We start from the raw sequence: 135,784 nt of genomic DNA, 5'->3' as shown, positions 1-135,784 counted from the left end.
AAAAAACCCAGAAATGGTTAAAGTATATGTTCCTTTTAAAGTTATATTATATTCTGACTGCCAAAATTTTATCTAGAATTTTTGCATATCTGTTAATTCATGAGATTACCGTTATCAACTTCTTTTTTGATGTTATTCTTGTTAGATGTGATGATCAAAAATCTGTTTCATCAAAGGAAATGAAACAATTTACATAAAAGATAAAATTAATAGCAATAATTTTTTTAAACTCCAACCTCACTAGGAAAAAAAGCAATGCTAAATAAAACCACAATGAGACACCAAAATAACAAGTTGACAATTTAAAAATAATCCCAGTTCAGAAAAAAAGGGGGTAATTTTCATGCATTGCTGGTGGGAATGTAAATCAGTACAACCTTAAAATTGCATGTACACACCCCAAATCCAATAAAGTTGTCGGGGGCAGGGTGTGGGGGGAGAAGAGGATGGTAAGATAGAAATGATTTTTAGTTATTTCTTTCTTGTACTTTTGAAATTTTCTATATATACAAATGTATTACTTTAATAATGAAAACGTGCATTTTCAAATTAAAACCACGGTGAGACAGCAGTACACGTCCACTAGAATGGCTAAAATGAAAAAGATTGACAATATCGAATGTTGGTAAGGATAGAGAGTAACTGGGACTCTCATACATGACTAGTAGGTGTATAAACTGGTTCAACCACTTTGGAAAACCATTTGACAACTGTCTACTAAACAGATGCACCAGCAGTTCCATTCCTAGTTATGCACCCAACAGAAATAAGTGTACTTGTCCACCAAAAAAGTACCAGAATGTTCACCACAGCTTTATTTATAATATCCCCAAACTGGAAACAACCTAAATGTCTACCAAAGGAGAACAGATAAATTTGGTATATTCAAACAACAAAATACTATACTGCAAAAAATAAAAAAATAAATAATTACTGATATGTACAATATGGTTGAATCTCATAGACATGATGAGACATGTTGAGACAAAGAAGTCAGACACAGAGAGTACGTATTGATGATTCTGCTCATATGAAGTCCAAGAACAGGCAAAAATACTCATTGGTGACAGGAATAGTGGCTATCGCTGGGGAGCAGGTGAGCATTGATTGGGAGGGGGCCCAAGGGGGCTTTCTGGGTGATGGAAATGGAAATGTTCTGTTGTGGTCTGCACAGAGGCTCCTTGGGTGTTCGCATATGTGTGATTCCATCAAGCTTGTGATGTATGCACTTTATGTAAGTTACACCTCGATAAAAAGAAAAGTAAAAACCGTGCACGATCTTTAGCCTACTTTAATTCTACCTCTAGGAAATCACTCTAAAGAAATAATCTGGGATCCTAGCACAAAGATTTCTGTACGGAGATGTTCAATACAATAATATATCAGAACCTTTAGAGAAAACCTTACTGTCCAAACCTAGGGGATTGATTACAGATAATTATGGTATCAATACACATCCATGTGATGTAATCTTCTGTAGCCATCAGATTTTAAGATGTTTGAGAATTCTTATGGCCTTAAAAATGTTCATATTCACAATATAAACTAATATTTAACTAATAAATAATATGTTAGGAAGATGCAAAAGTTTGCACAAGTGTGAGACCAACTATGTAGAAAACAAAAGTGAATAAGCAAAGGAAAAAACAGGAAAAGCAGACAAAATATTGCATTGTTATTGGCCCTAGAAATACAGAGTATGTGTGCAAACGTTTCTCACTAGTGTTCTCTTTTTCTAGAGTTAGAATTGAGACCTGGGGGGAGCTGACCTCAGCACTCCCAGAAACCTCAGGTCTCCTTTGTGACTTGTTCCTCGGCTTCAAGCAAACAGATTATGCTGTGAAAATCATTGGGAGGTTTGATAGAAGCTGCTCTACTGCAGTAGGTTGGCTAAGACTACAACTCCTCTGTAGGAGTTGGAGTCCCTAAGTTCTACCTAAAACTTTAAGAAGATGCTAAAATTATTGCTTGTGTAGGGGAGAAAAAACTTTTCCTCCACCCTCTTAAGTTTTATGATGGGGGCCTGCAAATTAAACTGACGAAAGATGGATTAGAAAAGACGAAGTTTATTCACAAATGCAGGCAGGAGCTCACAAAGAAAGTAACTTGGCTCGGTAAATAAAGATAGGAGTTTATATACCTAACCTAAGAGGGGAGAGGAAGTGGGGAGAAAAGTTTCTATGGGAAGAACAAAAGGGTTTCTTTAGGAAAGACAAATGGGCTTTTATGGGAGATAAGATTGTTTGTGATAATGTTTGTTTATGTAAGTGAAGTGGGTTTTCTTCAAGGCCATGAAACTGCCTGGAGAGGGGATATATGGTAGTTTCAATCCCAGAAGTTTCTGCTTTAGTCAGATAAGGGAGGGTTCAGACAAAGCCTCTTTCTGCATCTGTTGATTCTCAAATGTCTTCAGCTCAAAATCATTTTTATGCCACTGTGGTATAATTTGGATCCCTTTACTTGCATAGAAATAATTTAGATAATAATTAAATAAAAACGTACAAAATAATTGCATAGAAATAATAATAATAATTTGAGATACAATCCACCTTTCCCCCATTTTTCTTATTAAACCTTTTCTCATTTACTCTTCCAAGTGTTCTGCCTTCACTGCCTCAGCAAAAGGGTGGCACTACTTGAACACAAGAAAAAGAAAGTATTTTCCTGGCTTTTAAACTTCCAAAGTTTAGGTAGGCCCTGCGGGGAACGAGAAGGATGGTGGTTAAATGGGATGGAGCTGGACTCTTCATTCCTGAGACAGGAAAAGACAGAGGGGAGAAATGGAGGGGGTGAGTGTGTGCTGAATGCACTGCCCGCTTCCCCCCAACCCGAGGCTAAACCATGAGGTTGAGGGACAGAATCAGAAATCCCAGATAAGCTGGGGTGCTTGGGGTGGACCCCAAGGTGGAGGAAGACCCCAGAGCAGAAATGGTGGGGTGGGGTGCCCAGCTTTGGGGGACACAGGAGCAGTGGACTGGATTCCCGGACCCCAGAGGACACGGAGTTTCCATCAAGAAACAGAAGCTCCAAAGAGGTCTCTGGGATGTGCTTTGAAAAGGGGATGAAAATGTGATTCTCTGGGTGATAGAATTTCAGGTGATTTCTATTTTCTTATTTATAATTGTGTTTGTTTTCTAAACCTGCTACCATGAGCAAGCTTTAGAAGAGAAAATCAAGTTTTAAAAACTCCAGTCAACAAACATCAATTGAGCAAATATTCTTTGCCAGGTCATGTGCTTAAATCCTGGACTATAAAGCTAAGCAACACATGCCCTATTCTCAAGCTGATTACAATCTAGTGGGAGCAAGAGACATAAAAACAAGCAGCTGAATTCTGAGAATAAGCGATAAACACACAGTCTTAAGCTGAAGCCCAATGGAGGCCCATTACAGCTAAAGATTTGCTCCTTTGGACCCACATAATATTTTCCATATTTGTCTCGACTGTTTTCCTGATAAAAATGGCAGGTGTTTTCTACTCTTTTAAAAAATAAATTTAATAATTGGATACATTATTCAAATATACCTATATACAAATTACCACCACCAGGGAATTCCCTGGCAGTCCAGTGGTTAGGACTCTGCACTTTCACTGCCAAGGGCCCGGGTTCAATCCCTGGTTGGGGAACTAAGATCCCAAAAGCTGTGAGGCTCGGGCAAAAAAAAAAAGACAAGAAAAAAACAAATTAACACCACTATATGACCACCATGAGACACCTTGATATGTTGGCCCATTTGCTGATGCACAAAAGCCAAATCCAGGCTAATAAGGCAGTTTTGGGGTATCAGTGTATAAATTATAAATAATCTCTATAAAAGATATACATTAAAAAGTCAAGGATGACTTATAACTAGGACTGAACCTGAATCTGTCATGCTGCCACCCGCTGTGCCACCCAATATGGCTTATGGGAGATTTTCTATGATCAGCTGATCGAGAATGAAAAGCATCTTTTGGTCTAGAATCTATGTGATGGCTAATTTTATGGCCATGGAACCCAGCTATTTGGTCAAACATTATTCTAGATGTCACTGCGAAGGTGTTTTTAAGATGAAATTAACATTTAAATCGGCGCACTTTGGGTAAAGCAGATTGCTCTCTATAATGTGGGTGGGCTCATCCAATCAGCTCAAGGCCTGAATAGAAAGGCTGATCTCTCCAAGCAAGAAGGAATTCTGCCAGCATCTGCTTTGCCCTGAGTCTCCAGCCTGCGGTCCTACCCTGCAGACTTTGGACTAACCAAGCCTCTGCAATCACATGAGCCAATTCCTTAAAATAAGCCTTTCTCTCTCAATCTCACTACACACACACACACACACCCTGTCTTTTTTCTCTGGAGAACTCTAATAAATATTCATGTCCCATATTTACCCTCACCAAAGCCCCCCCAGTGCAAAAGATGCCTTAAAGATGCCTTAATATCATGCTGCCCACAGACATTCAATTCGTGGTCGTGGTCGTTCTTCCTCAGTCAACCGAAAAGGCAGGGGTGATGAATGATTATCAACATCTGCAGCACCACTTCCTGCTCTGCTGCGGCACAACTACAACCACCAGTGCTGAAGCCAAACCATGTGGTTCAAAATCCTGGCTTTAGAGCCCAGAACCAGCCCTAAATCATCTCAGCACAGATACAGTGAGACGTTTTGTTCACCAGCCCTTGACAGTTAGATATGACTGTTACATTAGAATTTTAAAAGAAAAATCCATGTATATGCTAAAAAATAATTTTCAAACAGTAAGAAGTGGTACCAAGATCCAGTGAGAGCTGCTCAGAAGACAAGGGAGGCCCGGGCCAATTCCTTTTTTTTTTTTTTTTTCTTGAAGCTCCTGATATAGCAAAAAAAGAAATGCCAAAAAGGATTATAAAAATTGTGGTATATTTCAAACATTTACATTTTATTATTTTTATTTATTTATTTGGCTGTGCCGGGTCTTAATTGCAGGATCTTTTAGTTGCAGCATGTGGGATCTAGTTCCCTGACCAGGGATCAAACCTGGGCCCCCTGCATTGGGAGCGTGGAATCTTAACCGCTGGACCACCAGGGAAGTCCCCAAACACTTATATTTTAAATGTAACGTTTTCTTTGTATCAAAATAAAAAGAACCATACACATTAAGATGCTACTAGTGAGATCATTTGAAGATTTATAGAGAACAGGAATTATAGAGCATTACAGGTGCTTTTCAACTGTCTTAATCTTTCTTCATTCCAAAGCCTACCCTCTCTTACTTGAATGGCAAAAGGTCCCCAGCCCCAGCCACTGGTGTATTTCCTATCATCCCACAGGGGCAACTTTCCACCAAGCTGGCATACTTTTTTCCTTCCTGTTTTCTCTTGTCAGCAACTTAATAAAATTTGACATGTGGGACTTCCCTGGTGGCGCAGTGGTTAAGGATCCACAACTTAGCCACAACTACTGAAGCCCCCACGCCTAGATCCCGTGCTCTGCAACAAGAGAAGCCAGGGCAATGAGAAGCCCTCGCACCGCAACGAAGAGCCCCTGCTCGACACAACTAGAGAAAGTCCGCACACAGCAACGAAGACCCAACACAGCCAAAAATAAATAAATTGATTAATTAAGAAAAAAACAAGAAACAGACCTCCACGAGTATGAACAATAATTAAAAAATAAATTAAAAAATTTGACATGTGCTCAACATAAATTTGTAAGGCGTTTTGTTTTTGTTAGTGGGTCTTTCTAGTCCTTTTTCTATACATTTTATAAATATGGATGCACACACATAGTTTTACATATATGGTTATATATACATACACAGTTTATTTTTCTATTATAAATGCAATAACATCATGTATTTTCTTCCTTACTATGAAATATTTGATATACAAGAAAAATATATGTACTACGTGTGTATGAATTATAATGCATAATAACACCTTTGTTTGGAAAAAAAATGGAATATCACTTACACCCTGAAGCCCCTGTGTGTCCTCTCTGTGACATAACCTTCTCCCCAACCCCAGGGGTTACCACTATCCTGAATCTGGTGTACAATGTTCTTTGATTTTTTTTTTTTTAGCCTTACCTTATGATGTAAGTTGTTTTTTTTTTTTTTTTTCTGCGGTACGCGGGCTTCTCACTGTTGTGGCCTCTCCCGTTGTGGAGCACAGGCTCCCGACACGCAGGCTCCTCGGCCATGGCTCACGGGCCCAGCCGCTCTGCAGCATGTGGGATCTTCCCGGACCGGGGCACGAACCCGTGTCCCCTGCATCAGCAGGTGAACTCTCAACCATTGCGCCACCAGGGAAGCCCGTAAGTATTCTTAAATAGCGTAAGGTTTATTTTTGCCTCTGTTAGTTTTTCCTTTATAGAAGTTTTGACTATGTTTTGTTAGATTTCTCGCTAAGTATATGATGCTTGTAGCGGAATCTGATTTAATCAGCGGCATGCTGATTAAAATGGCATTTTAAAAAGTTGTTGTTTAAAAAAAAATTTCAAACTTTACAGAAAAGTTGCAAGTACATACAAATAACTTTCTTTCCCCCAAATCATGTGACAGCAAGTTGCCAACAGGAAGCCTCATCACCTCCAAATGCTCTGGAGTCTTGTTTCGTGCACACAAGGAGATTCTCCTACATAACCACAAGTCAAATATCAAAATCAGGAAGCTAACGTTGATCCGTCACTGCCACCTAATCTTCAGATTTTTTTTCAAGTTTCACCAATTGTCATAAAGAAGTTCTCGATGATGAAATGGTCTAGTTCAGAATCACATGCAGCGTTTGGCTTTCACGTCTGTGGCAGCTGCTTTGGTCCGGAATGTTTCCTCTGTCTTTTCTTAATTTTCATGACCTTGATGATTTTGAAAATTACAGGTCGATGATTTTTGAAGGGTATCCCTCGGTTTGGGTTTGTCTGACATTTCTTTGTGGTTAAATTCAGGCTGTGATCTTCAGCGGGAATCTCACAAATACTCTATTCTCCTGGCATCCTCTCAGGCTGCACAAGATTTAGATTTGACCCATTACTGGTGATGTTCATTTTAATCACTTGATGAAGGTGGTTCAGCCAGAGTTCTCCACTGTAAATTTACCCTTTTCCCCATTGTAATTATTAAGTATTTTGAGGATGTACTTTGAAACTGTGTAAATATCCTGTACCTCATCAAACTTAATTTATTAGTTTACTTATATCTGTGTGGACCCATGATTTCTTATTTTATTCAATGGATTATAATCCTTTACTACCATTATTTATCGATGCTCAAACTCTAGAGCCAGGTGAGACCCTCAAGCCAGCTTCTGTGTTCTGTTGCCATGTCCCCATAATTCTTAGGGCACAGCCTTACTTTTTCTCACAAGATTTTCCAGGCTTACCTTGCACTTTCCCTGATCAAGACCTGGAATCAGCCATTTCTCCAAGGAGCCCTGGTTCCTTTTTAGTAGAAAATGGTATTTAGAAGGCAAGAGCTGGGTGCCAGGTGTGGTCGTGGTTAATGAGGTTATTTTGGGTTGAACTGTGCCGCCCCCCCCCCACCCCGCTAAAAGATACGTTAAAGTCCTAACCCCTGGTTACCTCTGAATGTCACCTTATTTGGAAATAGAGTCTTTGCAGATGTAATCAAGTCAAAATGAATCATGCTGGATTAAGGTATGGTAAATCCAACGATTGGCACCCTTATAAGGAGGCTATGTGAAGACACAGGGGGACATTCACGCAAAGAGAATACCATGTGATGACGGAAGCAGAGACTGAAGCGATGCCTCTACAGCCAAGGAATGTCAAGAATCGCTGCCGACCACAGGTGGAATCTAGGAAGAGGCAAAGAAGGATCCACCCTAGAGCTTTCGTCCGGGAGCACGGCTCTGCTGATTAGCCTCCAGAATGTGAGAGAATAAATTTCTGTCATTTTAAGCCACCCAGCTTGTGGTAATTTGTTAGATCAGTTCTAGGAATCTAATGTATGGGTGTTTGGGGGGATTATGTGAATGTACATACATACACCAATTTACCAATGTATGTATTTCTCTATCTGTCTCTATATATTGAAGGCTATAAATCTGCGCTGATGCATTCAATTCTAATCCTGCACCACAGAATTTATTCTAGTTTTCTCCCTTTCCATGTTTGCAAATCCTTTCTCCAACAGTAAGAAGCCTGGCTCCCTTTATGCGTGATACATTTATGTATTTGATCAATCCCCTATGTGTAACAATTTCCCGCCACAACCCCCTCACACAGATGCTCTGACACCTGCCAAATGGACTCGCTCCTCACCTCCATCGGGAGCCCGGCCTCTCCCTGTGAGGGCCCCCTCCTTACCCTGCTAGGGCTCCAACACCCCACTCTGGACTGGATTGCCCTGTGCTTGTTTTCAAACTTTACATAAATAGTATGCTGTGTATTTTCTTTGGCAATCTGCTTTTCCCACTCAACCTTACATTTGTAAAATTCATCCATAGTTTAGTTCACCCATTTGTGCTGCCGTGTGGCATTTCATTATAGGAATCTTCCACTGTTGATGGACAATTGTTTTGCAGATTTGTTTCAAAGGCTGCATCTTTTAAGCTTAATATTCATGTTTCTTTTCAAGTTCCATGACATAAAATCTCTTTTGGATTTTAGTTGGACATGCTTTAAATCTATAGTTCAATTTGGAGAGAAAGCGCATCTATATGATAGTGAATCTTCTCATCCATGAATATGGACTACCCCTCCATTTATGCATCTCTTCATTAATGTCTTTAAATCAAATTTTATAACTTTCTGGATTTGTTCTTAGGTAACTTATGGTTTTTAAATTACTTTTTTTGGTTGTTGCTGATATATTAAAATGTAACTGATTTTTGTATATTGCTAAATTCATTACTTCTGTTTTAATAGTGTTCGGGTTCTTTTTATTTATCTATGAAGACAACTGTATAATCTATGAATATTAGTACTATCTTTTCCAATTCTTATGTTATACTGCACAAGCTAGAATCTCACTACAATATTAATAGAGGCAGGAACAGAAAGAACATCCTTGTCTTTTTCCCGACTTCAATGATTCCAACATTCCCCATTAACAATGCTGTTTGTTGTGAGTTTTGGGTAGATATCCTTTACCAGGTTAAAGAAGTTTCCTGCTATCATAGTTTGCTAGGTTTTTGAATGTGTTTGTTTTTATAATCCTAAATGGTTGCTGAGTTTTATCAAATGCTTTTTCTGCAACTGACATGATTGTATGGATTTTCCCTTTAACCTGTTAGTGCTGTTAACGTGGTAAATAATTACATCTACAGACTTTCTATTGTTAAGCTACCCTCATATTCCTAGTATAAACCTGATTTACACACCCACACCCCCCCCCACACACCACACTGTTGGATCCAGTTCTACAAATACACTTGGACTGAAAAGCAATTTAAGTGCCCCACTTAAACTCTGTGTTCCTGCCTTCAGTTTCAGATTGATTATTCCTTTCTTCCTTGCCAGTTCATCAATGCATTTAAGATTTTTAAAAAATATATTTTATCCCCACACACATTCAGTCAATTAATCTTTGACAAAGGAGGCAATGGAGAAAAAACAGTCTTTTCAGCCAGTGGTGTTGGGAAAGTTGGACAGCTGCATGTAAATCAATGAAGTTAGAACACACCTTCACACCATATACAGAATAAACTCAAAATGGCTTAAAGATGTAAATATAAGACATGACACCATAAAACTCTTAGAACATAGGCAAAACATTCTCTGACATAAATTGTACCAATGTTTTCTTAGGTCAGTCTCTCAAGGCAATAGAAATAAAAACAAAAATAAACAAATGGGACCTAATCAAACTTACAAATTTTGCAGAGCAAAGGAGATCAGAAACAAAACCAAAAGACAACTTATGGACGGGGAGAAAATATTTGCAAATAATGTGACTGACAAGGGCTTAATTTCCAAAATATACCAACAGCTCATACAACTCAATAACAACAACAACAAAAAAAAACCCAATTGAAAAATGGGCAGAAGACCTGAATAGACATTTCTTTAGAAAGACATACAAATGGCCAACAGGCACATGAAAAGATGCGTAACATCGCTAATTATTACAATGAGGTACCACCTCACACCGGTCAGAATGGTCATGATTAAAAAGTCTACAAATAACAAATGCTGGAGAGGGTGTGGAGAAATGGGAACCCTGTACACTGCTGGTGAGAATGTAAATTGGTGCAGCCACTGTGGAAAATAGTATGGAGGTTCCTCAAAAAACTAAAAATAGTGTTCCCATATGATCCAGCAATCCCACTCCTGGGTATATATCCAGACAAAACTATAATTCAAAAATATCACGCACCCCTATGTGCACAGCAGCACTATTCACAACAGTCAAGACATGGAAACAAGCTAAATGTCCATCGACAGATGAATAAAGAAGATGTGGTACACATATACTGTGGAATACTACTCAGCCATAAAAAAGAATGAAATAACGCAGTATTCAGTATAACGCAGTTGCAGCAACATGGATGGACCTTGAGATTATCATATTAAGTGAAGTCAGAAAGAGAAAGACAAATACCATGTGATATCACTTATATGTGGAATCTAAAATATGACACAAATGAACTTATCTACAAAACAGGTTCACACAGAGAACAGACTTGTGACAGCCAAGGCAGGTGGTGGGGAAGGGATGGATTGGGAGTTTGGGATTAGCAGATGCAAACTATTACATATAGAATGGATAAACAACAAGGTCCTACTGCATAGCACAGGGAACTATATTCAGTATCTTGTGATAAACCCTAATGGAAAAGAATATGAAAAAGAATGTATATATAACTGAATCATTTTGTTCTACAGCAAAAATTAACACAACATTGTAAATCAACTATACTTCAATAAAATAAATTTAAATATATATATATATATAGATCCGGTAGTCTCACTTCTGGGTATATACCCAAAGGAAATGAAAATAGGTTATTGATGAGATACATGCACTCCCATGTTTACTCCAGCACTATCCACAATAGCCAAGATATGTGAACAACCTAAGTGCCCACCAACAGATGAATGAGAAAAGATGTGGGGTGTGTACACACACACACACACACACACACACACACACACACACACACACAATGGAATTCAGCCATGAGAAGAAAGGAAATTCTGCCATTTGCAACAACCTGGATGGACGTTGAGGAAATGCTAAGTGAGATAAGTCAGACAAAGACAAATACTGTATGGTATTGGAAATTGGAAAAGCAGAGTAAAATGGTGGTTACCAAGGGGGCCAGGGGTGGAGGAATGGGAGAGATGTTAAGATAAAACTTGCAACTAGTAGATAAATAAGTCTTGGAGACTAATACACAATACAGTGATTATATACAACAAAACTGTATTATAAACATTAAACTTGCTAAAAGGTTAGAGCTTAATTGATCCCAACACTACAAGTTATAATTATGTGACCCCATAGAGGGTCACACTATAATGGCAATCATACATGTATCAAACCAACATGTTGTACACCTTAAACTTACACGATCTTGTATGCCAAATATATCCCTATTAAAAAACATTTTTTAATCTAGTATTTTTTTTTAGGTATTTTAGCAGCAAGGTCAGTCAGTTATCTAGATGTACCTTACCGTTAGAAATACAAGGTCAATTTCCCTTACTTTCCAGCAAACCCAGAAATGCGTTAAAAAGTGTTTGTCATAAAGGGATCTAGTTGTATTTTAGAAGGAGAGCCCTTTGAATCATCTAGTCGACCACACTTTTGGAACCAGAACTTTCTATTACCTATCACTACTTCTCCATTACTATATTTTCTCCTTCTAGATATTTGGTATCCTGGATCTAGTATTTGCTTTTTAAACCTTTTGTCTCATAACTTAAAATTTTTTCTCTTTTTTGTAAGCTTGGAGATTTCCTTGTTTTTCTTCTAATTAATATAAATGATTCCCAGTAGATTCTCTTCTGCTTATTTGTGGGTTTTTTTTTCTTAACCCAAATCTCTTGTTCTCTGACTTTTTTTCCATAGTATATTTTTTTTCTCAAAAAGAATAATGGTTAGAATTTAAGTTCTCTCCTTTTTCCTTCATTCATTCTGTTTTGTAGGGGCTATTTAGACCAGTTGTGCAGCTTGGACTACTTTACATATGTCCAGTGTGGTTTTTTTCATTATCTGCACAGTCAATACTGATGACCCTGGGTTGTCCCAGCAATTACTTTTCAGTTTCTCTAAATGAGGTCCCACTCTCTGTAGAGCAGACTGCAAGTTGTCCACCAAAATCCATTCTCTCCTTCTTTCTTAGTCCTTACACAGCAACGGAGTAATCTGTGTATACATGGCAGCCAGCCAGGCTACCTTTCCAAGTCTTTCTCGCAGTCAGATGTGGCCATGTGACCAAGGTCTTACCAACGATATATGAGCAAAATTGACGTGTGGCATTTCCAAGCATGGGTCTTAAGACATTGCACTTGGCTCTTTCCCCTTCTTGCCAGCTGAGAGTCCCACATGGCAATGATCTTGCTTCAACTGCACACATAACGACAGTGATCTAGGGACAGCAGAGCAGGATGGAAGGCACCTGAGATGGCTCTGGACCACCAGCAGGGAAGTAAATCTTGTACAGAAGCCACTGGGTTGTCTGTTATGGCAGCTTAGCCTTCACCCTCCCATATTCCACCACTAGAACCACCCGCAGCCCTACCCGCAGCAGCTGCAGGAGTTCTCAGGAGACGAGATTCCACAGCACACCCTGTCTGCACCAAGTGAGGCCGGGGCTTAAAGGCTGTACCCACCTTCTCTGCATGTGGGCTTTTATGGAGCTTCCCAAATCTTTCATTTTTGTTTCTTCCCCTCTCAGAACATTCCCAAGATGATTATGGAGGAAGAAAGTGGGGGCTGCTTGACTGGGTTTTCTCCTGTTCCCCAGACTCCTTGCTGCTTTTCAGTGAAGAAATAGACTTTTAATGTGGGTACCTTTTTTAAAAAATCAAAGTTGTCTTACTGCAACTAGCTCACAAAATAGTTAAGTCAGCAACTGTGCCCTTTTCTGATTTTGTTCTGGGGAGCTGGGAAATATTCTCCACACCGTCCTTCACGTCAAGAAAAACGTAGGGGCATGTTGACTGAGGGTGGCAGGTTGGAATCCGAAAGATAATGAGGTAAGACTGGGCGTTCATTTTACCAGTTTTTAAAAATTGTATGAAACCGTTTCCTCCCAAAGACGGTAGTATGCCATCAATCACAGAGTTTGGTCAAATAATTCTAGGCACTTGAGACGAAAAATAGAAAAGCAAACGTTTCCATAGGTGGGTAAAGAGACTGGCCTTGAAAAGTCCCCTGAGCTGGTGCAACTCCTGTTTCTTTGCCAGGAGTCCTGAGCAGGACTGATGACAAGCTGTCCCCAGAGCCAGACAGGAGGGCCTGCACACCTGCTGCTCATGTTTTTTTTTTTATCTTCTCCTACTTTTCCCTCCCCCAGGAGCTAGAAAGTGACTTTTAGGTGGAAGGAAATACAGTGCTCCCTTGATATCTAGGGTAGGAGGTTGGTTCCAGGACCCCTGCAGATATCAACATCCACAGATCCTCGAGTCCTATATAAAAAACAACGAAGTGTTTGCATATAATCTATGCATATCCTTCCGTACGCTTTATTTTTAAAATATTTATTATTTATTTATTTACTCGGCTGTGCTGGGTCTTAGTTGCGGCACACGGGATCTTTGGTCCTTGTTGTGGCAGGCGGGATCTTTAGTTGCGGCTTGCGAACTCTTACTTGCGGCACGTGGGGTCTAGTTCCCCGACCAGGGATCAAACCCGGGCCCCCTGCACTGGAGTGCGGAGTTTTAGCCACTGGACCACCAAGGGAAGTCCCCATCCTCCCGTACACTTTAAATCATCTCTAGATTACTTATAATACCTCATACAATGTAAATACTATGTATCTAGTTATAAAAGCAATGTAAATGCTATGTAAATATTAGTTGCTGGTGTGCAGTAAATTCAAGTTTTGCTTTTTGAAACTGTCTGGAATTTTTTTTTCTCGAATATTTTTGATCCACAGGTGGCTGAGTGCACAGATGCAGAACCCGTGGGTATGGAGGGTTGACTATAAGATCTAAACATTTCTTAATATGAAACACCGTGTGAATCTATATCCTGTCAAGTCTATTCTGGAGCTAACCAAATAATTCAGGGCACATAGAAGGACCCCACCCTCCTCACAGAATCTAGTAAACTGTCCCTTCTAGGACCAGGCCCTAAGAATCACATCTACCATCATCCCCGCCCCGCACCATGCTCCAGAGTGGGAAAGCTGTGTGTGGGTCCCAAGGTACCAACCTTCAGTTTAATCTAAAGTGTACTACGGGTTTTTCTGCATTTGTACTATGAAGTTGGGGTCTTTCACACTATTGTCATTTTCTTCTCTAATATTGTTTCTCTTTGTTCATTTTGGTGAGTGTTAGGATGAAAGTTTTCACAATCATGGCTGTTTTTCCTTGCCAGTACTCTAGTCTTTTATACACGTTTCAAAGCCATAAGAGTGACGATTACAGCCATAACATGTGGCCTGGCTGGAGCAGAATCTGTCCATCAGAAACCTACTAGCACCATCTGAAAGAGTTAAATTATCTGCTCCTAAACACAAAACTGTCTCCCCCAAAATCAAATTTTTACTGAAACTCTCTATACAATAAATTATTCTTTTATTGAAAGTGTTTTTCTGATTAAGTAATATATACTTGTTTTAGAGCAGCTGGAAAATACAGAAATGTACAAAGAAGAAAATAAGAATCACCCATAATTCCACTACCGACCAGAGCTAATCACTCTGTGGGTTTTACTCTTGCAACACCAGGCTTTAGCTCACTAATGCTTCTGAAACCTAGCCACAGACTGTTTTCGTTCAAAGCACTCGTGTCTTTTTCCACAGAATATAAAATAGAAACATATAAAAAACATACTCAAATAGAACAATGAGGTTTCCTCACACAGTGGTTTCCTATAAATCCTCCATTTTCCAAATTCCTATGAGTCAGAGACTCTAATACAGACTACTGAGATTTATTAAAATAATAATAATAAAAATGAGAGACCAAAGAAGAGAAAGGCCAGGGACTTATCTCCAGATCCCCCCTCGACTCCTCACGCTACCAGGGGCAGGGTGCCCACTCTTCTTCCGAGCTGGAGGTCTTTCAGTCTTAGGGGCTGTAGCGAGGCGGCGAGGCAGAGCCTGGGAGGGGATCTGAGAGTTGAGGGAAAAGAGAAAAAAAAGTCAGTGTCGCGTCTTCTCAACCGCCCCCCTGCCACTGAGGAACGGCATCGTGCGTGGGGTGGGCCAGCGTCAGTCAGCAAAGGGGAAGGGCCACGCTACAGAAAACGGGACCCGGGATCGGAGGGGTCGGGCGACAGAGGACAGAGCCAGCTGGCGGGTGTGCAGAGGGCGAGGGATGAGCCAGTGAGAGCCCCCAGCCCCTTGCCCCCGCCCGACCTTCCCTCACCTCTTTCCGGGGCATGTCACCCAAGCGGGAGCCTGTGTTCCTTCTGGGGGCATTATCCCCTCGGCTGTCAGTCCTGCCATACAAATCAAGGGATGATGATGGGCAGCTGTTCCCCCGACTCTCCCCACATGGGGTGGAAGAACTACTCCCCAATTCTGTCTCTTAAGTATAAGAACAAACAAGACAGACCCAGGGATCAAATAGGAGGAAACATTGGTGGAATCAAATACTGAGTTATACTAGATTGTCACAATCCTAGGACTCTCTGAGCTGCAGGGTAAAGAGGAAAAAACTAAGGTAGAAAAACATCTACCTTAGTAGAAGAGATTTTTAGTAGAAGAGATTTTTTTTTTAAGAAGTGAAAAAAAAGTGATTTTTTTTTTAAGAAGTGAAAAAAAACCAAAAAACAGACAAACAGAAAAGTAGAGACAAAAGACAGGTGCGGAGGAGGGAGAGCTGGAGGAGACTCTGATCTCCATCTCACCCTCACTTCTTCCCCAGAAAAGGATGGAAGCTGCTACTCAAAGGACAACGCGCACACTCCACTCTTCCTGCCCACAATCCAGGTTCCATCCACCTAGTCCCTCCACCCTTCCCTCCCAGGCTGGTACCCGCTGTGTTCCAGCCTCTTCAGGTAAAGCAGCAGATCCTCGGCAGGCAGTGCCCCCCAGCCCCGAGCTTGGTACAGTCGTAACAGCTGGGACACCTCCATCAGCTGCCTCGAGGGTGCGAGCCCATCTCCACCTGAGAGACACATCAGTAATGGTTGTCATCCTAGGCCCTCCCCCAACCCTATCCCAACTCTCGGAGTCCAGACAGGCCTTCAGTTCCAGGTACCAGCTCCATGCCCGAGACCTACGCTTTTTATCTGCCGGGAAACCATGACCTGCTTACCTCTCTCTGGGCAGCCATCGCTGGAACCGCCGCTCTGTGAATGGGCTGAGGGAAGCTCATGGACCCGGAAAAGACCGGACGCCATGGCTAAGGGCACTTTAGTTTTATGGACCGGGGGTGGGAGGCGTGGCGCCTGAGGGGCTTCCTCCCAAGATGGGGCAGTCAGAGGACCTAGCAAAGGAAAGAGATTCAAATCAGGAAATGGGGCAAAATCCAAGGAATCCTGCCACCTTAGCCTTCGTGGGGCTTCGTCACTTTTGCCAGCTCCTAAAGGCCCATGCCTGGTAACCGGATCTCCCACCTCTTCCAGGCCTGGCCCCAACCTTCTTCAGGGGTGGTGCTCACCAGACTTAGGGGGCAGCAGGTCGTTGGAGGGGTTCTCGTTGCTCTGGGGCGCTGTCTCCAGCAGCTGTGGGGACAAGACAGTAAGGTTCCCTGAGGACCGCTGAAGAAAGAGACCTCAGTGTCTGAGGGAAGCAGCAACTGGAGAAGTAAGAGCTGGGGCTGGTCACCTAAGTTCCAGAAGGAACTACTGCAACTGGGAGAGGCAGAAGCTGGGACGAAGTCTTAGTCCTAAAAGGCGGATGAAGTCAGCATCCTAGTCTCCCCGAGTAGAAAGAGAAACTGAGGAGGGAGAGGAGAAAACAAGGTGGGACGGGTGGGCCCTCTTACCTGGTGCAAAAAATGCTTGAGGCCCTGCAGCTGGGAAGGGGGCGGCAGCCCTTGCTTCAGGAAGCCATCCCCGTCGGACCCAGGATCTTCCTCAGGGAATGGCCGCTCTGCCCTGTGATCGGGATGGAAGGTCCCAGCTGCAGAGAAGGCCTCAGCTGTAAAGTGAGACAGGGGCGTGTGCTGTAGGGGGGGGACTTCTCCACAAATCAGCTCACCACAGGCCTGGAAGGAAGGGGCCTATTAAATATAACAGGGGCAGCACAACCAGGAGAAGCTGGTCACGGTGGAAAACAGCCTGGAGAGGGAAGAACTGAAGGCAACTGAGAGTCGGCACAGCTGAATTCTAAGACAGAAGTGTAGCCAGAAGGGGAAAGCTACGGTACTCGGCTGCTGAATAAATAAATACCACCGCAGCACAGAATGGTTTACGATCAATAGACATGTTCCGGCTCATTCTTAATTCTGCCTGGGCTGTCACATTTACACCACACAGAGCACCGTCATCCCCACAAGACACAGCTGACTGAACCAGGCGTGGCCACCACTCAAGGTCAGCCGATCCAAGGGATGGTTACCAACTCATCAGATCGCCTCTCTTTAAACTGGACCTAAGAAACAGAGGCACCAATGTCTCTGTAAGGTCGTCTAGAGTCTTTCTGGAGTCAGTGTCGTGGCTGCTCAACTCACGTGCAAACCAAACTTGTGAGAGCAAGAACCTGAGGGAGAGAGAGGGCTGGTCGACCAAGAGGAAGAAGCAGATGCCGGGGGGGCAGAGTCCAGAGCCCACACGGGCCCCAAGAGATGAGGAACAGCTGCCCAGTTCCTGGCAGCACCCTGAACCAACTCCAGTTCTCATTAAGCACAGATACATCACATTTCCATAAGCCTCACTCCCTTTATTTGAACAAACTTGAGTGGATTTCTGCTCCTTGCAATTTATGGTCACTAAGTCATCTGGGAAACGAAATGCTCAAGTCCCAGACAGAAAGGAAGCTAGGTTAAGAGGGAGCCAATCCGTGTGGGTAAGGAGGACGCCAGTGACTTCTGTCCCCAGTCACCTGAGGATGAAGTGAGATCTGGCTTTGGCTCCAGGGGCTGGAAGGAATGCTGGCTCTGGAAAGTGGGGCCCAGCAGGAGGCTAAGATCTGGGGAGGGGCTGCAGAGAACAGGTGGCAGCACCCCAGGCGGCTCTTCCTGTGCTTCCCGGCTCTGCTGCAATACGGGCTTTAGGGCCACGGCCACGGGGGGCACAGTCCAGATGCTCCTCTCCCCCTTCTCCGGTTCCTGTGGCCCAGGGCTGGAGGGGCCGGCAGGAGGAACCTGGGCACAAGAGAGGGTGCGTTTAAAGAGATGAGACATGGCACAGACACTTTTTAATAAGATTACAAATTAGTACAACATCCTTAAAAGGAGGTTGGGGAACATTTATCAAATTACTATCAAATTTTAAAATGCTTATTTTTGAACTTACAATTCCATTTTTAGAAATTTTACAGATATACTTGCACAAAGACATATATTAATGATATTTTTTGCAGCACTGTTTGTAGAAGCAAAATATAGGAAACAACTTTAATGTCCACCAATAAGCACTTGGTTAAGTAAAAAGACACAAAACTGTGTACAGAAGGCTACTGTTTGGGGGCGGCACTCGAGACACCAGTAACAGCCGCTGCTCCTCGGGGGAGGAACCAGGAGACTGAGGTGCAGGGATGGGATGGAGATTACTTTTCACCATATATCTTTTTGAACAGTATGGATTTTTTTTTTTTTTTACCATGTGCATGTCATCATCTATTCCAAAAAAGATTTTAACTAATAATAAACATTTAATAATTAAAAGAAGGAAGTAGGAGATGCCAACATAGGGGTGAACTATGGACCGCCCTTGGGAGGGAGCTAGATTTCCAAAGAAGGGGTCCAAACACAATTCTGCGCAGCATACCGGGGGACTGGGTGGCAGGGCGGCGGTGCTGAGCAGGTGGCTTGCCTCCTCCCAGTGGGCCTGCAGCATGGCCTGCAGCCGCTCCAGCAGCTCCGCCCGCTGCTCCTGCAGCCGCTGTCTCCCACTCTGCAGCTCCCGCGCTCGCGCCTGCTCCCGGGCCAGTCTGAAGGCAAGACGCGAGAGGCCATGTCGGCCCTTTACAAAAGCAGGGACTCGGAGAATAGGAAGAGCCAGAAGGGAATATGGAACACGTGAAATTGTGAAAGGCGCTGGGGCCAGTGTGGGAGAGGCCAGGGCTACAGAGGAAGTGGCGCTTCACCACTCCCTCTGGGACTGCGGCCTAACAGGGAGACCAGGGGCCGGCACCTGAGCTCATAGTCCTGGGCCACCTGCTGCTGCCTCTCCTCCCGTTCTGCCATTTCCACCTTGAACTGAGCCAACTGAGTGGACAATTCCTGCTGGTGCTGTCCATTTAGCTCCTGCAGCTGCTTCCTGGGAGGACACAGGTGAGAAAAGAGGACTGAATCTTGAGACAGAAGAACTAATCAAATAAGAAAAAGCCAGAACGCGTGCACGTGAGAGCCAGCCAGCCCAGCCGTGGCACAGGCGCATTCAGGAAAGAGGACAGCTGGTATCTTAGGATGGGTTCCCCAGAAGCAGGGACTGAGATGAGGATTTATGGGAAAGTGGTTCATTTAAGAAGCATTTCTAGAAAGAAACTGGTAGGGGACTAGGGCTGAGGTGGGGAGGAGGCGCAATCCCCCAGGGCGGCTCTGGAAATGTTGCAGGTCGAAGCTCACCACTGTGCCCACCAGGGGCAAGGGAGCTGGAAACGTACATTCCTGTGGCCATCAGCTATTGGTTAAGTGCTACTTCCTATGGGGAGAAAATGGAAAATCCCCAAGCACGGCTGGCTCTCCCTGTGAACCTGAAGGCAGCTCTCCCACCGAGAGACTGACAGCAGCCAGTGCGTTGGAAGATGGTAAAGGGATCTGAGAGGGTCTGGACCGGGCCCCGACACCACCTGCTGCGGCTGGGGAGAGGCAGCAGCCAGTAAGCTCCACGTACCTGTGATGCTCCCTCAGGGAGGCTGCTTGACGCAGGCTGCTCTCCTGAGCCTGTGCCAGCCTCTCTGTCACCCGCTGCTCCAGCTGCACGGCCAGCTCCGACTCCATCTGGATCCGCTGGCTTTCAAACCGGGCCTGGGAGTAAGGGAAGGCAGGGTCATTGTCAGCTCGGTTCTATCTGGGCTTAGAAGAGGATGGAGGATATAAGGTAGACCAAAAAATCCACGTACCAACGTTACCTCATATGCCTAAGAGATAAAGAAACAAGAATTTTGCCACAAGGAGTGAAAGAGGATTCCTTTCCTTATTAAACCATGAGGTGCGCACACCTTATATGTACACAAAAGTAAAAATGACTTTGGACAATAGAAATATCTTTTTTTTGGACAAAAGAAAAGTTAGGTAGAACAATCAAATGTGTTACACGTGTCTGAGGTAACACATGCAATACTCCTGGTGGACCACCTGAAACCCAGGGAGCATTCAAAAAATGTCCGTGTTCCCTCCTCCTAAAGCAGAATCATTGTCTCTATTTTCTCACCTCATAATCCTTCTTCAACTCACTGAAATCTGACTTCCACTCATAGTCCTTCATGGCAAAGAACTTAATTTCTAAATCCCGCAGTGGTTATTTCTCAGTCTTTATCTTACGTGATCTCACTGCAACACCTGCCGCCTACATCAGTTTTTCCTTCTAAAACCATTTTCCCCTTCACTCCTGTGATACCACCAGCCACGTGATCTCATTCTACCCGACTGCTCTTCAGTCTCAGCTAAAACTGCTCCTCCTCCAACTGCCCATCAAGGCACAATGCTTCCTTGAGTTCTGTCTTCAATTTTCTTTTTGACCACAAGCTACCATTCTGGGTCACTGATGCTTTTACCTGTGTAGAGCAAATGTCTAGCATTTAGGCCATGTTTTTGGCCACCGTTTATACCTTAAAACACTTTCTAAATCTCTCTCTTTATCCTGGACCTTTCTTCTAAGCTTTAAGCCCATATACCAAGAGACCTACTGTATATGCCTCAAATAGAACACATCCAAAATTGAGCTCATTTGTTTTTCTACCCTCAAACCTTTTCCTATTATATTTCTTGCCTTAGTTAATGGCACCACTCTCCACTGAAACACCCAACCTATTTGAAACCTGGAGTTATTCTTGACTCCTCCCACATCTTTGCCCCTCCCACTAGTCATTTCATTCTATTCAATACTAACAGCTCTCTAATTTACCCTTCTGCTCACTACTACGCTAATTCAATATTACTTCAAGTCTAACTGATCTCCCTGCCTCTATTCTACCCTCCACCCTCTCTCATTCCGGCCCTAGTGGATCCTCTACTTTGTGCCTGAGTGAATATTCTAAAGCACAAAGACGCTCAATTTGTTTCCTTGTTTGAAATCCTTTAAATGTCCCTACTGTCTAAGGAATAAAGTTCTGGCTGCTGAAACTGGCTTATAGGGCCCTTTATGATCCCACTCATCTATCTCAGCTCTCCCAAATAGGTTCCAATCATACCAAACTCCTAACAGTTTCCTAAATTCTTTTTTTTAATTTAAAAAACTTGTGGTAAGAAACGCATAATACAAACTTACCTTCTTAACCATTTTTAAGTGTACAGTTAGGAAGTATTAACTATATTCATGTTGTTGTACAGATCTGTAGAAATGTTTCATCTTGTAAAACTGCAACTCTAGGGCTTCCCTGGTGGCGCAGTGGTTAAGAATACGCCTGCCAATGCAGGGGACATGAGTTTGAGCCCTGGTCTGGGAAGATCCCACGTGCCGCGGAGCAACTAAGCCTGCGCACCACAACTACTGAGCCTGCGAGACACAACTACTGAAGCCCACACGCCTAGAGTCCATGCTCCGCAACAAGAGAAGCCACCACAATGAGAAGCCCGTGCACTGCAACAAAGAGTAGGACCCGCTAGAGAAAGCCTGTGTGTAGCAACGAAGACCTAACACAGCCAAAAAATAAACAAATAAATAAAATTTAAAAAAAAAACCAACCTGAAACTCTATACTCACTGAACAACAACTCCCCATTTCTCCCTCCCCAGCCCCTAACATCACCGCTGTTTCTGTTTCCACGATTTTGACTACTCTAGATGCCTTGTTACCTAAATTCTTTTTTTTAGTTTCACGTGTACAACATAGTGATTCAATATTTTTATACCTTATAAAATAATCACTACCCTAAATTTTTTTAATGAAAAAACTTAATATATACTCCATCTGAGCCAGCAATTCCACTTTAAAGAATCTATCCTACAGAAAGGGTGCCAAAGATTTATGTACAATGATGTTGTTCACTGCAGCACTATTTTTTTTTTTTTTTTTTGGCCGCAACGTGTGGCTTGTGGGATCTTAGTTCCCCAACCAGGGATCGAACCCATGCCCCATGCAGTGGAAGCACAGAGTCCTAACCACTGGACCACCAGGGAATTCCCTGCAGCACTATTTTTAATAGTGAAAAAAACTGACGTCAGTGTAAATTTCTCATCAAAAGGAAAATGCTTAAATAAACTATGATTCATCCATTTATAGCAATATTATATAATTCTTAAAAATAACATCTATACATCTTAATTTAATTCTTAAAAATAACATACAATACATCTATATGTATTGACATGGAAAGATGTCTAAGATATATTATGAGGTAAAAACAACAAGTTGCAGCAAATGCATACACATTTTTTTAAAGCACCAGCCTAGAAACCCATATAGAAAGGTTCTAAAAGGACACAAAGTGATGCGGGAAGGGAAGGCAACCGTTTACTTCTGTAATATTTGAACTTGTATTACAGACAACTTTTACATCTTAAAAATATTTTTTAGAGTTCTCTGGGGAGAGATCCATGAGCCATCCTTGAGCCAAGAGATCCTTGAGCCATCCATGTAGAATTGACGACTCCTTTCTCTGTCTTTGATATTTACCTCTGATAAGTTAACTTTGAGAATTTAGACAGAAACTCAGTTTGACTTTAAAACTAGCTGACAAAACAAACAAACAAACATGAAATGAGGAAAAAATAATGAATCTAAAAGATGACAAGAAAGGAGAGGAAAATAAACACTGAATAAGCAGGACAAAATAAGATAAAGTTAAGACATGGATTCAGGTATGAATAAACTAATTAAATTAAATGAATTTAATGCTCCAGCCAAAAGGCAAATATATAAATGTTGAAAGTAAAAAAGTTAAAAAAATATTTCTCAGGGAAACTCTTATTTTTTTTAAAGACCAATATAGATCTATTAATATTAGGCAAGATTAGACTCTAAGGCAAAAAGCCTTGTAAGAGATAGAGTCATCTCATAAGGATAAAACACTCAATTTACCAGGAAAGATATAGCAATTTAAAAAATTATATGTATCTAATCATAACAGAGCCTCAAAATGTATAAAGCAAAAATTGACAGACTACAGGAGAAACACACAAATCCACACTCAGTGAGATTTTTAATAGAAAAAAAAATAAAAAGGGATATAATGACTTAAACAGCATAGTTAACAAACTAGACACATATACAAATAGACATATAAAACTTCACCAAACAACTATAAAATACATGTTTTTAAGCACACATGAAATATTTAGAAAACTTGACCATATATTAAGGGATAAGTCTCAACAATTTTCAAAGAATTTAAATAATAAAAATAGTATATTCTCTCATGATATCCACAAGAAACTCTCCAATGATGGGGGTGGGGACACGAAAAGAGAGGAAGCGGGGTGGGAAGGGGCAGAGAGAGAGAGAGGTGCAGACAGACAACAGACAAATGTAGCAAAATGTCAATTGATGAATCTAAGTGTATTCATTATACTTACTATTCAAGCAACATTTAAGACAGAAATATTTCAACACAAAAAGTTGGGTGGAACATACATAAATAAGTAATTTTTTAAAAGACCATGCTCTCTAATCACAAATATTTAAGCTATAAATCAATAATAAAAAGATAATTAGAAAACCCTATATGTTTGGAAATAACCCAGGAGATCAAAAAGTAATCATATTAATATTATCATATTAATATTAATATAATCATATTAATCAAACAATATTATTCAGGGGACTTCCCTGGTGGCGCAGTGGTTAAGACTCCTCGCTCCCAGTGCAGGGGGCCTGGGGTGGATCCCTGCTCAGGGAACTAGATTCCACATGCATGCCACAACTAAGGAGCCCACCTGCCACAACTAAGACCTGGCACAACCAAATAAATAAATATTTTTTTAAAGGAATATTATTCAGAACCAAACAATAAGGCAACTATCACATGGGACAAGTTGTAGGACGCACTTAAGTTAATACTTATGGAGGAACTTAGAAGAAGCAAGCATTCATCTTAAGATTTTTAAAAGAACAACAGAATAAAATCAAAGAAAATATAAGAAATGAAATAAGGTACAGACATTAATAAAATAGAAAAAAAATCAACAAAGCCGAAAGGTAATTTTCTGAAAATATATTTAATTAAATCATGAGTAAGATGGTTTTAAAAAGAGATGATGACAGAAATGACACAAATGAACAATATCTGGAATGAAAAAGTAGAAAAGATGCCAGGGACATTAAGATAAAATTATGAACAACTGTTAAGTCAATAGATTAGAAAATTTAGACTGAATAGATATATATAGATAAGAGAACACCAAAAATAATTCAAGAAGAAATAGAAAGCCTAAATATTTCTTTCATTTTTTTTAAAGGATTGTTTTTCTTTTTTTTTTTTTTAATGTGGACCATTCTTAAAGTCTTTATTGAATTTGTTACAATGTTGCTTCTGTATTATGTTTTGGGCCATGAGGCATGTGGGATCTTAGTTCCCTGACCAGGGATCGAACCCGCACCCCCTGCATTGGAAGGCGAAGTCTTAACCACTGGACCTCCAGGGAAGTCCCCCTAAATATTTCTAGAAACATTCAAGAAGCAAAATCAAGTCAAATACCAAGTATTCAAGAAATACATATTAAATCCAACCTTACAAACTATTTCAAAGTATAAGAAGAGAGGGAGTAGATCATGTTTCTAGTACTGGCAGATGGTTATTCAGAGTAACTGTTGTGCTGAACAAAAACAAACAAGTTGAATAAGATATTTTTAAAATATATGTATATACATGTATATCTCTTCCTAAAAAGTATCAAAGAGGTAATGAAACAGTATGGAATTACTAGGTCAAAGTAAAGGAAAAATGGGAGCCTAGCCAGGCTAGCAAGCACGGTAGATTAAAAAAAAAAAAAAGAAATCTTAAAAATAAATAAATAAACAAACAAATAAATAAAGAGACATGTACACTTTTTTTGACAGGAGGGAGTCCAGACATTTAAGAAAATCTGTTAGATCACAGGCTAATCACAGAGATAATGGAACAGAAATGTCAATTACCACACACAAGAAATACCATTTGCAAAAACCATTTGGAAAAGTCACTATACAAATAGACGGCTGCAGCTGTCAAAAGAAATCCCTGAGGAGGGAGAAAATATGATTTCCAGAGTTACTGCATTATAATACTCAAAATATACAGTTCTCAACAAAAGATTACAAAACATACCAAAAAAACCCATGAAAATATGACTCATTCAAAGGAAAAAGAGAATATAATAGGAACGCTTCCTGTGGAAGCCCAGACATTGGGATTACTAGTCAAAGACGTAAAATCAACAGTCTTAAATATGCTCAATGAGCTATTTAGACAATAAACTAAAGGAAATCAGAACAAAGTATGAACAAATAGGGGGTGTCAATAAAGAGATTTAAAGAGACTGAAATTATAAACAGGAACCAAACAGAAATTCTGGAGCTGAAAAGTACAACTGATGATATGAAAAATTCACTAGATACCACTATACATCTACTAGAATGGCCAAAATCCAGAACACTGACATGCCAAATGTTGGTGAGGATGTGGAACAACAGAAACGCTCATTCATTGCTGATGGGAATGCAAAATGGTACACTCACTGTGGAAGACACTATAGTGGTTTCTTACAAAACTAAACACGCCCTTACCATATGACCCAGCAACCACACTCCTTGGTATTTACCCAAAGGAGTTCACACAAAAAACCTGCACATGAATGTTTACAGAAGTTTTACTCATAACTGCCAACACTGGGACTTCCCTGGTGGTCCAGTGGCTAAGACTCTGTACTCCCAATGCAGGCGGCCCTGGTTCAATCCCTGCAGGGAAATAGACCCCACATGCTGCAATTCAGAGTTTGCATGCCGCAACTAAAAGATCCCACATGCTGCAACTAAAGATCCCGCAGGTGGCAACGAAGATCCCACGTGCCGCAACTAAAACCTGGCACAGCCAAATAAATAAATAAATAAACGCTTTAAAAAAACCCAACAAAACTGCCAACACTTACAAGCAACAAAGATGTGTAGGTGAAAAGATAAACTGACAATGGAATATTATTTACCACTAAAAAGAAGTGAGCTATCAAACCATGAAAAGACATGGAAAAAAATCATATCACTAAGTGAAAGAAGCCAATCTGAAAAGGCTACATACTATATGATTCCAACTATATTACATTCCAGAAAAGGCAAAAAACTATGGAGAAAGTAAAAGATCAGTGGTTGTCAGGGCTTAAAGGGAGGAAGCGATGAACAGTGAAACTAAGTATGATACTATAAAGGTGGATACATGTCATTATAAATTTGTCCAAACTCATATAATGTACAACAGCAGAGTGAACCTTAATGTAAACTATGGACTCTAGGTGATAATGATGTGTCAACTGTAACAAACGTACTACTCTGGTGGGAGATGTTGCTAATAGGGGAAGCTGTGGGGGGCTGCAGTTAGGAAGTATGTGGGAAATCTCTGTACCTTCCACTCAGTTTTGCTGTGAACCTGAAACTGCTCTAAAAAATAAAATCTATTTTAACTTTTTTTTTTTTTTTTTTAATTTTTATTTATTTATTTATTTTTGGCGGTACGTGGGCCTCTCACTGTTGTGGCCTCTCCCGTTGCGGAGCACAGGCCCCGGACGCACAGGCTCAGCGGCCGTGGCTCACGGGCCCAGCCGCTCCGCGGCATGTGGGATCTTCCCGGACCGGGGCACGAACCTGTGTCCCCTGCATCGGCAGGCGGACTCTCAACCACTGCGCCACCGGGGAAGCCCTTAACTTTTTTAAAAAATTAATTAATTAATTTATTTATGGCTGTGTTGGGTCTTCGTTTCTGTGCGAGGGCTTTCTCTAGTTGTGGCAAGCAGCGGTCACTCTTCATTGCAGCACGTGGGCCTCTCACTATCGCGGCCTCTCTTGTTGTGGAGCACAGGCTCCAGACGCGCAGGCCCAGTAACTGTGGCTCATGGGCCCAGTTGCTCTGCGGCATGTGGGATCTTCCCAGACCAGGGCGCAAACCCGCGTCCCCTGCATCAGCAGGCAGACTCCCAACCACGGCGCCACCAGGGAAGCCCTAAAATCTATTTTAAAAAAATCACTACAGGGGCTCAATGGCAGATGTCAGCAGGCAGAAGAAAGGATCAATGAACTTGAAGATAAGCAACTGAAATTATCCTGTCAGATGAGCAGAAAGAAAAAAAAATGAAGAAAAGTGAATAAAACCTGGGGACCTGTGGGACATCATCAAACATACCAACATATGCATTAGGGAAGTCAAGAGAAGGAGAGAAAAAATATCTGAAGAAATAATGGCCAAAAGCTTCCCAAATTTGATAAAATTCATAAATCTACACATCCCAGACACTCAACAATCTCTAAGCAGGATAAACTCAAAGAGATCCACACTGACACATTATTGTCACACTATCAAAAGCCAAAGAGGGAATCTTGAAAGCAACAAGAGAGAAGCAATTTGTCACTTACCAGGGAGCCTCAATAAGATTAATAGCTGACTTCTCCTAAGAAATCATGGAGGCCAGAAGGTAGTGGAATGACATGTTTTTTGGGGTTTTTTAAATTTATTTATTTTATTTATTTTTGGCTGCGTTGGGTCTTCGTTGCTGCGCACGGGCTTTCTCTAGTTGTGGCGAGTGGGGGTTACTCTTCGTTGCCGTGCAGGGGCTTCTCATTGCGGTGGCTTCTCTTGTTGAGGAGCATGGGCTCTAGACACATGGGCTTCAGTAGTTGGGGCATGTGGGCTCAGTAGTTGTGGCTCACAGGCTCTAGAGCACAGGCTCAGTAGTTGCGACGCGTGGGCTTAGTTGCTCCGCAGCATGTGCGATCTTCCCGAACCAGGGCTCGGACCCGTGTCCTCTGCATTGGCAGGCGGATTCTTAACCACTGTGCCACCAGGGAAGTCCCAACATGTTTTAAAGAAACACGACTGTCAACTAAGAATTCTATATGGGAAGGGCGAGGGGAATGTGAGGAAAATCCTTCAACAATGAAGGAGAAATTAAAACATTCCCTGATGGATAAAAGCTAAGGGTGATCATTACTAGTGGACCTGACCTACAAGAAATTCTAAAGGGAGTCCTTCAGGCCGAAATGAAATGAAATTAGACAGTAACTTGAAGCCATATGAAGAAATAAAGCCATATGAAGCAACTGATAAAGGTTGCTACATAGGCAAATATAAACCTATATTATTGTACTTCTGGTTTGTAACTCCTTTTTTCTAATATGATTTAAAAGGCAAAGGCATAAAACAATAATTACGAATCTGTAACAATAACAATATGAAGGGGGAGGGACAGAGACGCATAGGAACAGAGTATACGCTACTGAAACTAAAGTAGGTATTATCCAAACTAGGTTATTACTACTTTAAGATGTTAATTGTAATCCCAAGGTAACCATTCAGAAAATAACTTTAAAAATATACAGAAAAGGAAAGAGGAAAAGATAACAGTATACTACAAAAATATCAACAAACTATCAAAAAAAAAAAAAGGCAGTAATGGAGGAACTGAAGAACAAAAACATTTAAGACATAAAAAACCAAACAGCTAAATGGCAGAAGTCCTTCCTTATCAATAATTACTTTAAATGTAAACGGATTAAATGTTCCAATTAATAGGCAGGAATTGACATAATGGATTAAAAAAAAAAACACGATGCACCTATACATTGTCCACCAGAGACTCACTTTACAAAGACACAAAAAGGTTGAAAGTAAAAGGATGAAAAAAGATAGTCCATGCAAATAGTAAACAAAAAATGGGGTGGGGGCTATATTAATATCAGACAAAATAGATTTTAAGCAAAAAGGTTATATTAAGAAGATATAGCAGTTATAAATGTATGTGCACCTAATAGAGCCCCAAAATATATGAAGAAAAAAAATGACAGAATTGAAGGGAGAAAACAGACAGTTCTACAACCACAGCTGGAGACTTCAATACCCCACTTTCAATAATCGATGGAACAATAACGAAATGGAGGACATGAACAACACTAAAGCCAGGCGCTACTCTGGGATTTAACAGTCAATAGACAAAAATCATTGCCCTCATGCACCTTACAGAAAATAAACAAGATACACTATGGGGGAGGTGGAGTGGGGAAATGGGTGAAATTGGTGAAGGGGATCGAGAGGTACAAACCTCCACCTATAAAATAAATAAGTCACAGGGATATAATAATGCACAGCATAGGGAATATTCAATGATATTGTAATAACTTTGAATGGTGATAAATGGTAACTAGACTTATGGTAATCACTTTGTAACATATATAAAAATATCAAATCACTGTGTTGTACACCTGAAACGAATATAATATTGTAAGTCAACCATACTTCAATTTAAAAAAATTAAATACTAAGTAAAATAAATAAAAAGGTATACTATGTAGTATAGTAGGAGAAAAATTAAACAGGGAAGGGAAAAGGGATTGTCAGAGGTTGCAGATTTTACTCAGTGTGGTTGGGGAAGAACTCACTAGGTAAGATGACGTCTGAGTAAAGAGTAGTTCTCCTTACTCTGAATTCTTATTTATCATACTCCTTCGAAAATGTGCGTGCTAGACAAACTCCCCATCTATCTGGTGAGCTCCTTGTTGGCCGGGGCTATTGTGTTAGGACTATCCCAGCACAGAGCTTACATAGAAGGACCATTCGATAGGTTTACTGAATGCCCACATAGACACGCACAGCTAGCATCAGTTCAGGGGGTACAGCAGCGTATAAGTCGCTACTGAAGTTTTTACTAACGTCTTCACCCTTGGTCCTCCATGATAAATTAGTTTCCATGTGGTCAGCCCTCCAACTCAATGGGCCAGGTGAAAAGTAAGTGTGTTCTCTCAAACACTGGCCTCACTAACCCAGAAACTGGGTGTCTCCTTAAGTCAACCATTATAATAAGGAAAAAAGTCTCTCAGAAACTCATTAATGTGCCCTTAGCACACATTTTATGGATAAAAACAGAGGCCCATAAAGGTCAAAATTCTAGTTAGAAATGGGAGTGTTTGCCTGACTCCTGACAGTCACTCTGCCTCAGACCTACGTCTTCTCACCAGGAACTCTCCTCAAGAACCTCTGCCTCCTGACCTGCACCAGGCTCATCTCCAGCTGCAAGGCGTCTCTCTCTCTCCGAGCCGTGTCCAGCTCTCCTTCCAACCGCTGCACCTCAGACTGCACCAATGCCAGCTGCTGCTGGGCCTCCCGGGCTGCCTGGGCCTCCCTCTGGGTGTTCCCAAAAGAAAGAGAAATCAAACTTAAGTATGTACCTCATTGCCTGTCTCCCGGTTACCTCTGTTCCCCAATTCATCCTCCCGTACCCTAAAAACCAAGCTTCCTCTCTCCTCATATGTGACCTATTTCCTCATCTCTGTTGAATCTCACTCTTCGACCTTCCATGTATTTGATGCCCCCACCCCTTCCTGCAGGCCCTACACTCTCAATCTTCTCTCCCACATATAGTTCTTCCCTCTCCATCCCAGTCCACTACATCGCGTTTTCTGACATCCGTCTCATTCAATTATTTTGTCCTTCATCTGTTCCCCCATTCCCCAAGTGCCACTTTTACCTTCTCCCTTTCCAACTGAGCCTGGCTCTCCTCCTGCAGTGCCTGGTAGCATTCCTTAAGCTGATGCTCCTTCTGGGCCCAGGTCTGCCGTTCTTCTTCTAGGGCCACCTGAAGTGTCTCCAACTGTTGATGCTCACTGAGTTGCCCAGCCCGAGCCGCATCCCGTTCTTCCTGCAGGGCCCGACACCGCTGCTGTTCCAGCTCCAAGCTCAGGGTCAGAGCTTGCCTTTCCTCTTCCTATAGCCCCAGGAGAAAACCAAGATCCTTAGCATGCCCTCAAGAGACCAGCAATCTGCCCCCTTACCCCCATACAATGGGCCTGCTGAGAATTATATCCGTTAAAATACCATAGTTAACAAGCCCACAAGATTATATGGTAAATAAGAGCTTCTGTTCCAGAGTTGGGTAGATTTGCGTTCAAATCTCAGTTTGAATCCCAGCTCTGCATTTACTTTGTGTTCTGAGGCACACATCCTTATCTGTAAAGTGGGCATATTACAGTCTACCTTGTGAGGATTAAAGTTAAAAGCGTATGTAAAGAATTTAGCACAGTGTCTGGCATGTAGTAAGTACTCAATATACAATAGCTATCACCATCGTCATCAAAAGAAACTCCACAAAGACTAGAAAATCCAGCCTACAATCATGTACTAGCCAACCAGAAGCCACCAGCAGCGCTCTTGGATGTAGCCTGTTAGGAATATAAGTACCAGCATGCATGTAGCAAGCATGTGTCATGCATGCAAGAAATTCTAAACCTGGCTACTAACTCATATGGGTAATCTTATCATTTCAGCAATTAAAAACTTGAGTAAGTCTCATCCCATACCTTTTCTGGTCTGCCATGGACCAGGGTTCTCAAACCTGGCTGAACGAAATCACCTAGGAAATTTCTGAAAATATTTAGGCTCCCCAACCCCCCATATATCAAAACCTCTGGGAAAGGGTCAGAAATCTGTATTTAAAAATAATTATCCAGGGCTTGCCTGGTGGCGCAATGGCTGAGAGTCCGCCTGCCCATGCAGGGAACACGGGTTCGTGCCCCAGTCTGGGAAGATCCCACATGCCGCAGAGCGGCTGGGCCCGTGAGCCATGGCCGCTGAGCCTGCGCGTCCGGAGCCTGTGCTCCGCAACGGGAGAGGCCACCACAGTAAGATGCCCGCGTACCGCAAAAAAAACACAAAAAACAAAAAAACAAAACAAAACAAACAAACAAAATGATCCAAATGATTTTAATGAGGATACAATTTGCTGAGTCTCCAACACTTACTTGGTGGCAGAGCTTACTTTCTGTAGAGTATCTAGCAGAACTAGTGTTTTTGTTTTTTTAAAAAATCTTCTTTTATGTATGTATTTATTTATCTATTTGGCCATGCCAGCGAGGCATGTGGGATCTTAGTTCCCTGAGGAGGGATTGAACCTGTGCCCCCTGCAGTGGAAGCACAGAGTCTCAACCATTAGACCGCCAGGGAAGCCCCCAGAACTTGTGTTTTAAAGAACACACTTTGCCCTGGTGCAACTCAAATTATGAACTCCGACAATCCATCAAAAGCCCATAACCCTCTAGAAGTAATTAACAGCCTCTACTGGAGTTAACCCAGGAAGCATTCTCACCAGTGTCTCTCTTTCCCGTTGCTGCAGTCTGGCACCTTCCTGCTCACGATTCAGGGCCTCCATGGCCTCAGAAAGGCTTTGTTCCAGGCGGGTTACTGTCTTTCAAGGAGAGAGGAACACAGGATGGAGGAACTGAGGGGAATCCCTGTACTTCGAAAATCATTAACAACGTAAACTCTAAAAGCAAGAGTTAACTAAATGACTTGGGGGCCAGAGAGAAGACCACATGGCGTGAGGAAAGCTGAGAAGACATCAACCATGCAAGTCTGACAGCAGAAACACTGAAGGGAGAGGAAGCGAGGAGAACTGTCAGGCCTGCTATGGCAAGATTGAGGTCAATCTGTCAGGAACCCTGACTCCAGGGCTGTTTCTACCCTCTCCCATCCAGCCGTCACTGACCTACGTTCTAAAGCCCCATGACCCAGGTTGCACACCTCCTGCTGCTTGCTTCTAGTGAGTTCAGCTGCCTGGCGCTCCTCCTGGAGTCCCCGAAGCACCTCTGTCCGCTCAGCTTCATGCCGGTTCCAGCCCTCCACCACGCGGGCCAGGGTCTCAGGGAAGTCAGATAGAATTTCAAATAATTTTTTTGCCCTCTTTCTGCCCACAGGAGCAGGGTCAACAGCCACCTTCTCCCAGTGGTCAGTTAACCCACCACTTACCCCAGCTCCTAACATGAACAAAGAAATGTTGGTTGGCCTCCCCCTATTCACTATTCCTTGGTGCCCCCCATGGAGAGACCCACCGCATTCCGCTACCCTGGCACCTTGTCCAGTTGTTCAATCATGATGTCTTTCTTGCGGTCGGCAGTCACGGCCACAGCTAACTGTTGCTGAAGCTCTAGCACGCGGGTCTGCAGGCTCTGAATATGGCGCTCACAATGCTGGGAAGAAGGATGAGGAGTCTGGATGTTGCCATCCTTAGTTTGACCAAAGCTCCAAACTTTCCAGCTCCTCTACAGGGGAAATGGGCTGGAGACAGGGAGCCTGGGTCCCCAAAACAGAACAGGTTTGGGGAAGGAGAATCAGCAATGCTGGAGCCTAAGACCTCCAACACCTTCCTCTACCACCTCAGGAAGCAGGGGCTTAGTTTCCAGCCTCTTCCCTTTTCCAGATCTCCTGGGAAAAATTTCCATGAACCTTTTGGCAGGGGTGCAGCAGCACATGCTGCAAAGAGTGAGAAGTTACTCCTGCCCTAAGAAGCATATTGGACACAACGATTCAACATGGCAAGGATAAAGGGGAAAGCCTTTCATTCATGGCCAGGCAGTTTAAAATGGAGGAAGAGAAGGTTCCAAAAATGACAACACAACCAATAATTCTGACTCTTCCTCTGCCTTGTCCCTCTCTCTGCCCCCTTCAATAGGCTGAGGCTCACAGAAACAAAGCTCATTATATTGCTGGTAGCCTTGCACAAGCCAACAAAGTTTGTTGTTCATTCACCAAACATGCACAGGGTATTTCTATGTGTTCGGTATGTTCTAGGCTTTAGGAAGAAAGTGCTGAACAAGATAAGGCATGACCTGCATGGAGCTTAGGTTTTAGAGGGGGAACACAAACGAGATATATCAGACTTTGATAAACTACATGAAGGAAATAACAGAATGATCTGAGGGAATAATACCTGGAGGTGAGGTGTGCCATTCTAGCTAGGACGGTCAAAGAAGGCCTGCCTTCCAGCAGAGCCATTTGAGCAAAGTCCCAGCCTGCAGGCCCTTAACCTTCAGCCCCTTTTCTAATCTTTGCTGCTGTCAAAAGGAAGCCTTTATATCTCACCTTGCGACGGGTATGTTCTGAATCCAGTGCATCTCTCAGCCCCTGAAAATCCGGGGGATTGAGTGGGGGCCCTGACCGAAGGCTGGTGTAGCGGGGAAACAAGTCCTCCAGGGCTTGGGCTGAGCTAGATGGAGATAAGTCGCGCAGGGGCCGGGTGCTGAGCAAATCAGGTAGAGAATATTAGGGGTGGGAAAGCTTTTGAGATCCACTAGTCCAACTGTGACATTTTACAAATGAGGAAACTGAAACTCAGGGCAGGAGACTTGCCCAAAGTTACAAAGCTAGGTAGATAAGAGATAGAGCCATAGATAGCACGCAGGTTCTGTGATTCACTCTATAGTGCTCCTTCATCTATTCCACACTCCCTGCAGTACAAGTTTCAGCAGAAACAAACTAGCTCTTCTGCAGGAAGAAGGACTAGAAGTTGGGAGAGAGCCAGGTACTAAGCAGCAGATGCCCACGTTCCCAAAGGAGGAAAGGGGATAGAAGAAAGGAGAGAAAGGATGAAAACTGAAAGCTAAGTGACAAGCATCTTAGGTCCTTAAGAGATACAAAAGCAGTAAAGGGAGAACTAAACACTAGAACACTTGGCTTTCCAAGAAAGGAAGTCAGCTAGGAGAACCCCAAGGAAAACTCACTTAAGTAAGGTGGCTGTGCTGTCACTGTCAAAGGAGTCCTCTTCCCGTCTCTCTGAGCCGGCACCTGGAGTAGCGGACTCCTCTGTGGGCAGCCAGAGAGGCCCACAGCCAGGGTCAGGTAAGGACAGGAACAGGGACCACTTGAAGAAGAGGTCCTTCCTTTCTACTTCACCCACTCCTCCTGCCCTCTCCCAAAGAACGGGAACCTTTCCTCCAGAAATCTCTTATCTCCGAGGTCTAGGTCGCCTCCCCCCACACACCCTGCTTCCTTTCTCCACTTTTTCCCACCCCTTAAATCTAGGTTCTCCTTCACAGGGAAGGGGTTTACTCACGATAGGCCGTATCTCGTGAGGTTTGGAGCATGCTCTGGAGTTGACCCCGAACACTTTCCATCTCAAAGATATGCTTGGAACCATCCTAGAAAAAGCAACATGGAAATCAGATGCAATAATCCATGATCTACCTACTGTCAGGGCAGACGGCATCCAGTAGCCCCTAAGGCCCAAGAATTTTTACTCTCACACCTGGGAAAACAAGAAAAATAGGACTGACCTAGTAAGAAACTCAAATGTCTACAGAAGCCAGAGAGGTAATGTAAATGAATTAATTGGGCACCTTAAGACAAGAGTAGTGAGGATTCTTGCCAACTAGAGAGCAAACATCCTGTCTAAAGACTCTGTAGTCCATGGCTATCAGTTTTTCAAACTCTGGGCGGCCTAACCAGTCTGCAGATTGGTTATGATACTTGCTCTATCTGACACTATCTATAACATGTATAATTGATTAAACTGTGTTTTAATGATTTACATGCCAAATTTTGAACCATATGATCAAAATAGTTTTGAGCTGGAAGGATCTCAGCATATTTTCCTTAAGTCCCTAGTTCCCTCTTGGGATGAAGAAACGTTATCCTCACTCCCAGCACCCACATCCCAGTCAAAGCACAGCTACCTATCCCACATGTGTCTCTGAAGGAAAAAAAAAAAAAAAAAAGAGCTAGTAGTTTCACAACTTTCCAAATTATGGTGGCCCAGGCCACTCTCTCCCTCATAAACATTTGTTCCCAGGAACAAGCATGACTGACTGTGTAGTTAAAAGGAATTTGGAATCCAACAATAGGAGTTCAAGTCTCAGTAAAGCTATTTTTTTTTTTTACCACCCCCGATCCCAAGACCCTAGAGGTTTCCAAGACACACCTCCCTCACCTTCTTCTTCAAGTTGTTCTCCAATCCAACCGACAAGCTGTGACTCAGTTCTTGGGCCAAGCCATCTAACACCTCATGAGGAGGTGGGAAGGTGGCGGGCAAAAACAGCTGGGCTCGGGCTGTGCTCTCTGCCTGACGACTGAGGTGCAAAGAAGTATACAGCTGGGAGGTCACCTCAGAGGATGCTTGGTTCAGCCCAGGGGCTTCTGATGAATCACTCAGGAGATCCTTGGCCCGGAGAGGTGAACTGGGGCTGGTAGCTGATGTTGCCATGAGTACAGGGAAGAGACAACTGGAGACAGCAGAGCTGGGAACTCCTGGTTCTGCTTTAGGAGAGCACAGGGGGAAAGTACCCCGAGAAGGAAGATTTGGGAGAAAGGAGGAAGACTCCAAGTGAAGGATTCTTGTTGAATGAGGGCATGGAGCCTTTCTGGTTAGAGGAAAGGTTTCCAACGGTTCCAGAGGCCATGCGAGAGGGCAAAAGGATTTCTTTCCACAGCTCCTGGTAACAGTGGAAAAGGAGGGTGCAGCAAGGAGAGGGTGGGGACAGAAGACCTGCTGCAGTTCCTCTGGAGCACTGAAAGCTGCAGATCAACTTCTGGCACAGGCTATCACTGGTCAACTGAGCTCTTAAGTTTTCACACCCAGAACGTGCAAACTGAAACGGACCCAAATCCAAAAGAGGCCTAATTTCCGTCCAGCTGCCTTATTTGCCCCTCAACTGGCTGTGGTCTCAGAGGGGCAGGAACCTCATGCTCCCCACCTCCCCTCTCCTCCCACTGCACTCGTTCTACCCAGGGTCAACTCTCTAGTATATCCCCTCCGATCCCGCCTGTCAAGAAAGCCATAGCAAGGTCCCTAGAATCCCTCCCTCCCTACTATCCCCAAAGAAACTTGAACACTCAGTCACGCCTTCAGACGTCCCTAAAAAGTACGCCGCGCTCAAGCCTAGCCTGAGATCCCCTACCCCGACCACCCCGTTCCAACTACTCTCCACACCTCCAGTCCTCGGCCACGCAGTCGGCCAAGGTGGGGACAAGGGTCTGCCCCCTCCCCTAAGCCCCAGTTCGGCAACACCAAGACACCCTCCTTCTCGCGCCCTTCCCTACAATCAAAACCGTTGGCAGCCTCCCGCCCACAGTCCGCAGCCCCGCCTCGCTCGCCTCGATGACGTCACCACCCCAGGACACCTTGTTTTCAGCCGCTCTCACAGCTTCTGGAGCCGGAGAGCCTGGACGCGCGTGCGCGTATCCGACGGCCACGGATTGGCTGAGAGAGGTATAGGGGCGGGGTTATTTCTCTGCAGCTAGAGCGTGTAGACCCGGTGGGGCGGGGCTCCGCGGAAACCGGAAGTATCGAGTGACGGGCACTCGGAGAAGTTCCGGTGAGTTCGCGGGAGGGGTCCCCGTCTGGTTGGAGGGATCCCGGGCTAAGAACTGGAGCCTACGGGGTGTGGGCGGTCCCGGAGTGAGGCTCACATTCTCTGCCCTGCAGATGACTGTCCACAACCTGTACCTGTTTGACCGGAATGGAGTGTGTCTGCATTACAGCGAGTGGCACCGCAAGAAGCAAGCGGGGATCCCCAAGGAGGAGGTGACGAGAGGGCCCCGCGCAACCCGGGTGACCTCACATCTCCAAATGCACATTGTCCCAGTCCAGCTTCTTCTCTCCAAACCCTGGCTCCTTCCCACCCCAACCCTGGCTCCTTTAAAAACCGAGAACTAACTCTGCCCCTCTCCCTCCAGGAGTACAAGCTGATGTACGGGATGCTCTTCTCTATCCGCTCGTTTGTCAGCAAGATGTCCCCGCTAGACATGTACGCGTAGTCAGAGGGGTTGTTGAGGGAGGGAGGGAATTTGGGGGCGGGGGAAACTTTCTGGAGTGGAAGGGGCTTTGGCCCCCAGAGAGGGTAAGGAGACAGAGAAGAGAGGCTGAGTCCGGGGCGAGAGTGCAGTAGCTGGCAGGAGCGGCGGTGGGGAAGATCTGAAGGTAGAGAGGTTGGGCAACGGGGCTAAATTGAGGGGTGAAGATGGGAGGTGTCTTTAATCAACCAGGCTCCTACAAACGACATGTTTAGAGAAGAGGGAGTCAATCTAGAGGAGATCAGAAGAATCTCTTTGGGAGAGATTTCGCTTCTATTCCTTAACATCCTCCTCATCTCTGCAGGAAGGACGGCTTCCTGGCCTTCCAAACTAGCCGTTACAAACTCCATTACTACGAGACGCCCACTGGGATCAAGGTTGTCATGAACACTGACTTGGGCGTGGGACCCATCCGAGATGTGTTGCACCACATCTACAGTGCGGTCAGTGCCAGCCCCTCGGACCCTTCCGCCAAAGCTTCAACAGCCATGGCCACTTAGAGCCCCAAGACTCCTTCAGCTTCCCTGCCCTAATCCTACTGTATTGTATCTCTATTGAAGTCAGACTTCTTGGGACCCTTTAGGTCCTTATACACTCCCACCACCAGTTTCTCCCCAAGGAGGGTTTGCCTTCCAGCCCTTGATCGCTGTGCATTCACACACCCTTGAGGTTATAGTAGGTTTGGGGTTGAAAACAAGAAGTGTTCAAAGCCTGGCTCTAACACCCTCCCCCTCCACAGCTGTACGTGGAGCTGGTGGTGAAGAATCCCCTGTGCCCGCTGGGCCAAACTGTGCAAAGTGAGCTCTTCCGCTCCCGACTGGACTCCTACGTCCGCTCTCTGCCCTTCTTCTCCGCCCGGGCTGGCTGAAGGAAGCACTCTACCTCACCCCTCAGAAGAATCCTTGTCTATCTGGGGCCCTTTGTTTCACCTGAGGGCCCCTACTGGCAGCCCCACGGCCCCAGCTCCTCCATCCCCGTCAGGCCCCTTGGCAGCCCTCCCAGGGGAACAGCTTAAAAAGCCCTCCATGGTGCCCTTCCCATGACAGGAAGGAAGCCTACTGGAGTCTCTACACCTCCAAACCAGGCCCTCTCTCCAGTTTTATCCCCTACCTGACGCTGGGAGAGAAGTACAGAATAAACTTTTTATCACCCTCTGCGACCTGAGTGTGTTAGTTTCAGTGGTCGATCGGGGCCTGCCCCTCTCATGAAGGCGTGAACCAGGGTGTTCACATCCCCTGAGCCAGCAAAGAGGCTTTGTCCACGGGTTTCTCAACAGCGGCACTATTGACGTTTGGGGCTGGATAATATCTTGGTGTGTGTGTGGGGGGGGGGGTGCTGTCGTGTACTTTGTTCTGGCCGCCACTCACTAGATGCTGGTAGCACGTCTCCATGTCTTTCTCTTTCTCTCTTTCTCTCACACGCGCGCGCGCGCACCCAGATCGTGACAGTCAACAATGTCTCCAGATCTTGCCAAACGTCCCCTAGGGGAGAAAATAGCTCACTGATTGAAAACCACTGGGTTGGGGGAAGGCCGACTGGCCTCGGGGTGCAGAGAGTAGAACCACCCTCCCGGTTCTGCTCTCCGGTTCCTGTGAGCCCACAGAACACCCAAGCTGCGGAGCTCCGGAAGGTGGGGCTTATGCAGATGAGCGGCAGGTTTTGGCTGGGAGGCGGGCGTCTTTATGCAGATGAGGGGGCGGTGTCTGCATGTTGATAAGCTGGGCCCGCAGCCGACGCGGCTGGGAGTCTATCGGGTCCCGCTGCGGTTCGGGCTGAGGTGGCATCTCTCTTCCGCCCCCCCCGTCCCTAAGTTCCTACCCTCCGAGAATAGCCCTCGACCTTTACCCTCGTCCATTTCCCCCTCTCCTCCCTGCGCCAGTACCCCCGAATCCTAATCGCTCCACTCGTGGCGCCCCCCCGCGTTTCTCCTCTCCGCCGCAAACCCCGCGACCTCCAGCAGCCCGCCCCCGCGAGCCGGATCCTGCCTGGCTGCTCCCGCCGCAACCTCCTCAGCCTTCCCGCTCTTCTAGGGCTCGCGCCACTACACCCCCGGGTGTCTCCCCTCGGGCTTACCGGTTCCCTCCTCCTCCCGCCCCCTCGGAGCCCCCTCCCTCGCCTTGGCCAGCCGGCATGCAGGTGTCTATCGCATGTACCGAGCAGAACCTTCGCAGCCGGAGCAGTGAGGACCGTCTGTGTGGACCCCGGCCGGGCCCCGGGGGCGGTAATGGCGGGCCGGTCGGCGGGGGGCATGGGAATCCTACGGGGGGAGGAGGGTCGGGCCCCAAGGCCCGGGCCGCAGTGGTCCCCCGACCCCCAGCGCCCGCTGGGGTCCTCCGAGAGAGCACCGGCCGAGGCACTGGCATGAAATACAGGTATGGGGGTGGCCGGGCAGCCCGCCACATCTGCTCCCCTTTCCTGACCCCTGAGGCTTCCTGGGATGCTTCCAGAACCCCCTCAAACTTCGCTAAGAAGATCCCGGCTCACTCCATCTCCTCTTCCCATCATTGGCACTCCCTTACTTGGGCCCTCTCTTGCTCTCCGTCCATACCCCCGACTAGTAGAAAATCAAGTTTACCAAGGTTGACCAGGCCTGTCAGACCCAGGGGATACTCCTAAGCTTCCCTCCTTACCCTCAGGAAGGCGAGGGATGCACGGATCTCCAGGCTGCACACCCCCACCCCCACCCCCCGGGATGAAGTGTCCTTGGGTCGTGTCCTGGGAAGATGGGGGAAGGAAACGGCTTCTCACCGTGGCCTGCTCAGTGTGCCTGACCCAGATACTGCCCCCACATGCCCCAAGGTCTCCTGCAACCTTCTTGGTGGGGAGGGAAGTGGGGCCCTTGGAAGGATGGACCACATCTCTCAAGCCCCTGCCGAAGGACAGGGGCCATGTGGGTAAGATGGACGGAAATGTAACCGACTTTATCTCAGAGAACCGCTGGGCTCTCAGGACTACCAGTAGGGGGGAGGGGAGGGGCTCCTGCTTGAGAGTGAGCAGAGGTCACTGATCTGACCTGGCTTTGTCACTTGAGGAATTTGATCCCCTCCATGTGGTGGCCCTGATTGGGAAGCTGAGCGGACGGCCTGGGTGGGGGGTCCTTGGGAGGAGCGTCTCTCTGGTTTGAAGACAGACTTCACAAGCCAACAGGAGCAGAGGGAGTAGAGAGGGGAAGAGGGGGAACTGGTCTTACATCTCATACTCTCCACCCAGGTGTCCTACCTGCTTTTGTTGGAGGCCTCCCTGCCTAGCCTATCCAAGGATCCTTGCCTGCCTGAGTGCCTGAACTTGACTTGGTTTACCCCTTCCACCCCAGCGTCTGCCCTTTAGCACAGCACTCTCTGATGATCTGTTTTCACAAACTCATCACAATTAGCCAGTCGCATTCCTCCCAGCCAACCCCCACCCTCGACTCTACACATCCCAGAGATGACTCAAATAAACACAAGACCCACCAGCAGAAACGCTAAGCAGGCAGCGCATCTTCAATGTGATAGGGGGGAACAGAGGCACTGGACAGTGGCTCCAGAGGAACAGTCATTATTTGTTCACTTATGCTATGGCCATAGCACTGCCCAATTCAGTGGGCTCACTGAGTCTAGCTTCTTTGGACTGAGACACCCTGAGGGCATCTCAGTCTGGAAGGAGAGGAACTGGAGGCTGATAATCTATGTTCCTAATGGAGGCTCTACCCCTTCCTTCTGCCTCTGTGTCCTGCAGGAACCTAGGAAAGTCTGGTCTTCGGGTATCCTGCCTTGGCCTAGGTGAGTTAGAAAGAAGAGGAATTAAGGGAAGGGGCGTTCTTTCATGGCTTGCCCCCACAGGTCTCACCTGCCTGGCTTCTCTCTTGCAGGTACCTGGGTCACATTTGGTTCTCAGATCTCAGATGAGGTATAAGTGATGGGACCTAGAAGCAGGGTGAGGGGGTATGAGAGAACCAAAAAGGGGGGAAATGGACTTGCATAGGGGTTTGGACAACAAGCATGGGGAACGGTGGACCTGAGGTTGGAGGATGGGGAAAGGGGAGTGAATGTGTAAACGAAGGTTGAGGTCTGATGGGCTAGAATGCCGTAAGGAAGGTAACTGAGAGGCTGGTTGCTGGTCTTCAACTTTTTCTCTCACCATCCTAGACAGCAGAGGATGTGCTGACAGTAGCCTATGAGCATGGCGTAAACCTGTTTGACACCACCGAAGTGTATGCAGCGGGAAAGTAAGGACTGGGGTGAAAGACTAAGTTACACTTGGAAGGCTGAGAGAATATCAGGGCTTTTTGGTTTCACCCCTAAAGAACCCTGGGAATTCTGCATCACTAAGTTCCAACCTTTCAGCCAATGGGGCCCCAAAGCATTATGGGAACTGTAGTCCCAACATCTGTCTCTCTCCAGCTTTGAGGGCAATGGGGCATACTGTGCAGTCAAAATGAAATAAAACAAACAACTATTTCCTGGACGTCATTTATGTGCAACTATGTGAGGATGACAAAGATAAATTTCAAACATACTATACCACAGCACACATGGCTTCACGCTGCAAATAGTAAAAACCTAGGATGACTACTCCTGCCTCTTCTTCTGGCAAACTCTTCTGCTTATCTTTAAGACTTGTCCCAGATGTCAACTCTTCCAAGAAGCCTTTGCCCAGCTCCCCAAAGTTGGTCACTATCCCCATCAGCTCCCAAAGCACTTTACACTACCCTCTGACACAGAGTTCATCAATTACTCGTTTACAAGGCCATATTCACTGCTCACCTGGGAGGCTCCTCCCTCCACAGAACTTGTCTTGCTCTTTCCCACGTCACCTAAGTACCTATGCAGAGCCTGTCACAGAGCAGGTATCTGATTGAAGGATGACATCAATATGCCCTCAAAAAGCTCACAGTCTAAGTGGTTAAACAAACAAACCAAAAGACAAGGAGATACGAAAGATTAAATAACAGTAACACTTCAGTAAGAGCCCACCATAACTTAAGACTTGTCACACATTAACTCATGATTAAGTGTCAGAAAATTGTGTAGCCAATAAGAGCTATGGAAGCTGACAAGGACTGACCATAGACTACAGCAATCAGAGAACATTTTCCATAGAATGAGGCAGAATCCAAGCTAAATTTTGGAGGACCAAGCTAAATTTTGGAGGATGGGTGGAACTTTGCAAAGACTAAAAGAAGGGGGAGGGCAATACAAATGGTTGGAACCAGACGAGGCAGTGTCCTCCCTGGCTCCACTATAGTTGGTCCCTCTTCTCTCATCCTATTCTATCCCTTCAGCACCCAGAACAGAGCTTGGTACACAGTGATGCACAGCTGACATTTGTTGAATGAATGAGTGAAAATGATACGACTAGAACCCTAGATTGGGAGCCCCTCTTACTTACTCTAGGATGGGGCTGACAGCCCAATGGCCTCCTCGTTTATGCTCCATTTTACAGGAGAGGAAATTAGTTGAAGGGAAAGGTGGGGAGGAAGGAAAGAAACTGATCCACTTTGGAGGGGTCAGTGCTTCTACACTGTCTTCCTTCCAGGGCTGAAAGAACCCTAGGCAACATCCTCAAGAGCAAAGGTTGGAGGTAAGACATGTTGGGTGGGTGGGGAGGGCCGGGAGGTTGCTGGGGACATGATCATCCAAAAATCCTTTTCTTGCCCGTTCTACCATTTCTCTTTCTTCCAGGAGATCAAGCTATGTCATCACCACCAAGATTTTTGGGGGAGGACAGTAAGTGGCTGCCTCACTATAATTGGGGAGATCTGCAGAGACTGTGTGAAGGTGCATGGGATGGGGGTGGGGACAGCAGTCCCTGCACCTGCTACCCCAGGTCTGCATCCTGCCTGTGAGGACCCCTGAAATACCAGTTCCTCATGATTCCAGGCCAGCCCTGGTCCCTTATCTTTGACACACCTCATCTCTGACTTACCTTTTCCTACAGGGCAGAAACTGAGCGAGGCTTGAGCCGCAAACACATCATTGAGGGTAAGAGTTAGGGGCTGGGAACTGGAGGTGGCTGGGTATGGAAGCCAGAGGAGTTGGGAACATTCTCTGAAGCTCTGAGTCTGAGGCTTTGAATAGGGAAGCCGGGATTTAGGTGGCCATGGCAAAAGGATAAGGTCTAAATTCTTAGGAAACTGAAGCTGAAGAGCTTACCTTCCTCGCCCCATGCTTTTATCCCAGGCTTGCGAGGATCCCTGGAACGCCTCCAGCTGGGATATGTGGACATCATCTTCGCCAATCGCTCAGACCCCAACAGTCCCATGGAGGGTAAAAGCAGCACCCCAACCCTGACAGCCCTTCAAAACTGAGCACTTCTAAAACCCTCAGCAGAAGCCAGCCCCTGCTCAGGAGGCCTCCCAAGCTCCACAGCAGAGGCTCAGACCCCAGGACTTGGACGGGGAGGGAGGTGAAAAGCAGATACCAACCCCTCCGACTCCACAGGGATGAGTGGGGCCTTGGTGGGGCAGGCAGAGGTCTGCACATCTGGAACCCAGGATGCCAGGGGTCTGACAGTGAGGCTCTCCCTCTCCTATGTGCCTAGAGATTGTGCGAGCCATGACCTATGTCATCAACCAGGGCCTGGCCCTATACTGGGGGACATCCCGATGGGGGGCTGCAGAAATCATGGTGAGTGTGCCACCCACCTCGCCGTCCTACAACTTGTTCCCACTTTTCACATGGCCACTCCAAACCCCACTCGACTGGAGGGGGGGGGGAGTGGAAGAAAATGGAAGGAGTGCTCTGACCCCCATCTTTTCCCCACCCCAACTCAGGAGGCCTACTCCATGGCCAGACAGTTCAACCTGATTCCTCCAGTGTGTGAACAAGCTGAGCACCATCTGTTTCAGAGAGAGAAGGTGGAGATGCAGCTGCCAGAGCTCTACCACAAGATTGGTTCGAAGTCCCCTCATCCCTACCTTTCCCTCGGCCTCACCATCACCTAGATCCCTTTCCCACATCCAATCCTCTTCCTCTTAGGTGTTGGCTCAGTCACCTGGTCCCCTCTTGCCTGTGGCCTCATCACTAGCAAGTATGATGGGCGAGTCCCAGATACCTGCAGGGTCAACATCAAGGTGAGATCTGGGGGCTCAGGACGGCAGGAGTGGACTATCTGAGGAGTCGTCTTTTGCTGATTCTCCTTGGCCTCCAGGGCTACCAGTGGCACAAAGACAAAGTGCAGAGTGAGGATGGCAAGAAGCAACAAGCCAAAGTCATGGACCTTCTCCCCATCGCTCACCAGCTGGGCTGCACCGTGGCGCAGCTTGCTATTGGTGAGACACTGCCAGCCCTGGACCCTGCAGAGGCCTTGTCTCCTCCTGAGATGCTACCAAACCGCAGACTGGTTTGTCTCTGGGGAGGACCCTCTTCCTCGGAGACACCTCTGAAGTCTGCGTGCTCACTCTTTCCGACCAGTTCTTTTTTATTTCCTTCTCTGGCCCAGCGTGGTGTCTCCGCAGTGAGGGTGTCAGCTCGGTCTTGCTGGGGGTGTCCAGTGCAGAGCAGCTGATTGAACACCTGGGCGCCCTGCAGGTGAGGGGGGAAGGGTGTGGGGGGGCAGTGGGGGGGGTGTCAGAGCCAGAGCCCATCTCTGTCCCCTGTCCCAGCACTCAAGCAAGGCCTTGCTGTCCAGCCCAGAATGGGCCTGTGAAGTCACCCACTACAATGTCCTCGCTTGGCAAATGAGAGGTCCCAGGGTGAGACGGTGAGGCAGGGGCACAGCTGCGACTCTTTCCCGGCCACCTGGCTTCGCTGTGCGGCTCCCCGGGTTTTCCAACCTCATTCCCTTGTTCAGCAAGCCTGCACCTCTCCACCACCCCATTCAATTGCAGGTGCTGAGTCAGCTGACCCCGCAAACGGTGATGGAGATAGAAGGGCTCCTGGGCCACAAACCTCATCTCAAGAAATAGTCCGTCGGGGGCGCAGGGACCCGCTCCCAGGACCGCTTCCCGCCCCCGCCTCCCTCCCGCTCCGGATCCCTCCCGCTCCGGATCCCTCCACGCAGCGGCCGGAGCCAGGGAGGCCCCGCCCACTAACGAGTTCCGGTCACAGTAGCGAAAGCATGAACAAAGCCATATCCTCCCGCAGTGGGGCTTGAGAGGGAAAGTAGTCCGCCGCCCCCTATTGCGTCCTCCTAGGTCTCCCTGCTAATCCTGGGCATGAGCTACTGGGCTGTCCCCTCTCTGCCACTTGGCCTCGCTCCCTTCTCTCTTCCCCTAATCGCCGAGGCCCAGGGGGAAAAAGGCAGATACAAGACCCATGCAGAGTACCTCAGAAGTGGCCCTTGAAATGTCATCAAGGGGTAACAACCTAATATGAAGGGAGTTTTGATGTCATCTGGGACAAAGGAGATGGGGCTCTTACATTCGTTACAAAGGAAGCCAGGCTGGTCCTGGCAGGAAGTAAATGATAATCTTTGGGAAACTAGGACCCTGCCTCAGCCAGGAGGTGGAGGAGGGCTTAAAACCACAAAAAGTGTTGAGACTTTGTTCTTGTCAGAGAGGGGTAGGGTGGGGAGTGCAGTGACAAAGCACTGATGAGGGAAAATTGACGGCCGATGTATAGCCTGTCCTGGCACAAGTGGCCAGGGAAGCCCTTGGAAAGTACGGTTGGGCCGCACTTTGCAGGAAAAGGTGACAGCCTTTAGGTCAGGGCAGAGAAATGGGGCTGACACAAAAAGGTCTGGGGATAAACTTTTGAGCCTTGAGCAGGACTCCTACCCGGGAGTGGAGGACTGTAGTCTTCCTCCTGGCAATAATCTTAAAGCAATAATGATGGCCCCTCTTGTGTAAGACTTCCCAGGGAACTGTAAATAAAATCTCAGCTTGATCATCACTTACCGCGTCTGAAATTGCTGGGGGCTGAGAGGTTAGGATCTCAGTCTCACGTATCTGGGCCTCTAGCACCCTGCCGTTAGAAAGGTCCAGCACTACCTGTCCACTGCTCCTTTACCTCAGTGACCCAGGCATCATGCTCCTAGTCACTGCTCTCATCAAGGACCCAGGCACCTGATCCTCCAGGCCACAGCTTTCTTCCCTAGAACCCACAGGCCGGGCTTCATAGCTTTGTTGCTCCTCCCTCTGATGCTCACTCTTACCCTTGTTTTGTTTTTTTGTGTTTTTTTTTTTGCGGTACGCGGGCCTCTCACTGTTGTGGCACGAACCTGCATCCCCTGAATCGGCAGGCGGGCTCTCAACCACTGCGCCACCAGGGAAGCCCCCTTGTTTTGTTTTGTAAGTTATATTAGCCATTCGTCTTGTTTCCCTCTTGCCTGATACCCACACATACGCCAATGAACTATCTAGGTGGTTTTCCTGTGGCTGAGGGGGAGGGGCTGTTCTGAGGTTGAGGCTTTGGGATTTGGGGAAGGAGAGGTAAAATGAAAACCGGTCTATGGTTGAAATGATACAGAGACAGGGAAAAGAAATAGTATAAAGAAAAAAAAGAAAACAAGTCAAAGATCAGGTGTGAGAGTGGTGGAAAAGCAGAAGCAAATGGGATTATGTCAGAGCCTTACCCTTATTCTTCCCCAAAGAACTCTGATTTCCCTGGGACACAAAGTGGGTGGAAAGTTATAACCTTTAAAGATCACAAGGCAGGGTAGGATGAGCTCTGCCTCCCTTAAAATATAACCTCACCGGGCTTCCCTGGTGGCGCAGTGGTGGAGAGTCCGCCTGCCGATGCAGGGGATGCAGGTTCATGCCCCGGTCCAGGAAGATCCCACATGCCGTGGACTGGCTAGGCTCGTGAGCCATGGCCGCTGAGCCTGCGTGTCCAGAGCCTGTGCTCTGCAACAGGAGAGGCCACAACAGTGAGAGGCCCGCGTACTGCAAAAAAAAAAAAAAATATATATATATATATATATATATATATATAAAACCTCACCATCTCCCTTCTTCCCATCCTCACCCTTCCTTGATCCCGAAGCTGGGAGAGTAGAATAAAACCAATTTTCAAAAGAGAGAAGTCAGCAGCATGCCATTTACTGGATTAGCAGCCAACCGCATCAACTAATGAATACTTACATCCACTCCTATCATCTCCCACTCATTTTGGAAGACTGTGGAGGAAACAAAGACATAAAAATGTGTGACCATTGTTAGTTATTCTGTAACGAACATACAAGAATTTATAAATTCAAAATAGTACTCTCCTTAAACAGTTACCTTGGAGGGCTGTGCACTTATTTTAATGATGCCTACCCCATGGCTCAAAACATTGAAAAAAGTCCTCTTAGAATTACCTTCAGAGGCAGTTAGAAACCCCTTGTAAGGAATCTTCCTTTATTGTCACACCTCGTTTACGATATATACATATATGTGTATATATATATATATACATATATATAATTTATTATTATTATTATTTTTGGCCGTGCTGCATGGCTTGCAGGATTTTAGTTCCCCCGGCAGGGAAAGAGTCCTAACCACTGGACAGCCAGGGAATTCCCTCGTTTACCATATTTATCACTCACCTCGTTCATTAATTTAACAAGTATTTATCTATTGAGTCCTACTATGGTACAGCACAGGGACACAGTGGTGAACAAAACCAGACTCAGAACAACCATTGTGAAGTTTACAGATGGGAAAGGCAAAGAAGTAACAAGTAACCCCCAAACACACACAAACTTTGGTTGTCCAAAGTCCAGAGGAAAGCACGTGGTGTTACCAGAGTCTACAGTGGGTATTTCACACAGTGAGGCTGCGTGGAGAGCTGAAGGTTGAGTGGGTGTTACTAAGGTGAAAGCAACAGGGTTTAAAAAAAAGAAAAGAAATGGGTGTTGGAAACGTTGGGTGCCAAGAAGTTAAAGTAAACACAACATAGGCTGGGTCACAGGATACTAACAACAGCTAATATATGGTGTGTTTACTGTGTGCCAAGTATCATTCTAAGCACCTTAGAATCAGTATATAAGCTGATTCAATCCTATTATCATCCACACGTTATAGATGAGGAAACCAAGTCCCAGAGAAGTTAAGTAACTTGCTCAAAGTGTCACAACTGGTAAGCGGGCTCTAGAGTCCGTGCTATGAACCTCCACAACAGAATCTGGACCGCAGGTCCAGGAGAGGAGGGTGAGGCTGCGGCTGGGGGATGGGTGTGGCACCGTGAGGGAATGTGGGCTGTGAGTACTGTGTCCTGTTTACCTGTAGCAGAAGTCACACCCCTGAGTCAGAGCTCAGGCTGGGCTGCGTTGCTGGAGCCATCATGGTGTGTGGGTGTCCAGGCCTGGCTACTCAGGAAGGATAGGATTCCCAGCATTCCTAAGGCCACGGTCCTGGAATCTAGGGCCCTCCTTAGGCTGAGATTTCACCTGGGAGTTGAGCAGTTTGAGAATAAAATTTGGGAAGCCACCCTTACAAGAACACAGGGAGGTCGTATATAACAAGGAAAATTGAGGGCAGCATCTGCTCAAACGCCCAGGAGCCCACTGAAGATTGGGCAGAATGGGCGGTGTCACTGGCTTACGAAGTACGTTTGGGTGGGTTGTGAAGGAGTGTGAGAAACCCTGTGCCAGTGGCTGAGGGCCCGGGCCCAGGGAGGGAACTGGGGATTTGCACACAGTAGAATTAAGGAACGCTGGCTCTGCGTGGGGGATAAAGGAAGCCATGGAGGGAGTGTGTGTGTGTGTGTGGGGGGCGTGCCGCGACTTCCCCTCCCCAGCCCTCGCACCGCGTGGCCCGCTCCCCTCGCTTCGCCATGGCTGGCATTCGGGGTCTCCCACCTCCACCGCCCCCACGCGTGCTGCCGCGGGGAGCGGCCTGACCGCCGCTTGACGCCTCAGGAGGGGCGGGGGTCTCACTATTAAAAGGGGCAACAGGCCTCGGCGCGGGCCCCAGAATAGGCCCGCTCCGTTAGCGACGCCCTCGAGTCCGCGGCGGGCACGATGCAGCTCCTGGTGAGGGTGCCGTCTCTTCCGGAGCGGGGCGAGATGGACTGCAACATCTGCTACCGGCCCTTCAACCTCGGGGACCGCGAGCCCCGCCGCCTCCCCGGGACGGCGCGCGCCCGCTGCGGCCACACGCTCTGCACCGCCTGTCAGCGCGAGTTGGCGGCGCGTGGCGACGGCGGCGGGGCGGCCGCGCGCGCAGTGAGTCTGCGCCACGTCGTCATGTGCCCCTTCTGTCGCACGCCCACCCTGCTCCCGCGCGGCAGGATCACTGAAGTCACTGTCAACCCGGACTTGTGGTCACGCTTGGAGGCAACAGAGCGGGCCGCGCACGAATCTAATGGGGCGGGTGGTCCGGTTCGGGAAAGCGGTGATGCGGCCGAGAGGCCGATGACTAGGAAACGGAGAGAAGGGGGCGGGACCTAGGAGCGCGGGATGGCGTGAGCTCCTGCGGCCCTGGGCCCGGGTGCTGGCACCCGCGCGCAGGTGGCGGCGGCCGCTGCCTAGCAACGGTGAGGGGCCGCCCGGGTAGGCAGTGGAGGGAGAGCGCCCCGGAACGCCGGTTCGGCTGCGCCCTTCCGCTGCCACTAATCCTCCTTCTTTCCCCCAGTGCTGTACTGTCCACAGATCAAGGACTCGGCCCACATGACCCGCTGCACGCTGTAACCGCGGAACCCTGAAGCTACGGCAGAAGAAAGGTGGGAGCTGCATTCTCGGGGCGCGCTGTACTACGAGGAACTGGTGCCAAGCCCACCCCCTGTCATGTCCTGGAGTGTCACGGATGAGGGAGGTGAGCCAAGGGCAGAAGGGAACGCCCTGGGAGGTGTTGATGCTGCGCTGGGGAGGCTCCTAGACGAATCGCCCCCATCTACCGACTGTGCCAGCCTTGCATATTCAGGATGGAATGGCCCTGGGAGGATAGAAACAAAGTCTACGTTCCCGTGGGAAGCAGACAATTTCCCTAGCTGTGACTTTGGCTTTTGTCCAGGGCAGCTCTGATGTGTGGGAGCAACAGGTCCCATTTTAGCAATTCTGTGTCAATGATTTGAAAGTTTAAAAAAGATGGAACGGGAGAGAAGAGGCTGATTTCCATGTCATATTAATCTCACTTCTCTAGCACCTAAGAGAACTGAGAAAAATAAACCGTACCCACCCTACTCCCTCCGCTGGTATGCCTACTAGTGTCCCCCTTCCCAGTACTGTGTTCCTAAAATTGTCAAGATGCATCCCCACCTATGAGATTAGGAGCCTCGCTTCATTTCAGAATCTCCCTTCAACCTGTTGGGGCAGGTATGACGACGTCCAGAGGGCATCTATCCGAGTCACCTCACTAGGGCCTGTCAAGGGGAGGAGGGAGAGCCATTTGGCTATGGCAGTGGATTGTAAACTTCTGATATTATTTTTACAGCCACAAGGAAACACTGTCACTACTGAAAAAAGATGCTCATCATACAATTTTAAACTTGTGTCCCATATTTAGACATCACCTATTTCAGGGCAGGGGTTCAATTTAAAAGTCCTGTTCGTATCTTGTGATCGTAGAGTTACAGTCAAGGACCAGCAGCATCGGCATGACTGGAGCTTGTTGGAAGTGCAAAATCTCAGGATTTCACTTCTGACTTACTGAATTAGACTCTGCATTTTAACAAGAATCCCAGGTGATCCATTTAAGTAAAAATTTAAGAAGCACTGGTCCAGGTCCTAGACTATGTTACATTTTCCCCTGAGTTAAAAAGGGGGAACTTATTAAGAATAAACCCCAATTTTTCTAACTATGTTTTTACCTTTTTCCTTTCGTTAAGTCTCAGCTTAAATATTCCCTCTTTGGGGAGGTCTTTCAATCTGGTGTAGCCCCCTCCCTCACCCTCTGTAATACAATGCCTTGTTTTATTTTTTCACTACTTTTATTTTCTGATATGTGTTTTGTTGGTGTCCTGCACTACAGTGTAAGCTCCATGATAGCAGTGACTAACTTGTGACTGTTGTATCTCCAAGGGCAACAGCAGTGTTTTTAACATGTACTCAATAAATGCTTGTTGGAATTACATTTTTTAATATAATAGCCTCAAAAATTGTCTGGTCTCTCAGCCTCTGAGAAGCTCTGGTAGTAAATACATGTCAAGCTGTAGTGTCCAGCGGTTCAAATCTTTGGCAAGCTATGCAGGTCTGACCCCCCACCCCCCAGCTCCTTTAAAATAAAAGTGTGCTTCTGCAACTGGGAACTGAACCTATGAAGCTGTAGTGACCTCTACTGACTCTTGGTAGAACTAAACAAGCTGAAGGTGGAAAGGACGATCAAAAGGATGAATGGAAGGCAGTTCTGAAACTTATCAGGCACCCCTCCCACTAAACTTCTGTCCAGTAATTCCTGCTATCTCTCTGATCTCAACCTGAGGCCTGTGGAGGTGTCCTGCTGTCACCCTCCATCTCCGCTGAGCTCATCACACTGGGGTGAGGGTTGGAAAAAGAGCCTTGGAGTTGTAGCTGATGATCCAACAAATAAAAATGAGAAAAAGGAAAAGTCACAAGATTTAAAAAAAGAGAGAAATGGGTAATAGGAAATGGCAGGAAGCAACACCCTTTCTTTCCTCATCCCTCCCCGAAACCAAAGAACTCCCCCACTCAAAAATAACAGAGCACACAGAAAGGAAAGTATAATTTATATGTACAACCAATAAACCTGATACAGAAGAGGGGACTGGGACAGACCAGGAGTGGGTGTGAAGAGACCGGGAAAGGAGCAGCAAGAAAGTGAAGGGGAGCGAAGAGCAAGTGGGGGGTTCGCCATGCAAACTGCCACTCTCCCCAGCCCCTCCTGGGGAGGAGGATGTGCCCATGTCTCCCCAGCCTGCCCTCCACTATTTTGCTCTGGTCCCAAAGGCAAGGTAGTCCCCTGACTAGGCCCCCTGCCTGACCCACTCAAGTTTAGTTCATATGCAGGTCTTCAGGAGGGAGGGTAGAAGTCCTCCAAGAACCTGAGCCCCAAAACTGGGGGCTCCCCCCACATCTGGCCCATTGTGTTCTCCACCACCCTTTCTAGGTTACCTGGGTCCCTAGGACAGATTGGGGAGCTCCTCTTTGGCTTAAGGGAGTATCACCCAAATATTACTCTCTTTGTAGGGGTGGTCCTTGGTCCCTAGGGAGGGGGGAAGATTCCCAACACAAGATGCCGGTACGCAGGAGGTAACTGAGCCAGTGAACGGCGCCTTTATTCTGAGGCTGAACAGCAATGGACTCCCTCCCTTGTTAACTGCTCCGCCCTCCATTTGGGGGGAGGTAGGGGAAGGAAACATGCAGCCGCCCCTCCTCTTCCCTTCCACCCTCCCAGGGCTCACTGTCACCCCTCTCTAAAGTCACCCTCCTCTCTTGAAAGCTCTTTTCCCCACCAAAGTCCCTAAAGGCCGGGCAAGGCTAACCCCCCACTTCTGCAAGAGATGGAGCTTACGCTGCAGGAATAAGAACTGGGGCGGCTCCACCTCTTTCCCCCCCCCACCACAGCCGCTCACTGGGAAGCTGTGTGTGCTGGGCAGTGGGGGGTACAGGTACTTGGAAGACCCTGCTGACCACCTCCCACCCAGACCTCTTCTCACCAGCACAGTCTTCAAAGCACGGTGGGAAAGGTGCACGGGGTGGAGAAGGACAAAGGGCCCTTCTTGAAGAGAGCTGTAGAGAGGGGCAAAGGGGCTCCTAGCCCAGCGGGGGCCCAAGGGGTGGGGAAGGCGGAGGACTGGCAGCAGGCCCCAGAGCCTGAGCTGGGGGTCGGCCTCGGGGACGGGGCCTGGGTGAAGGGCAGGCCTGGGATCCGGTCAGTCGTCTATACAGATCACCTCCCCGGCTCGGGGCTCCTTCCGATCCAGCCCGTCTGACACCAATGCCCCCACCATTTCCTTCTCCTTCTTCACCAGCACTGGAGGGCCGTTGGTGGCGGCTGTTTGGGAAGGGGGTAAGGAAGGGTCAGTCCCTCCTTCACTTCCCATTGTCAACTGCTTCCTGGCGACAGTACGTTCTTACTTCTAGGTCACCTCATGCCACATCCAATTTTCTAAGGTAGGGATGGGAAAAAATCTCTCTCTCTGAGATTCCCCACGGTACGCATGATGGAACACATGTTCCAACTTTCACCGGAACCCCCTTCCAATTTCATATTCTCTTTCTCTGAAGTAAACACCTGGAGGAGGCTCAGGTAGGTAGTACCAAGCCACAGAACCACTAAAACCCTAGATGAGGTTTTTGACGATGGGAATGGAAGAGAAGCTGAGAAAGGGATGGGAAAAACAAAGTCCAGAACCACTCCATTCCATAAAACACTGGATACTTCCAAGGAAATGAGATGGGCTGGACAGGTAAAAGGGTAGCTGAGCAGGGATGAAGCTTGGAAAAGGAAGAATGCAAGGAGCAGGAGGCAGGAAGTCACCAGCTGACCTGTGATGAAGGACCCTGCAGGCATCTGGCTGTAATTGGCGCCTGCGGCGGCCAGGGCCCCTACGGGTGCGGCGCTGAAGGCCGCCCCGTACCCCGGAGGTGTAGCGTACGGACCCGGGGGGAAGGCCTGGAAGAGAGAGCGAGCCCACATTAGAGGGTCCACAGTCTGAGAGGAAAGAAGCTGTCGGGGAGACATCATGGGCCAACTCCAGAACTACTGAGGGGTATCACACAGGCAGGGAGACTCAAGGCTGATGAGCGTGCTGGAGCAGGTCGTTGTTCCACACTGCACGGGGCTCTGAAGGAGGTGTTCATACGTGTGCAGGAGGAGTACCAACAGGGAAAACTGGAGTCGGGGGAAAGGGTTACCGGTGTGGGGTGAGGCTCCGTGCCCTTGCTGGCCAGCCGGCTGAGGATGCTGCGCTCGGACATCTGAAGGCGGGCTGCGATGGGGGGTATTCGGGACAGCGTGGCTGGCAGGCGGGTCACGTCCGCCTTCATGTCGCTCAGCAACTCCTCCAGCTGGTTCAGAACTGGGGCCCGGGCCACGGAGAAAGAAGGGCAAGAGAAAGACAGGGAAAGGGAGAGATGGAGCCAGGAAAAGAGATGAGGAGTCAGATGGACAGATACAGTCAGAGAAGGAGAGAGAGGAGGACACAGATGTCGAAGAATCAGAGACCAAGGAAATGACAGAAGTAGAAAAAAAGAGCAACTCGGGGACAAAGAAAAAGTGTCAGGTAAAGAGGCAGAGAGACCAGATCACCACAGAGGACAGATGGAGAGAAAGAAGAAAGGAAAAGGGAATATGGAGAAAAGGGAGATAGGGGAGGGAGGACATCGGAAGACATGGGGGCGGGGAGTTGTCAGAACATCCCATACTGAAAGAGTGAGGTTTAGGGGTTGGGGATGATGGGGAGGAAATAGTCAGGAGGCATGGGAGGTGGTAAGTGGTGTCAAAGACGTAAGGAATCAAAGTTTTAATATGTAAGGCGGGGAGGGAGGTTAGAGGGTCAGCATTACAGATTCAAGGAATTAGAACAGGAGTCAAAGGGGCCAGGAATCAGTCACTACATCAGACAGGATTAGATGGTTAGAGGGCTTTAGAACTTAATCTATTATTATCAAGGTAAGAGGGTTTGGGAGGAAGGGTTGAAGGTCAAAGGGAAGTTTCATGGGGTAGGGTCAGAGGGTGGGACGGAGGTGGTTTCTGCTTCATGGGGTGAATGAGACGTGAGGAACGTGGTTTGTGGGACCGGGGGTAAGGACTTTTGTGGACTATACACAGGCCAGGGCCCCAGAGAGTGTGCTATTAGCAATATGGCAGGTGTGTGGGTCAGCGAAGAAGTTCCGCCCTGTGGAGGGGACGTGGCACAGTCTCATGGAGATTGGGGGGTTGGGGGCAAGGTCCCTCCCTTCGGCACTGATGTGAATGCTACTAGGCACGGATGAGGGCTGGCTGCACGAATCCTAGAGGCTAAAAACCAAGGCAGTACCAGGTGGGTCGGGGTGGGGTCAGAGGTCAGAGGGGGTGGTTCAGAGGGTAAAGGGGTCAGAGGGGTGGGAAGATTTTGAGGGGTGCGGGGTGAAGACTTACGCAGCGTTGTGGGCCCTCCCCCGCGCGGGGCCGCCGCGGCCCTTACCCTTGTGCAGCACGGCGTTGGCCGGCTTGTTCCCCGCCAACGACTCCTTGGAGAGGTGCTGGTGGCTCTCGGCCAGGCACTCGGCCTCGGCGAAGCGGGCGTGGAGGGCCATGGCGGGGTGCGCCGGCTCCTGTGATAGGTTCAGGTAGGCCGCCCGCCGCAGCTGCTCCTCAATCACCAGCGCCTGCTCCAGGAGCTAAGGGCGTGGGGAGGGGGTGAGTGCGGGAGCTGCCAGCAGCAAGCACGCAGCTCGGGGCTGGAGACCCACACTGCCCTCACCAGCGGCCCAGACCCCCAGCTCCACACCAATACTGACTGCGGCCCCGCTCCAGACCACAGTGCCAAACACAAGGTGACCCTCTGGTCTTTGCCTCAAGCATCGCCTCAACCCTCAAGGTGTTAACCCTGCCTTCATTCCAACCAGATCTGGTCCCACTTCTCACCCAAGCCCCTCTTCAACACTGTTCCTTTCCTCCCTCATCCTCACCTTGAATCTCCGCGCCAGGAACTTATTTTTCATCTCCAGAAAGTTCCCCTTATTGGCTTCAGTTTTAAATGGCTCGTTGATAATGGCAAACTGAGCATCATTCTGGATGTCCTGCCACCGTGCGTAGCCATGGCTGCCAATAAGGGAAGTGGATCATCAAGGAATTTAACAGGGCTGGGCTGTGAACACGCCTTCCTTTTGGCCTGGTCGCCCCAAAGTGTGGCACTAGGCCCCCTTCCCTAAGTGTAGTTCCCCTCTCTCCAGGTTGAGAGAACATTTTTTTCTTGCGTTTGTAGCCAAGGATACAGGACAATCCCAGCCAGAAGCCAATAGTCATGTCTTCGGTGCCAGATCTCATTGAGTTTCCCCGAGGAAACAGCTGCCCGTTCCTCATTCTGCCACAGCGTGTGGAGCTCTGAAGAGAGGACAGAAGACAGATGAGGCATCAGGAGTTTGTGAAGCCCAGCAGACTGGTACAGAGGAGGGAACTGAACAGTGGGACAGGACTAAGGGCTTTTTAGGAGGAACAGGGCAACGTTAGGTGAGGGGTTAGGAATAAAACTAGTTACAAACAAGGTTCAAGTTGGGATTAAGAGTACAGGTGGGATTAAGGCAGCTTTGGAGTTAGGAGTCCACTTCAGGAGGACCAAGGGCAAGGATCAGAGACAGCATGCACCATTTCATAGACAGTTACTTGGAATTAAAGGCGGAAGGAGGCCTCAGGCCCAAAGAGAAACCCCATGAGGATGAGCTAACCCCAGTGAGGAGCAGAGGGCAGTGAGGACCCCCCCACCTGTGAAGCCACCGTCTGCAATATTGAACATGAACCGCGGCTTCTCTGCCTTCTCCTCACGTCGCCCGTTGGACCGCGGCTCGTCTCGAGGAGGCCCAGGTCGAAGCTCCCGGTCCCCTTTTACATCTTCTGCTACGGCAGACGGGGCAGAGCTCACACCTCAGGAGAGTCTCCTCCCAGGTCCCAAGACTACTCTCTGTAGTGTACTGGCCCCTGGAACAGCTACCCACCCAGGACCCAGGCATTTGGTTCCCAAGACTCCACCTCCCCTCCCCTGATTCCCTCAGGGACCCAGGTGTCCGGTCCTTCCACCCATTACCTCTCTTGCCCAAATCCCCCGTCTCCCCCTCCGGCCTCTCCCTGTGTTCCTGTCCATCCATCGGCTTCTCCTCCCCCCTCTCTCCTGGCGTCGACTCCGTGGCTGTGGGAGGGGGTAGGGGACAGGAAGGAAGGATGTCACCCTCAGCCCCTGATCCCAGGAAGAGGGAACCCCCAAATTCTAAGCCCCCCTTCACCCCTAAGACCATGCACCCACCTGACTTCTCTCTGTCCCCACGGTACCCAGGTTCAGGCTCCATCTCTCCAGGTACCCCTGGCACCTCATCCTCTAGAGGAATCTTCCTTGGCTCCAGCCGCTCCCCAAGTGATGGGGCTGGGCTGGGGGTATCAGCCTAAAAGAGGACAACGGAGTCAGGATGAAGTGGCGGCTCCTAGGCACCTGCCTCCACGACTCTGCCACTCCCTCCCCTCAAAGGAAGCTAGGTAGCCACACACCTCTGTTTCCATCTTCTCCCCAATTTTGCTATTCTTCTCTGGCTTCTCCTCCTGGTTTTCTGCTTCATCCTTCTCCAGAGGTGTCCTTACGCCATCTCCTTTCTCACTGGGAGCTGGAGTAGCTGCGGGGGTAAGGTGGAGTGAGGCAGGCAGAAACTCCCCACCCCAACTCCAGACCCTCGGCGTCTAACGGACACTGGCCCCATCTGTCTCTCCTGCCATCCTGAGCTGATTACCAGGTTTTGAGGTGCAGGGACTGTTTGCAGCAGAAGCCTCAGGAGTGGTGGGAGACGTTTTGGTAGGAGAGGAGGCTCTGGAGGAACGCTTGGAGTCAGCACTGGGGTCGGGCATCAGCTCCGGCATAGACCAGCGCCCATTGATGTGCTCAAACTCCTGAACCTGGAGGGTGCGGGGGAGTCATAGGGACAGAGATCAGCTCCGGCGACCGGACACACAGCAAGCTCCAGCGCTTCTCCCTTTCTCGCACCAGCGTGAGTCCGGAACTCAGGGACGAGAGGCAGAGGAGCACAGGGCCTAGGCGGCCAGCCTCTTTGGCTGAGGGGAAGACGGATACCTTCTTCTTGACGAGAGACATGACTCCAATGCGGGTCAACACTTGCTGGCGACTCAGTCCCTCCCGAGGGACCCCGTCAGCAAAGGTTTCAGAGCCGTCTGCCCCGGGCTCACAGAGATGGCGCATGAACAAAGACACATAGGCCCTAAGGAGCACGGGGGTGGGAGGTGTGTTAGCAGAGCCTTAGCGGGGGCAGGGCAGTAAAGGGGGCACAGGGATTACTGAACCTGAAACTCCCGGGTGCCTCCAGGGGTCCTCCCCTGGGCCTCTCAGTCTCACCATCACCTGTCCTCCAAATCCTAACTCCCCCATCTGCCCCTCCCCTTGCATTTCCACAGTCCCCTTGGTCTTGGTTACTTCATTCCTAGGCCCCATCAGTCAGCTCTTCATCCTTCCCACCAGCCCCCCTGCCAGGTTATCATGGTCAAATAAATGTGAGGCAAGGACAGCCCAGGCGAGGCTCCTGTCTCAACTGCCTCTCCCATTGGGGAGGAAGCCTGGCCTCCCTGCTCTAGGCTCATCTGAGGGGAGGTGGGGCAGGCTGAGCCCACCCCCCAGGAAACTGAGCCAGGAAAGACTGTCTGGCAGGGAGTACGGTGATCAGTTGAGTAAGGTCACATCATATGGTGGCCAAGAGGAAGGCAGTAACACCCAAAGTTTTCACCCTTCCATCCAGCTGAGCCCTGTATCACACCCACTCACTTGAACTCTTTTTCAGTCTTGCCCCTGAGGTCCCGCACCAGCCACTGGGTGGTGAAGGCGTCCTGTGGTGGCATGCCCCAGCGCATCACAGCATTGAGGAAGGCCTTCCGCTGACGGGTGTTGAATCCCAACACCTGATGACGGGGGCAAGGAGGGAGTGGGCAGTGAATGTCCAGGATCTCATTTCTTGGACTGTGCTACCCTCAGTGACTCAGCTTCAATTCCCTAGAGGGGCCTAGGCCAGCTCACCTCAATGTTGCCCCCAACTCGAGCCAGCAGTGGAGGCAGTGGCTTATCCTTTTCGTTCCGGAGCTGCCTCTTGGACTGTCGACGCCCTGGGTGGGGAGATGGTGACCCCGGTTAGTAGAGCTGCCACCTCCTTCCCCGCCCTCACTCTTTCCTAGCCCTCCATTCTCACAAGATACAGAACACAGGAAAGGCCTGTGTCAGCTCTGAGGCGCTTCTAATTTTCTTCCCAGCGCATTCAGAACTACTAACCCAATAGGTCCAAAAGAATCGAGTCACACTAAAAAATCAGTAACACCCATACGATGCAAGCAAGATTACTGGTGGGAACGTAAGAGGATGTTACCTTTCTCCATCTTTCATCTAGGTACCTAAGCCTTCACGGTTATATACTCCCAATTTTAACAGTGGCGAGATTATAGATATTTCTTCCTTTTTGCTTACCTGCAATCTTTACTTTTTCTACAAATGAGCATTTTGTATAAAAATAGTGGGCTTAATAGACAATGGGAAGTGAAATGGGAAGAGGTGCGGTAGAAAAACAAGAAAACAGATGCCACCTTCAGGACGCTCATCAAAGTCTTCATCCTCCTCCTCTGATCCCACTGAGTACTCTGACTGGTTATCTGCGAGGCGAAGGGCTCAGTGGTCAGTGATGGCTCCCTGGATAAGCCCAGGCTGGGGCCCTTCTGTCTGGACGCCTCCCCTCGGAGACTTCTGCACCTTCGCTCTGGCCTCGGCCCTCCTAGGGATGCCGGATGACTGCCTGCCGTCTGACTCAGGACCACACACCATGTCCACTCACCCACCTACCTCCTGACTCCTGCATAACCCACTCTAAACAGGGACCCCTGGGTGTCCATCTGAGCCCTCTGCAACTGCTAGATAGCTGAGACCACCTGCAAATCCACCTGGCCTCCGGGTAGCTCCCAGTGTCCCTTCCTAATCTCTTTCCACTTGGCAGGGAAGGCCCTGACTCCTAAGCGCACTCTCCCCTTCTCGGTCCCTCCGTCAGGGGCGGTCCTCACCTTGGTCCTCCTGAGCAGCATCGTTGTAGTTAACCTGCTTGCGGACCCTCTTGCCTTTGCCGAGGTTGCGGGCCAGGTCTTCCTGCTGCTGCTCGTAGTGGTGTCTCAGCAGCTTCTCCCAGTAGTCGGGATCCACGTTCTCCTCCTGCTTGATGATCTCGCGTTCAATTTCCTCAATCTGAGGGGCAGCAGGACGAACGCTGAAGGCCTCCCCTTCCAATCCTGCCACCATGACAAAATCCCTACTCGCCTGCCTCCACCCAGCCCTAGACCTCGTCACTGTGTGTAAGTCCTCTGTGTGAGTTTTCCTTACCTCTTACCTGCAATATGCTTCTCCTCCTCGTGATTTCCCTTTTTTCCAAACCTCTCCTCTAGTGCCCTCTGTGTCCCTCCCACTCTGACTCAGAAGCTTCCCTCCCGAGTTTATCACCACTTTCTCTGCCTAAGTTTTCTCCAAAGTCCAGTCTCATCCTTTAGACCAAGAAGTCGTTTGAGGTCCACTACCGCTCTCTGATGGGCACTGGGGTAAGAGATCAGACAAAAACCAAGAGCGAAGGGGGATCCTCCAACTTCAAGGTCTGGTCAAGGACGTCGGACACGACCCCTCAGAGGTGGCCCGGGATGCACAGTGTCTGGCCCCAAGCCTCTCACCTTGTCTTCTTCCCTCACCACGTACTGGGCCACCTTGAAGGAGCTGAGATACTCATTCATGTTCTGCACGTCAGTGTCCTCAGTTGCATCCTGGTTCCGGTCCAGGAGCCGAGCGATGGCCTCGTTGTCATAGTGAATCACACTGCTGTCCTCCTCCTTGTTCTCCCCTGGTGGAGTTGGGGAATGAGAGGGGACTCTGAGCTCTAACCAGAACCTCAGGCAGAACTTTAGAGAGATCAGAGGAAAGCCTTCCCCTCTGCTTCCTTTTCACGGGAGCTCTGGAGGAGAAGGCCCTTTCCCTGGACGTCTACACAGAGATGTGCTGTTGTTTTCAACCTTACAGGTAAGGAAAGAAGCCAACCTTCCTCCAAGGATGCAGAGAAGAGATTTTCTTCAGGGGGTTTCAGAAGAGAAGTGCTCATAGACAGCAAAGACCTGCTTACAGGGAGCTGCAGAAAAGGCTCTCACCCTCATTTTCATCCTTAAATAGCTCCTCAGTGCCAAATTTGAGGATGTCATCCAGCTCCTGCTTGGACATGGAGCCCGCCTTGGAGCCCAGCCCAGGCCGCACCACCAGATGCGTCAGCATCATCTTTCTCTTGGCCACCTGTGTGATTCGCTCTTCCACTGATGCGCGAGTCACAAACCGGTAAATCATCACTTTGTTGGCCTGGCCGATCCGATGAGCACGGCTGAAGGCCTGCAGGGGCCGGAAAGCGGGGATGGGCCAGGGGAGTGGCAGGGGAGACACCCCCTACATGCTCTGGAAAAGAGGCTGACAAGGAAGGGTCTTCTACCCACCAAGAGGTTTATTTCTGACCCCAGAACAGACAGACACATCTCCTTGCTCGGAGGGGCTCCAGGAGGCATGCTCTCACCTGGATATCATTATGGGGGTTCCAGTCTGAATCAAAGATGATGACAGTGTCAGCAGTGGCCAGATTGATGCCCAGCCCTCCAGCCCGGGTGGACAGGAGGAAGCAGAATTGTTGGGCCCCAGGAGCTAGGAGGCAAGAATTAGGAAATCAGGCCTTTCTTGTACCCAGAAGGTCTGTCCACCTGCTCCTAGTTGTTCCCTGACTACAAACAACGATGCCCTCAACTCAAAAGCCCAGGTGGCTAATATCCTCCCAGGCCAGCACCCTCCCAGCCCAGGGACCTAGGCACAGGTTTCTCGGGCCTCCCACACCCAGCAGGGACCAAGGCCCCCCTCACCATTGAAGCGATCGATGGCCTCCTGCCTCAGGGCACCAGTGATGCCGCCGTCAATGCGCTCATACTTGTAGCCTTCGTAGTCTAAGAAGTCCTCTAGCAAGTCTAACATTTTGGTCATCTAGAGCAAGAGAAAAGGCAGGAGTCTAGAACGACGAGGCAGTGGGATGCGCCCTGTCTGTTCTGACTACCTCTTTATTCTCTCTCAACCCCAGTCCTTACACTTGTACCCCTGCCCTGTCATATACCCCCCAGAGCTGCTTCCTCCACCCCCAGCTCCTCCTGGGACATTCTTGTCATTCTCTCTCTCTTGATTTAAGACCATTTCTCCTAAGGCAGAGGTTCTCCTCTGACACCCATGACAAAGTTTCAGGGAAATCTATGAATCCCCTGAAAATCTGTACAAAATTGTCTAGTTGTGTGTGCAGTTTTCTGGAGAAGAGACCCACAGCTTTCATCAGATTTCCAAAAGGTCTGTGCTCTCCTCCCTTCCCCAATAAGGTTAAGAAACAGTACCAGTCCCAGAGACGACCTTTAGGAGGCAGATGGCTCACCCTTCCCCTTCGCCCCTTTTGGCGTACAGAAACTGGACTACAACTTCCAACAGCCTTAATTAAGAACAGGGATCAGAGACCAAGATGAACTTAGCTATACCAGAAACCCTTAGGGGTGTAATTGCCTAACCTCGCATCCCGTGGCAACCACAGGAATGAGGTAAGCGATTATCTGATGGTGAGAAAGAGCTACAGGGATGGGTCACCTGCGAGAAGATGAGCACTCTGTGTCCTTGCTCCTTCAGCTTCCGCAGCATCTTCTGCAACAGCATGAGCTTCCCAGATGCCTTAATAAGTGCCCCACCCTCATATGCCCCACTGGGAAGTTTGGGGGACTCCTGAAAAGAAGGCAGGAAGAAAGGAGGAGAGGGTCAGTGAACACGCCCCCGTATTCTGACTATGCCTAGAAAGCTGGAGGCCCAAATCCAGGCTCCACACCTTTACAATTCCTATTCTTCTCAGAAATCTAGTCTCTGGCCTCCCAGCCCAACTCCAGCCCTGTGCTCAACTGCCCACGTTTCCAAAGAGCCAGGCATTTCACAGCCCCCCAGCTCCCGTATCTACCATAGCAGCCACAGGAAAGAGATACGGATGGTTGCAGCACTTCTTAAGATCCATCATGATGTTAAGCAATGACACTTGGTTCCCACCTCCTCGTGAGTTCAAGGCCTCAAAATTTCGGGTCAGGATATACTTGTAGTATTTCCTAAAGCCCAGGGCAGGGGCATAGAAGAGACACAATAAAGGAAGCAATTATGATGTTGCATTTGGTCACCAACTCTTGGAAAGCTGCCACCAAATCCTCAACCCTGGGCCAGGTAACCCGCCTTGCATCTCACTTCTGCATGGGGCTCAGCTCCACGCGGACGATGAGCTCTGTCTTGGCCGGCATATTCTTAAAGACATCAGCCTTGAGCCTCCTCAGCATATGTGGCCCCAGCAAGTCATGAAGTTTCTTAATCTGGTCTTCTTTGGATATGTCGGCAAACTCCTCCAGGAAGCCTTCCAGATTGCTAGTAGCCAGAAGGAGAAAAGGAAATGAACAGGCGTCAGGTTCTTTGCCCCTGACCTCAGGCTCTATTCTTCACTCCAGATGAATCCTCCTCCCACTCATCTTCTCAGTCCCTCCACCTCTCCTCTCTGCAGACCACCCTGCTGAGCCACTTACTTAAACCTCTCTGGGGTGAGGAAGTTCAGCAGATGGAAGAGCTCCTCCAGGTTATTCTGCAGTGGAGTCCCTGTCAGCAGCAACTTATGATCTATCTTGTAGCCATTGAGGACCCTGAAAAACTAGAAAATGGGGCAAGGAAAGGCAGAGGAAAGGGCCCATCAGTGGCCAGTGGCTGGCCCACAGTATCACCTTTCCCTGCCTCTAGCTCCTATTTCCTTCAGGATCAGAGGCCCTCATATCCCTAGTCCTCTCCCTCTTCCAACCTGGACTTCTCCCCAGACTTATTCCCAGGCTTCCTGCCTCCCTGATTGCAGAAAGTCCCTGAAACTTTATTTTTTAGGACTAGGGCAAGTAGGAGTCCACAGCCTCAAGTTTCTGAGGCCTGGGTATCTCACTCACCTTGGACTGGTTGTTCTTGAGCCGATGGGCCTCATCCACCACGAGACAGGCCCAGCGGATGGAGCCAAGAGCTGCCTGATCAATGGTGATCAGCTCATATGATGTCAGGAGAACATGGAACTTCACCTGCGCCTCCCTCTGCCAACACAACCATTGTCCACTTGGCGGCCACCCTACACCCAAGCATCTAGGCCTCCACCCCCATTCTCCACACAGACACCCAGGCCTAACTGAGACTCCCAAAGGGAGCCCGTTGTCCTGTCCTCCAACTTTGACTCCATGCAGGGACTTTTGAATGTGGCCCCAAAACTTCCACCACTCGTCCAGGATGAACAGATCCATGTACACCCCTGGGAGTACCCACTACATCTCCAGGACTGGAGTGCAGAGGCGTGAGGGAAGGTGGAGGAAAGGAGGGAGAAAGCTGAACGGGGAATAAAGGAGCTGAAGTCCTGGTTGGGGCAACGAAACGACAGATCTGAGGACTTTAGAGGACATGAGATAGAGGGGCTTACCTTCATCTTAAAAGCTTTCTTGCCACCTTTGATGGCGTTGTCTTCAAAGGAAAACTCATTCTCACGAATGATGGCTCGGCTGTCCTTGTCACCCGTGTACGTCACCACATAGAACTTGGGTGCCCACATCTGGAACTCCCGCTCCCAGTTAATGATGGTGGAGAGCGGGGCGCTCACCAGGAAGGGACCCTTTGTGTGGCCCTGGGAGTCGAGGGTGGGGGACCATTAGTCTAGGCTCACGGTCATACAACCCAGTCCACTGCCTGCCGCACCCCTCCCTGCCAGTTCTCTGCCCTCACCCTCCACTCCCACCTTCCCCAGTCCAGGCTAGGCCTCAGCACGGCTGTCCCCCTCAGGGCCCGAGAGTCTAGCACCTCCTTATACAGTGAGTAGAGGAAGACGATGGTTTGTATGGTCTTGCCCAGTCCCATCTCATCAGCCAGAATGGTGTCAGTGCCCTGGGCCCACGAGAAGCGTAGCCAGTTCAACCCCTCCAGCTGATACATGTGCAGCGTGCCTCCAGTGGCTGTGATGAACCGTGGCTGAGTCTCGTATTTCACTGTCGGCTGTAGAATCAAGAAGTCAGAAAGCTCAGGGGAGCCATCAGCTGCTCCTCCGGTCTTGGCCTCCTCCTCCCCTCTCCCCGGCACTGATATCAAATGGGATTACAAGTCCCTCTCCTATGGCCTGAGCTTATGAAAGTTTCAGTCTGCAGTGCCTCCCCCTCATTCCTTAAAACAATACCCAGAAGCACTGTGGGGAAGGAAACTGGTAGAAGAGCCCTGTGTGCTGCTGTCTCTAGCAGCTCTCACTCCTGTGCCAAAATTCCTAGCACTCTTGGGGCAAAGCTGAACACTGAAGGAAGAGCTACTGTTCAAAGAAGTTGTTGAAACTCTGGGAAGTTCTGTCAGAAGCCCCCAGGAAATCTTCAATCACCATGGCTCCAGAAACGGGAGACAGGCCAAGTGGGAGGACTTACATCATTAGTAGGAGAGCTGGGAGGCCCATCACCCTGCAGCTCCTTCTTCTTCTTCTTATACTTGCGGGGCTGGGCGGGGTCCTCCCCCATAATTAGTTCTCTGGGAAAACAGCGGGTCTGAGTGAGACCTGGTCCTTGGACCCACCCCTGTCCTTCTGAACCCACTCCAGACCTAGCTCCCACTTTCCATAACCAAGATTTTCTCACATTTCCTTTCTCCCAGGTTCTTTACCCTCACCCCTACGGAGTTCAGCTCTAAAGCCAACCCTCCCCACTCCTCAGCATCCTCATCCCCATTACTCAGGCTAGATCTCCTTTCTGCTCCTCACACCACCTCCTTCCCGACCCCACCGCAAACAGCCCAGCCCAGGCTCCCACTGCCCTGAATCCTAGATTGGGTCTGTCCCCACCGCACCTCATTGAACGCTGGAGGTTTAGCTTTCATGCCTCTGTCCTCAGACTCCCTCTAACCCACGACCTGGCTCCCTCACCGGTGTCTCCAGTAGCTTTGTTTATGGTCTTCATATTCAGGGATGTTCATTTCATCTTCCTCCCACGTGGACTGGTCATATGGCAAGTCCCTCCATTTCACTAGATAGTGGTAATTTCCCTTCTTATCCACACTGTGGGGAGAGAAGCCAGGAGAAGGAGCAGGAGGAGAAAAGTAATATGTGTCACAAGTAGAAAAAGTCATACACAATTATCAGCAAGCATGCAGGCGTTGTCACCTAATCCTCAATGGTGGGCCTCTGAAAGGCAGTTTGGAATGGCTGAAGTTCTACCCTAACTTTTTCAGGATGGCTTCCTAAAAATCAACGATCACAAAACATCCCTGGCTTCAACATCGTTCGTTCATCTAATCAGTATTTACTAAACATCTACTACATGCCAGGCACTGTCCCAGGCACGGGTGATTGAGCAGAACTAAGCAGACAAATGACCTATTCCCATGCAGCTCACATTCTATTGGGGGAGGCAGTGATGAAATAGAAAAATAAAAGACAATGTAACATTAGTTAGTAATAAGTACTGGGAAGAAAGAAGTACCAGAAACACTGGTCTATATGAACCATGTGTTTCCCGTTTTGCTTTTTTTACAACCAGATCCCCAGACTCATGTGTCATTTCTTAAGCTGTTAGAAATTAAAAGAAGCAAGGACAAAGCAGTCAGTGCTGGGCTGGACCTTCCTCCTGGTTCCTCCCATCTCCATAGAGGAAACAAAGCCAGAAGGGCTGGGGCTGCAGTGGGAATTATCCAGTTAGATCAATTATCTGGTTAATCAACAAATACTAACATGGAGCCACAGCGCAGCAAGAATAGTGGCAGAACCCAGGTAGGCCTTCGCACGGACCAAGGACCAAGGACTCACCTGTGGTTGATGATCCGGTGGACGGTCATCCACTCTGGCTTGATGCCGAAACGATAGTACTTCTCCTCCATCTCGGCATAGTGCGGGTCCTTCACCTTGCGTTTGTCACTCTTCCCATCATCCTCACCAGAGCCGTAGTCGAGGGGTGGGGGCTCGTCCATGTCATTCTTCCGTTGATAGTTTCGGTACATTACCAAGTGGAAAATTTCCAGCTGATGGGGCACAGAGGAGGAAGGAATAGATAGTCCCAACATCCCGAGAGGACAAAAGGAGACAGGGCAGAGGCCGGCAGGGGGAATGGCATGGGAAAGCAAGCAATGAAAGAGGTGGGATGAGGGACATAGTGAGTTAAATCCAAAGCAGGAGAACGAATAACACGCCAGAGAACAGAGTCAGAGACAGGAGCTGGGTGGGGAGGTATTAATAAGCAAAAGGAGGAAGGGAATAGGGTTGTTAAGATTGGGGCTATCAGTAAAACATGGTTAAGACGGATAAGGAAAGAGATGGAGCTGAGGCAGGCTAAGGAAAGCCTATGTTATACCTAAGGGAAGGAATCTAATGGAGACTGAGGGAAAGAGAACTGGAGTCCAAGAGAACCAAGTGTGGAAACTAAGGGAGTTGGTAGGGTGTGGGCGGCCAGAGGCCTAATGTGAGGGAAAGCAGAGGGGATGGAAGATGAGAGAACAGCGGGCCAAGAGAGAGAATGGCAGTGAATGGGGCCCCAGGAGGTGGGGAAGGAGAGGCCCTTGTACCTGAAGCTCCTTGGCCCAGGAGCAGTGCCAGTAGGACAGTCCTACCCACTTGACAAAGAACTCTCTCTCCGATCTGCCTTGAAGAGGACGTGCGGGCGGGGCATCTGGATTCCCGTCTGCCTGTTGGGGGGCCGGCACTGCCACAGGGGGCTCCCCCCACCGCCAGTGTAGGATCTTCTGCACACGGCCTTTCAGCACGGGACACTTCGGGATGGACGCACACGAAGAGGAAAGAAAGAGGCAGAAAGAGCCCATCATTAGAGTAGGAGGATGGGGGTCCCACACGGGAATCAAAGGCTAGGTGTGGGGGAGAGTAGAGAAAGAAAGAGCCCAACCTTTGGGCCCCGGAGATGGAGGAGGAGTCGGGGCTGACAATAAAGCCTGAGAGATGGGCCCACTCACTGTGCATCGGGGACACAGCCACTCGCCGTTGGGGATGTCAGGCAGCGGGGGGTTCAGGCAGTGAATGTGGTAGGAGGAGATGCAGGCGTCACAGCACAGGAGCTCCCCGCCATCCTTGCACACACGGCAGTACTCCATGTGGTCGTCCTCTTCCTCCTTCTCCCCCTCCTCTTCCCCCTCCTCTTCATAGTCTTCTTCCTCCTCCTTGGCCTCCCACTGTACCCCCTCCTTCTCCTGGGAGGCCAAGGACAGACACAGACACAAGAAAGAGGATAAGGAGTGAGGCTGGAAGACAGAGGCAAACCAGGACAGCTAGATCCTAGAAGTGCAGAGAAGACTGCTGGGAACAAAGGAACAGGACTTCTCAGGTCCCCAAAATGCTAATTTTGGGGGCAAAGGAATGGGGGAGAGGATCAAACTAGGATCTTGGACACTTCAACATCTGTTACTGAGAAGCCCAGGCATCTGGAGGTAGGGAGAGGACAAGAGGAAGCAAGGAGGAAAGAGGTGGGTGGGTCCCTGAGGGCCATAAGAGGTGGCACCAGTACTCACACAGTGGGGGCAGCTCCATTTGCCCTCAGGAGCCCGGTCAAGCTCAGGATCGAGGCAGACGAGGTGGTAGGCACGAGGGCAGGTGTCACACAGAATAATTTCCCCACCCTGCTGGCACACCTCACAGTAATCCTGGTGATCCGTCTCGTAGCCATCAACCTCCTCCTCCCCGGCCACTGCAGGACAGCCCAGGACTGTCATACACCCCAGTGGAGGCAAAGGGAACAGAGAGAGAGAAGGAGAGCGGAATGCGGGAGGGGAGAGAAAGAGAAAAGCGTTCAGTAAAGAGGTCAACACTACAAATAAGAAAGACAACGAAGGAATGAAAGGAAGGCTGAGTGACAGGACTGCACACAGCTGACACAGCTTACCCTTCTTCTTCTTCCTTCCTGGCCGGCCTCTCTTCAGTTTCTTGGTGCGGACAGGGCCATCAGGGCGGCCTGAGGCACTGTGGACACTGCCACTGTCCAGGTCTGACTCCTCAGCCTCTGGTTCAGGGCCCTCGTCACTCTGGAAAACATACTGCCCATAGCCCCCGTGGCTGTCAGAGACGCCAAATGGATTCCACTCCCCTCCCCAGGCCTTGGGCTCCCGCTCCCGCTGCCCTCATGGACCCTTGTTTCTGGACCCCCAGCCCCTGACCACACCCCAGAAGTACAGTGGACGGGAGGGGCCACCCACCGAGCCTCCCTTCTTCCTCTTGCCGCCCAGCAGCCCTAGTTTGATTTTGAGTGGGGCCATCTTCTTTCCCCGAAGCTTCTTGCGTCCATCAGGCACTCGGGGACTCTTACTCCGCCTCTTGTGGCCTGGACCTGAGTGAGGAGTGGGGTGACAGAGAAAAAGCCGAGGTCATGAAAGCCAGGAACAATGGAGGCCGCAGGGTTTCTGGACCTCTCTGTGGGTCTCACTGAGACCCCTTCCTGGACAGCATTTCTTCTACAACAATCAGGGCTGAGAAGACAAGAGCTCTGGACTATAATTTGAGAACATGCAGTTTAGAGGGTGAGGTGACAGTTGTTCCAACTAGAGGGTTTCTTACCTTTGCCCTCTTTGGTTTTGGCTCTTCGGATGGGTGGGGGCTGGATATCAGCAGCAGGGGGTGGTGGAAGGGCGGGGGGTCCGGAAGGTGCTATGGGGGTGGCCGATGAGACAGCTGCTGACACCTGCTCAGCTACAGCTGCGGCCGCCGCTGCCGCCGCTGCCGCCACAGCAGCTGCCGACCCCTTGAAGGGGTTGTTGGCGCTGAACTCTCTCCACTTGGCCCCAAGGATGGTCATCATCTTAGACATTGGGATCTTAGGATTCTTCTTAGCAATCAGGGGCCTGAAAATATAGAAGCAAGGCACTCGGACCCTTCACAGATGGTCTGGGAATACTGTCATTTCCCCTCACCAATTAAGTCTGTGTACCAGCTAGCATTCCTAGGTGGTGAAAGTACATCCTATGAAGAATAACATCAATTTTGAAATAAAGAAATAAAAAGTTTAAGAAGGGGAAAAAAAGTCTAAAAAAACAAGAAAAAAGTATGAAGAAGAAAAAAAAAAGGCAAAATAAAATTTAAATGCAGATTAAAAAGGATAAAAAGATATGAAATTAATAAAAAAGCTCTACTTTGGACAACTACTTTACAGTTCCTAAAACACTTCCACACACATAATACCTTATTTCCTCCTCGCAATACTACTAGGAGTTGCTATGATTCTCTGTGCTTTTCTAAAGAGTTCCACGGGCCCTGATGAAGGGTCCCATCAGGTGGAGTCTGATGGGCCACACTGGTTCTGCTCTGCGGTGAGGTGTTAAGCTCTTGTGAGGACGTGGGTGACCCCGGTGCTGACAGAAGCACTGTCTTTAGTAGTGAAGCAGTGAGACAACGGGACTAAGGATAGCTACCAGGGACTGAACACCACTAGGGGCCAGGCACTGAGTGTGCTGAGCTTTCCATCCATCATCCCATCAAATCCCCACAAGACCCCACGAGGTACGTACTATGTGCCTATTTTACAGATGCGGAAACTGGAGATCAAAGAAGTGAGCTGCCCAACATGACACTGGGACCTGAACCTCAGCAGGCTGCCTCCAGAGCGTTGAACGGCTCTGCTCAAGTGCCTGCTCCCCAAAAGGCATCTCTACTGTTCTGTACCCTACTGCGGGAGCCACTGAAGCTCAGGTCCCACTGTCAGCAATGCATCCTCCGTGATTACTGGTGTCTAACGAAGGGACAGAGAACTTGATAACTGAGCAAAGGAAACTGGGGAACACGGATACCACCTCCCCGCTCCAGTCTAGAGAGAAGTCAGGCAGGGGAAACTGTAACTGTTAGACCAAGGAGGGCCACCTGTCCTCCTGATAGTCTGTCACCACAGAGGTTTCTAACCTAGCAGTGGTACTGTGACCCCCCAGTGAAGGGTTCCTGACTGGAGTCCTTGGATCCTAGGAGTGCAGGAATTCCCTAAGATGACATGGGGAATTTTATGCGTATGTGCTGTGAATTTCTCTGGAGAGCAGTTTCTTAGCTTTCATCAGATTCCAGAAGGGTCCAGGGCCTCCCCCACATTAAAAGCGTCTGCTCGAGAGGGCTCCTCAGCCCTACCGCACCTCATGAACTGGCTAAAGGCTTTGTAGTTGGTGAGTGTGTGGTAATCCTCCTCAGAGAACACATGTTCCACGTCCTCCAGGCCCCAAGTCAGAAGCAGAGTTGCCGATGACTTCTGTTCCACCTGCTGGGCGAGACCAGGCTTCAGTGACGCAGGGGTCCAGTCCTGGGCCTCCCACACGCCTCTCTACCCACCCACCAGGTTCCCTGGGCTTTCTGCTTCCTGCTCCATTCCCAGCCCAATCCCACTCCTCACAAACCACAGCCTCTCCACTTAGCACCCTGCTCGCCCAGGGCTCTCCCTCCTCCACTCCTCATGCCTGTCATTAATACTGATTTCTCCCCTCACTCCCTAATTCTACTCACCTTTTGCCCCCCATCTCCCTCCCCTTTTTTCCGCCGCTTCGTCTTCTTCTCCTTTTTTTCTCTGTGCTTCCGTCTCCGTTTCCGACCTGGTCCAGTTCCATATTCACTGCCTCCACTCTCTGACTTCTCCCGGTACTCATCTCGCTCAGAGCCAAATTCCTCCTCGCTGTCCTAAGGGAAAGAAATAAAAACACTATTTCTTCAGCCCCTCCTTGTGCCAGAAACTGTTCTCAGCACATAACATTTATCGTCTCTTTTGATCTTCACAACAATCCTATGATAGTAACATCTATCTTTATCCACTTTTTTGTAGATGAGGAAACTGAGGCACAGAGACCTAAATAAATTGTCCAAGAAGACAGAAGACTGCTAGGCTCTAAATTCATGCAGTCTACCTCCAGAGCCTGTGCTTTCAACCGCGTCTCTGTGCTGCAGGGCAAGTCAAGTTGACACCTGGGCTCTTCACTAGGCCGTGTGAGTGAGCTTAGGGTCCCAGACCTGGGAGATACAGGCTAGCAAGCGGGGGTGGGGTCAGGTAGAGGGGATCAGGCCTCCCTGACTTCAGGATCCCCACAGTAATCAAGACCAGAGAAAACGTAGGTCTCTAGGGCTGGGTCTCCAAGCCTAGCTGTAGAGATAGGAGTCCTGAACACTTACAAGCTTCTTGCGTTTTCGGGCTTTTCCTGGCTTGTTCTCCTTCTGCTTCTTGGGTCCTCTTTTTCTCTTCTTCACACCCAGTGCTGAAGGCAGCAGCCGAATGTCATCCTTATCTTTGGGGCAGAGAGCACCAGAAAACCTAAGCCTCTAGGTTCCCAGTCTCTGCAGCCCCTTCCCTTCCTCACCTCCTCAGTTCCCGCTGCTCTCTAGGAACTCCAGCATTAACTCTTCCAAACCTTGCCTCCCTCCGCTGGATGCAAACAGAGAGTGTTTCGAGTACTCTGGGATGCTCGGGTTCTGAATGGGAGGTCAGGGGTCAGAAGGGAAGAGCGGCCAAACCACTCCCGTCTCTCCCCTCCTACTAACAAGGGACCAGGCTCTAGGCCATGGGCTCTGACTGTGGCAGGTCCTTTTAGTCGCCGCCAGGGCTCCTCCTGCCTTCCCCCTCACTTAGCCAGCTGGCATCCTGCCCAGGAACTGGGGAAGCCATGCCCAGCTGCTGGCCTGGCCTGACCCCAGCACTTGGAGTGGGGAGACACAAGCTGGCAGCTCCCTAAGCCAGATGCTGAGACGGCAGAGCCAAAGGTGGACACCTGGGTTCTCACACTAACACCCTGGGGCCCTGACATCCTTTTTGTGAGGAGGGAGGCCTCTATTTATATTTCCTCAGATAATCACCAAGCCTCCTGTCACCCCAGCACAGCCCTGGAGGAAAAGAAATCCTCAGTCAGGCATGTTCACTTCTTGCCCACAGGATCACAGTGTCTAGCTCCTTTGTCACACCCGAACCCCATCCAAGAAGGTCTCCACAATTACCTAAACATTCCTCCTCCTCCCAAGGAGACTGGAAATGTGCCTTCAAATCTATATACTCCTCCCTGTTCCCTTTGAGAACTCACGGACCCTGCCCCTTTGTCCCCTGGTCTCACCCCTTGTCTCCAAATTTAGTCCCAGACATCCTAACCCATTCATATATAAGCAGTATGGGAGACCCACACAAAGACACGGGCACAGACACAACCCGCATATGCATTCTCAAATGCACAAGCACCACATACTCATGAGCACAAACCCAGAGGACAGCCTGTACCTGCTTTCAGCAGGGCTAGGTCCCTGGCTTTCTCTCCAGATGTCTCTGTCAGAGAGAACGGGGCTGGTTCTTCCCAGATGTCCCCTCTCCCCATTCTCCATGACCCCTGTCGGACTGTGGAGGCTTAGGGGACAGAAAGTAACTCCGCGAGGAGGAAGACACCAACGCCACACAGACATGAGGCCCTGTTTGGCCTCCCTCCCCCAGCAAGCACTAGATTAACCCGCCAGACCTGTCTTGCTCAGGCAGAGGCAGCTGTGCAGGAGGGGAAAAGTCTGGGCCTGGCCCAGCCCCTTGCTCTAGGATACACAATCCTTCTTCCCACAACAGCCAAGGGAAAATTAGCCACAATTAACACTTGAGGCCTTGGTTTCCACTGCCTCAGAATCTGGGCACCCCCTTCCTTCATTGCTACTTCTCACAGCTCCAGCATCCTGTGCCCTCTTGTGCAGGAAGACACTCTAGGACTGGGGGATTGTGGCAGCCCCAGGTGTGGAAACAGAGTGGGGACCCTGATAGGAAGTCAGTAAGACGCCATGCCCCAGCAGCCCACGCTCCCTCACCCCAGGGACCGCGGCTAATATGAACATGGAAACGGAGGCCGCCGGGGCAGAGGCAAGGGCAGGCCAACTGGCTAAGGATCAGGGAAATGGCCTCGGTCTCCACCAGCTGGGGGGTGGGACACAAGCCCTGGGACCTCGCAGCCAGTTAACTCCACTCCCCACCCCAGCGGGAGGTTCCCGAACTTGGGAAGACGGCCGTGGTGCGGAGAGGCAAAGTAGACGGCGAGGAAAGGAAAGGGAGGGCAAGAAAGCAAATCTAAGTCCCAACCTCTGTCTCACCAGCCACTCAATGCTGGCCTGGAGCCCAGACTCTCCCACATCCCGGCTCAGATCTCGGGAAGACGGCGAGGGAGGAGGGCGGAGAGGAGGGTGGGCGGAGCCTGGCGAGCCAGAGGACGCAGGAGGAGCCTCGCAGCGAGCCTCGCCTCCCGCCCGCCCCTCTCTTCTTCTAATCTCACCATCAATCTCTCACACATATATTTATTTTTTCTCAAATTCCCCTCCCTCCCCCACAACGAACCACCATAATAGGTCTGCTGCACATGCGTATTGCATGCAGGGGGTGGGTTTGTATTTTCAGACCTTTTGCAAAGAAACTACCAGAATTTTCCGCACCACCCACAACCATTCCCCACCCCCACCCCCAAGGAATCACATCTATATATTATGTTATATTATTTCTCTAGACTTGCCAGAAGGGGGAGGGAGAAGAAATGAGTTTTTGGCTTCCTGCTCCCTTCCCCCATCAGCACGAGTGCTATTATTTTAAACGTTTAACAATGTACGGAGACTGGAGAGGGGGGAAGGGATAAAATTGGTCTTGGGTAAGAATGTAAAACAAAATGGTGAGAATCAAAGCCGTCAGAATGAAAAACAATAGAAACCTCTAACACGTATAAACTCATCTTGTAGAGGAGGATGAGGGAGGGCAGCCTGAACATATTGCCTCAGAGGAGGGTTATTTTGCCCACACTTAGGTAGACAGAAATAATGGGCAGACTAAAAATATTTTCCTGAAGTTTTACCTCAGAAAGTCATCTGAGAGGGTGTATCTGGGTCACTCGTTTGACTTGGAGGGCTGAAAGGGAGATAAAATTGCCCAGGGAGAGAGAGTAGGTGGGTTTTCATTTCAAATATACCATTTTAAAAACATTTGACGATGCTTAGAAAGCAAAGGGAAAAGGGGAGGGAGTATTGACACAAAGACCCATCTCGACCTCAGATTCTTTCATGCCCTCCCCTTCACAGACCCAAATCCGGGATCAAAACCCCCCAAATACCGCATTCTAAGTTCGGAACACACATAGGCGAGAGCTGCTAATGCCCTAACTTAACCTGACATCCTTTCTTCCTCTCTTTTTAGCACCTCTGCTGTCTTCCAGGCAATCCCCTACCCACAATTCTTTATTCCTTTTCCCTTCTGCAAAATCAGTGGGCTCTCTGGGATAACTTTTAAAAAACTTTTCCGGTTTTCGGACCAGCCTGATGGGAGGGGAGGTGGATTTTATCTTGTTTCCATTAGATACACATACCCCCCCCCCGGCCCAAGAAAGCACCCCCCAGTCCCTCAAAGGCTGTCTCAACTAGACAGGAACATTTGCCACTGAAGCCACACAGATCAATACGACAGTTGTACAAAGAGTATGTTGTTAGACGTTTTGAAGTTTGGTGCATTTGTGCTGCACCGCACCAAGACACCCGAAAGATGCTCACTTAGAGTCTATTCTGAAAAACACTAGCTGAACACTCTGGAGAGTGGCCGGAGGGGGACCACTGTTGGGCCCCCCGCGCGAGGCAGCGGTCAGGCCCCTCCACCGCGGACGGAACTGCCCAGACAGTGCGGGTGACTTGTCATCCCCGGGGAGGGGTGCTGAGTGACGGTCAAGCTGCGGAACAGCTGGGTGGGCAGTTCACGCCCCCCAACGTGGTCAGGGTGTGGGTGGTTTCAGCGGGAGAGTGAGTGACAGTGAATGGCAGCCACGTGAGAGTCACAGCTGGGCAGCTAGGCCACCCCAGACTGACGGGGTCATGGTGGGGGGGGCGCACTTGACACAAAAGAGCCCAGAGCAGAGGAGAGATAAAGGGGGTGGGGTTGGGGGCATCTGGTCTTCCAGACACTCTCCTCTCTGTCCCCAATTTTCAATGACTGCTCTCCGTAGTACGAGCCGGAGAGAGGGGGCAGGAACCAGTCTCATTCCAGGAAGTGGTCCGCGTGGAGTGTGGCCACCACCTGCCCCTAGTCGTCAGCCGCCCGCAAACATTCACCCGACCCCTCCCCCACGTGCCACCGCACGCTCCAGAGTTGGCGGGCACCGAAGTCCCCGCAGGTGCGGGGGGGTCCAATGGTCACCCGCTCCCCCCGGCCTTCCCAACTCCTGACGGGGGGGTGAGGGCCGCGGTCCGCTCCTCGCAGGCAAACCCCACTTCGCCTCGGTCCAACCCCACCGGGGCCGAAGCCCCAGGGGCGCCCGCTCGGCCGCCCCTCCCCCACGCGCCCCTCCCCCACGCCGCCGTCCGGCCGCCAGGGTCTCCGCGGTCCCTCGCGCGGCCAGGGAGGGGGCCCTGGCTTCGCCTCGGCCGTTTCCTGCCTACCCCCTCCCCGCCGAGGGTTAAAAAAAAAAATCTCCTCCTCCTCCTCCCCCGAAAGCCGCGACCGAGTGGCCCGGTCCGCGCATGCAGCTCGCGCCCAGCGCTCTCCAACCCGGGCGGCGGCGGCGGCGGCGGCGGCGGTGGCGGTGGCGACGGGGGAGGGGTGCGGCGGGGGAGGGGAGGAGGCCTGGCCCGGCGGCCGCCGCCACCGCCCGCCCGGACCGCCCGGACCGCCGCGGGGCGACGGGCCCGAGACGGCGCCCCGCGCCCCGGATTCGCCTCGGCTCGGCCGCGCGGTGGGTGCCTCGCCCCCGCCCGGGCCTCGCGCGCCCGCGGCTCCGGCTCGGTCTGGGGCGGGAGGGGGGGCGCGGGGGGGGGGGGGGGGCCGGGGGCCGCTTCCCGGGCGGGGGGGGGGGCGGCGGCGGCGGCGGGGGCAGCGGCGGCGGCGGCGGCGGCGGGAAGAGGTGGCAGCCGGGGGGGCTGTGGCGGTCGCGGCCCCGGTCGTGGCCCGGCCCGCGCCCGAGTACTCCCTCGTCGTCGTCCTCCTCGTAGTCCTCGTCGGCCGCCTCCACCTCCTCCTCCTCCTCGTCGCCCTCTTCTTCCTCCTCTTCTTCCTCCTCCGACACCACCATCTCCTCCTCCTCCTCCTCCTCGTCCCTCAGAGGGGAAGCCATCCTGTGGCTCTGGCCCCCCCACCACCCCCCCACCCACCGCCCGCCCGCCTCCCCCACCGCTACCACCACCACCTCCTCCTCCTCCTCCTCCTCCTCCTCCTCCTCCTCCTCGGCGGCGGCGTCCTCCTCCTCCTCACCGCCTCCCCCAGCCCCCAAAACCCCCGGGCCACCCCCCTCCGAAACCCCCCCCTCGGGGCCGCCGTCTGACGAGGGGGGCCAAACCACCCCCAAAAATTTTCTTGGGGAGAATTGAGGACTTTTTTTTTCTTCTCTCCTTCCTCCCGAGAGAACAAGAGAAGAGGATTAAAAAAATATATATATATATAAAAGTTTTCGACTTCTCTCTACCCCCCTCTCCGTTGCTTTAAATATATTTAAATTCTGAGGGGGGCGCTCAGAAATATTTCTCAGAGCTGAGGCACTAAGATGGCCGCCTGGAAATTATTTTTAAAACAACCCCCCCTGCAGCACCGCCACCCCCTCCGTGAAGAAAGGGAGAGGGGGGAAAAATCCCCTTTTAAAACAAAATGGCTGGCTTAATATTTCATTTTTCACCCCCCCATTCTCCTCCCTGTTATACCCCCATCTCCTAGCCTCTACCCAGAAACCCACAAATTTCTCCCTTTTTTATAACTGATTAGTGCACAGATTAATAGAGATATTTTCCTTGTGTACTGAGTGTGTGTGTGTGTGAGTGAGTGTGTGTGCGCGTTGGGGGGGGCATGAAGGATTTCTGCATAAAACAAAAATGGCTGCTGTGACTAACTCCCCCCTTATAAAAAAATATTTGAGGGGGGGCATTAATCAGTACTCATGCTCAGTCTGACATCAGCATAAATTGTTAAAGGTTAACTAGTTAGATACTAGTCCAACTAGATTTAAATTTTTTTTTCTTTACTAGTCTCTTCCTCCCCACCTCCCTTCTCTTAAAGAAAAGCTTTTTTTTTTTTTTCTGAATACTTCAGAAGGGAGTGGTTTGATGTGAAGGTTTTTTTTTTCCCCTTCAGGCATTGAAAAGGAAAAAGATGAAATATATGTTTATATATAACTCTGTTTCTACATACCTCATTGAAGTCAAAACGCATTTAATTGTCTATGTATCTTTTAAGTGAGAAGGGGTACTGGATTTTTTTTTCTTTCTTTAAAAAAGTGATAGAAATCCTAGTGACTTTTGGGGGAGAGATATGAATAGATACGATGATTGAGTTTTTTTCAAAGGAGTCCATGTTTGATTCTCCCCTTTGCCCAGCCTTTTCAGTGATTTATAATTGTAAATTTTATCCTCACTCTTTTCTCCTTTACCTCGCCTTCCCCTCCCCCCAATTACTTGAATATAAAATTCATCTGACGTGGGAAATTGATTTAGGGGGTAAATAGAACAGATTTTTAGAATAAAGGGGAAAGAGTTAAGTCTGAAGATTGTGAAATTATTTTCTTTTTTAAGTCTGAAGATTGTGAAATTATTTTCTCTTTTCTCCTGTTTTCAGTATATTTCCCTTCCTCCATGATCTCCAACACTGATAGAGTGGAAGAAACTGAGGTACCATGAAAAAGAAAAGTAACTGGGACTGAGAAAAGGAAAGAGGTAGGGGGTTACACTCAGATTTTCATCTGACTTTCTGACCCATGGTTTCCCACTGTACTCCAATGTTTATCTTTAAAGTGGTATCAGGAATCAGATGGAAGGTTGAAAAGGAGTCCAAAAGTAGCGTTCTCATCCAGAGATTTGGTCAGAGAAGTCATAAAATAAAACTTGCCAGTTGAGCAATGCTAGCAGAGGAAGAAGGGCAAATAGCTCAGTTCAACCCTATTTCGTTCTTGTCACCCTTTTCTTACTACAGTTTCCTCCCATTCTTTTGATCTCACTTTGACCTTTTCCTTGCTTCCCATCCCATGCCTGTGGAATCATTTCTCTCCTGGGTTATTTCTCTGTCTCTTGAGTATAGCTGCCAGCCACCCAGCAACCCCTGAAGAAGGAGGGGTAGGTAGGCAGCAACCAGAAAGTAATAGTGACAGGGCATATTTTTGCTGACAAGGTTTAAATATTCTTTATTGATGTGCCACCCCCCAACCCCAGCTAATGCTCTTTATTGAGCATTGATTTCCATCTTTTTCTTAACCTGGACTTCGGAGTTCTCTTGTTTCTGCTCCCATATCATTCCTGTACTGAGTGTAACTCCTATTCTCTTCCATTTGATTTTGTTATGTCCTCTTTCTCGGTCCTTGTGTACTAGTCCTTCTGGGTATCCCCCTCTTTCTGTACATGGGCTTCTGTGTATGTGTGTCTTTATTTTTTACCGAGACTGTCCTTTCTCATCCCTTGACTCTCAGGCTCTGTCACCTCTAAGTGACTTTCCATCTCTGTCTTCTTTCTGTTTACTTCTGTCTTCCGGGCTCTGACTGCGTGTGCCTCTTCCTCATGTGTGCCTGACTCCCCCTCTTTCTGGCCTCTCGGTGTGTGTCTGGGAAGAGTGTCCCCACGTGCATGTGGGCAGCCCTGCGCATCATGGTGCGCCCTCTCCCTCTGTGCTGAGCGCCTCTGCCTGCCTGCCTGCCACATGTGCCATGAGCTGCAGGTGTGGGGGGCGAAAGGTGGCTGTGTGCATCCCTGTACAAACATTCATCGTTCTCTCGAGTGCGCTTTGCATATGGATCTGTTAATTTGCCTGATTCTCCCTCTTGTCCATCTCCCCCTCTGCCTGCCTGCATCTCCCGTTCTCTCTTCTCTCCCTACTGATCTCTTGATTTTTCTTCTCTCCTTGTTTCCGCCTGCCCCTCTACCTGCTTGCTCCTAGCATGGTGTCTGCCTGCCTGTCTGCTCCTCCCGGACTGGCTGGCAGCCTCTTTCTCTCTCTGGTTGTCTGTCTGCTTCTCTGGCTGTTTGCCCACCACTCTCTCTCTAGCCATCTGTCTCCCCGCCTGCCTGTCTCTATCACTTTTTTAGTCTCCGTCTCTTGGTTTGTCTACCTTCCAGGCCCTACCATGGTTCCCTGTCTTGGTTTGCCTCTTATCTTGCCTTCTACTTGTTCCTTCTCTTCTTTATGTCTATTTAGTTCATGCTTTTTCCTGGCCTCCCTCTATGTATGTCTTCTTGCCTGTCTACTCTGCTTGCTTGCTGCTGTCCCACTGTTTAATGCTTGTATCTTTTTAGTGTGTCTGCTTATCAGCATTTTCTCCCTCGGCTTCCGCTGTTCCAGCATCCCATCAATGGTGATAGTCTCGCTACCGCAGACCTGTCAGTGACCCCCTTGCCCCAAAGTCTTACCTGCCTTCTTGCCATATCCCCTACCCTGCCTTCTCTCACTGCTTGCCTCTGTTTCAGTTCTTTCTTTTTCTTTTTATCTTTCTGGCCCCTCACACAGTCTGCCTGCCTCAATCTTTTTGCCGTTTTCCCAGTCTCTCCTTGTCTTTCTGCTTTTTTGCTATCTGTCTGCCTGGCTGGCCCTTGCTGTCCACATCTCTGCTTGCTTTTTTTCTCCTCCTTTTTCTATCAGCTTTTACATAGATAGTGCATACACATGGTACAAAATTTTTAAAGTACTAAAAGTATCCAGTATGAGAGTAAGCCTCCCTCCTACCCCCCACTTCCTCTCCTCTGAGGTAGTCACTACACATTTCTTGGATCTTGTTCGAGAGAAGAGTCTACACATGTACGTCTAATTGCTTTTTGCTGCACTCCTTCCAAATTCTGTCCCCGTTTTGCTGGATGCTTCTTCCTCTGTCAGTCTGTCAGTACTCCTTCCCATTTCACTGGGCTTGCCATTTCTTGCTTCTTGTTTTTTTGACTCTATTTTATGGTACTTGTCTTTTTGATTGACTGCTTGCTAGTTACACGCTTTTACTACCAGGACCTGAGGTGTGCTTAGGAAGGGCTTGCCTCTGTCCTAATATCCTGTTCTGCTCTGCGTCTTGAGTTGTCCTGATGACCACACGCCATTGCTGGTCTCTTCATCACTGAACTATGTATTAATTGAGAAAAGCCATGAAAGCACTGGTAGTACTGAAAAATACCTTGTAAATATAGGAACAATTAATAAGTACAGATGGTTTGTAAGCTGAGCTTACATGCACATGGAGTAGATGGGGCCCACTCTGCTTTTCCCAGTCTATATGAATTCTTTAAAGGAATATGAATCTAGATCCTTTTAGGTTCAGCAGTACTCTTAGGCTGTTGACCTAGGCCTGTCCAAGAAGTTTGTCTTCCTCCTAGTCTAAAAAACTCTGCTTCTTACTAACACTTTCTCCCTTTTTCATCCTTCCTTCTGGCTCTTCTCACATGCCACCTTAGAGATGTTATAACTCCTTGGGGGAAGCACAGACAACAGCCTCTATCCAGTTCTCTTCAGAAAGATGATGATAAAACTTTTACACACAATGCACTGTTCTTTCATTTTTGCTTTTTCACTGCCTGTATTCCTGAATTTAACTGTTTCAGCCTCTATCTCTGTCTCTCTCCTCTTTTTCCCTCTCTTCCTCTCTCACTTCTCTTTTCTTGGTTCTGTCTTTCCTCTTAACTGTCTGTCTTGGGCTCCATTCTAGCCTCTCTTTCTGATTGGCCACCTTCCGCTCTTCTGTCTGATTGGCCTGTATCCCTCCATCACCCCATCTGTCTGCTGGATTCTCCCTGTCTGCCTGCAATAATGTATGTGATAGCACTTTATAAATTATAAAGCACTATGTAGTATAAAACGCTATTATCACTTTGTCTTCTTTCTTTGTTTATTGTTTTCTTTCTCTGTCTGCTTTCCTTCTCTCTCTCTCTCCCCCTTTCTGTTTGTCTGTCTGTCTGCGTCCCTCTTGGTGATCTTGCCTGCCTCTCTGTCTCTCTGTCAGTAATTCTCCTTTCTCTCCTTGCCAGCTTGTCTGGGTTTTTTGCCATGCTTCTTCTCTGTGTGCTCAGTTCTTGTGTCTCTCCTTCTGTGTTTCCAGGTTCCTCTCTGTTTCTTTTAGCTGTCTATTCTGTCTGTCCTGAGGCCTTTCATATGTGCCTGTGTGTCTTGCTCTCTCCAGCTGCTTGTGTCCCTGCCTGTCAGTTCCAAAGTGGGCACCACTCTGCTTTTTTCTATCTTTCTGTACTTCAAAAAATAAAAATAAAATAAAAAATTAAAATACCGTATAACTAATTGGTAGGAGAGATTTTTTTTGTTTTTAATGAGAAGACCATTAAGGAAGTGAGAACAGGAACTCAGGAATACAGCTGTCAAATGCAAACCAGAAATTAGATGCCAACCCCTGCTGCTGCAAAAAAAAAGAACAAGAAAATTGTAAGGGACTCCCAAGCCAATAATAAGATTATTTATTGAAAGCAAAAGCTAGAAACATCCAGAGCTATAGTTTCTAACCTTTTTTTTTTTGGATCATAGAAAGTTATAAACCCCTTTCCCCAGAAAAACTGTATCTACACAAAATACCACATATGTTATCCTGAAACCTATGGAGCCCAGGTTAAAACCCTGATGTAGGGAACCTATGAGAATGATTAATAGAGCACAGGCATGAACTCATGCAACAAGAAGATCAAAGGACTGAAAAAGCACTTTGCAGTCTGTGATTTACTACCGAAGGAGATGTTAAAGAGATTCCTAGTTATCTTTTGAAGTATAGAAGTTAGTGGTAATAATGAAAGGCATGTAAACGCTGAGGATTTTCTAGGCTTAATCATGGAATTTTAGAGAGAAGGTCATCTAAACCAGTGTTTAGATGGCTAAGTAAGGTTGCCACCTGTCCTTTCCTGGGGAGCTGTGTCCTTTGTTCTGACATTATATATTTCTCATATATTTTTATATAAAATAAATGTGTAATATGCTATATTTATATGAAACAAATATGTAATATATATATGCTAATGTATTTAACAGTATATTATGTTTATTTAAAATGTTCTAAAAATGAGGTAGATCTGTGTTAGAAGGATGTCTATGATAGATGTTACAGGGAGAGAGAAGGAGAAAGAAAATGAGTTTTTATACTTCTGTACAACTTGAAAATTTTTCAACATACAGGTACTTGTGTTATAGTTACAAAATAATATTTTTAATATCTTTCTGTTAAATAATGGTGATGGGTATATAGGTTTGGTTTTGTTCTTTTTTTTTTTGGTTTTGTTCTTAATGTCATTAATTAGCGCAATAAAAAGTCAGGAACTCCATGTTGGTCACTAACTTTTTTTTTTTTTAATGTTTTACTGGTCACTGTAATCTAAAAGTCTGGGATCTACTGCTTTAATCTAACCTCTTCTAGATTTCGTGAAGCAAGAAACCTCAGTCCTTCATATATCATAGTCATGACTTGCCATATTTACATGCCACCTATACTATTATATGCATACTATTTTCCTTTTCAATTCACTTTTCTTTAACTTAAACAAATGTCCTTTAAAAAGTAAATTTTATATAACTAAGAAATAATATCCGTAAATCCTTGATTTGATAAGGTAATTATAATTTTCCTAATTTATTTTAAAATACAAATAATTATTAAAAGTCAATAAAAATAAAAGCATCTTGCATGCTACCAGTGGTATAGGTACCGTATTTTAGGAAACATCACTTTAATCTAATTTTGTAGGTACAGAAACTGGGGCCCAGATGTCGAAAGGATTGCCTAAGATCAAGTTAGATGTTAGGGACAGAACTGGAATTTGAACCTGTATCTTCCAACTTCTAGTCTGCTGTTCTTTGTTCTATATACTAAATGACTTATAAGTCAATGGATGTCCTAGGGTTTTAAAGGAACTAATATGTAAAATTGATGGTCACATGTATAACTTACTTATAACAGCTGTACTACAGAACTGGCAATGGTTAATTTATCTAGTACATTATTAAACTGACATGTTTTCTGTTACAGAGTTCCACCTCTTATCGTCTACCCTAGAGAAACAGTCATCACACTTGTGCATGAGGTGACACATACAAAGATATTCATTACAACGTTGTTTGTAATAGCAAAAAATTGGAAACACTCTAAATTTCCAACAGTAATGAATAACTAAATAAACTATACAGCAGTCAAGAAAAATGAGTTACATCTACATAGTCAGATTCTTTACTATATTGTTGAATGGAAAGACATGCTGCAAAACAGTATATACATTATGATATCATTTATGTTCAGAGAAACTAAAAACAATACTATGTGTTTCTACAGATACATTTATATGTATATAAATTTCTTTTACAAATTCTGGACATATACATACCAAATTGGTCACAGTGGTTACTTTTGGGAAATAATAGTCAAGGGGGATATTTAGCTTTATTGATAATTTTGAATTTTTACAGTATTGTGTAAACAAATTTATGTAGTGTCATGATTACATTAACAAATGAAGCCAAATGGGACAAAAAGTAGTGTGATTTCTCTAAAGAAATCATTCCTCACTAATTTCTCGTTCTTTGAGGAGAAAAGTACGGAAGCAAAGTATAATCAATGTGTGTGATGTAGTTAGACTTTAGAGGACATTAGTGAGGTTCTAGTTTAAAAACTAATTAAAATATGAAGGGAAAAAAGGAAAGTTATAGAAGAGCATGTATAATATGGTACCATTGATGAAAGGGAAAAAAAATATGAATTTCCATAGAATATTCCTGGAAGAATACACAAGAAACTGTAGTCATTACTACTGGGAAGGGAAACATATTTTTTCATTGTTTTTCATTGTGCATCTTTTAAAGCAACTTGAAAATGTTTTAGTGACCAAGGGATTAGTTAGGTGGAGGGAGGAGAGACATTTGAGATCAGAAATAAACACACAAAAAAGTTAATTAAGGATATGTGGTAGTGATGATTGCTGTGGGCTGTAGAAATCTGAGAGTTCAGAGAAGAGAGCTCTTAGGGAGAGGAGGGGAGGGGGACTGAAGGACTTTCATATGTAGTTGTACTTGAAGTAGGCCCCAAAACATAACTAAGGCCTATATAGCAGAGAGGAGGAAGAAGGGCAGTTTAGGTTGAGTAAGAAACTATTCAGCAAGTAGTATGTGGACCTCATACAGCTGGAGTGGTAAGTTCATGATAGTAAGGAGGTTTGTTTTGTTTTGTTTGTTTTTATAAATTTATTTTATTTTTGGCTGCGTTGGGTCTTCGTTACTGTGCACAGGCTAGTTGCGGCGAGTGGGGGCTACTCTTGGTTGCAGTGCGTGGGCTTCTCATTGCGGTGGCTTCTCTTGTTGCAGAGCATGGGCTCTAGGCGCGCGGGCTCAGTAGTTGTGGCTCGCGGGCTCTAGGGCACACAGGCTCAGTAGTTGTGGCACACGGGCTTAGTTGCTCCACGGCATGCAGGATCTTCCTGGACCAGGGCTCGAACCCGTGGACCCTGCATTGACAAGCAGATTCTTAACCCTTGCGCCACCAGGGAAGCCCAGAAAGGAGGTTTTTAATTTAAAAAATTATATCTATTATTGAGAACTATTTCACAGGTCCAAAAGAGTATGTATAACATACATCAACCACAAAGAATATTAAAATGAACACATGTATTCAGTATCGGTTTAATAAATATAACATTAGTAACATCTTTGAAGCCTCGTAATGGTCTTCCATATTTCACATTCCTCTCCTGCCCCCTGCCCTACCAGTATCCTGAATCTTGTCTTATCATTCACTTGTTTTTTCTTTGTGATTAGTTCCCTTTCTATCTGTAACTTTTTTCTTTTTAATTTAAGTACAGTTGATTTACAATGTTTCAGGTGTACAGCAAAGTGATTCAGTTATATACTTAGATATATATTCTTTTTCAGATTCTTTTCCATTATAGGTTATTACAAGATACTGAATATAGTTCCCTATATTATACAGTAGGTCCTTGTTGTTTATCTATTTTATATATAGTAGTGTGTATCTGTTAACCCCAAATTCCTAATTTATCCCTTCCCCCCACCTGTAACTTCTTAATTTTGAAAAACTTCAAGCCTACAGAAAAGTTGAAGAAGTACAGTGAGCACCCATATACTCTTCACCTGGATTTACTGATTGTTGACCTTTTGCCACACTGACAGAATGACATGAGCAAATGCTTATGATCTAATGTTAATTGCATAAAACAATATAAAGCCATATATGTAGTATAATCACAGCCATGTAGGTACTAGAAGGAAGTGGTTAAAATGTTAATACTGGCTTCTGCTGAGTGGTAGGGATAAGAGTGATTTTTGTTTTGCATCTTTATGCTTCTCTACCTGGAATTTTCTGTAAGTAACACATATTCTATAATGAAAATTTAAAAATCTTTTCAAGTTTAAAAAAATAATCTTAAAAATATATGGAGAGAGAGAGAACAGGAGATAGTATCTAACATGTGTTCATCAAGTTTGGTAGTCCCAAAAAGTTTAAAACACAGTAATATGGAAAATAAACATAGGTACAGACCTCATATCTGAAGGAATCTAATTCTTTTTCTGCAAGGTTGTTTCCCATCTTGTGTGAAAAGGCCCTATTTCTTTAAGGCTCCAGCAGTCTGGCTGTTTACCCCTCCACTTCTCTCCCTGGCTGTCATCTGCTTTCCTCCCGATCATTCCCCTCATTCATCGAAGACTGATGCTTGGCTCAGTCCTGCCCTCGACGCTGTAACCAGAGACCTTTCTCACCATTTCCACTTCTCTCTCCCACCTCTAGGAAATAGTAGATTCTTACCTGTTCTGAAATATTAAATTCAAGCCTCCTACTTTGGCTACAGCTTTCTATCCTTCCAGCTCTCTCATTTATTCACTATTTTGGACCCATGAGACCCTGTAATCCCTTAATTCTTCCATTTTCTCCTAATCAGCTCTACCATGTTCTCCCCTCCTTCCCTGTCCAACTTAGATTCCATGGTCTGTCATTTCAGCCACTCTGCTGCCCGCGTCTCAGCACCCTCTTTATTTACCTCTTGCAGACCCCCAATCTTGGATCACTTCGACTGTCTGTTTACACTCAGGAGCACTTTGCATGACCACATGGTGTCAGAACACCATGACCACTCCAGATTAGTGTCCCTGCTCAGAAATCCTTTTGCCTAGTCAGCTTCCTTTCGGTTCTCCGTGGTGACTTTTTCAAACCTTCCTCAAATTCCTCAAACCTCCTCCACCTTATGCTTCAGTAGAACATCTTATCATCTCCCTCTAGGAGACAGATCATCAGATGAGAACTCCCTTGAAATACTGACACTAAGACTACATATTTAACTGTATTCGTATTTGTCCTTTCCTCCCTCCTATCCTGTCCGAAGCTAATCCCTACACTTGGGCTCTGGCTCCCAGCCTTGCCACCTTCTCAGGGTGTAATGGTTAACAGTGATCCCCTAACTCTCCTTTATCTCCCATCCTCCTTGCTGCTTCACAACCACATTTAAATGTACTCAAATCTCCCCAACTTTAAAAGAGACACTCTGGACCCCTAAGCTGCCACCCTACCTCGCTGTGCCCACTCACAGCCACGCTTCTTGAAAGAGTTGTTTACACTCAGGCTGCTTTACTTGCCTACTCATTTTCCAACCCTCTGCCCAGCCTCTCTACAGAAACTGCTTTCGCAAGATGACCAACAACCTGGTTACTGAACTAAGAGGAAATTTCTGAGTTCTTAACTTGAACACCCCCTTCTTGAAATAGTCTTTGTGATCTGTGTGAGTCTGTGATCTCACATCTGCTCATACTTCTGTTGCTGCCTTTTAGCTAAATCCTTTCCTTTGCTATTCATTGAGTAAAGGGGATACCTTAAGAAGAAAAGGAAGGGATTTCCCCGGCGGTCCAGTGGTTAAGACTCTTCCTCAACCAGGGATCGAACCTGCGCCCTCGGCAGTGAAAGCACAGAGTCCCAACCACTGGACCGCCAGGGAATTCCCTTCCAGTTTCTTTTAGACCTGCTTTGATTGACCACTATGATGGAAACAATATAACAGTCCTATACAAAATGGCAAAAACCAAACATTTTTTTCCCCTTTGACATTGCCTTTTAACAGTTTCTTAATAGGTTTTCACTGACTGGCCAGCCAGAATGCCTTGCTTTCCACCTACTGTTAAGCCCTGGTTATTTCAGCAGAACTGCCCTGACACCTTTCCTGGCGAGCCCCAAGCTGTCATCCTCCTGCCCCTTTGCTTGCTCCTGGGCCCTTTCCCTACCTATCTCTCTGGATAGGGAGAGTTAATTTCAGACTAAATTGGATATGATTAGTAAATTAAAATTGACTAATTTTTTTTTAAAAAGATGCTGTATTCCCAAACTATATAACTTCTAAAATGTATTCCAGAGCCAAGTAATGAAGTTATTCACTGCCTCCCTCAGAGGAAGAGTTTGAGCTGTGGATTCAGGTAGCACCTGGAATCCAAGTTCTGCCACTTACTAACAGTAACCCTGGGCAAGCAGCTTATCCCTCAAGTCTCAGCTCACTTATCTGTCAAACAGGGATATTAATGCCTACCTCACATGGCTGTAGTGAAGATTTTGAGCTAACTTACATAAAGCACTGGCTGTAAGGCACTTGAGAGTTGGTAGCTAGTGTTCTGAACAGTCACGTTTACTATTCGCCATTTCTCACTTCAGAGAGATTCACTTAAGATGCTTGTAAGGTGAGAGGATTGACAACCTGGGTTATGAATAACACCTTAAACTGAAGGAGCAAAGGGCCGACTTTAGTTATTCTTGTTCCCAATAGTTGCCCCATTTCCTTGCTTTCCCCTGCTTTATTTAAATAAGATCAACTCTGGTATGATATGAAACAAACCACATTTTACTATACTCAGTTCTCCCAGTAGAGGCACAAACACTGTTGTTAGGTTAGAAACCAAATGTTAGTCACAGATACGGTCTACTAATTTCCTAATCATGACAGATGTTCCCTAGATGCTGAATAGTGTGGAATCTCAGGAAATCCCAAGGGAAGCATTCATTACTAAATAAAGAATGGCTAGCACAAGGAGAGGGAAGAAAACTAAAAATTTCGAGTGCCTGTCCCAAGGGCCTTTAGTACTGCTGGGCATTTCCCCATACCTTATATTTAATCTTCTCAACCACAGTGTAAGGTAGCTTCTTTTTAAGTGACCTTGTCCTGGTTTATGCCTGTTGCCCTTAGTGAATCCTTACTTCTATTGTTCATATTTTGTGATTGAAGAAATGGAATCTAAAAGAAGAAAAGTATTCTGTCCATAGTTACAAAGCCAGAAAACTCCTCCCTGTGCAGCTGGATTTCTTCTGTGAAGCCCTCATTCATACCTCATCCATCTACTGTCTGACTTCTCTAACACACCACTGTTTTGCTGTTCACTAAATGTGTGGATGCTCAAGTCCTCACCTTACTTGACTGTGTGACATTTCACACTGTTTACCATTCCCTCCTCTCAAATACTCTCTCTTTCGCTTCCCGGGCACCGTTTTCCAGGGTCTCTCTCACCACTTTGGCTCGTACTTCTGAGTCTCCTTCTCCTCCCCTCCCTTAGGTATTGTTCCTCCCAGGCCTTGCATGTAGATCACACTTTATTCTTGAGGTGATCTCATCCTTGACTTTGGTTGACAGTTACTCACTGCGGGTAATTCCCAAACCTTTAACTCTAGCCGAGAGCTCTATTCAGGATATCGTACCACATATCTGGTAAGATCTGGACATCTGTGTTTCCATGTCCTGGAGTTACTTCAGATAGCTAACTAAAAACACATCATCTTCCTTCCCCATGAAACTCTTCTTCCAAGCATTTCCCTCCTCTGTCAGTGGATTCATCATCCTCCACCCAGGCCAGAAACTTGGGTGTCATTCTTGACTCCTCCCTCTGCCTCAGACCCCCTCCCAATAAATTATTGAGTTGTGTAATTCTCTCTTAACTTCCGTTTATCTCCTCTGATCTCCACTGCCACTAACTCACCTCATTCCGGCCACCTTCATCTCTTTCCTGGACTGCTGCAATAACATCAGTCTCCCTGTCTCCACTCTCTCCTCTCTTTTTCTCCCCTCCAATCCATCCTCTCTTGACATTCAAAAATGCAATTCTGATTGTGACATTCTCCTTATAAAACCCTTAACCTTGAATTGTACACTTTAAAAGGGTGAATTTTATAGTATGTGAACTGTATCTCAGTTAAAAAAAAAACTTAACCTGATTTACAAAGTCTCGCAGGACCTAGTCTGGCCTCCATGTCTCTTACTGCCCACTCTCTTCAGGCCTCCCATCTCCTCTTGGCTTTACCGTTCTGCATTTCCTTCTGCGTCTGAGCTCTCCACATACTCTCACTGCCAAACTCTGCGCTCTTCATGCTGTTTACTCTCCCTCCTTACCCACTCTCACTTCTTCGCTTGGCTGCCTCCTCGTACTTCCGGTCTCAGCTTTAGATGATGTTCTCCAGAAAGCCTTCCCTCATCTCCCCAGACTGGGTGTAGATATTCCCAAGGCATTTCTCTGAGAAAGTGACATTTAAGCAAAGCCTTTAAGGGGCAGGAGTTGGCCAGGTGATGAGTGGAGGGTGGAGTGTCCCATGCAGAGGAACAGCATGTGAGAAGGCCCTGGCAGAAAGGAGCTTGGGGGAGTGTCAGAAACTGAAAGGCCAACAGGGAGATAAAGAAGGGGCTTGGGCAGGGGGGAAAGGATGGATTGGGTGTTTGGGATTAGCAGATGCAAATTATTATAAGTGGAATGGACAGAAAACAAGGTCCTACTGTATAGCACAGGGAACTATATTCAATATCCTGTAATAAACGATAATGGAAAAAAGATGAAAAAGAATGTGTGTGTATATGTGTATGTGTGTGTGTGTGTGTGTATATATATTTACATACATGTACACACACATATATAACTGAATCACTTACTGTATAGTAGAAATTAACACAACATTGTCAATCAACTATACTTCAATAAAATAAATTAAAAATATAAAAAAAGAAGAGCCTGGAAGAGGCAAATCATTCAGGGCCTTGTGGACAACCGTAAGGGTGTCCTATGTCCTCTTAAGAGGAGTTGGAAGCCTTTGAAGACTTTAAACGGGGGAACTTTAAAAGCTTCCCCTTAAGGACCTACTGTAGAGCACAGGGAGCTCTACTCAGTACTCTGTCATGACCTATATGGGAAAAGAATCTAAAAAAGAGTGGATATATGTATATGCATAACTGATTCACTTTGCTATACAGCAGAAACTAACACAACATTGTAAATCAACGATACTCCAATTAAAAACAAAAAAGCAAACAAAACTTCCCTTGGCCGCTTTATATAAGTAGAAGCAAGGTGAAAAGAGGCTCACAAACTTCTCTGAATCTCCCACTAACCTGTAAGCTCCTCGAGGGCAGAAATTATGTCTTCTTATTTAGTGTATTCACAGAGTCCAGAATTGTGCCTGATACACAGCAGATGCTCAGTATTAGGTTAATGAATTGAATAAATGGATGGTGGGGCCAGGATTCCAACTTTGGTTTTCAAGAAAGACTCAGCACTCCGCTCCTACCCGAGACTGATTGGATATCCCTCCTTTTGCCTCCAGTGCATCTGTGGTCAATTGTATTTTCCAGAAATGGCTACAAAAACAACTCACATCCAGCATGCTCTTATTACAGTGTGACTTTGACACTCTTCCCACTGAAAAGTGAGGTCTAGTTCTTTCCCCTTGGATTTGAGGTGAGGTTATAAAAGGTGCTTGAGGCTCCTCCTGGTTCTCTTGGGACACTTGCTCTTGGAACCCAGCTACCATGCTATGAGGAAGCCCAAGCTGCCCTGAGAATGGGGTCTTCATGGAGAAGAATCCGTAGACAGCACCAACTTGCCAGCCATTTGTGAGTGAGCCATTTTGAAAGTGAATTCTCCAGCTTCTAGTAATCCAACCAGTTGATGCCTTTTGGAACGGAAATGAGCTGTCCTCACTGAACCCTGCCCAAATTACAGACTCATTAGCAAAATAAATGATGGTGGTGGTTTGAAGCCACTTAAGTCTTGGGATGGTTTTGTTAAGCAGCAGTAGGTGACTAGAACAGCAGCCTATGTTTGTCATGCAGGGAGGTGATGCCACTCAGTGGTTAAGTGGGTGGCCTATGACTGTCTTGTTTCAAAGCCCACCTTTGCTGCTTAGTATGACCTTTGGCAAGTTACTTAACCTCTCTGTGCTTCAGTCTCCTTCTTTCTTCAGTGTAAGTAAAAACAGTATTTAAGTTTGTTATGATGATTAAGTGATTAATGCAGGTAAATGCAGAACTACAGGTAATACAGATCAGTCTTTGTGATTATCTCAGGCAAGTCTCTGATCATTCAGCCATCACTGTCTCTTGTAATTCTGTTTCTTTGTCTTTATAGTACTTTTGGTATTTGTGTGTGTGTGTGTGTGTATATAATGTGTTCATATATGTATATGTGTATATACACATACATAATATATAGCTTTTAGCACTATCTGAAATGATCTTGTCTACATGTTTTTTTATCCCACCAGAGTATAAGTCCCAGTAACGCAGGAACCTTGCCTGTCTCATTCACTGCTGTATCCCCAGTACCTGGAACGGTACCTGGCACAAAGTGCTTATTAATAACTTTTTTGTTAATGAATGGATGAATAGCACTTTCATACTTCTTGTGGAAGACATCACTAGTTCCTACCCAGTATCCCTTCTCATTCCACAGTAGTGGTCCCTGGTTTTGTTGTGGATGTCAATACAAAATACTGTCCCAGACTCCCTTGCAGCTAAGGGTCATTGTGTAATACATGTCCTATCAATGAGACGTAGTCAAAGTTCTGCTAAGGATGTCTGGGAAAATTTTTTGCTTTGATTTAGGCACTGCCCTTTCATCCTTCCCCTCTTCCTCCTTCCTGCCCACAATACGGACAGGAAGTAGAGCAACCAAAAAGGAGATAATCATGAAGACAAAAACAGGAGCAACCTGTGATGTTGATGAACTATCTAGTGGAGTCACTACACCACAGACTCTCTCATTATGTGAGAAAATTTAACCCTTTATAGTTAAGCCCCAGCTCAGCCTTCTGTTACTTGCAGCCAAATACATTCTCACCTGATACACTGTGGTAGAGTAATATCTACTCCTATAGGCTGTTCATTAAGGGCAAGGAAATATTTCCTCCTCCTTACTGTTCTCTAGGAGGACTGGAAGAATTTATCAGCACAAATGTCACTCACTGTCCAGATCTCTTCTGCTCTCTTCAAATAGTGAGAGTGGGCAAGTAGCAAGGGACACCACAGTATCTGAATATATTTGACTCCTGAGTTCACATATTTCAAGTAGTGGGGGTTACATTTGCCATTCATTCCTGAAACAAACGTATTTATTGCCACTCTATGCCAGGCATTATATGGCTGTTGGGGATACAGAGATGATTAAGTCAGATGATTGAAACTGGATGCCCAAGTTCCCACTAAACATTAAGCTCCCAAAGGGTGGGAGCTGGGCGGCTCCCAGTAAGAAAGGGACTTAATTCTAGCAGTGTCTCATCCATATTGTTCCTCGTCTCAACCTTCTTGACCCCTGATCCCATTTTAATGGCCTCAGTTCACTTATTCACTCACCACCTTTTGTGTGTGTGTTTCCCTGGGAAATAGATATGGACTGCATATCTATTTGTATTTTGAATGCTTAATCTTTGACTTCCAAGACCATTCAGGTTTCAGATTGTCTGCTTTCTCTACAGCTAAGCCTCCATGCACTCTTGCTGCTCCATCATAAAGTGGCTGTTCTCCCATTATCAACACATCTATGTAGTTAATCTAAACTCAGCTGTGGGGACTGGGTACATTAACCTTATCCTGATGTCATGACTCGGTGTTATGGTCCCAAGTCCAAATGATAGATCCCCTCACTCAGCTCCAGGGTATGTACAGATCAGAATTTGGGGCAGTAAAATGTTTCAGACTAGTTATAAACTTAGCCCCAAGGCTTCAAGTTTTAGGAATTGCCGCCATGGGAACACAGGTGTATCAGGTTGAAGTAGACCATTGAGGCAGGTGCCAGGAATCCAGGAACCACATTGTATTGTCACCTTTGATATTTTACTTTTGAGGGTCTTTATTATTGTGCTTGTGTGTGTACTATTTCAGGGGCAGGGGGTTGGGCCATTTTGAGACTGATGGAAATTACAGCACCCTTCTCCAAGATAATACACATCTGCACGCGCGCACACACACACACACACACACACACACACACACACACACTATTTAGAAGTCATTTCTGGAGGCCCAGGTTAAGAACCCAATTGTGATTTGCCATGAAGGTGGAAACTTTTCTGTACCCTAATTTGGTCCTTTACCATGTACTATTTTCATTTACCTTTTCATGTGTGTATGTTTTAGCCCATTGAGTGAGCAAGCTTCCTGCAAAGAACATACACCTTTTTATGACCCCCAATGATACTTGATATAGTGACTGAGCCTTGTGGGAAATATTTGCAAATTGAGTTCTTTGAAGCTGCTACGATTTACTGAGGACAGGCAACGTTCCTTTCAATATACCACCCACCACCCGACCTCCCTACGAAATGGAAGAGATCACTACCAAAGGACCTACAGTCATGTTCTATTTACTTCCTAGGTTTTAGGACTGGGCACTATTTACATACTCCTCGTGCAAATATACAGTCGTGGACATTTAGAGAACCAAGGTAGTGCCTAGTAGAAAGCTTTATACAAACAAAACAAAGCAAAACCCTCTAAGAATAAATGAACAGACTCTATTATCTTAAAAATCTGTGATCTTTATTCCTTCCATAGTTCTGTGCCTCACCCTGTACATACCCACACCTGTAATCAGACCCCTTACTTGTCCTATCCCGTGAGTTTTATTTCCCAAGCTACACTCCTTTCCTGGCATGTGCTTATGGAAAAAATTAAAAATAGGAATAAACCTAATGCTAATGGAATAGTGCCCATGTTGTTTTCCCTTTTTTCTGATCCTTCCCTCTCACCTGTACGTTTCCACAGGCTACCTTTAATCCTAACCTGTTTAGAACTTGGAAGTGTTTTCCCTCATCCGGGCCCCTTTCCCTTCACTCTGTAGGAGACTACAGCCACCTGGTGGCCATGTAGAGAAAAGACAGGTCGATTGCCTCAAAAATCTGGTGAGAGGAAGAACCTCTATGGAGTAATTTTTGGTCTTGGATCTATGGCGAACAAGGAAAAAGAAACCTGTGGATAGAGATGACAGCATAGGATCCAGACATCCTATTTCTTGGTCCCACCTTGCCCCCCACCAAGGACACAACATCCCATCCACTAGTTATTAGAGGCAGAGGAATTCACTTAACATTTGAGTTCATTCAGTCAAAATTTATTGAGCAGCAACTGTGTGCCCAACACTGGCAATACAGCAGTGAACAAGATGGACACGATCTCTGCCCTCATGAGTTTACAATCTAGCAGCCAGCCAGCCAATTACATCCATAATTTTAACATTACTATTGTAATAAGCACTCTGAAATTTAACAGAAAGTCCTGACCTGCATCGAGAAATCAGCAAAGTCTCTGTGAGGAAGAAACATGTAGGATTAGCAAGGTGGGAGATGGAAGAGTGTTGTAAGCAGAGAGAACAGCCTGTGTGCCGGCTCTGAGGCAAGAAAACCTTTAGTGAACAGAAAGCCAGTGAACAAAGAGGGGTGATGCAAGGTAGAGGCTGATATATGCAAGGTCTTTGGATTTAGCACTTGATTCCAAAAGCAGCTAGAAGCCACTGAAGAATCTGAAGGAGGAAAGTTAGATGTTTAGGTTTGTTTTTCAGAGCTCACTCTGCTGTGTGTGGAGGACAGAAGAGGAAATGGGAGGACTGGTTAGGAAGTTATCGTAGCAGTCCAGACCAGAGGTGATGATAACAGCTTCGAGAAAAGAAGATGGATTCCAGAGATGTTTAGGAGATAGAATCTACTTAGAGAGTGACTGGGTGTGTGAGGAAAGGGATGTGTTTCTGGCGAGAGGTACTAAAGTAGGAAACCCTGGAGGAGGGACGAGTTTGGGCAGATCCCATAGGCACAGGCCCTGAGGCTGGGGTTACAGCAACAGCATAGCTTTGGTTCTCAAATAGTTTAGGGTTTAACTGAGCAAACAAGATACACATGAAACAACTGCAGGTGGATACAGATGTCTTCACCTCTGTCCATGCCGTTCATAGTCAGCCCCTCAGCACACTCCTCTGCAGCCTACCCAGTGTCTCATAGGGGGCCACCTTCCACAAAGATGCACTAACATCTCTCTGCTGCTTTTTTAGCCTGCTACTGTCAAGAAATTCACCTGTGATTCTCATTCCCCTTCCCTCCTTAGGTCACAGGGGACCAAATCTGGCCACTGCCCTACATGGTTGTTCTCTTTTGAACACCAGGAGTTTTCTGACTTAATTAGCTCCTCTCTTTTTTTTTTTTTTTTTTTGCGGTACGCGGGCCTCTCACCACTGTGGCCTCTCCCGTCGCGGAGCACAGGCTCCGGACGCGCAGGCCCAGCGGCCATGGCCCACGGGCCCAGCCGCTCCGCGGCACGCGGGATCCTCCCGGACCCGGGCACGAACCCGCGTCCCCTGCATTGGCAGGTGGACTCCCAACCACTGCGCCACCAGGGAAGCCCCAATTAGCTCCTCTCTTTACATCACCTCTGTCAAGCCCCTTCTTGCAGAGTCACCATCTGGCAAAGTCGACCCTGTCTTCCTCATCTTTCCCTCAGAAGCACAGGCCCATCATGAATATACATGCCTACTTTTTGCTCCCCCTTCTAAAGTGTCCCAATCCAAAAGCCCTTTCCCACTCTAATTTTCCTGGAACCAGTATATACCCACCTCTTTGCCTCAGAAAAGTCAGAGGAAAGTTTTCCTACAGGATTAACCATGAAGTAGACTCATCAGCTATTACTCAGCTTACACTTGGCCTTCCCTGTGTCCTCTCTACCACTGCAGAACTGTGCTAAGTCCCTTCCAAAGGCAATAACTAAAAAAACAAAACAAAAAAGCACAACACCGCGGCTGACTACACAACAGGCCTACAGGTTCCCATTGTGCAGTGAGCCTGGACATTGAGAAGAACGTAGACTTTGGAATTGGGAAGACCTGGGTTTGCAATCTGGTTACTAAGTAGTGTGGCTTTTGCGCTATTAAATCTTACTAAGCTTCAGAAGATTTATCTGTAAGTAGTGGTAATGGTATCTGTCTTATGGATAGTTGTATTAAATGAGGTGTATAAAGCACATAGCATAATATCTAGCCTGAATTACCTGGTGGCTGCCGAATACTAGTCAGAAGAGAGATTAGCCAGTTTTATATGGCGAGTGATATAGACACTTCCTATTCCTGTCTTTGTAGATCCCATCTTCCTACAGTCATCCCATTTCCATCATTGCCAGAAAAGTTCTTCCATCGCTCATCCCTGTGTAGGACTTCTCTTTCTCTTACTATCGAAAAGTTCTGCCTGAGCTCTATCTGACTATCCTCTTCTACATCTCCATGATCTAAGATACTTTATTTTCTTGTATCATTCCTAAAAATTAATTCACTTCTAGCGTTCTTCCTAACTTTCTCAGAGTAAATTGTAACTAACCCGAGGAATAGGACCTTTACACTTCAGTAGGGAATGGGAACCTCAGGCCAGCTCCCAGAGTAGAATGGAGGTCTAGGTCCAGGTACTGCCCTCCCTGCCCCATCCCCATCTCTTTTCCTACAGGTCACAGAAACAGCTAAACTCAAAATATGTCTTGAGCCTACATGAGCATACATCTCTCTTTCTATAGCTCTGTGAGGTCATCACTGAAGTACAGCAGTACTGCAGGTGTGTAGAGCGTACTGTCCATATTGAGATAATCAAATTCTTCCTCCTCATCCCGGATACCATTCTCTTCCAGGGTATAATCCATGTTCAGGTTCTTCCCTTCATATTTCCATGTGTAGCTGGCAGCATGTGCGTTATAGAGGAGGTAGCGGTGTAGGATTTCCCACATTGATTCCAGGGCCCCCACCTGGAGAACACGAAAGCACCCCACCCAGAATTGTGGGTTGAACGAGCAAACACACACACACACACACACACACACACACACACGCAAAGGCCAGGAACCCAAAGCTGGGATCAGAGTGCCTCCCTTGGCAGAGAGCAGCTTAAGGCGCTCCACAGTCCCAGAAATAAAGTTGGAGCTCCAGCATGCAACGAATGGCCCCCAAGTCCTACCTGCCTTTATGGCAGCCACTTGTAATAAACAAATGGCCCTAAAGTCACTGCCCCCTCACCTCATCCCCACAATAGAGTAGACTAATAAGAGAGCCCAGTTGCAATTGCTGTACAAAAACACAGCGTGTAAGAGCTTCCGAGGACAACCATCACTAAGGTGCACAAACTGTCACCCTGGGCTTAAAAAAAAGTCTCTTGTACCCTGTGGCCCAGCCACACCTTTAATTCCTAACCCTGGGGATGTAGGTGGTCTTCTTTCCTCAGTTACCCCTAAAAGGAAAGAAAATACAGCTCCCACCGGTTGTGGAGAGCTGCTGGCCTGCAGATCTGCTTGGAGATTTGCTGGGATTCTCGGTTCCCTCTAACCTGCCCCCGGGCACCAGTTCTCACCTCCAGAGTGTGCTCTTGCGACGTGAGCGTGTTAATGATGCGGATATTCCGGGTCTTGGCGGACAGCCGCCCCACCTCGTAACGCGACCCCTGCCACCAAGGCTTCCCGAAATCATTGGCCCAGTCCGAACGGGGCAGCTGAGGCGGCACGTGCAGAAAGCGGCCCCACGGGGTGCGGTATCTCAGGGAACCGGTCAGCGGATCTATGTGCTTGCGGATCTTTTAAGCAGGGTTTGAGGGAGGAGGGTCGGAGCAGTCACTATCTCGGGCTCTGTTTAGCCTCTGCTTTTCCTCTTCATCCCGCTCTCCAGTGCCCCTCCCCCCAACCCCAGGTTCCAGCAGAACTCACGTCTCTGGTGTCTGGATCAAACCAGTGACTGATGTCCTGGCCCGCAACTTCCACGATGGGTTTCAGCAGCAGGTCTCCTGGGAAGGAGAAGCTGCCGTCAATGCTACCCATCCAAGAACCAAGCACCCCCCAAACACACCCTCGACGCTGGCCCAAAGTGTGGCGCTTACCCTTGTATTCCTGTGCCAACGGCGTTAGGTCGTACACGTTTCCCAGGTAAGACACCCAGAGGTCTTCGGGCTGGTTATGTTGGGCCACCTCGGCCGGCGTGAAATAGCGACGCTGAAAATACTCAAAGTCTGGCCCGGCCACTAGGCCCCGGCGTGCCATGGCTCTTGCTCTATCGGTCACCGACTCCTTTAGTTGCTTCCTCGCTTTTCGGCACGCACTCTCTGTTTCATCCTCCCTCTGGTCCGGGAGCTAAGGCGAGCGCGTTTATCCGCTGACATGGAAACCATTGTCCCTTTCCGGCCACCGGGCTCTGAGATCAAACGCTGTAAATGGGCGAGAGGAGCGTGGGCTGCGCGTGCTCACGGGAAACGTAGTCCGATTCAGACATTCAAGTAATTTGAGTTTTGTCCTCAGGAGTTCCGCGGGAAAGAGAACACACTCCGTTTTCATTCACAGTACCCTAGGCTACAGGGAGTATTCAGGACATACTGTCTCGCGAGGCAGAAAAACAAGGGAGGGGAGGAGTGTGATTATGAAAAAAGGTATTCTCGCTAAATTCCAGGGTTCCTTAAAGGATGTGTAAGAAACTAGAGTTGAAAATTTCTCGCGATATCTTGGTACATCCAACGTAATAGGCCTCAGTGAGCCTCAGCGCCGAAATAGAAGCTCGCGATACTTCTGCAGTTGCCGGAGACGAAGAGGAGGAGGAGGAGGAGGAGGAGAGGTGATCTCGCGAAAGAAAACAGGTCGGGAGCGCTCGCGAGATCTCAGACCACCGGACACCAAAGGTTCTTAGGAAGTTGAAGGGCCTGGAGGAGGCCCGGGAACAAATGGCCGCAGCTGGACCAGCCATGCTGTTGCGAGAGGAGAATGGCTGTTGCAGCCGGCGTCAAAGCAGCTCCAGCGCAGGGGTTAGCTCGGGTTCTGGGATTGAGGGGCCGTCGGGGAGCAAGATGGGGGGACGGAGGGGGAACTGCAGCTCCCGGCAGCCTCTGGGCTTCGTGTGAGCGCCCCGCGGGCTGTCGGGAGCTGTGGTTCCGCGGGCGGGCAGCAGCCGAGGCGGCGCGGTCTGAGCGCCTGTCCCGCCCCGCTCAGGACTCAGATGGGGAGCGCGAGGACTCACCGGCTACGCGCGCTAGGCAGCAGCTGGAGGCGCTGCTCAACAAGACTATGCGCATTCGCATGACAGATGGACGGACACTGGTCGGTTGCTTCCTCTGCACCGACCGCGACTGCAATGTTATCCTGGGCTCGGCGCAGGAGTTCCTCAAGCCGTCGGGTCAGTGCCCGGGGAATACACACCCGCCTGGGAATGCGGCGAAGCCTCACGCAAAGCATTTCCCCTTAAGTGCCTGGCTGCACCCCTTATTTTCTGGGACTAGAAGTCGTGGCACAGAAGGGGCGGGGCCGACGCTGGCCTGCCTCTCTGATGCTCTGACTCTTCTTTCCAGATTCCTTCTCTGCCGGGGAACCCCGTGTGCTGGGCCTGGCCATGGTACCTGGACACCACATCGTTTCTATTGAGGTGCAGAGAGAGAGCCTGGCGGGGCTTCCCTATCTCTGAACACGATCGCGCATGCCTTTCGGACTTCATTAAATCTGTAACCGACGTGACTTGTGTCTGTGTGTAGCTGGGTTTCTGGGACAGGAATTACACACCTCATCCCTAGAGGAATAGGTTTCTCTGAGGTCAGGAGCACTCTCAACCCTCCTTCCACAACCTGGACGTCCAGGACTGCCAAAGGTTCCCTCAGGTTCGGGGTGGGGATGGGGGGACAGGCTGAACTTCGGATCCACGGGCCCCAGGATGGGCCCCTCCATCTTCCCTCCCACGCAGCTGCTCCAGAATTGTGGCGGGAGGGGGTGTCATCCTGTTCCGGAAAGCCCATTGTTTCTCTCTCCGGCCTGGCAACACCGAGTTCCTCTAAGCTGGGGTCAGAGAACAGGCTCAGGTCCCCAAGGGGAGCAGCACAGGCTACAGAGGCCGGGCTCCCTCCACTCCATTGATAAGGAGGTGACAGGGACAGAGCTCTGGGGTCTGGCCAGGAAGAACGGCCTAATGCGATAAGGGAAGGAAGGCCTCCTTCCCAGGAGGCTGAAGGATGCTCCGGTCTGCGCAGTAGAGCCACGCCCCCCCCCACCCGCATGTTGTTTCCTGCTCCTGGGCACGTTGCAGGAGTGATTGATAGTATTTGTGCCGCCCTTCTGTTCACAGGATCCCAGGATCGCGTTCAGTTCATTAATTCTTTATTGATGTGTGATGACTCCTTCCCCTCCAACCTCGCCCACCCCACCCCACCCCACCCCACCCCACCCCACCCCACCCCACCCCATAGCCCGTAAATACTAGGAGCAGCACCGGGAAAGAAGGGCACCAGCGCACCACCGAGGTTCAGTTGTCCTATTCACAGGGGGGTGGGGGGTGCAGGGTCCAGCCCAGATGTTCAGGATTCAGATATGGGTAGAGAGGGGAAAGTAGGTTTTCCGGGGTGTGGCGAATTTTCACCAGAATTGGGTCCACAGATGCTGCCGTTCTGTTCCTCAAGAGGATGCTGGGACCCGGCTTAGGCAGGAGCGGGGACAGGGTAGGTCGGGAGACCCCCGGGCTTCAAGTCCTTGGGCCGACCGGGAGAGAGGGCACTCCTCGGGATTGTTCTTGACTCGAGGGTCCTCAGACCCAGACCTTTCCTGATGTTGGAACGGCCTGGGGCCCTGGCGAGGACCGGTTTTGCCGCGGCTGCGGGGTGCGCCGGCGCCGATAGAGGGCTCGGCTGTAAGGCACGAGGCAATCGGCCAGGCGGAGGCGGAGGCAGAGGCGGCGGTAGCTGGCCAGGGCAAGCACGAGCAGCGGCACGAGGAGCAGGAATCCGGTGACCAGCAGGGCTGTGAAGCCCGGGTCCCGCAGGTGCGCGGTGCAAGGGGGTGCCTGGGAGCGCAAGAACTGTGGGAGGAGAAGAGGCATGAGGCCCAAGCCAAACAGCCCAGGCCGGGAGAGGTTGTGGCCCACAGACCCCACCGCCACCGTCACCAGACACCCACACGCACACCGCGGGGCGCACACTCACCTGGGAGTGGCAGAGGAAGCCAAAGCCTAGCATGGTGACAGCGGGCAGCAGGATGGTCCCCAGCACCAGCGCCAGCAGGAGAAGATTGAAGGCAGCCACCAGCAGATTCTGGGCGGTGACCAGCACAGCGCAGGCCCAGCAGTCCAGGGGGTCCCGGGGCTCTGGGCCGCCGCCGGGAACCGGTCGCTGCGCCCCGGGGACATCCGCCATGGCCCGCCTGGCTCCCTCCCGCCTGGGCCACGGCCCTTATAGCCCTCTTTCCTGCCCCTCCCCCGGCCCAGCCTCTCCCCACCCCACCCCACCCCCCCTTATCCTGGAATGCGGCTCCGGGATTAGGCACCCCCCATAACGAGGAGCAACCGAGCTCTGGACATTCCACAGGCGCCTCCGGGGAGGGGCTACCCTCCCCATCAATCACGGTCTCGCCGCCCTCTTCCCAGTGTTCTCCCTGCTTACCACCAGCACTTATCGAAAAGAGATTTTTTTTTTCTGATTTTATTTTTAATATTAATATTCTCACACAAAAATCACCGAAAATAAGGGTAGGGTTGGGAAGACCCCTCTGCCCCTGGGGCAGAAAGACAGTGCAGTGCGAGGGGGCAGGACTGTAAACCCCCCACCCCTCCGCAGCCCCAGCGTGGAGGAGAAAAAAAAAACACGACAAAACGAAAATAAAGCCCCAGAGAAACTCATCCCGGGGTGTCCCTGCCCCAGTGAGGCCCTGGCCCTGGGCTGTTTCACGCTTAAAAAGAAAAGAGGGGTGGGTTGTAAGGGGAAGGTCCGTGTTTTTAAAATTGGCCGGGGCTGGGAAGGACGGGGCTCCTTTTCCTCATAGTTCTTTCTTTAAAACTTTAAAAATTTATTTTATTTATTTATTATTTTTTTTTTTACAAAATACCATTTCAGTTCCCACTTCTTCCCCTACAGTACAGGAGTCGCTCACCCTCAGGCGGGGTTGGGGTCGGGTCGGGAGTGGGGGACTGGTCCGAGAAAGTGCAGGACGTAGGGGAGGGGAGCAGGTTTGAGCACCATGAGAACCCGGCTGGAGCCGCGGGCGGGCGGACGGGCGGAGACGGACGGGCCGGGGCCGGACACACACTGGGGCGCAGGGAGGGTCCGGCGGCGGGCGGTCCCTGGAGGGGCGGGCGGGATGGCTTGGGGGTGCGGGAGGTCGGGTTTTCCCAAAAATGAATAAATAGAGGTGAGTGGGACTGTTATAAATTAAAAACCAAAACAAACAAAAAACCCAGAAAATACAAATCATAACCAAGTGAATAAACAAGAGACATGTACAGGGGTCACAGCTAGCACTGGAAGTAAAAAAGGAGGTTCTGGGGGAGGGGTAAAGCCCATACAAAGAATCTCATTAAAAACCTCGGCTGCCGTAACGTCTATGTACATACACGAGCCGCGTGCATCTGCGCCGGGCGGGCGGCTGGCAGGCGTGAGGGAACCCGTATGTGACCCCCGCCGCCGCCGGAGCCTGGTCCTTGTGTCTGTTGCTAGAAAGGCCAAAGTCGGTGAGGGGAGGCGCTGGTGGGCGAGGGGCTACCAGCCCCCTTCCCCGTCTCCCATTTTTTTTCCTTTTTTCCTCATATTTGTTTTTTAAAAAATTCTTTTTCTTAATAAATTAGGTGAGGGGAGCTGCCAATGGGGTGGAAGGGCTGGGCCCGACCCCCTTCCCGGCCAGAGGCGGGACCTAGGTCCAGCCCAGGCGTGTGCTGGTGGCCCCGCGGCGCCCTGCGGGCGGGCAGGCGGGCGGGGCGTCCGGCCTCATCGCGACGTGCTGGCCGGGGCCTGCGGGAGAGAGCAGGCGGAGCTCAGGATGCGCGATCGCCCACCCCCGGCCCGGCCCGCCCCGGCGCCCCCTCGGGTCCCCGCCCCGCCGGGCCCTCACCAGCGTGAAGGCGTCGTAGGCCTGCGCCAGCTCCTCCGTGCGGTACTGCTCCAGCACCACCACGCCCTGCAGGCCTGCGCTGCGGCGCCGCGCACAAGCCTCGCAGTGCACCAGGTACGTGTTACGGCTGCCGTTCTCACTCGTCACGAACAAGATGTTGAACACCTCCACCTGCGGCGGGGAGGAGGCGGCGGTCAAGGGGAGGGAGGGAGGGGGGGGGAGAAGGAGGGGAGAGAGGGAGGGAGACCGGAGACGAGCGCCTCCCTCCGAGGAAGCGCGCGAGGGAGAGAGGGCGCACTCACGTCGCACTCGTTGCAGTAGTAGGCGGGCTCGTCCTTGACCCGGCCCTGGTAGGCGATTTTCTTCCCGGCCCGCACCAGGCTCTCCCGCTGCACCTGGCAGTGCTTCATGGACTGCAGGAGGCAGAACCTAAGGGCGGGGCGAGGTGGTGAGGCGGGGCGGGGCCTCCCCGCTTCGGGCCGGGTCACAGCCCCCGACACATCCCCGTCACAGTGGAGGTTTTATGTGGTTTTTGTCTACTTGGACCACTGGAAAACAAAGCTCCTCAGGGCAGGGGCCTTGTCACCCGCCCAGCACGGCAGCCCTGCATGGCACGCGGCAAAAGGTGGAGCGGTGGGGGAGGAGGGGTTGGAACAAGGAAGAACAAGGCGGGCCAGGTCGGATGGAGATGGGCTCCCTCCCAAACAGGGCCCTCCCTCACTTGATCATCTTGAACAAGTCGGGGTCGCTGATTTTGACCGTGCGAGCCACGTTCCAGGACACGTGAATCATGGGCACGATGGATTTGACGTTCTTCACCTCGTTCCACTCGTATCGTTCCAGGGCCAGCTGGTACTGATAGGCTGCGGGCCAGAGAGGGTCATGACAGGATTCCCCAACAGCCCGAGACACTTGGGCCCCCGCCCCTTCCCTCACGGCTGGCCTGGCGCCCTCCAAACCCGCCCCCCCCCACGGGGCTCACTCCCCAGGGGCCCCAGCCCCTCACCGCTGAGTGGCTCACCCCACCACCGGCCCCGCCCCCTCACCGGTGAGGGGCCCCACGTTCCAGGCGATGTTGTTGCACCAGCCGGTGGCCTGCACCCAGTGCACGGTCCCCGCATTAATCCACACAAGGTCTCCGGGGCGCTGCACGAAGCGGTACACAGGGATGTTGGAAGCATAGAGGTCATCCAGGATTGGCCACCAGGAACCCGTCAGGTAGTCCACGCCATGCCTGGAGGGTGGCCACAGGGTCAGATGGAAATCTGGGAATCCAGGGACAGGGCGTGGGGGGTCTATCTACCCGAGGAGGGCGGCGCGCACCGGTCGCAGAAAGCGCTGATGGTCTCCCAGTAGTGCTCGTGCACCGCGAACCACTCGCAGTCTCCTGGGCCAATGTTGATGTTGACCGAGCAGAAGTTGTTGTTCTCCTGATGGCCTGAAGGGGGCAACAGAGAACTGCACGGTTGGTCGGAGCCGGGCTTGTCGTGCACTCATTGGTTGACGGAGGAGCGCTGGCGGCAGCCCCGCCCCCCGCGCTCCTCGCGGCGCGACGCACTCCGCAGCCCCGTGAAGAGCGCACCTGGCGTTCGGCTGCCTGGGACCTTCATGTACAGCTGCACTGTGTTCATGCCCAGGATGGTGTGGCCCACGTGGCTCAGCATGTTGCCCGTGGAGGTTACCCGCATGAAGGCGGGCAGCTTCAGCAGCTCCTGCAGCTGGGGCTTCCACCTGCCGTGGCGAGGGAGGCAACAGAAGTGAGCAGCTACCCCGACTCTGCTGACCCATCAGCACTCCCGCCCCAGCTTGCTGGCCTCAGCCCCACTGACCGCTTGGCATCGGACAGGTCGATGTTGGTGCCAAACTTGATGATGTGATGGTTCTTCGGATCCGGTGCGCTGCTGCGAGGGCAAAGAGCACAGGTTGGTGGGGAAGCGCAGGGAAAGGAAGGAGTCCTGAAGGGCAGAGGCAAAGCATCCCTACCTAGGAGGGGTTCCCGTGGTGCTGTCCGGCTCCTCGGACTCCTCGTCCTCACTCTCCTTCTCCTCCTGCTTGGTCACAGGGGTAGGCAGGCGTGGGTCAGCGGCCTTCCAGGAGCCCTCCCACCGCAGCTGGGGCTCCAAGTCCCCTGATTCCACACCCCCTACCTCTGCCCGTGCGCGCCTCTCACCTGCAGGGACTCTTGGAAGGATGAGGCCTGGTACTGCGCGTACTTGGCAATGGTGGTGTGGGAACGGGAGCTCTCGCAGGGCCAGATCTGTCGCGTGCCTGTCAGGTCCCAGTTCTCATCTGAGGGCTGCTGCACCTGGGTGCGCACCTCCACCGTGTGCTCACCACTGGCCTCCACCAGCGTCTTGGTGGAGAAGAGGCCCAAGTCTGCAAGGGAGGGCCGAGCAGAGTGTTGGGGCAGGGGCAGAGGGCGGGGAGCGAGGCCCCAACTCACCCTCTCCCTTCTTGCTCCCCAAGACTCTGACGCAGTGGACACAGGCTTCTCAGAGCTCAGCCAAGGAAGAACAGGCGAGAACCCCAGCCCCTCATCAAGCTGGGAGGGTTGGCCCTCCCAGGGCCTGGCCTTTACCTGCATCATAACCAACCCCCTCTCTCCCACTGATGCTCTGAGTCCCAGCCCCTCCCCCAGAGTCCTCAGGTGTCCATGAGGCCACATGTGCAAAGCACCTGGCACACAATAGGTGCTCAATGAATAACAGTTTAAGTTTTCATTGGATCCAATGAAAGATTTCATCAAGTAAAAGCCTAGACCGTGCTTCAGTAACATTGGAGGAAAGGGAGGATATGTGGGTAAGAGAAGGCTACAAGGAAACAGAGGAAACAAGATTAGTTTTTACAGGACACAGGATTAAGTTTTATAACTCAGTATGGTTTCCTTTTACTTTGGAAGGTGTTTGAAATTGTGCACAATAAAAGGTTGAAAAAGAGAAAGCCCCAAACCATGAGTCTCCTTGGATTTTACACAACCTTAATCACCAAGAAAACCAGAAGTAACTCTAAGCAGATCCCGAGATACATCCCCTTCCCACCTGCCTACTGCTGGGGACAGACAGATGGGGGGAGGAAAGCCTGAGGTCAGCTGACCCATCACTCAGAGCACTCTTCAAATATGGCTTACACGTGACTGAGGAGAGCTCACTACAGCTGTGGCCCTGGGTCTTCCAGAGCGGGGGCTCTCCGAGGGCCCCAAAGCCCCAGATCCTCGCAGCCCTCCCCAGGTCTTTCCACCTCCACACTCACTGAGCCGCAGGGAGCCTGCCAGGCCCCGGATCACGGTGATGGGATTTCGAGGGTCTGTACAGAACTGCAGCAGCACCGGCGAGAAGGCATCCCGTTTACTCTCCAGCTGCGGGACAACCAGGAGACAGGGCTGAGGTCAGAGCCCCGTCCCAGGCTCAGGGCCCCCCAACAGTTCCAACACTGTCCTAGAACCCTCAGGCAGGGGCGGTTCTGAACACGCAGGGCACTCATACATAGATGCTGGGTGTGGGCGGGTTCAGTTTTTCCCGGGGCAGCTTCTCCTCCGAGTTGATCTTCGGTTTCACAGACTGGGCAGGGGAAAGGTAGGACTCTCGAAACTTCCCTTTCACCTTGGCATTCCTGTAGAAGGACAGTGAGATGAGAACAGGAATATCAGAGTGCTGGGGGAAGGGAGTCTCCCGCAGGGCCAGGCCAGCAGCCTCAGCGGTGACAGCCCCCCCCACTCACTTGCTGGCCCTCACGACGTCGGCAGCACAGTGGCTGATGGTGAGGTCTGCCATCCGCAGCCTCCGCTCTTCCACCTCCGAGGCGATGAAGGTCTCCTTGTCACCACTTTCTACTTTGATGAGCCGGATCTTCAGCTCCTTGGGGGGCCCTTCACTAAGTGAGCGCAGCTTCAGCATGTCAGCCCGGCTGACACCCAGTGGCCCCGGAGCTTCCTCCCGAGCCTTCTTCCCAGGGACAGGGGCTGCCGGGGGTGTGGGCTGGACAGAGGGTGCAGGAGCTGGCGGAGGGCCCGGAGCTACGGGCGGCTTGGCCTTGGAGGCCCCGCCCAGATCCGGCCGGGCCTTCTCACGACCCTGGATCTCCTCGCTCTGCAGGTCCAGGTTCCCCAGCACTCGGCGGCTCTTTTCTTTGGGGGCCTTGGCCTTGGCCTTGGCCCTGCCCTCCCGGGGCCGCCGACCCACACTGTCCTTACAGGCCCGCCGGTGCCGCCGGTGCTCCTTCTGCCGCCTCTTGCTGCTCCCTGGTCGTGCTGCGGCCGCCACCCCACCGCTCTCCTCCTTGGCCTGAGCTGGGGGCTGCAGTCGCTCAGTCCCGCTGTCCGCTCGATCTGCCGTGTCCACTGGGTCGGCCGGGTCTGCGGTGCTCCGGCCCACCCGCTCCACAAGGGTCTCACAGGCCCGACTTATCTCTTCTAGCACCTCAGACTCAGAACGAGCAGGGGGCAGCGGCAGGGGTGGGGGCGGGGGTGCGGGGGTCATGGGGCCCGGGGCTGGCTCTTCGCCCGCCCTGCGCTCCCGGGCCCAGGGCCCGCCTGAGGTAGAGAACTGAGATGACGAGGAAGCGGAGGGCTGTGGGGAGCCCTGGGCGCTCGGGGCCGCGGAGGTGGGCGGTGGGGCGGTAGCACCTGAAGAGGAACCGGGGGAATACTGAGTGGTGGGCAAGGGCCCAGGCCGGGTGGGAACAGCTGCTCCAGTCCCCCGGTAACAGTACTTTTGTCCTTCCAGCACGGAAGCCAAAGACTTGAGCAGGTTGGCCGGGCTGGCTGGTGGGGCTCGCGCAGTTGGCGGTGGCTGGGGTGGTGGCGGGAACTTGGCTAGAGGCGGCGGTGGTGGCAGGGCTGGTGGTGGCTTCTTCTCCTCTTCCTGGGTGGCCGGGGTGGTGGCGGCGGTGGCAGCAGTGGTGGCTGGGGCTGTGTCAGTGGGGAATGGAGGCTGCAGAGATGTAAAGGGCTCCTTCAGAGGAGGCGGGGGGACCACGCCTGCCTCATGTCGTTGCTGCTCCTCCTCCTTGCGAATGGATTCATCCAGCATCTTCATGATGTTGGCCAGCCCATCAGGTAGGATCTTGAATTCAGCTGGCTCCTCAAACTGGTCCTCCAGTGGGGTAGGGGGGAAGTCAAAGAGTCGAGGGCCTCGGGCAGGCAGCTCCCCAACCCTGGGCGGCACAGGCTGGGGGGCTTTATTCAGGGGGCCTGGGGATGGCCCCGGCCCCCCCTCGGGGGTCTTTGGGAAGGAGACCCTGGGCCGAGGGCTCTCCGGGTGCCTGAAGCTTCCTGAGGTATTCTGGTGGCAAGAGGAGGGAGGGGCTGGAGGCAGGGCAAGAGTCAGGGGTGCAAGAGGTGGGTCCTGGGGGCTCAGTGTTGGGCTGGGGGGGCGGGGAAGGGGGTCCATACTTCTGGCCAAATAGGAAGGTGTAGGGAAGGACACAGGCCCAGTAGGGCTGCTGCTGTGGCTGCCACTGTTGCTGCTGCTGGTGGTTGGGGGAGCGGGAGGGGTGTGCGAATCCTGAGTGCCCACAGAAAAGCGGGGGGCCGGAGGTCCCAAGAAGCCCTCGCGGTGGGGGAGGGGTGGCGGGGGAGGGCGGGGGCGTCCCTCAGCCCCGAAGAAGAGCTCGTCTAAGATCTCTCCATCCTCACGGGCTGCTCGGCAGGCTGGGCCCTTCAGCCAGGCAGGGGGGGGTGGAGGGCGTAAGAGGCGGGGACAAGGGGGAGGAGGAGGTGAGGAGGGGCCGGGTGGCAGGGACAGGTGGGGAGTGGCAGCGGGAGCCGCCAGGAATGGTTTCCGACTACTGTGTGCTGAGGGCCCAAGGCGGCCTGGGTGAGAGGAGACCTCCAGCGCGGGAGTTTGGTAATGGTCAGCACCGGGCTGCAAGTGTAGGACGGCGGTGGTCAGAGGGCTGCTCCAGCCACCCTAGACCAGCTCCACTCATCCCCCCCACCGCTCCGCCCACCACCTGCAGTTGTCACTCACAATGCCTGGGCTCGGCTCCACGCCCCGGAGACCAGGGTTGCTCCTGCTGCTACTGCTGCTGGTGGTGGTGCCGGGGGGGCCAGGGGGCCGGGAAGGGGCGTAAGGCACGCAGGCGGTGGTTGCTGCTGGTGAAACGCTGGAGTCCATCCGCGACCTCTGAACTCTGCTCTCTCTAAGGTCACTTCCAGGGGGACGGGTGGCAGCCGGGCAGCCATGGCTCTCTGCTCCTGGGGGGCGGGGGCCTGGGGGTGCAGCCGGGACCAGCCGGTGGCCGGGGGGGTGCACAGGGTAGGCCGGAGCTGGGTATGGATATGGGTGAGGCAGCGAGTGCCGCTGCTCCTGTGGGCGAGAAAGGAGGACACTGCGTGAGGAACGAAGGACACAGGGGCTGGAGATAAGAGGTGAGGGGGCCACAGAGAGGTGCTCACCTGGCGCTCTGGGGGTGCTGAACCCTTGCGCTCGGGGCCCCATGCATCTCCATGCGGGGTACTCCACAGCCCTGGCTTGGTCAGCTGGAATGGAGGGCTGGTGGCTAGGCCAGGCGGGGGTGGGGCTGGGGGTAATGGTGGCGGAGGCAGCGGCAGCCCTGGGGGAAGGCCAGTCTGGAAGAAAACAGAGTGTGAGAGTCCCACTCCTCACCCCAGCCTGCCCACTCGCTGCTGGCCCGCCCACATACAATCATACCTGCTCAGAGTTGCAGCCTCTCCTGCGTTTGCCTCCAGGGCTGAGGCCCTCCTCCCCCGAGGGGCCTGAGAGTGCTGCAGGAGGCATAGGCTGCACCACCGGGGGTTCGGCGGCTCGCTTCACCGGGGGACCCCCCCGCTTGGCCCCATAGTTCCGTTTGTGCTGAGGACGGAAACAGAGAGAATGGCACCGGTGCAGACCTGGCCCGGCCCTCCTCCCTAGCCCGCCCAGTCCCAGCCTCACCTCAAGGTGCAACAAGTTCCACACTTGCTCCAGGGGAGGCAGAACCTTGGGTCGGTGCTGGCAGGAGGCGGCATGAAAGTTCCAAAGCTGGGCCTGAGGAGGTGGGGGAAGAGTGCAGAGCACAGGGCAGAGGCAGACATAAGACGAGGGCACTGAGTCAGAACGCACAATCCTAGCCCCCTGTGTCCTGCCTCATCCCACCTGCTGTAGTCGGCCGACGCGGGGCCCCAGCTCAGCCAAGCTTCCTCCGTATCGAAGGGCGCTGTGGTAGCAGCGTACAGCCTCCTCACTGTCGTGCTCTGACTCGTACAGCTGCCCAAGCTGCTCCCACAGCCCCGGCTGGGCCGGCTCCCGGAGCAATGCCTGCACACAGCCATGCAGGGATTCCAGCTTCCCATGGAGGGGTCTTGGGGTGGGTGTCCTACAGAGCAGAAGGCGGGGGGAGGTGGCAAGGCTTGGCGAACTCTTTTAAGGCCCCAGCCTTACCTCCCATCCCCAGCACCTTTCAATCCTCACTCACCCTGGAGCATAATACGGTTTGTTGGGGTGGCCAGAGCTACTGCCGTGTGAAGGAGGTAGGGGAGCAGGGAGTGGGGGCTGCCCGATGCTGGCAGAGCACCTGGAGAGAGAAGGGCTCTGTTAATGTACAGCAAGCTGGAAGTCTTGTCCCTACCTAGGAAGGAGGGGACTGAGGAAACAAGAGAAAGCAGCTGAGGACTGCACTGAGGCCCACGGGATGGCAGAAATGAGAGACTGAGGAGCAGAGATGGGAAGAGGAGTGCCTGGAGGCAGAGAGACAGACCAAGTTCTCACCTGCCTCCAGGCAGCCATGCGCTCCGAGGAGGGGGATGGGGCGGGCAGGAGCTCCAGGCCCCAGCACAGCTCAAGCCCCCAAGGGCAAAGGCTTCCCGTGCAGCGCGGGCCCCTGCAGGGTCCACTGCCCGATGCATCCAGCCTGTGTCAAGGAGAAGAGATTATGATCCTACTGGGAACAGAGACTGAGCTGTCAGGGTACACACAGCCGACGCGGCCCCAGTCTTCCCTTACCAGGTCAGCAGTGGCCCCAGAGATCGGGCACGGCCCCCTGCCCCAGCTCCTTGGGGCGATGGTCCGGCTCCAGCCGCTCTGACAGGAGTGCCCACTGCCCCCAGATGGTCGCCCAGGGCCTTTCACAGACAATTCTACGGAGAGGAGGGGGAAAGGAGTAAGGTGAGCGGGCCAGCACACAGTCGGGGCCGCAGGCTAGGCTGGGCTGGGCTGGGCTGGGCTGGGCTGGCCTGGCTGTGGCGCCCACAGGTCTGTGATCTGCGCAAGGCTGGCTATCCCTGAGGAGCGGCCCACCCGGCCTAAGGAGCCTCAGGGGAGTGGGGGCAGCGGGAGGGCCAGTCGGTGCGATGGGGTGGCTGCGCTGCTAGGCTTCCAGCAGGGAGCCCCGCGGGCCGAGCTGCAGCGCTGCGGCCGCTTACCCGGCCTCCGTGGGAGCTTTCTCTCCCGGCGTCGGCGAGCTCCGGAGACCTGACCAATCACAGGACTTCCTCTCTCCCCAGAAAACCAATCATCACCCGTGTCTCCGCCTCAGTAACAGCCTGGCCGGGACCAATAGGAGCGAGGTTAGCCCGGCCGCTGCCGGGGGAGGAGGGGCGGCGGAGCCGGTCAGACAGGCTCTGCCCGGGGTGACCCCGACGTGACCCCGCGGCTCCCACCTAGGGTCTCCATCTCCAAGCTGACACTAGGCCGGTCGAGGCAAGCGGAGCCTGAAACCCGTGCGGGTGAAGGCGGCGGGTCGCACGTTCGGGCCGACCTGGGGCATGGAGCTACCCGCAAGTCCCACGCGCCCACAGAGCCGCCGGTGGTCCGCGCTAGACCGCCCGAAACGCCCCCTACCCCGCCGCCTAACACCGACGGACAGCAGACGGATGCACAACGCCGACACAGGTGGCGCTCCCCCTCCTCACTTCACCTCGCCCAGTGCCTGACCTCCCCACCCCCTAGGAACTGTTTAGGGCTGGCCACTCACGGCGACTTCTAAGGCACCCAAACCTGCCCGCGCCGCGATCTGAGCGCTCCACCCACCACGCCTGACCCCCATCCCAAACCATGGTCAAGCCCCCAGTTTCATACCCAGTTCCTTCAGCTCCTCCACTTCCCCTGGTTCTGTAGGCCTTCAATACCAACCGACCCCCAAAACCAAAACCGTCCTCTAATCCCCCAACTTCTGAGAAGTCGCGCACAGCGGTCCCGAGTGGCCCCTCTCGCGTGGCTCCCGTATCCTCTATGCCCTTCCCCGCCGGGGCCACGCGGCTCCCCACGGCCCACGTGGCCCCCGCCCCCCAAGGGAGGGGGGATTTCGGGGGTTGCCCGTGACGTGGCTACTTGCGCAGCGGAAGCGGCGTGTGTAAGAGTACGGGGGGGGGGGGTCCTTCGGGAGGGAGGAAGGAGGGAGGAAGGAGGAGGGCGGGGCCCGCCCGGCGGTGACATCACCCTTGTCCCACTCTCACCGCCCACTCCCTTAAAGAACCCAGAACCCGTTTCACTTCCTCCTTCACCCCCCCCAACCCCTTCCCGTCGGTGCTGGCTCGACCCACGACGGGAGCAGCGCTCCCCTTCCTGGGCACCTTCCCTTTAGCCCCAGTTCTTCCTTCTCGCCTCTCTGAGCCAGGATCTCGGTCCCCGCGCGTCCTGCTCGCCTACCCCGCGTCCCCGCAGGTAGGAAGCCGGCTCCGCTCCCGGGATCGGTCCATTGAGAGTCTAGAGTACAAAGAGCTGCGAGAGGCGAGTGTAGAGTACAAAGCGGCGGGGGCGGGGCCAGCGCTCCAGCTGGAGCTAGCGCCGGGCAGGAAGCCGGGGGAGAACGCGCGACGAGGGGCTGGGGGCGGCTGGAAAGTTCGCCTTCGCCGAGAGAAGTCTGAGCTGTGGGGAAATTTCCACCCAGCCCACAAGGGCATTCGGGTTTCTGGTGAAAACAGTCCTCGATCTGCAGGGCAAGGTCGTCTGTTTGCACGCAAGCGCTTGGACCCTACAGGTCCCGGCGTGCCACTCCCCGGCGAGCCCTAGTAGGCGCTTGGGCTCTGCGGACCCTCTCCGCGGTTCACGCGGAGTTTCGGTCAGAACTCTCTCTCCTCACCATACAGCCTTTATGTCAGTTACCGAGCCCTGGGCCAAGCACAGCGCTTAACTGCAGTCAAGCATAGCCCTGGCCGGCTGCCCCCACCTAAGTCCCGGGACCCATGGACCAGACATGGGAAAACGGGGAACCCGGGGTCCAGACATCAGAGGAACAGATCCCCGATTGGGAAGTGGTGCCGAGGGCGCTGCCAGTTACCAGGAAATGCAGCTTCCCCTTCTGCGATGATGACACTTCCCCTCTACCACTTCCCCTTTCCCACGGGGAACTGACTCAGCTTTCCCTAAAACAGCGAGTCCCGTCGGCCAGCCCCTTTCCACCTCTATCCACAAACCCCTACGCCGGTACTCGGAATACAGCAGCCCTCACTTGAGAACAAAAACTTCCTGTACACTAAACACACACTCACTCTCGCCAACCACCTCGGATCCTTGTCCCCACCAGGGACCCAGGCGCCTGACTTCCCATCCGCCTCCTGTACAAAGCCCTCCCTCGGGGTCTGATTCAGGCTTGGGGTGGGGGAGCATGAGTCACCCAGAAAACCTTCCCCTATTCCCACTGACTCAGCCCCCGCCTCCCTGAACACACACAGACACACACAGTCAGAGGCAGACACAACTCAGCCCACACACCGCTCCCCACCGGTCCCGCGGAATTTCCCCTCTCGTCTTCCCCCATGACGGCCCCTCCCCGCGCCGGGCAGCCCCGACGCCGCGGTCACACCTGTTCCCCAGGCGCCAGCAGCCGGCTTGCGGTCCACTCTCACCTCCACTCTCGCTTTGGGGCAGGAATAGCCCTCCCCGACTCTTGGCGTCCGTACTAACCCAGGGGAGGGGACAATCACCGGCAGGCACAAAGACAGACACCCAGAGACTCCTCAAAGACAGATGAGAGGTAGACGCACACGGCCAAAGAGGACGGTATACTTCTGGGGCAGGCATTCCAGCCTCTCCAGTCGGACCCACAGTACTGGGAGTCAGCCGCTCAGAAAGGGTTAATTCTTCTCCTGCCGAGGCCACGCCCTCTCCATCCGGGCACTCCCGGCTAAGCCCAGCTCCGCCCCCTCCATCCGGGCTCTGGACTCGGGGACTTTAACCGGCCCCCTCCCCCTAGCGCCCCGAGAGGGACCCACTCTATCAAACACACCCACTTAACTCTCTCTGGGCTCCAGGCCGGAGGAGCCCCTCCGCACACCGCTCCCGCCGCGAGGGATGAGGGTCCAGACGTGAGCACGCAGATTCACGTGCCGGCCAAAGACAAGACCCCGCAATTAGGGTATTACCGAGCAGGGAGTTAGCAGGCACGCGGCACGCGCGAGGAGGTGGGGCCGGCCCGGAACCCCGCCGCGTCCCGCTCCCTGTCAGGCTCCGTTCTGCCTGGTGGAAGCGAGGGGTTACAGCTCGCTTCTTACCTGGGGGAGGGGGAGGCGTAGGGGAGGGCCGCCGGCTGGGGCTCCGCTCTGACTCAGCCACCCCGGGCAGGCCGCCCGCTCGGGATTCCCTTCCCCAGCCTTCCCTCGCTGCTGGCCCCTCCCCGCCCCCCACCGAGAAGTGACAGTGCCGGCCCTGGCCCGCTATGTGTCACTGCGAGCCTTGTGTCTGCCTCTGACTGGACCGCTGTGTTCACCAGTCTCTCTGACAAGGTCGGCTGTGTATGAGTCCCGGTGTCTGTCTCCGTGTGCACCTGCATATCTGCTCATCTTGTCTCCATCAGTGCCTGTGTCTGATGCGTTCCTGTCATTATGCCTGTCTACACGACTCCGAGGGGCTGTCTCTGTCTGTGTGTCTGCCTGGCTCCTGTCTCGGTCTTTTGTCTGGGACTGCCTCTGCATCACTTGCCGTGATCACGTGTGTCTCTCTGCACATGCCCTTCTGTGTTTGCCTTCATGTTCCTGAACAGAGTCAGGGAAACACTGGAGCAGGCTGACCCGGCAGACTCCTCGCCCCACTCCCCTGAATCCTGATGTCTTACTGGATCAGTGATCCTTCTGTTTGAGTCAAGCATTTGGAGGTCTGGGTGCCTTCATTTAAGTTCTGTCCTATTCCTCAGCATCCTCACTTATCCTCACAGCTCCCTGTGGCTCCCATTGTGATGGTAATTGCTAGCATTTAGTGAATACTTATAACATGCCAGGTACTGTGTTAAGCACTTTATATACATTTTAAAAAACTCCTCTCCAGAACCTGACCTAGTACTACCCCATTTTACAGATGAGGTAATTGAGGCTCAGAGAGGTTATATAACTCTGTCAAGGTCATTCCACAAGAGAGAGTAAGAGCTAGGCTTCTTTCCAGAGCCTTATTCTTACCACTCTTCTATAATGCCTCTGTACTATTCTCTGTTGGTTTTATCCTCACAGGACATTTCCTAGGTCAGCCTGCCCCTCAGCTCTCCCCCACAGTACCATCCCAAATGTCTTATGTCTCTAGAGAAGGTGTAGGTAGGAGGCTGTGCAGCATTTCTCAGAAGCCATTGGTTTCTTGGCCCTGAAGCTCATTCAGTTAACACATTCATTCAACGCAATTCCACTGAGGCACCCCAATGTGCAAAACATCTCGCCAAATAGTGAGAGATACATAGAAGAAAACAGTCCCACTCAAAACTTAGTGAGAAGTGGAGAAGAGCAACACACACTCAGAGAACTTAAGTCTCTGGCTTAGGTACCCTCTTTTCTCCTACAGAAGAATGGGGGATGGGATGGAGCAGGGCCTTAGGCAGAGAAGTGGCAGAAAGAGAGAGGGAAGCACAAGAGGAGTAAGATTTAGGATGTATGGGGCAAATGCTGTGGTGCAGTTGGGAGAGGGAGGAACCGAAGGGATCTGGAAGGGTGGGAATGCCAAGACTGCCATGGCAACGGCAGGTTTTTGTGACAATGGCCTCCAGTATCTCTCCAAATCAGTTCCCGATCACCCTCCATAAGCCAGGCTGTTCAACAACTATTACAGGGGCAAAGCCCTCCTCATTCCAAAAAAATATCTTATCTCTACTTTCTGGCCTGCAAACTCCAGGTTAATTCAATTTAGTAACTGAGTTGTAGCACTGGTGGGGAGGGGGAAGGGGGGGTGATTTTGGGGTGGTAGTTGAGAGGCTGGTGAAGTACAGGGATGAACCATTCATAGGCAACAGAGGGGAGCTCCATAAATGAGGAAGACTGAACCACTCAATCACCTCATGGTGGGGGGGGATGCTCAGAGTTGGACTGGACCATTCTGAGGAGTGGGCATGATCTAGATCACATCAATCCTTCTTGCATATGGCGCAGAGCTGGACTGTTGCGGGGAGGCGCTGCATTGCTCAGGGGCAGGACTTACCAGATGGGAGTTTGGTGTGCCCTGTCTCATTGGAAGCAGCGCCCCAGCAGTAGGGTGCAGCAGACCACAGTGGGTGGGGTGGGTGGTACTACGGGGCTGGCATGGTGCCTGGGGGAACCTAAAAGAAAAAAGCCAGTTAGAGGTGGGATCTCCCAAGCTGGAGAATTTTCCTATGCCCCCTGTCCCCTTATTGAGGAGAAACCTGGCTCTGGTGGTCAGATGGGATGAGAGAATCTGTTTCCATGGCAACCAGAAAAAGCCAACCCAAGAGTGGTCCTCCAGCCTTCCCCTTTAGGAAGCAGCCTGGACCAGGGAGTGAGGGGAGCATGCTACAGCATCTGCGTTAAGTCCACAGTGGACACCCAACCCATGATCCCTCTTCTGACTGGACCCTCCTGCTGAGAGTCCTTGGCCCCAGGGTAGCCCTAACTGCCTCTGACATCTGCACCCAGGTCAGCTTCAGTCCTGGCCTCAGGCTCACAGAAACTCTTCCTTCAGTTCTGCCTCCTCCCTAACCTTATCAAGACACCAGACAACCCCGCCTTCTGGACTCTGCCCCCTCTCCTTCCCTCAGGCTGGTGCAGGCAGGTCTTGGTGAGCAGCACAGGTGGCCAGACTAGATGAACGGGCCCAGCAGGGAGGAGTCTTCCTCCTCAGCAAGGACTGTGACTCTGGGCCTGGGTCTGGAAGTGGCCTCTGCTGCAAGCCTCCCTTCCATCAACCCATCAAGGCCATATCCTGTTTCTCCATCACCTCCTTCCTCTATGTGGCCCAATTAGGTGATAGAGGCCCACTCCCTCCCCTCCTAACTTTCAGAGACAAGAAGTTAGGTGTCTAGGTCCAGGGCCAAGAATCTGGTGTCCATCCAGGGGTCAGACCTAAGTCTGCCTCACCTCAAACTCACTCCTCAGGGACCTATGTTTTCTGCCCTCTTAGCCATAGTTCTCTGCCCTTAAGCACCCAGACACTTGGGCTCCCAGTCTAGCCTCTCCGCTCCCTGTCCTTCCAGCCCCCATCCTTCCCCCTGCCCCAGAGGCTCAGGCCTCCAGCCCCCAGCCTCCATGATGCAATGTGCTGCAAGCTGCCTCAGCTGCTGATGACACTGCCCCCAGGGGAGGTGCTATTTCTGACCCATGCAAGGCCCCTCACCTGGCCAGGGTAGTGGTCAGCTGCAGGCTAGGGAGGCCAGGCAGGCAAGGTCCTTCTGCTGGAGAAGGGAGCTTGAGGCTGGAACCCTCCAGGACAGGGACACTCAGAATGTGAGATCAGAGAGTGAGTGAGTAAGAGAGAGAGAGAGAGAGAAACAGAGAGAGAGGGAGAGAGAGAGAGAGAGGGAAACAGAGAGAAAGAGAAAGAGAGAGAGAGAGAGAGAGAGAAAGAGAGAGAGAGAAACAGAGAGAGAGAGAGAGAGAGAGAAGGAGAGAGTGAGTGTGTGTGTGTGTGTTAGTCTGTAGCATTTGTATTTGTGGTTGTGTTGGGGAAGAAGGGGATGCTGGGGAGGGGCCTTAGGACAGACCAAGAGGAGAAGTGAGGGGCAGCCAAGGGGGTCAGCCAAGGGGGTCAGCAGGGTGTGTATGGGGTGTCTGGACACCAGAGTGGGGGAGGGGCCAACAGCCATTTAAAGGGCCAGCCCCAGAGCTTTAATCCCTCACCAGCCCTGGCCCCAAGCCGGAGGCTGTAATTCATCTGTCCAACAGCTGGGGTGGGTGTGTGTGTTGGGGGGTGGGCATGTGGACGGGAAGGGGGAGCTGGGGGAGGGGCTGGGGCTTTCTTGTGCACAGAGCCAAACAACAAAAGGGGAAGCTGAAGGGCCAGCTCCAGTGTGCCCAGGACAGGCTGCTGACGTGCAGACCTGCCGGTGGCCCCCACCTGGTGGCCGACAGACTCCGTAGTTTAGACTCAAGGATTCTTGGCCAAGGAGTCCATGAACCCAAAGGTGGGGCCCTGGAGAAGGCCCAGGTTGAGTGCCCCCCAGGCAAGCTGTCACCCCTCCGTGCAGGTCCCATCCGCAGCACTGTCCCAGACCTGGCAGGCCCCGAAACAGATTCAGCCTCAAATGCCCTGCTCGCCAGCCAAGCCTCCCCAGACAAGGCCTGCCGGCTCCCCCCTCCCGCTGGCGCAGGGTGGCAGCGGCCACACCGAGGCTGTCCCTTTAAATCATTACCACCCCTGATTGTGTGGACGAACAGAGGGCCCTGCCCCCCAGGCAGAGGCTTGCCACCTACCCCCACGAGTCCCCAGAAATGTGAGGGCCATTTAAAGGGACAACAGAGAGGCAGCCGGGTCTCTAACCGTCCCCGCCTCCACCCCAAACACACTCACAGACCCTTTCGCCCGCGACACATAGCCCCTTGCCCCTCCAGAGGGCCCCCCAAATTCCGGTTCTCTCCCCACCCCTAGAGACTGCTAGAAGGAGAAAGGGGCCAGAGTTGGGGGGCGGGGAACTGGGGAAACGAGAAAAGGACAGGGACTCCCTCCTTCCTCAGAGCCCCAGGGGACAGGTCGGAAGGAAAGCAAAGCCTGGAGAAGCAGCGAGACAGAGCCCCGAAAGGTGCCGCGGGCAGACCTGGGGCGCACAGGCTGTCGGTCGAGGGGAAGGGAGTTGGGCTGCACGAGACAGCGGCGCGGCCAGCGGGCGACTAGCCCAAGTGGGGAGATGGAACAAGGAGGGCCGGGGGCAAAGAGGCAAGGCCGGGGGAAACGGGGAGACGGAACCGGGGAAAGGGGTCATCTGGGAGGGTGTGGAGGAAAACCCGAGAGGGGAGGGCGAGCCAGGCCGGGGTTACCTGCTGGGTGTCTGTCCCCCGGCGGTGCCCCCGGAGTCCGGGTAGGGAGGGGGGGGAGCAGCGGGGGGGGGGGGGGGGGGGGGGGGGGGGGGGGGGGGAGACGGTCCCTCCTCTGCCTCCTGGGCCTGCCCCGGCGCTTGCAGCCTCTGCCTCCCTCCCTCCTCCTCCCCGTCCCTGAGTCCCGGAGTCAAACAAAGAACTGTAGCAGGCTCTCCCCAACCCCCTCCCTCCCCCCCCCTCCTCCCCCCCCCCCTCCTCCCCCCCCCCCCCCCCCCCCAGCCGCCTCCCTCCCCCCCCCCCCCGGTCTCTTCCTTTAACCCCCCCCCCCCCCCCCAGCCCCCAGCACTAGTCTCTCTACCCACCCACCCGAACCTTTTACACACCCCTCAGCCAGCCCTGTCCCCGCAAAGGAAACTGTGGAGTCCCTCTGTAAAACTGAAAGGCTCCAAAGAGCATGGGAGGGGACTGGGGTCTTGCTCAAAAATCAAGAACCACAATACAATTATTTTATTTTCACAGCCAGAGGAACAGTCTTAGCTGTTTCTTCTGCAAGAAGGGGGAAAAAATAATCGCAAAGAAAGCAATACAAATCTGACTAAAGCCCTCATCAAATAAAGTGCACAATGCAGTGGAAGCTAATCCCCAGCCCCCCCCCCCCCCCCCCCCCCGCCCTACCAAATTAGCACAAACTCTCCACTCCTCCCTGGAGAACTCCTAAGGTCTTGGCCAGTTTGAAGCAGGCCTACCAACCATAATAATAAAAATAATAACAGCGTTTAACAATAATAAGCATTTCATAACAAGCATTCATTCAGTGTTCATTCTGTGCCAGGCACTGTGCTAAGTGCTTTGCATAAATTATCTCATTTTTTTCCCTATCAACTGCCTAGAAGGTAGGTATTAATATTTCAATTTTCCAGATTAAGAATATGAGGCACGGGGAGGTTGTGACCTTTCCAAGTGTCTACAGCCACTAAGTGGCAGAGCTGGGAATGGAATCCAGGTCTGATCTGACAGCCCAAGCCCTAAGGTACACAAAAAGAGAAACCAATTTTTTGCAATACGATAACCAATACCATGACTTAATAGAGAAGGGCAGCCATAGCTATCAACTGAGTCCCCTTCCTTCAAGAGACAGAGATCCACCCACCTACACAGAATAAAGGCCCTGACTTTTCAGTCTAATACAGTTTCTTGACCCTTTTCCTCACTGTTGGGACTGGGGGTGGGGTGCCATTGATTAAGGTCAGGGCTGAGCTGGTATCCAGCAGTATACCACACAGCAGTATACCACAGTTTGCCTCCTGGGAGGTAGCTATCTGGCAAGCACTCCTACTTCAACTCAATATGGGGGCAGGGGCGGGGGCAATGAGACACTTGGTAATGCAGCAGGTGGGAAAGTAAAAAGACTGCTGGGAGGCTCTTTCCAGGAGGGACGGGGGTCTTGCAGGAAAAGCTCTTCTGTGCCAGTCTAGGGAAAAGTGACCCAGGCTTCGCTTCGCCCAGCGAAGGGGCAAAGTCCACCACACCACACCCGTGCCCCTCCCCCTCACAAGACTCCAGGCCAGGGTTTCCCACCTGCAGGACGCTAAGGCCAAGGGAAGGGAGAGGGAAAAAAGATGGCACGGGGTTGCAGCTGGACTCGGGGCGGGGGGTGTGGTAGGGGGAGGGGGCCGGAATGGAAAGGGCACGTGCACTGGTGACATCATCCCAGGCCACCTTTAACACAGACCTTTGACCCCGAGGGGCGGAGAGGAGCCTCAGGCTAAGCTTCCTGGGAAATATCCTTAAGAATTCTGGGAACCCAAAAAGGAGAGGAAGGAAGGAACCCAGGCGTCCCGCCCTTATCTTCTGCCCCCAACGCGGCTCCAATCCCTTGGACTCGGGCCTCTCGGCTCCTCCTCTCCGCCTCCAGCCCTGACCTCCCAACCCACATTTCTGACGGAGTCCCGACACGCCTCTCAGAGATACTGTGCCTTCTCTCTCCTGGGCGAGATCTCGGGTGGGGCGCGGGAGGTGGGGGGCGGGGGCACCAGGTCCCGCGGGGCTCCGTCTCCCATCAGCGGGATCCCCCGTGCCCCAGCCGGCCGCCAGCCGGAATCTGTCTGGGTCCCAACTCTCCTGCCCCTCCCCGCGCTGTTCCAGGGCGGAGTCTGTGGAGTTGAAATCAGGACACGGCAAGAGGAAGAGTTATATAACTGGGAGAAGACGAGAAGGACGAGTGAAGATCGGGAGAGGCAGCCCGAAAGGAGCCGAGGGAGGTGCAAAGAGCACCAGGGCGAGGGGGGGAAGAAACGTTAGGGATGAGAAGGGTTTTGGTGCACATCAAAGGGGAGGAATTCACGCGAAGACGGGTTGTGATGGTCCGGGAAAAGTCACCTGGCCCGTCCGGGGCTTCCCCGCAGCGCCCTCCCCAGCCACCAAGAGCAGCTGAGCCCGAGCGAGTGAAGCCTCGGGAAGGGGTGCTGATACCCGTTCCGTTCGTCTTGGAGAGGAAACCTTAGCCAGAGCCCGGGAAGGCAGCGGCGGAGCATATGGGGCCGGAAACCACAGCTCCGCCCAGCCCACCTGGGAGAGTGGGGCGCCAGCTGGGGGTTGGTGGGGAACAGGTAGCTGGCTCCTCCCACGCCAGGCTGGGCAGTAACGGCTTGAGACCCAGAGAAAGGCTAGCGGACCCATACGTCTGGTTCCCCCCGGGGCTGAGGAGTGAGTGCAGCCCAGTACTAATTTGCGAACAGAGTCTCTAGATGGGGGTAACTGGGGGAAACGGCAAGCGCTGACTCGCCGCGCAGGCGCGGGGGGGGGTTACTCGGGCTCGTGCGGCGCGGGGAGGGGGAGTGGGCGCGAGCGTGTGGGAGTGCACGTGCGGGTCCCGGGCAGTTACCCCCTCCCAGCCTCCACCTCTTCCCCTCCCCTTTCCCTCTTCCTGTCGCTCTACGATGCCTTCTCCACATTGGCTGCCAAGGCGCTGATGTCAGAGGCAGCCGCTGGAGCGGATTGGGCGGACGCGAGAGTTAGGGAATCCAGCTCCTGAGTCTAGCTCTCCAGTTACTCTGGCAACAGGGCAAGCAACCCCCGGGAGGGAAGGGGAGCAGAGCTCAGCGCCGCGCCTGGGTCCCGCCTCCCTCCGGACCAACGCCGAGTCCGTTTCTGTGGCAGCGCAGCTCGCTCGCTGCTCCCCTGCTTCCTCCTAGGGATCTCCCTGTCTCGAGAACCAGGCGACCTGCCCTCGACCTTCGCCGCAGTCTCCCAGCCCCCCACTCTGCCAACTCCCATCCTAAATCAGCCACAAGCCACGGCAGACAGGAAGCGAATCTGCGTTGCTTAGCAACCTGCCCGCGTGCCCCCTCCCCACTATTTACCCCAGCTCCGGGAGGCGGAGTCCCTACCCCCTCCCCCGCCCATGCCCTTTGCCCTCCCGACCACAATTTCCTGTGAGGGGGACCGAGATGACAGGAAGTCAAACAAGCACCTCAGCCCACCTTTCCCTCTGGCCGGGGCGGGGGGCTTCGGCTGCTTTCACGGCCACATCCCCCACCCTGGCCCCTGAGGCGCGCTGTGCGTCTCGCTCTCGCCATCTCGCGGCTACGTCGCGAAGGTTCAGCGGAGAAGGTCCCGAGAAGGGCGAGAAGCTAGGAACGGGAGGTGTCAGAGTGGGGGCTGGACCGGGGATGAGGAGACTATCGGGGTGAGGCCGAGTGCAGGGAGGTGACGTGTGGTGGAGGGGATGGGGGCGAAGGCTACCGCTGGGAAGCTGTCGGGGCTCCCAGTGTGAGGGTCAGAGCTGAGGCTACATACCTCACCCGTGGGAAGAGCCAGAGGGAGACTTGGCGCGGCCCGGGACCTGAGACACAACCCTGACTATACCCGCCCTCAAGAGGCCATCGCACTGACCTAACTGCAAACCCTGATCTTTGGTCCTGCCCTTCGGTTAGGGACCGCCGCGCCCCGCCCCCGCCCTAGGGTCGGGAAGGGGAATCCCAGCCCAAGAGGAACAGGGAGTCCTTTCAGGCCCCTGTCGACATCCGGAACCCAGGACATCTGCCGCCCAGCTCTTCCCTCACCCCCGCCCTGCTCTTTTCTAGGGGACCCAGATGTCCTACGCCCAGTCTTCTTCCCAGTGCCTTCCTTTCCAGAGACCCGAACGTCCATCCCCAGCTCTACCCTTCCTGCGACTCAGGCGTCCCGCCCCACTGCGCGGAGATGGTTTCCCTTTCCAGACGCCTTCGCGGCTCCCCGTTACCTGGTTCTGGGGTGTCCCAGGTGTTCAGGTTCCCCAAGGTCACCCAGGGGGTCGAGCGGCCCCCCCCTCTCCCAGGCCGGGGCTGGGGGGGCCGCTCCGCCCCGTGGCGCAGTTGGATTTTCCAACACAAACACCGCCCCCCTACCCCCCTCCCGCGCCCCAGCCCCGCCCCCTTCTCATGGTCCCGCCCCTGCCCGCGCCTAAGTCCCTCTCTCAGGCTCCGCCCCGCTTTCTGCCGGTCCTGCTCGCCTCAGCACAGGTGCCGAATAGCATGCCGAATGCGGGGTACAGGGTTCAGGGTGCAAGGAACGGGGGTCCAGCACCGATCCCTGCCTGACAAACCCCGATTCCGTTTGGATCACGCGCCCTTCCAAAGTAAGCCCCGCCCCACTCGCTCAAGTCCTGCCCAGCGATTTAGCCACATCTTCTTTAGGCCCCACGGCCCTGCCCATTCGTTCAAGGCCACGCCTCCCCTCCCTCTCAAGACCTCCCACTTCCCTTGCTCCTTTCCCGGTCCAGTAGCTACTCATAGGAACTCTCATTCTCCGTAAGGCTTGGGCTTCCTCCTTCCCCAAACCCCCAGCATCCCATTGAGAGACTTAAGGCTTGTGGTTGTGGGTGTTTTAATGCACTGAGCTCCAATACAATTCTCCCACCTTTATGGCTAGCACAACCAGATATTACCAGGGCCCCCTCAGACGACAAATTCAACCAAGGTCAAGGCCAGAGTGAGGTCCAGCGTCTGTCCGAGCTGCATTATCAGCCTTGGCTCTTAGAGTCCTCGACCCTCCCTCAAGCGGTGAAGAAGGGGAGGTCCTCTCAGTTATCCAGGCTCATGAGTAGAGCAGTGCCCCTCTTGATCCAATGATCAGATGTCATGGTCCCAGAGCGGAGGTCGATGCCAATGACAAACGATGCGCGCTCTGAGCTGCCTGCCCGGTTGGGATAGTAATAGCAGGGACAGGAGTACATGCCTTCGGGGAAGGAGAGGAGAAAGAGTCAGACCCTGGAGCCTCTGGCAGAGCAGGGCAGGAGCAAGTGTGGGGGAGGGGTGGGGCAGAGACTGGGTTAGGATCCAAACTAGGGATGGAGCCGGCAAGCTTGAGGGCACTGTCCCACCCTTGGCACTCTTCTTGCGGCTCTCTGTAGGCCGGAAGTGGATCGTGGGCATGAGGCAGACAAGCTGCATGGGCTCTGCCTCCACCAAGCAGGAGTTCTTCCGGTCCCAGCCAGCACCCTCCAGGTATAGGCCCCGAACCCAGACTCCATCCTGGGGAGACATGGGGGCAGGTTGGGGGAAAATCTAGACCCTCAGTTGCCAGCACCCCTGTCCTGCAACCTCTCCTTTCCCACCTTTGCTCCCAGCACCCTCCTTCTCCACCAGAACCCCCTCTGCTCGGAACCCCGACAACATCTGGCTCCCACCTTGGGTGGATACACTAGGTTGCTGTCGTCCACAGTGGAAACAATAAACTCCCAAGAGAGGCTGTCCACTGAAATCTGGGGATTGAAGGTGAGAATAAGGGAGGACCCCCAAAGAGGAGAGCAGATACATGTCCCCAGCAACCATCCCCACCACACTTTCCACATTGCTCACGTTGTTTTGGCGAGCTGAAGACTGCAGGACAGCCGTGAGGAAGCCGGTGGGAAAGGTGAAGCCAGCCAGCCAGAAGATCACAGGAGGCCGCGTGCGGCTGGCCCACAGCTCAAACTGTTCCACACGCATGGCCAAGTCCCGGGTCCATGAAGCCAATGGCTTTTGTGAGGGATATGCCTGGAGGAGGAGAAGGCAGTGTGTGTTTATTCATTCACTTATTCATGCATTCAGATCCTTGTTTCAACACCTGGAGCAGCTATAAGAAGAATATATGCTGTCAGCCCCTGTTCCCCAACCATAGATCGGCACAGCTCTCCAAAAGCCAACTCCCAGGAAAGAAGCATAAAATGACAACTATTAACAATAGCACCAGTAATATTAACCAGTTACCATTAATGAAGCACCTTCTAGCATTGTGCACAGCACAGGGGATCCTTGAAACATCCTTGGAGAGGCTAGGAACTTACCCTGAGTAAGTTTCTAACTAAATAACTTTTCAAAGTCAGTAAAGGGCAGAGTCAGATTTCAACCTTGAACCTGTCTGGCCCCAAAGCCCAGGCTCACTGCTTTTTGCTATATGCTCCCTTAAAACCAGGAGGTCGCCGGCCCAGGGGTGAAAGGAGAGTTCATTGTTGGATTAGGATCAACAGTAATGTAATCTTGCCTTTCCCCAGAGTGGAGGGACGTGGGCATCAAAGATGCAACTGAAAACCTCTTCCAGGCTTGTAGACATGACGATGAGGCCCTGGATGCCTTTTTCTAGGTCTGTCAGTGAGAACCTGAACAGGGTAAGGTGGAGGGTTAGGGATGGGGTGGGCCTGGGAGAGCCATCATAGGCAGGGAGTGAAGGCCTTTCCTCGTGCTCCCCCACCACGTTCCACAGAACCGCCCTCCATCTTACAGGATGGTCTCCAAAAGCTTGTTGTATCTCTGAATCTCCTGAAGAAGCACCACATTGAGTGGGGAGGGGTCCATAGCCAGCAGTTTTCGGGTCCTTTCATAGTCGATCATTTCAGGGATCTTCTGTTTCACATCAGCAGCCAACTCAAGGACCTGCCGAGGCAGGAGCTCTGAGCTCTGAGTGCAGACCCCTCTTCCTCACTGCTTTCCCTCCCCCAGGTGTCCGTCTGTCCTTACCTTCTCTTCCCGGCTCTGGTCTCCGGCCCTGGTGGGTGTAATCTGGGGTTGCAGGGAAAGCAGAGTCTCAAAGAGAGTGTGTGCCTCAGTGATCTGGGAGGCCACATCTGCATTAGGGTGCTGGCCAAAGGTCTCGGGGGGGTCCATGCCGGGCAACATGCTAATGTACTCCTTGTATGAGGCCAGGCTCCCATCCTTGGGGATGAAATAGGTCTCCAATACTGACAACCTGGGGAGCCACCGCATAATTATCACTGTGTCGTGGGGACTCTGGGGCTCCCATGCCAGGCCAAGACCCCATTCATCCAGCTCCCTGCTCTTGCTCCAGCCCCCGCCCCACAACCCCACAAAGCCTGCTTCTCCCATGTCACATTCTCTCCTCACACACTTCCCCTACCCCCAGTGCTGCCCGCTGCCCCCACCCCATTCAGCGCCCCCCTCACCTGTAGGAGGGGGTTGACAGAGCCTGCTCACAGAAGTAGTCGTTGATGTAGGTGGTGAGCAGGCGCCGGTCCCAGTCGTCCGTGACGTGTCCGCCATAGTTGACACCAGCGATGAGGTACTTGAGCGCATCCCAGGGCGTCTCCTCGTACTCGTCCAGGTAGAGGCTCAGCAAGTTCTCTGACACCTGTGTGTGGCCCCAGCCCGAGCCCCCAGCCCCACACACAGTTATGGCAGGAGCCCTTCCAGGGGCGCTTTAACACAGGCTTCCTGTCAGTGGCTATTCCTGCAGGGCAGCCATGGGGCAGGAAGTGTAAGGAGACAGGGCTGGGATGAGGGACCCTGGTTAGCACAAACCTCAAAGTCAGAGTCATTGAAGCCACAGATGATGTTCCAGCCAAGCTGCAGGAACTTTCTGCGTTCAAGTAACACAGAGTGGAAGAAGCACAGTGCAAACAGCAGCTTCTTATACTTGGAGGGTTTGGAGCAGCGGGAAAACTGTGGTTCTGTCATCAGTTGGTAAAGACGGGTCATGTTGGCCTTTAGGCCCTGGGGACAATGAAGTACAGAGATGGGATGACATGCATCTTGCTTGGCCCTGCCCCTAGCACCGTCGTGTACAGTTGTGGAGGTTGCTCACTGCACAAGGGCACTGGCTGAAGGGATGAGTGGAGGCTGAAATCCAGCTCTTGAGCTGCATGCCAGGACGTGCACTCATTCACGGGGCTGCGTGCCTTTCTCTAATTCACACACAGGCACTGTATGGACTAGGGGCAGCCCTGTCTTCTTGTCTCTGCCCCCCCGCCTTTTGATCCCCTCAACCACGATGTTCTCAATGGTGGGTAGGCCAACTCAATTTGGAAATGCCAGAAAATACGAACAGAAACATAAACGTGCACTACTGATGAACAAAAATGTACACAACTATGGGCAAAGGGTCAGTAGATAGTGTCTCATCAAGGAGGAACGTTCTATGTGATTGGATTTATCAGGCTTCATGAACAGGTTGGGATTTGGCCCAAGTCTTACAAATGGGAAGGATGTGACGAGGCTGAGAGGAGGGCCTTAGTTTCCCAGAGATGGGAAGAATTGAAGGAATAAAGGCACAAAGGGGAGATAAAGTGAGAAGAGAAGTCTAACTGAAATCAAGTGCAAGTGCTCAGGTGGGGAAAGAATGGCCATGAGCAGATGGAGTGCAATAAGAAGGGCAGTTTGAGCCGTTTGGACCAGATTCACCAGGTATCCTGGAGCCATTTCTGTCTTAAGTAGGACAGTGATACGCTGAAAGAGTATTTTAAGAAGACTCATATATGATGGACAGAATAGAGCAGGGAGAAAACAGAAGTAAGAACATTGGATAACCAATAACAAAAAGAAAATATAATTTAAAAAAATACCATTTATAACCATCATCAAATTATGTAAAATACCATGAAACCACCGAGTCCTAACCACTGGACCACCGGGGAATTCCCTTTACACATCTTTATAGCAAAACTTACAAAACTTTATTGAAATAAAGAATAGGGACTTCCCTGGTGGTGCAGTGGTTTAGAATCCGCCTGCCAACGCAGGGGATACGGGTTCAGTCCCTGGTCCGGGAAGATCCCACATGCTGCGGAGCAACTAAGCCGGCGCGCCACAACTACTGAAGCCCGCAGGCTGCAACTGCTGAAGCCCGCGCGCGTAGAGCCTGTGCTCCGCAACAAGAGAAGCCACTGTAATGAGAAGCCCGCGCACCACAAGGAAGAGTAGCCCCCGCTCGCCGCAACTAGAGAAAGCCCGTGAGCAGCAACAAAGACCCAACACAGCCAAAAAAATAAAAAATAAATGGAGAGACCTACTATACTCATGGATTGGGAGGCTCAATATCCTAAAGATGATGATTTCCCCCAAACTGATCAATAGAATTTTTCTGGTGAAAACTTGACAAGCTTGTTCCAAAATTTATGTTGGAGAATAAAAGGTCAGGAATAGCCTGGAGAAGGACATTGGTGAGGGGACTTGCCTTCCCAGCTATCAAGAATTATTATAGGGCTATATAGTAATTAAGACAGTGCACACTGACCCCAGAATAAACAAGTTGACCAGTGAACAGAATAAAGGGCCCAGAAACCCATCTGTACATATATGACATGACTGAGACATTTAACAAAATTGGAATATATAATACATTTAGATTAAAAGAGTGTATCAATTTACCGAAGTTGGCAACTGTGCTTGCAATTATATAAGAAAACATTCTTATTCTTAGGACTGAGCCCTTTACACTGACATATACTGAAGTATGTAGCAGTAAAGGGCCAGGATACATGCAATGAACTCTCAAATGTTTCAGAAGAAGTGTGAGTGAGGAGAGAGCGAAAAACAGAGAGAGATCAAATGATAAGGCAAGTGGGACAAAACGTTAACAACAGATGAATTTGGGTAACATACATGTGAGGGTTCTTTGTACTATTATTCTTACAACTTTTCTGTAAGTTTAAAATTATTTCCAAATAAAATACTTTTAAAATATTGGCCTCTTTGTCTGCTTCCAAAAGAAATCTGGTTGCACCAACTATACCCTGAATGTCCTACTTTCTCTGAAGGTTTGGTGGATCCCAGGAAGGTTCTGCATCACCAGCAAGCAGCATTTCACAGAAGGCTCTCCTGGGCTGAGCTAGAACAAGGCCCTCTCCTCTGGTGACCCAACCACGGCAGAGCCATCCTCTCTGACTCCTCTCTCCTCCTGGGTTTTGCTCCAATTCATCATTGCCTCCACGCTTACTGCTTATCATGCCGACCTAAACAGCACCCACCTCAGGGCCAACACATCTCTACCCATCACAGAGGGTGGGGCTCAGCCAACAGAGGGCCCACGGGCTACCAAGCCACACACCTCTCTTAGAAGGCAATAAGAAAGGCTCTTAAAAGATGAACTAAAAAAAAAAAAAAGTAATGTTTCTTTGGCAACACATTTCTGGACCGTTTGACATTTTTAAATGGGAGTACAGAATACTTTTGTTGGCAGAAAAGAATATAAATAAAAATCAACTTTAAACATATATTCTAAAAAAACTAGTGGCGCCATTAACAAAAATGGGATGAGGAGATAATCTACGTGGAGGATGACTTGTTTAGAGAGCGTGGGATTTATGGTGCTGGTGTGCCGAAAAGAAATGCTTCGTAACCGGAATGGAATTCAGACCCTGCAGTGAGTTTGATACTGGAGCCAGAGATGGGGATTGGGGTTGAAATCAGGAAGAGGACAATTTCTCCATCAACTTGTGAAAGGAGGAAATGTAGAATGAGGACAGGACAGGACGAGAAAGAAACACAGAAGTAATAAATAATGTGGCAAGAAACAGAGGGGGGACCAGGAGTGTGTGTCGGGGAAACCAGGGAGAGGGACAGTCAACTATGCCAGCTGCCTCCAGGTGGTCAAAAAGGATTTAATGATGAAAGACATCCACACACCTGTGCATTCATAGGGTCCTCATTTATTGAGCACCTACTACATGCGCGTCCCTGTGTTAGTCACAGGATGAGCAAAACGGTGAGGGGGAAAAAAAGGCATGGCCTCTGCCCTCTTCTTGGAGCTTACAGTCTAGAAAAGAAGTCAGGCATCAGCCAGGATCACACTAATACGTGTAAAATTCCCCACAGTGGGAAGACCAGAGGGAGTGGTGAAGGTTTTAGGAGTGTTACCTAGACATGGAAGTCAGAGTCTTCCTGAGAAAGTGCTGGTGGGGCTGAGACCTGAAGGGGCAAAGGAGGGGACGGGGAGGAAAGCAGGGAGGGCAGCACATGCAAAAGCCCCAAGCAGGAGAATACAGGGTCTATCAAGGAAGAAGAACAAAGCAATTTAAAAATCAAGGTGTAGGTAGAGCAAAGAAAGTGAAGGGGAGAGCGGCGACCGACAAAGCTGGGGAGGCGCCCGCTGGGGCATGTGAATAGGGTTTTGATCTTGATTAAAAGCAATGAAAAGTGACTAAAATAGTTTTAAGTAGGAGGTAAGTGGGTAGGATGCAGCAACATGATCAGATTTTAAATCTGCAATTCACTGATTGCATTCAATGGTGACCTTATAATATTGGAGATAAAATTTTCAATAGAGTTGGAGGGAAGGAAGGAGAAAGGCCGGGAAGTGACATCAGGGTAAGAATGTAAGGAAATGTCAGGAGGAGGAAGGGTCTGAAGGGTCCAAGCGCTAGTTATATACACTTCCTTTGCCTCCATTTCCTACCTGTAAAATGGGGGCGGTAGTATTTACCTGATAGGTGTGTGTGTGTGAAATGGATTAATAAATGTAAAGCATTTAGAACAATGCCTGGCACATAATAACACTCAAGAGATGTTAGCTATTACTATTATGTTCTAAGAGTTTGGCACACAGAAGAGGGAAAGGAGGTGAAATTTTTTAGAGGACAGCAGAATCAAAAAAAGCCATGTTGTTGTTAAGGTTAAACCCTCTCTCTGAGGCCTGGAAGATGAAAGGTAGGCCAGATGGCACGGTCGCTGCTGGCTGTCAGCTGCCCATACCTTTGGCGGCTCTGTGGTCATCTTGATGCTGGCCTGCAAGATCGAGATAGGGAAGTCTGGGTGGGGGCTGGAGCTGAGCCAGAGGCGGAAGGAAGGGTGTGGATCCTCCACCTGCAGCTGTTCCACCAGTTTGTCCAGGTTAGGCATCCATGACAGCGACAGGTGGCAGTTGGCCAGGAACACCCAATGTCCTGCAAGGAGATGCTGGATGCAGTGGGAACCATTCCCTATGCCCCACCTGTCCCCCCACTTTCCACCTGATTGTGTGTGTGGTGGCTGGGAGAGATGGGGTCCAAATGCTCAGGTGCCGCCCCTGGGGCCTTCTGGAGAAGTGGGAGCTGCAGTTACAGCAGGGCGAAGGAGGTGGGAGGTGGTGGGCAGTCGGGCCAGGGACACAGATGGGGGCAGAACAGGATGGATACTGACCCTGAACCACACCCTCTCGGAGGAGCCGAGCCGCGATGGGGGCCTGGCCCTGGCCCAGAGACAGGGCATGGAAGCGCTGCGCCATGCCTGTGTGCTCTGCCAGCTGGAGCAGGGTACTGGTGGGGTCCACGCCGGGGGACAGGATAAATATGAGTGGGGTCCGCGGGGCTGAGTCTTCCATCACCTGCCGGCAGCACAGGGCGTGGGCTCAGGCAGAAGGCCGGGTGAGGCAGTGGGACAGAGATTGAGGAAATGCGGGCGGCCGCCTGGGACAGGGAGAGGGAGGCGGGAAGGAAACCAAGCCACTGACCAACTTCATGTTTAGCACAGGCGGCTCAATGAAGCGGGAGCCAAGGTTGGAGACGATGAAGGAGGTTACGCAGGACGCCACGCGGTCCTGGCGCAGGGAGCGAACGATCAGCATCCGTTGCATTTCATTGCAGGCGTTCTCCCACTCACCTGGGGGTGAGGTGAGTAATCGCAGGGAGAGTGAGTCGGGAAGAGCTGGGAATGTAAACAAAGGGGCACCTGCAGGAACGCCGGGTCAGGAGGCAGATGCGCTGAGGGAACTTGGGAGAGAGAGGGGAGGAATTAGAGAGGGAAGAGCGGGCACGCGGCTGAACGAGGGCAGGAGAGAGGCAGGAGAGGGAGGCCTGGCGCCCAGGCACCTGGCAACATAGCCTTCTCCGGGGTGGCACTGGTGTACCACAGGTTCCAGTCACGAGGATACTGTTCAAAGGAGTTCATGAGCCCGTGGAAGTTGGTCAGTTTGTCCAGCTCTGTGATGTTATCCCAGTAGGCGTCTGCGAGCCAGCTGGTACAGGGGTTATCCATTTGGCCCTCGCGATCCAGGACCTGGGGGTGGGAGGGTGGCGAGAGGAGAAAACGATTGACCGGGAACACCCCAAAAGGAGCATTATCTCTTTTTTCAAGGTGGAAAAGCCATGATGAGTATTTCATGAAACAAAATGAAGAAATAAATACAGGAATCTGAGGTGGATCGGAATCCACCTTTACTGGGGAAATAAGTGGGGGGGCGGGGGCGAGGGTGGGGGCTAGGTCTCTGAGACGCCGTGCGGAGGTGCCACAGTCCGAAGTTAAGAAGCGGGCGCCCTCTGGTGGTTGCCTGGCAATAATGCCTCTTACTCGAATGATTTCAATTGCAGCCTCACCCTTGAGAGAAGCACAAACTAACTGTTCACTCACTCATTTACCCTTTTTAACAAATATTTGTTGTTCACCAACTATGTGTTTGAAGCACCTGGGACACACCACTGAACAAAACAAACACCTCTGCCCTTGAGGAGCTTATTTTCCAACATGAGACAGCGGATACTGAACCAAAAACATAACAAGTAAATTATCTAGTACGATGAAGGTGGCAGTGCCATGGAAAAAGAGAATAGGTTGAGGAGGATAAGGCAGATTGGAAGTGCTGGGGGGTAGTCTGAAATACTAAATAAGAAAGTCAAGGAAATCTCAGTGAGGTGAGATTTAAATCAAGACTTGAAGGAGGGGAGGGGGAACAATTTTCTGGCAGAAGGAACAGCCAGTGCAAAGGCCCTGGGGTGGGATATGCCTGCGACAAGAGGAGGCCCGTGCAGCTGGAGTGGACGGAGTGTGGAGCTGGGCAGCGGGGGATGACATCAGTGACGGGGCATCCATTTTCAAAGAACCTCTCTGGTCGCTGTGTTGAGAGACTAGGGGTGGCAGAGGCTCTTGCTAAAATCCAGATGAGAGGTGAAGTGAAGGTGGCAAAAGGAACAAAACTGTTGTCCAAGGAGGGTGTGCTGACGGCTCAGGGAACCGTGGTATGGTTGGCAGCTTTAAGGGCCCACCTGAGGTGCATGGTCATGGATTTCAAGTGAGTCCAGTTGGTGTGGGCATGTTTTTCTCCAGTCTAGCTCAGCTGCATGGGTCACACTGGGACAGAGGGGAAGGAGAGCTGGATCTTACCAGAGCAGTAGCTTCAGCGAGCAAATGCCACACCGTGCCGGGGGCGGGGGGGGGGGGGGGGGGGGCAAAGGGGGGGAGGGGGTTGACAAGGGAGAAAGTGTAATGGTGGCCACGAAATTAGGCTGGGGAAGGAGTGGCCTGAGAGGCAGTGAAAAAGTGGCCAGCTCATACCAACCAGCAGGTCGCAGGTAAGGGGCCCAAAGCCCCGCCTGTAACTCGGGCAAGGAGGCACAAGGCAAGTCACCCCCCGCGGCCCCCCGCAGGAGTTTTTCAGGCGCCTGCTCCTGCCAGCGTCCCTCCGCGCACACGCACTCGCTGGAGCCTCAGGCCTTACCCTCTGGGTGTGGAGTCCATCCCCAGCCTTGTCCGCCCCACCCTCGGATGTGCCCTCCGCTCCACTCACCACGCCCCCGCGCAGAAAGAAGTTGTATTCATCCATGTTGAGTTTGCCGGAAGTCTCCAGGATTTTGGCGCACATCTGGAAACTGAAGAGTAGCTTGTGGCGCTCGAAAAGGGTGCGGCAGGTGTACCTGGGAGGGACAGGGGATGGGGGGGCGGGAGGTAGGGTACTCAGCATGAATGCTTCCTGAGAGAGGACCGGACCATCACACAGCCCTACACAGAAGGAGGGCCTTACTCAGCTTCGAGTCCAAACCTCCTGT

At 50.5% G+C, this 135,784-nt stretch overlaps 10 protein-coding genes, 2 long non-coding RNA genes and 1 other non-coding gene across 37 annotated transcripts in view; 5 read left to right on the top strand and 8 right to left on the bottom strand.

The window, feature by feature from the left end:
• Nucleotides 1-14,653: 14,653 nt before the first annotated feature.
• On the bottom strand, nt 14,654-37,448 carry CNTROB (centrobin, centriole duplication and spindle assembly protein). Of its 5 annotated transcripts, none has more exons than XM_027130954.1 (19): nt 36,232-37,448; nt 35,368-35,452; nt 35,036-35,117; nt 34,398-34,521; nt 33,389-33,505; nt 33,060-33,176; nt 32,626-32,724; nt 31,012-31,248; nt 30,534-30,668; nt 20,045-20,178; nt 19,343-19,468; nt 18,977-19,139; nt 18,090-18,351; nt 17,032-17,186; nt 16,705-16,768; nt 16,360-16,530; nt 16,077-16,209; nt 15,466-15,538; nt 14,654-15,209 (listed from the first exon to the last, which is right to left on the bottom strand). In XM_027130954.1, exons 1-19 carry the CDS (start codon nt 36,511-36,513, stop codon nt 15,084-15,086), a joined length of 2,685 nt encoding a protein of 894 aa, XP_026986755.1. In that variant the 5' UTR covers nt 36,514-37,448; the 3' UTR covers nt 14,654-15,083. The 5 variants fall into 5 exon arrangements, with proteins under 5 accessions (XP_026986755.1, XP_026986753.1, XP_026986754.1 ...); XM_027130952.1 differs by having other exon boundaries at nt 34,398-34,554; nt 36,232-37,447; XM_027130953.1 differs by having other exon boundaries at nt 34,398-34,554; nt 36,241-37,446.
• Nucleotides 37,449-37,571: 123 nt separating this feature from the next.
• Nucleotides 37,572-39,258, top strand: TRAPPC1 (trafficking protein particle complex subunit 1). The gene is made up of 5 exons (XM_027130967.1): nt 37,572-37,624; nt 37,735-37,833; nt 37,986-38,056; nt 38,407-38,545; nt 38,842-39,258. The coding sequence occupies exons 2-5, from the start codon at nt 37,735-37,737 to the stop codon at nt 38,968-38,970; spliced, it is 438 nt and encodes a 145-aa protein (XP_026986768.1). The 5' UTR covers nt 37,572-37,624; the 3' UTR covers nt 38,971-39,258.
• Nucleotides 39,259-39,260: 2 nt separating this feature from the next.
• On the top strand, nt 39,261-46,915 carry KCNAB3 (potassium voltage-gated channel subfamily A regulatory beta subunit 3). 3 transcript variants are annotated; one of them, XM_027130958.1, is made up of 14 exons: nt 39,261-40,474; nt 41,820-41,863; nt 41,953-41,990; nt 42,230-42,309; nt 43,620-43,664; nt 43,766-43,810; nt 44,022-44,065; nt 44,264-44,350; nt 44,625-44,710; nt 44,857-44,977; nt 45,062-45,156; nt 45,234-45,354; nt 45,525-45,613; nt 45,913-46,915. In XM_027130958.1, exons 1-14 carry the CDS (start codon nt 40,233-40,235, stop codon nt 45,988-45,990), a joined length of 1,215 nt encoding a protein of 404 aa, XP_026986759.1. In that variant the 5' UTR covers nt 39,261-40,232; the 3' UTR covers nt 45,991-46,915. The 3 variants fall into 3 exon arrangements, with proteins under 3 accessions (XP_026986759.1, XP_026986761.1, XP_026986760.1); XM_027130960.1 differs by having other exon boundaries at nt 44,601-44,710; XM_027130959.1 differs by having other exon boundaries at nt 39,261-41,863; nt 41,953-42,017.
• Nucleotides 45,532-49,996, bottom strand: LOC113633036 (uncharacterized). Of its 2 annotated transcripts, none has more exons than XR_003438025.1 (4): nt 49,887-49,996; nt 49,231-49,397; nt 48,106-48,140; nt 45,532-45,607 (listed from the first exon to the last, which is right to left on the bottom strand). It is a non-coding gene; the product is annotated as an uncharacterized LOC113633036 (long non-coding RNA). The 2 variants fall into 2 exon arrangements; XR_003438026.1 differs by lacking the exon at nt 45,532-45,607 and adding an exon at nt 47,862-47,907.
• RNF227 (ring finger protein 227) lies at nt 49,939-52,030 on the top strand. Its single transcript, XM_027130962.1, is given in 3 exon segments — nt 49,939-50,369; nt 50,371-50,485; nt 50,584-52,030. Coding segments are annotated over 3 exon segments (570 nt in total). The 5' UTR covers nt 49,939-49,970; the 3' UTR covers nt 50,640-52,030.
• A 586-nt stretch (nt 52,031-52,616) lies between these two features.
• CHD3 (chromodomain helicase DNA binding protein 3) lies at nt 52,617-77,743 on the bottom strand. 16 transcript variants are annotated; one of them, XM_027130933.1, is made up of 40 exons: nt 77,457-77,743; nt 72,813-72,927; nt 72,156-72,326; nt 71,792-71,916; nt 70,236-70,519; nt 69,878-70,008; nt 69,568-69,718; nt 69,197-69,390; nt 68,645-68,878; nt 68,243-68,446; nt 67,491-67,702; nt 66,612-66,743; nt 66,121-66,220; nt 65,516-65,707; nt 65,142-65,342; nt 64,627-64,764; nt 64,225-64,346; nt 63,896-64,069; nt 63,621-63,762; nt 63,263-63,394; nt 62,506-62,623; nt 62,169-62,293; nt 61,759-61,990; nt 61,291-61,457; nt 60,640-60,817; nt 60,172-60,237; nt 59,615-59,700; nt 59,366-59,499; nt 58,664-58,808; nt 58,326-58,488; nt 58,090-58,211; nt 57,851-57,986; nt 57,635-57,736; nt 57,316-57,447; nt 56,829-56,937; nt 56,523-56,655; nt 55,990-56,231; nt 54,765-54,928; nt 54,396-54,522; nt 52,617-53,901 (listed from the first exon to the last, which is right to left on the bottom strand). In XM_027130933.1, the coding sequence occupies exons 1-40, from the start codon at nt 77,726-77,728 to the stop codon at nt 53,661-53,663; spliced, it is 6,348 nt and encodes a 2,115-aa protein (XP_026986734.1). In that variant the 5' UTR covers nt 77,729-77,743; the 3' UTR covers nt 52,617-53,660. The 16 variants fall into 16 exon arrangements, with proteins under 16 accessions (XP_026986734.1, XP_026986742.1, XP_026986735.1 ...); XM_027130941.1 differs by having other exon boundaries at nt 56,036-56,231; XM_027130934.1 differs by having other exon boundaries at nt 57,316-57,444.
• LOC113633205 (small Cajal body-specific RNA 21) lies at nt 59,094-59,233 on the bottom strand. Its single transcript, XR_003438119.1, has one exon.
• LOC113633037 (uncharacterized) lies at nt 77,249-83,876 on the top strand. Its single transcript, XR_003438027.1, has 2 exons — nt 77,249-77,350; nt 79,216-83,876. It is a non-coding gene; the product is annotated as an uncharacterized LOC113633037 (long non-coding RNA).
• Nucleotides 83,877-97,131: 13,255 nt separating this feature from the next.
• CYB5D1 (cytochrome b5 domain containing 1) lies at nt 97,132-99,988 on the bottom strand. Its single transcript, XM_027130961.1, has 4 exons — nt 99,722-99,988; nt 99,552-99,628; nt 99,203-99,421; nt 97,132-98,603 (listed from the first exon to the last, which is right to left on the bottom strand). Exons 1-4 carry the CDS (start codon nt 99,879-99,881, stop codon nt 98,373-98,375), a joined length of 687 nt encoding a protein of 228 aa, XP_026986762.1. The 5' UTR covers nt 99,882-99,988; the 3' UTR covers nt 97,132-98,372.
• A 228-nt stretch (nt 99,989-100,216) lies between these two features.
• NAA38 (N-alpha-acetyltransferase 38, NatC auxiliary subunit) lies at nt 100,217-101,335 on the top strand. Of its 2 annotated transcripts, XM_027130965.1 has the most exons (3): nt 100,217-100,633; nt 100,818-101,001; nt 101,174-101,335. In XM_027130965.1, the coding sequence occupies exons 1-3, from the start codon at nt 100,553-100,555 to the stop codon at nt 101,284-101,286; spliced, it is 378 nt and encodes a 125-aa protein (XP_026986766.1). In that variant the 5' UTR covers nt 100,217-100,552; the 3' UTR covers nt 101,287-101,335. The 2 variants fall into 2 exon arrangements, with proteins under 2 accessions (XP_026986766.1, XP_026986764.1); XM_027130963.1 differs by having other exon boundaries at nt 100,217-101,001.
• A 731-nt stretch (nt 101,336-102,066) lies between these two features.
• TMEM88 (transmembrane protein 88) lies at nt 102,067-103,167 on the bottom strand. Its single transcript, XM_027130966.1, has 2 exons — nt 102,788-103,167; nt 102,067-102,663 (listed from the first exon to the last, which is right to left on the bottom strand). The coding sequence occupies exons 1-2, from the start codon at nt 102,995-102,997 to the stop codon at nt 102,394-102,396; spliced, it is 480 nt and encodes a 159-aa protein (XP_026986767.1). The 5' UTR covers nt 102,998-103,167; the 3' UTR covers nt 102,067-102,393.
• Nucleotides 103,168-103,634: 467 nt separating this feature from the next.
• KDM6B (lysine demethylase 6B) lies at nt 103,635-112,742 on the bottom strand. Of its 2 annotated transcripts, XM_027130951.1 has the most exons (21): nt 112,625-112,742; nt 112,391-112,532; nt 112,098-112,196; nt 111,779-111,998; nt 111,578-111,670; nt 111,335-111,496; nt 111,079-111,252; nt 110,651-110,989; nt 108,402-110,545; nt 108,167-108,293; nt 107,934-108,039; nt 106,855-107,060; nt 106,668-106,732; nt 106,514-106,585; nt 106,267-106,415; nt 106,008-106,122; nt 105,731-105,918; nt 105,406-105,547; nt 104,987-105,113; nt 104,685-104,855; nt 103,635-104,584 (listed from the first exon to the last, which is right to left on the bottom strand). In XM_027130951.1, the coding sequence occupies exons 2-21, from the start codon at nt 112,525-112,527 to the stop codon at nt 104,561-104,563; spliced, it is 4,860 nt and encodes a 1,619-aa protein (XP_026986752.1). In that variant the 5' UTR covers nt 112,528-112,532; nt 112,625-112,742; the 3' UTR covers nt 103,635-104,560. The 2 variants fall into 2 exon arrangements, with proteins under 2 accessions (XP_026986752.1, XP_026986751.1); XM_027130950.1 differs by having other exon boundaries at nt 103,635-104,855.
• A 5,274-nt stretch (nt 112,743-118,016) lies between these two features.
• Nucleotides 118,017-135,784, bottom strand: part of DNAH2 (dynein axonemal heavy chain 2) — a 94,004-nt gene continuing 76,236 nt past the window's right edge. Inside the window, exons 72-86 of the mRNA XM_027130968.1 lie at nt 135,526-135,652; nt 133,835-134,021; nt 133,477-133,625; nt 133,167-133,350; nt 132,741-132,931; nt 128,574-128,765; nt 128,219-128,403; nt 127,776-128,004; nt 127,540-127,691; nt 127,303-127,417; nt 126,639-126,815; nt 126,467-126,541; nt 126,161-126,311; nt 125,042-126,015; nt 118,017-118,130 (exon numbers count right to left, since the gene is read on the bottom strand). Coding sequence (XP_026986769.1) covers nt 125,861-126,015; nt 126,161-126,311; nt 126,467-126,541; nt 126,639-126,815; nt 127,303-127,417; nt 127,540-127,691; nt 127,776-128,004; nt 128,219-128,403; nt 128,574-128,765; nt 132,741-132,931; nt 133,167-133,350; nt 133,477-133,625; nt 133,835-134,021; nt 135,526-135,652 — 2,269 coding nt within the window. The 3' untranslated portion in view covers nt 118,017-118,130; nt 125,042-125,860. The remainder of the gene's footprint in view (nt 118,131-125,041; nt 126,016-126,160; nt 126,312-126,466; nt 126,542-126,638; nt 126,816-127,302; nt 127,418-127,539; nt 127,692-127,775; nt 128,005-128,218; nt 128,404-128,573; nt 128,766-132,740; nt 132,932-133,166; nt 133,351-133,476; nt 133,626-133,834; nt 134,022-135,525; nt 135,653-135,784) is intronic.

The sequence above is a fragment of the Aethalodelphis obliquidens genome, unplaced genomic scaffold (genome assembly GCF_003676395.1).
Source record: "Aethalodelphis obliquidens isolate GAN/ISIS:26980383/991018 unplaced genomic scaffold, ASM367639v1 scaffold38, whole genome shotgun sequence".
Classification (NCBI taxonomy): Eukaryota; Metazoa; Chordata; class Mammalia; order Artiodactyla; family Delphinidae; genus Aethalodelphis; species Aethalodelphis obliquidens.
The sequence above is the reverse complement of the archived record's forward strand: the minus strand, read 5'-3'. Positions and strand labels throughout refer to the sequence as shown.

Bases quoted from the DNA above. Each gene is read 5' to 3' on its own strand.
- CNTROB (XM_027130952.1), bottom strand. From the start codon at position 36,513: ATGGCAACATCAGCTACCAGCCCCAGTTCACCTCTCCGGGCCAAGGAT. The intron at 17,187-18,089 runs GTGACTGGGGAC...CTCACTTTACAG, and splicing joins AGATCTCACTTCATCCTCAG to CTGAGGCCTTCTCTGCAGCT. The intron at 16,210-16,359 runs GTAAGCAGGTCA...TGTGTCTCTCAG, and splicing joins CGATGGCTGCCCAGAGAGAG to GTGGAGATGGGCTCGCACCC.
- TRAPPC1 (XM_027130967.1), top strand. From the start codon at position 37,735: ATGACTGTCCACAACCTGTACCTGTTTGACCGGAATGGAGTGTGTCTG. The intron at 37,834-37,985 runs GTGACGAGAGGG...CTCTCCCTCCAG, and splicing joins CGGGGATCCCCAAGGAGGAG to GAGTACAAGCTGATGTACGG. The intron at 38,057-38,406 runs GTACGCGTAGTC...TCATCTCTGCAG, and splicing joins AAGATGTCCCCGCTAGACAT to GAAGGACGGCTTCCTGGCCT.
- KCNAB3 (XM_027130960.1), top strand. From the start codon at position 40,233: ATGCAGGTGTCTATCGCATGTACCGAGCAGAACCTTCGCAGCCGGAGC. The intron at 41,991-42,229 runs GTATAAGTGATG...TCACCATCCTAG, and splicing joins GTTCTCAGATCTCAGATGAG to ACAGCAGAGGATGTGCTGAC. The intron at 44,066-44,263 runs GTAAGAGTTAGG...CTTTTATCCCAG, and splicing joins CCGCAAACACATCATTGAGG to GCTTGCGAGGATCCCTGGAA.
- CHD3 (XM_027130933.1), bottom strand. From the start codon at position 77,728: ATGGCTTCCCCTCTGAGGGACGAGGAGGAGGAGGAGGAGGAGATGGTG. The intron at 68,447-68,644 runs GTGAGTGGGCCC...TCCATCCCGAAG, and splicing joins GGCTGTGTCCCCGATGCACA to TGTCCCGTGCTGAAAGGCCG. The intron at 56,938-57,315 runs GTGGGGGGGTCC...TCCTCTCTTCAG, and splicing joins TGCAGACGGTGGCTTCACAG to AGCTCCACACGCTGTGGCAG.
- CYB5D1 (XM_027130961.1), bottom strand. From the start codon at position 99,881: ATGGCACGCCGGGGCCTAGTGGCCGGGCCAGACTTTGAGTATTTTCAG. The intron at 99,629-99,721 runs GTAAGCGCCACA...TCTCCTTCCCAG, and splicing joins GTTGGCACAGGAATACAAGG to GAGACCTGCTGCTGAAACCC. The intron at 99,422-99,551 runs GTGAGTTCTGCT...CCTGCTTAAAAG, and splicing joins TTGATCCAGACACCAGAGAC to ATCCGCAAGCACATAGATCC.
- NAA38 (XM_027130963.1), top strand. From the start codon at position 100,593: ATGGCTGTTGCAGCCGGCGTCAAAGCAGCTCCAGCGCAGGGGTTAGCT. The intron at 101,002-101,173 runs GTCAGTGCCCGG...TCTTCTTTCCAG, and splicing joins GGAGTTCCTCAAGCCGTCGG to ATTCCTTCTCTGCCGGGGAA.
- TMEM88 (XM_027130966.1), bottom strand. From the start codon at position 102,997: ATGGCGGATGTCCCCGGGGCGCAGCGACCGGTTCCCGGCGGCGGCCCA. The intron at 102,664-102,787 runs GTGAGTGTGCGC...CTCCTCCCACAG, and splicing joins GCTTCCTCTGCCACTCCCAG to TTCTTGCGCTCCCAGGCACC.
- KDM6B (XM_027130950.1), bottom strand. From the start codon at position 112,527: ATGCATCGGGCAGTGGACCCTGCAGGGGCCCGCGCTGCACGGGAAGCC. The intron at 111,671-111,778 runs GTGGGATGAGGC...CCACCTCCTCAG, and splicing joins GCGTCGGCCGACTACAGCAG to GCCCAGCTTTGGAACTTTCA. The intron at 111,497-111,577 runs GTGAGGCTGGGA...TTCCGTCCTCAG, and splicing joins GGAACTTGTTGCACCTTGAG to CACAAACGGAACTATGGGGC.